The sequence below is a fragment of the Microcebus murinus genome, chromosome 2 (assembly GCF_040939455.1).
Source record: "Microcebus murinus isolate Inina chromosome 2, M.murinus_Inina_mat1.0, whole genome shotgun sequence".
NCBI lineage: Eukaryota > Metazoa > Chordata > Mammalia > Primates > Cheirogaleidae > Microcebus > Microcebus murinus.
Genome location: NC_134105.1, coordinates 93,090,303 through 93,224,507, shown reverse-complemented (window position 1 = coordinate 93,224,507; position 134,205 = coordinate 93,090,303). Strand labels below are relative to the sequence as shown.

Genomic DNA, 134,205 nt, shown 5'->3' with positions numbered 1-134,205 from the left:
ATTCACTAAACATTTTTATTCAATTACCAAAAAAGTATCAAGATTTCTTCAAATTATACCCCAGCAGCATCTTTAAGCTGCATACTCTAAAACCTCTGTTAATTGAAACTTCATAGACTTAGCCTCAGTTAACAAGAATTAGTTTTCAAACAATTTATAAGAAACCATGAAAACTACATTACACAGGTTACCAGGGATCTATTTTAAATGTCAAATTCCAGGGATTAGTGGTCATTTCACCAATCTCCTATTCCTAGAATGAGAATTACAGATAAATTAGAGGAACATATATTGAGCACCTGAGCCAGGCACTGAGAGACACAAATGGATAAGATATGATCCTTTATCCAGAGGGCTGACAGTCTAGTGGAGGAACTAAGTATGAATATAAATAATAAAAATATAGATTGTTCTATGTGCTCTGAAATAATCCAAATTATGACTCTGAGACCCACAGTTACCAAAGATTTCCATATGTTTAACTCCACTTACTTCTGAATAAATGAGGAAATGAAGTAACCCATTTTAGGAAAAATTTTTGGTATTAAAGGTTAAAATAAGAAGAGTTTTCTAGTGAATTCTTTCAAATAAAATGTTGTATATTCATTCATTCTTTGGAGGGTTTTTGTATTTGAATTAGGAAGCAAAAACATAAGAATTCCTTACTCATGGAGTAAGTGCTCTGATATTCTCAAGTGCTTCTCAAATGTGAGCTCCTTCTATGGTATAGAATTGGTTCCATTATTTTAGAGCCACAGACCTAGAAGATCCTTTACAGGATCTTAAAAATGCTTACCAGGTAAATGATGTGAAATACTCATCCATCACGATCATTATACCACTTACCCATCTAAATAGCCAGCTACTGAGTTTTTGTCATATTGAAAAAATTACCTTCACATATTTTAACGTCTAGCTGTATGAGTCTATATAAACTAGATTTGTGTTGACCAAGTGATGAGAATATTGGTCTAGAAATTAAGGAACAAAATTCTTACATGGATCTATGAGAAATTGGCTGAAATATATAATCTGTCTAGGTCTTATTCCCCCATCTGTAAAATAGAAAAGAGACAAGCACAACTGACCTTTTTTAAAATGTAGGATGAAAAATTATTTTGGAACTTTTTTCCATCGTTACCATATTCACTATGGACACTCTGTATATTTTTTGAAGTTTCTCTTATAAATGTAGAACTCTAAACTAATAAAAGTAAAACATAAAAGTGAATTACCAGCCACAGTAGCTGTACAATTTTGTGGCTATAAAGAAAGAACTATTCTTTCTCCTTTACTTCTTTATTATAAATAGTAAAACTTTACCCACAAAATCTTTCTGGACTCAATTTCCTCATTTATATAGAGTAAGATTTAGAACCAGAAGATAATCACAAAGGTCTATGCAGTACAAATAGTCTGTGATTCTATATGATAAATTAGTGTCAGATCCCTGACATTAAGATTGCTATGAGTTAGTGATCTAGAATTCTGCTTTCAGATTTAATTGCAGTTGTATGTAACTGAACAGTATCTTTGTGCCTTCATCTTTCCACATGCCCCTTCCTAAAATCATAAAAAGAATAAGTCAATGCATGTGAAGCACTTGGCATTCTATATAAGAAAGATTATATAACACTATAACACTATCTAAATCAGTGTTAATTAATACCTTCCTATATGATCTGTCACAATTTCTTCTTTATTGTCACCTGGGTTCTCATCTCTGTGACTTAACTGCTTGTTCTGAAGTCTCCATAAATAATTTATTGAGCACTTAAACACAGAAGGCATGATTTTAGGCAGGCCCTAAATAATGAGATGACTTCTTTAGATGCATGACCATATATATCCCTATTTTTAACATACCTTCTTATTCCAAGATATGTTCTTTCGTTTATCCCTTCCTCCACCTTTTCTCTCTTCTTTTTGCTTACTTTCATTCTTAATAAACACATTTCTCTCTGCTCTGCTAATTTATTTCATCAATCTTTTCTCTCCAAATTTCTTACTATACCATAAAAAGAATCAATTGCCCATCCTATGAACAATCCTGGAATGTCACTAAAGCAGCATATTTCTCTAGAGAGTAAAATGTGCTACAGCAGGTATGTGTGTTGGGTACTATCCAAGGGGGGTTAGCTGTTAAATACCTAAAAAGACTTTGTAATACAGAGTATATTACCCCTGCAGGTACTCAAAACTGAATTTACTAAGACTTCCCAGAAGTATATTTTCATCAAAGATGAACATTAGTATCGTAACTGAGGGGATTTAATACACAGATTATTCAATTGATAAAATATTTCAATCAAAATGTACATCAATTTTTCTTCATTAGGGAACTCACCAGTTGTTTCTCTTCCTTTAAGTCAATGGACCTTTTTTTCATATCCTTATGTATGTAGTTCACTCACATTTACCCATTACCAAACAATTTTGAGCAATAATTAAAATTTTTAGAGCCTATTGAAGTAAATTATCTCTCAGCATTTTCCATTTTAAAACAAATGATAAAATGGTGAAAATGAAAGAAAATTAGCATAAGAACATTTTATTTCACAGAGTCTTCTCAATATAGACACCTACCTTATTTTGCATTGGTGAGCGGATGCTGTGATGACCCAGACTGAAAGCTCTTGGTTCATTTTATACCCTTCAGGATAATTCCCCTCTGATCTTCTTGTTTATATAATTGCATTTGAATTACTGCTTTCTTATCTGACAAACATCTTTTGAAAATTCATACTGAACCCCAAATAAAATGTGTTTAGACGAGCAAGCTCACAATATTTTCCCCTGGAAACTCTGACATTATTGAAGCATGCATTTTCCTCTCCCCTATTTCAAAATAAAATTACTCTTTTAAATATATCTGTTGTTAGTATTAATAAAGGATAGACATAAAATGGGAAAAATCAAATTTAAAAAACCCTCTAGTATCATCTAAGTCAGTCTTGGGAATGAGAATTTATTTGGGGCTTGAGTGCTCATGTAGAGATATATAGAATTATTCCTCATATATAAAGCAAAGGCAACTTCTTTTTGTGGAAATCCAGAGCAATTGGCACATATTTTGCTGATTAAAACAAAATTTTTAATTAGTTCAAAATATTTTATTGTTTTTCTTTGGATTTTAAAAGATGTTAAGTAAAATTTACATGTGTAAAACAGTCACTGTTTAAGTAACATGGCCAAATCTGGCAGGATGTCAAACTGGCTTGGGACCAAATTCTGGCTCTGCCATTTACTAGCTATATGACATTCGTATGCTTGACCTCTCTTTATCAGTTTCTTCACCTATTAAAAGATATTAGCGGCCAGGCACAGCAGCTCATGCCTATAATCCTAGAACTCTGGGAGGCCAAGGCAGGCAGATTGCTCAAGGTCAGGAGTTCAAAACCAGCCTGAGCAAGAGTGAGATCCCATCTCTACTATAAATAGAAATTAATTGGCCAACTAAAAATATATAGAAAAAATTAGCCAGGCATGGTGCCGCATGCCTATAGTCCCAGCTACTCGGGAGGCTGAGGCAGAAGGATTGCTTGAGCCCAGGAGTTTGAGGTTGCTGTGAGCTAGGCTGACACCATGGCACTCTAGCCTGGGCAACAGAGTGAGACTCTGTCTCAAAAAAAAAAAAAGATATTAGCAATATTTCTGAAAAGCACTTAACACAGTGCCTGGCACATAATAAACACTTAATAAATGATAGCTAATTTATGATAATTCAATATATTTATTTAATAAACTTAGAATGCCTACTGTGTAGTATATAGTCAACATATTTGTTGAATGCATACATGGCTAAGGGAATACATGAATAATTATTGAATTTCTGGAACCAATGTACACTTTTCTCCATCTCCATGGCTATAATTCAGTTTTACTCCTTCCAACTCATTTCTCTCACTATAACTAAAGTAATACACCAAAAATGCAATAGGAATTTCTCATACCCACAAAAAATGTCCAAAATCCCTAGTATCCTTTATAAAACACTTAACAATCTGTTTTAGCAAACCAGTTTCATGTTTCCCTCCTTTCCAATCCCTCCTCCTATTTTCTCACACCCTTTCTCTACTTTCTGTTTTCCAGCCAAACTGAAATGAGTTCCTCAAATCAGTCACATTTTTTCTTGCCTCCAAGCTTTTTCATATGCCATTCTTTCTGTATGGAACACATGCCTGACACCCCACTCCATGCCTCATGTCACCTGACTCCTACTCATCTTTCATGGCTTACCTGAGAAAACAACTCTTTTGCAAAGCTTTCTCTGATTCTCCAAGGCCCTCCTCGTGGTTAGTGGTTTTAAGAGAACTAGAGAAAATATTTAGAACACTTGGCATAGAATAGATGCTCCATAAATTACAAATATTATTATAAGTTATTGACAACCTCATTTGTCTTCACTTATCCTAGTCTTTATTGCTAATGAAAGTTAAAAAAAAAAAAAATTGAGGCCTGATTTTGGTGAATCTCCCTAGAGGATGGCAGAAAGATCAAGGACAAGTTTAGGATATGTTAAAAGAATAACTTTAGAAACATTGAATGTAATGGCGTTTAATTGAGCAAAGAATGATTGCTGAATGCTGAATTGGGCCGCCCTCAGGACCAGAAAAGGTTCAGAGAGCTGTGCTCCACAAGGTGGGCAAGAAGCATTTATGGACAGACATGGAAGTGAGGTACAGAAACAGTTTGATTCATTACAGCTCAGTGGGCCTGATCAGTTGTCTGCCTGTGATTGACTGAAGTTCAGCTGCTGTGATAAGCTGGAACTCAGCTATTTGATATAAAAGTACACACTAAGTTAGGCTTTCAGTTAGTTTACATACTAAGTTACATTGCAGTTCATCGTGTAGGAACTCACAGCGCAGAGGCATCCTCAGGCCACAGTTATTTTAATTTAACAGATATATACCAGAAATGGCCATTCCAGGAACCCCCAAGTCTTGGGAATATGATCTACTATGCAGTAAGAGAACTTTGAAAATGGGGAAAGTGAAAATGAGGGTGCCAAGCTTAACCTGCTTCAAGTGATTCCAGGCAGGCTGCTAACACAAGAGTACGGTAACTGGGGAATGTTAGATGTGTGTTTCTAATGGAACGAATGCCTATTCTGTATAAAGCATTGATTCAAGAACTCAGTTTTTAGTGTATTTATATTTATATATATTTAGTGTATACATATTTCTGAGATATACCTATTAGATAATATATATAATGGGTGACTGATAGACACTTGGCCTGTTACTATAATAGAAGAACTATAATAAATATCATAAATCTGGGTAGTGATTTTCTTTCTAAATAGGCCCTTATGCACATGTTCTAATACTATTAAAAGAATCCAGGAAGATTGAACTTGTACTTCTGACCCTGATTTGCTCTTCCTCCTAAAATAACTAAAAAACAGGGCAAAATATATAAAATAATGTTCCTATATACATCAGACATCAGATAACAAAACAAAAGTGATCCCAGACAGATGGTGAACAAACAAGGAGAAACTGCCTGGAAAAAGTTTCTGGGACATAGTATAGGAAGGGGTATCAAGGTAGAAGCCAGAGGTATTGCCAAATTGAGCAGCAGAACCTGGGAATCCATGGAGCCCAAGGCACCTAGAGTTCATAGAGAAGATATTACAAAAAAAGAAAACTACAGACCAATACCCTCATGAAATGAACATAGATGCAAAAATTCTCACAAAATTTATCAAACTGAATAAAACAATACATACAAAGGATCATACAAAATATGCTAGATCACCTTTTATATAGCTGAATAGCACTCCATTGTATACATAGACCACATTTTATTAATCCAATCATGTATTGGTGGAGGCCTAGGTTATTTCCACATCTTTGTGATTATGAATTGTGCTGCTGTAAACATCTGAATGCAAGTGGTTTTTTTGTAAAATGTTTTTCCTTTGGGTAAATAAAGCAAATTAAGTAGCCAAAATGTGTGTACACCCATAATATTCGGAAATTTTTTTAAAAAAAGGATAATACATCATGACCAACTGGAGTTTATTCCAGGAATGCAAGGTTTATTTGCATTCAATCAATGAAATCCATCATACTACCAGAAGAGAAAAAAAGATCATCTCAATGAACACATACACACACACACACACACTCACACACAGGAAAGCATTTAACAAAATCCAACATACATTCCTGACAAAATTCTCGGCAAACAAAAGCTAGAAGAAAACTTCCAAATTTAATAAAAGACATCAATAAAAAATCCCTATGGTTCACATCATACTTAATATTAAAAGGTCCAGGCATGGTGGCTCACACCTGTAATCTTAGCACTTTGGGAGTCTGAGGCAAGAGGATCACATGAACCCCGGAGCTGGAGGCTGCAGTGAGCTATAATGATGCCACTTCATTGTAGCCCAGGCAACAGAGCAAGACCTTGTCTCAAAAAACCAAAAACAACAAATACACACACACACACACTGAAAGACAGAAGAATGCTTTTCCCCTAAAATCAGGAAAAAGGCAAAAATGTCTGCTTTCACATCTTCTATTCAATGTTGTACTGGAGGTGCAATGTTAGTGCAACAAGGCAAGGGGAAAATGGCATTCAGATTGGAAAGGGAGGAGTAAAATTTTATTCACAAATAACATGATCAAACTATGTAGAAAATTTCATTGAATCTACAAAAATCAACTAGAACTAATAAATGAGTTTAGCAAAGTTACAAGATACAAGATTACTATACAAAAGTCAATTGTATTTCTACCTATAGGTATCAGAGTTTAAAAATAATCAGATATTGAAATAAAAACAGTACTATTTATAATAGCATTAATAAATATGAAATACATAGGGATATATTTGGCAAAACATGTGTAAGACCAATGCACTGAAAACCACAAAACTGAGAGAAAAGAAAGAACACTTAAATCAATGCAGATATATACCATGTTAATGAATCCACCCAATACCGTTAAGATTTCAACTCTCCCCAAGTTTATCTATGGATGCAACATAGTCCCAATCAAAGTTCTAGCAGGGTTTTTTAGAGTGGCTGACAAGCTGACTCCAAATTCATATGTGTAAGCAAAATATATAGAATAGTCAAAAAAAAGAGCTTGAGAAAAGATGTATAAGTTAGATGACTTTGTACTCACTGATTTCAAGACATTGCAAAATTATGGTAATTAAGACAGCATCAAGACAGTGGTGTTAAGACAGACAGACCTATGGAACAGAATAGAGTCCAGAAATAAACTCATACACATTATGTTGAAATGACTTTCAACAAAGGCACAAATGCAATTAAGTAGAGAATGAATAGTATTTTCAACAAATGGTGCTGGAAAAATTAGTTATCCATATAAAAATAAATAAATAAAAAGAACTTCAATCCATGCCTTGCATCATATACAAATGTTAACATGAAATGTAAAAACTAAAATTCTCAAACTTACAGAAGAAAGAATAGGATAAAAATTTTGTTAGGCAAAATTTGGAATAAGCAAAAATTGCTTAGATACAAACCAAAAGCATGACCCATTTTTTAAAAATGATAAATTGGACTTCATCAGAATTAAGAAATTCTCTCTTCACAAGACATTCAAAGAGAGGAAAAAGACATACCACAGACTGGAAGAAAAAACTTGAAAATCACATATCAGGCCGGGTATGGTGGCTCACACCTGTAATCCTAGCACTCTGGGAGGCCGAGGCAGGCGGATTGCTGGAGGTAAGGAGTTTGAAACCAGCCTGAGCAAGAGCGAGACCCCAATTCTACTGTAAATAGAAAGAAATTAATTGGCCAACTAATATACATAGAAAAAATTAGCCGGGCATGGTGGTGCATGCCTGTCATCCCAGCTACTTGGGAGGCTGACGCAGGAAGATGGCTTGAGTCCAGGAGTTTGAGGTTGCTGTGAGCTAGGCTGACGCCACGGCACTCACTCTAGCCTGAGCAACAAAGCAAGACTGTCTCAAAAAAGAAAAGAAAAGGAAAGGAAAGGAAAGGAAAGGAAAGGAAAGGAAAGGAAAGGAAAGGAAAGGAAAGGAAAGGAAAGGAAAGGAAAGGAAAGGAAAGGAAAGGAAAGGAAAGGAAAGGAAAGGAAAGGAAAGGAAAGGAAAGGAAAGGAAAGGAAAGGAAAGGAAAGGAAAGGAAAGGAAAGGAAATCACATATTAGATAAAGAACTTGTATACAGACTATATAAAGAACTTGGAAAACAATAATAAGAAAAAATTACCCCATTTTAAAAATAAGCGAAAGATTTGAATACAGTATACAGATGGGAAATAAACAGATAAAATGATCATTATTAGTCTTAGAGATATGCAAATTAAGACCTCAATAACATAACATTGCACACTGCTTATACTGCCTAAAATGTAAAGATTTACAATACCAAGGGTTAAGTTGTGGAACAACTGAAATTCTCATATACTGCTGATGGAAATATAAAATGGTACAACTATTTTGTCAGTTAGGCAGTCTCTTAAATAGTTGAACATATCCCTACCATAGGACCCAGCCATTGCCTCCTAAGCATTTATTCAAGAGAAATAAAAGGATATATCAACACATGGACTTATACACAAACATTGATAGCATCTTTTTTTTTTAAGAGATGGAGTCTTGCTCTATTCCCCAGGCTGGAGTGCAGTGGCATGGTTATAGCTCACCATAGCCTCAAACTCCTAAATTCAAGGGATCCTCCCGCCCCAGCCCCCTCAGTAGCTGGCACTACAGGAGCATAACACCACATAGCATCTTTATTTGTAACAGCCCCAAACTGGAAACAACCCAAATTTGCCAACCATAAGTGATTAAAAAAATTATGGCATATACATACAATAGAATACTTGTCAGCAGTAAATAGGAATAAACTACTGACACAGCAATGACATAGATGAATCTAAGAAACAATTATGCTATTATTTTAATGTTAAGCCAGACCAAAAATAAGAGTACATGCCATACAACTATATTTATATAAAACTATAGAAAATATAAATTAATTATAAGACAGAAAGCAGATTAATGATTACTGGGGATAGATGAAGGCAAGGAGAAAGAGATTACCAAGGGGCAGAGGAAACTTTTGGAAGTGAAGAATTCATTCATTATCTTGATGAATGTATTCTTCATTATGTGATGGTAGTTTCACAGGATATACATATATTAAAACCTATCAAAAAGTATATTTTAAATACATGCAAAGTCAGGGTTGAATGTACCCTCAAAATTTATATGTCGAAGTCCTAACCCCTAGTATCTCAGAATGTGAACTTATTTGGAAATAGGATCATTGAAGATGAAATTAATTAAGATGAAATCACACTAGAGTAGAGTAGGCCCCTATCTGACGTGATTGGATACATCCTCTTACAAAAAGGGGAACCTTGGACACAAATACATGAACAAGGAGAATGCCAAGTGAAAACTGGAGTTACGCTACCACAAACCAAGGACTACCAGAAGCTAAGAGAGAGGCCTGGAACAGATCCTTCCCCAGCACCTTCAGAGGGACCATGACCCGGAAGACACCTTGATCTTGGAATTCTGGCCTCTAGAGCTGTGAGATAATAAATATCTGCTGTTTTACGCCACTTAGTGTGTGGTACTTTGTTATGGCAGCCCTAGGAGACTAATACATGCAGTTTATTGTATGTCAATTGTACCTCAACAAAGCTGTAGGTGAAAATGAAATGTGCCTACTTCTCAGACTTTGTGTCAGACCTCTCTCTCTCTCTTTTTCTCACTATGTTCCTTTGAACACTAAACGAACTTAAAACAGGACTTTCACATTTGCCATGTGTTCATTATGAAAAGCTCTTTCACCAAATCTTTGAATGGCTTCCTCCTTACCATCTCAGCTTGCTTCCTCAGAAAAGCCTTCTTTGACCAACAAGTCTAATGTAGCATACTGCCTCTGTCACTTTTTATCCTGTTATCTCATATTTTCTTCATAGCACTTATCATTTTTTGATATTATGTTATTTGTTTATGGGTTTATTTTCTGTCTTTCTGAACTAGAATGTAAGCACTTTAAATGGAGGGCCTTATCTGTCTTGCTCATCACGGTACCCTCAGAGTCTAAACAAGCTTATGCCATATATTAGGTATATGATAGATATTTATTAATTGCGTAAATAAATGTAAATATATATGCTATTCTGAAAGTTTATAATTACATACATGGAGAGGTTATTAAACTCTCTGATATTCTATAGATAGTTATAGGCAAAGCTAGGCTAAAATCCTAGTTTCATGACATCCTTTTCATTGCATTAAAATTTTAACTCATTTTCAAAGAAAAAGAAAGTTAACCATACTCTTTAATGGCATTCATTAACTAAATGTCACTGGAATGTCAATCAGACTTATTGACTTTCTCCCCTCCACAATGAGTACTTTTCAAGCTCCTAATATACTCTAATTCCCATAAAATTCTAAAATCCTGGGCAACAGATTTTTTTAAATCAATTTATCTATCTGAAGTCTGAATTATCTGTAAGAGTCATATTAGAGTGGTCTGCCATTGGAAAAACAAACCTTGTTTACTTAACTGCTTCAATGCTTTGTTCATAAATAGATAATTGATAGCAAGGTAGAGTAGGCCATAATGTGTATATTGATCATTTTCTTTTTTTAAAGCTCCTAAGTGAGGAAACATTTGGTTTAATATGTATAAAAATTATGTCAATTTGCTTCTCTTTCGGTAACAGATTAAAGCCCCTTACATACCAGATTTATGTGAATGTATGCAAGCTCTTTTCTATTTCAAAACATTTCTTGAAATTAAGGTCACATATAAATGTTAATAGAAATTGCTAACATCTTCTGTAATAAAATTCCTAGTGTTATACAGTCAAATCAGTATCAAATTTTCCTTTCCTGTATATCAAAACTAGTTCCTCTATTCCTTCGCATAATATCTTTTATGCTACTTACATTAATTTATATAACCTATTGGTAATTAAGTATTATTTATTATTTCTCTGACTGAATAATATGAGCAGTATGGATTGCACTCACAATAACAGGTGTAACTACCTCTTAGCAACTAACCAACAATATGCTATTTACTCTCACCAAAAATTATTTTAACTTTTTTCATTTTTGTTTAGCACCTTTTATTTTAAAAGAAGTTCACAGTATTGTTAAATGCAAAAATCAATAAAAGATTCAGTAAGCAAATTAATCAATGGTAGTCGAGGAATTATAAACTCATGATGCAGTTAACTTCCCTTACTACACGTGCATGAGTTTGTCCCAGTGTTTAGAATTGTCTTCCACTGAGAATGATGGAGATTCACAAATCCATTAATTCATTTGTTCAGTAAATCTTTATGGGATCTCTACCTCATGCCAGACACTGCTCTCAAGGAACTCATTCTTACCAGACACCCTCCCCAGACCCACTATCCTCACATAGCCAAAAAATAGCAGTCCAGACCTCTTCTTGAGTTTCAAATTCATATATCCAACTGTCTACAAGACATCTCTAATCTCTAACTGGATGTTCCACAAGCACTTCAAATTCAGTAAGCACTCTGAATCCCCAGGACTGGGTTATGTGCTTTCTTATAATACCAGCCTACTATCCTCTAGGCTTGCTCTCAGGAGAAGGCAAGAGAACTGAAGTAAGCCAGGTATTCTTGCCCAAAATATCAACCAGGTTTGACAAACCTCCTCATAGGCAAAGTAAGTAAAATAAGAGAGAGAAGTCCAAAATGTCTTTAGGAAAAAAATCTTTGAGGAAATCAAGAGCATCGAAAAGGTCTTCCCTGCCTGGCACAAGAGGAGGCCTCCCAGTCTCTGTTCCAGCACTGCTGACAATTGTTTTCACTGGTCAGTGCCCAGAGTATTCAGCCTCTCCTCAAAGCCCCACATATCATTTCTGCTTCCACCCACTGTAGGATTAACTGCTATAGGAATTTCCCTTCTGCTACAATTAGAAAATAGGGCAAAATATATGAAACAACTGTTCATAAACATTGCACAACAGGCAGTACAAGACTGATACTAAAAGGAAAACTATAGACCTACATTTCTCAAGAACATAGATGTAAAATTTCCTCATGAAATTTTTAGCAAATCAAATCTAATGATATATAAAAAGGATATTATGCCATGACTGAGTGGAGTTTATCCCAGAAATGGAAGGTTGATTTAATGTTCAAAACCAATCAATGTAATTCACCACATTAACGGACTAAAAATGGAATACAATATGATCATCTAAAAATATGCAGAAACAGCATGGCAAAACTCAACATTCATTCATGATAAAATTTTCAGCAAACTAATAATTAAAAGAAAATTCCTCAACCTGATAAAGGATATCTAACATCATACTTAAAAGTAAAATAATTGAGATAAAGGTAAGTATGTCCACTCTCACTGTTAGTATACAACATTGTACTGATGTTACTAGCCTATACAGAAAGGCAAAATAGATAGATACATAGATAGATAGATAGATAGATAGATAGATAGATAGATAGATGAAGAAGTAAAAATGTCTTTATCCACAGATGACATGATCATCACAGATGACATAATTCCTTGGAAAATCCTAAAACACACATATATAAATGCTACTAAATAAATGAATTTATCAAGGTTGCAGGATACAAATTCACTGGACAACAATCTCGCTGCTGACTTCCACCTGCCACAGGATATCTGAAGGGCCAGACCATGCTACACTCACGCCCCTTTTTTGATCCTGCGAGCCATACATTGGTATTGCCCAGGCCCATCTACTTTCTGGCCTGCCAGCTAACCCGCCTTGGCTCCCATGCACAGACACTGCCCCCTGAGTCCTTCAAAGCAGATGCAGACCATAGCAAGGCAGAGAGAACCCCATCAGTGGAGCTAGCACCAGTAGATCCAGTGCTCCATGCTCATGTGACCCTTCATATTCTGTGGCTACCTAGCACTGGCCAGAGCTGCCCTGTGGTAGTCCTTATGTGTCAATTTGTAGGAACTACAGTCTCCAAGATACAGTTGATCCTTGAACAACATGGTCTTAAACTGCACAGGTCCACTTCTAGATGGATTTTTTTTCCAGCCAAACACAAAAGAAAATACAGTATCTGAGGGATGCAAAACCCACATCAACAGAGGGCCAACTTTCCTGTAACAGGTTTCACAAGGTTGACTGCAGGAGTTGATTTTGGCATACAAGGGTAGAGAGGAAGTCCTAGAAGCAATTCTCTGTATGTACCAAGGACAACTGTACTTCAATTTTTGTTTCATTTTGTTTTAGAGACAGCAGTCTCGCTATATTTATATTGCCCAGGCTGGTCTCAAACTCCTGGTCTCAAGCAATCCTCCTGCCTCGGCCTCCCAAGTAGCTGGTACTACAGGTACATGCCACTGTGCTTGGCTCTGTACTTCAATTTTTTTTATTGTTGGGACAGGACTTTATTTTTCTTTTTTAATTTCAGCATATTATGGGTGTACAAATGTTTAGGTTACATATATTGCCCTTGCTCCCCACCCCAGTCAGAGCTTCAAGCGTGTCCATCCCACAGACAGAGCGCATCGCACCCATTATGTATGTATATACCCAGCCCCTCCCCCCCCCACCTGCCCAACACCCGATGAATGTTACTACTATATGTGCACTTAGGTGTTGATCAGTTAATACCAATTTGGTGGTGAGTACATGTGGTGCTTATTTTTCCATTCTTGGAATACTTCACTTAGTAGAATGGGTTCCAGCTCTATCCAGGATAATACAAGAGGTGCTAGATCACCATTGTTTCTTGTAGCTGAGTAGTAGGTATACATATACCACATTTTATTAATCCACTCATGTATTGATGGGCACTTGGGTTGTTTTCACATCTTTGTAATTGTAAATTGTGCTGCTACGAACATTCAAGTGCAAATGTCTTTTTTATAGAATGTTTTTTGTTCTTTTGGGTAGATGCCCAGTAATGGGATTGCTGGATCAAATGGTAGATCTACTTACGTCTCTTAGAGGTATCTCCAGATTGCTTTCCACAGAGGTTGCACTAGTTTGCGGTTCCACTGACAGTGTATGAGTGTTCCTATCTCTCCACATCCATGCCAACATTTATTGTTTTGGGACTTTTTAATAAAGGCCATTCTCACTGGGGATAAGTGGTATCTCATTGTGGTTTTGATTTGCATTTCCCTGACGATTAGAGATGTTGAGCATTTTTTCACATGTTTGTTGGCCATTATTCTGTCTTTTTTGAAAAGTTTCTGTTCATGTAGTTTACCCACTTTTTATACGGTTGTTTGATTTTTTCTTGCTGATTTTCCTGAGTTCTATATAGATTCTAGTTATCAGCCCTTTATCAGATGTGTAGCATGCAAATATTTTCTCCCATTCTGTATGTTGTCTGTTTGCTCTCATGATAGTTTCTTTGGCTGTGCAGAAGCTTTTTAATTTGATATGGTCCCATTTATTTATTTTCATTGTTGCTGTGATTGCCTTTGGGGTCTTCTTCATAAATTCTTTGCCTAGGCCAATGTCTAGAAGAGTATTTCCAACGTTTTCTTCTAGAATTCTTATAGTTTCACGCCTTAGGTTTAAGTCTGTTGTTATCCACCGTGAGTTGATTTTTGTGAGAGGTGAAAGGTGGAAAGGACTCAGCAAAAGAACTCTGGAAGTATGTAGACTGTACTTCAGGGGGGAGGATCAAGATGGCGGACTAGAAACACCGCCAGACAGAGTGTCTCTGCAGAAAAGACAGATTCTAGCAGAAATTAGAAAAAAGAAGCAAAAAGACGAGCATACAGTGGACGAGGGACGGAAGGAGAGGTACCTGAGACCCCGGGAGACTCTACGGGAGGAGGCTGCGGAGGAGAACTGGCAGCTGAGACCGCCAGGAACTGGAAGCTGAGACCGCCGGAGCAGCCCAGAGACCAACAGGAAGGTAGGGGGATAATTCACCTTTCCCCTCCCCTGCATTTGGGACTGCTGGTGGGCTCCCCAGCGGGTGGAGAGACCTGCGGACACCAGCCCAGAGATGGCCGCCGCCAGCTAGCGGTGAGCCTGTAGCGGACGCAGCACCAGGCTCCCAACTCCCTCCCGGCACCTCCGTGTGCACAGACCTGAGCCCAGCGGCAGGCACCATATTGCCTCCTTCTCCCCTCTGCCGACCCTACCCGCGGCTGCGCAGAGAGACAATACAGCCACTAGCCGGAGGCACCTCCAGGGAACGGGACCTTCCCTTTTGGGACCCTACAGCTGACTAAGGGGAACTCAGACTGTGAGCTCCCTACCCGCCAGCCCTCCCAGGTGCTGCTGGCACGGTGTTCCCAGGAGAACGGTGCAGACTCAGAGGCTGAGAGACATAGACCCAGCTTGGGCTCCCTGTGGGTGAATTGGAAGTGGAACTCCTCTCCCTGGTGGGGATACAGTTTGAACTCTGGGACCCAGAGGTTGGACCTGCAGACCAGATCCCGTGCACCGAGGTCTAGCATTGCACGGGGCACAGGAGGGATATACATGAACAGCCTACTGAGGTGTGTGTGCCTTCAGGGGCAGATCAGCGTCCTAGAGGGCAACCTTCCTCCCAAAAGGAGGCTATACGCCCAGACCAGGTGGCCTTCCTGCGCAGGGAACCTACCCGCCGGCATCACAGTCCAGGGAGGACTGGTGGCGTGTGGTCTGGCCTGCTAGCAGAGGCCGAGGAGTAGCTGCGGAGTTAGGGAGGGTGGAAAGAAGCGAGGCCCACTCCAGACTGCCGGTCTCAGACAGCCCCCCCCCCCCCCACATGCAGACTTTCGGGCTGAGCGGGACCATTCCAGCCCCGCCCTGACAGCTTTTCCTGGAAGCAAAGAACAGAACTTTGACCATTGCTAACGGCATTGGTGGTGCCTGAGGGCAGGCTTACCCAACCCAGCTCCCCCCAGAACAAGGGCTGATAACAGGACACAAAATCAACAGCATAGCCTGTTCCTCCAAGCAAGCGCCACCTACTGACAGGGACGGCATCCTGCACAGCCTTTTCATGGCACCCACTGACTCATTATACACGGAGTGGCCAAATCTCACCCACAGACACCACCTAACGGCTCAGAAACTAAACAAGGTGTGTGAATACCCAAACAAAAACCTAAAGGAAAGAAACAACAACTGATCGACATGGGAAGAAATCAGAGAAGGAACTCAGGAAATATGAAGAACCAAACGGAAAACACACCCCCAAAGAGGAGCACCAGCCCCCTAGAAATGGACACCAACCAAAATCAGGCAACCAAAATGACAGAAGAGGAATTTTGTATGTGGATCATAAGAACACTCACCGAGCTGCAACAACAACTCAATAACCAACACAAAGAAACCACAACCTCCAGGACCTAGAACAAAAGTTCACTAAAGAAATAGACACAATGAAGAAAAGTTTAAACGAACTCCTGGAAATGAAGAATCAATTCAAGGAACTACAAAATACAGTGGAAAGTCTCAAGAACAGGGTAGATCAAACAGAAGAAAGAATCTCAGAGATTGAAGATAACATCCTCCAACTAAATAAAACCGTCACAGAGATAGAGCAGAGAAACAAGAGAAAAGAGCAAAGCCTACAAGAGCTGTGGGATTATGTGAAGAAACCTAATGTGAGGGTCATAGGGTTACCAGAAGGGAAAGAAGACAATACTCAAGGGTTGGACAAGCTATTTGAAGATATAATAGAGGAAAATTTCCCAGGCCTTGCTCAAAATCTTGATATACAAGTTCAAGAAGCTCAGAGGACCCCTGGGAGATTCAATGCAAACAGGAAGACGTCACGACATGCAGTCATCAGACTAACCAAAATATCAACTAAAGAGGCCCTTCTAAGAGCTGTAAGATGAAAGAAGCAAGTGACATACAAGGGAAAGCCAATTTGCATAACACCAGACTTCTCTAATGAGACTTTACAAACAAGGAGAGACTGGGGCCCCATTCTCACACTTCTGAAACTAAACAATGCCCAGCCTAGAATCTTATACCCTGCAAAATCTAAGCTTCATATATGAAGGAGAAATTAAGTCATTCTCAGACAAGCAAAGTCTCGGAGAATTCACCAAGACAAGACCAGCCCTACAAGAAGTACTCAAAACAGTGTTACACACAGAACACCATAATAAAAACTCACGAATATAAAAACAACCAAAACCCAAAGATTAAAGGCCAGATAATACAATGGCTCAAGAGAGAAATCAAAGCAACAACATCCAACCCAACAGAATGAACAGTAATCTACCTTACCTATCAGTTCTCTCAATAAATGTGAATGGCTTAAACTCTCCACTCAAGAGACATAGGCTGGCTGAATGGATAAGAAAATACAGGCCAAGTATATGCTGTCTTCAGGAAACACATATAACCTGCAAAGATGCATATAGACTAAAAGTAAAAGGGTGGCGATCAGTATTCCAGGCAAGTGGAAGCCAAAAGAAGGCTGACGTGGCAGTTTTAATTTCAGACGATTTAGTTTTTAAACCAACAAAAGTAGTGAAAGACAAAGAGGGTCATTATATAATGGTGAAGGGCACACTTCAACAAGAAGAGATAACAATTTTAAATATATATGCACCCAACTTAGGTGCACCCAGTTTCATAAAGCAAACCTTACTGGATCTAAGCAAATGGATTAATAGCAACTTCATAATCACCGGAGATTTCAATACCCCACTGACGGTACAAGACAGATCCTCCAAACAGAAAATTAATAAAGAAATAATGGATTTAAACAAAACCCTGGAACAATTGGGTCTGACTGACATCTACAGGACATTCTACCCAAAATCCACTGAATATACGTTCTTCTCATCAGCTCACGGGACATTCTCTAAGATTGACCATATCCTAGGACACAAAGTAAATCTCAAGAAATTTAAAAAAATAGAAATCATACCATGTACCTTCTCAGATCACAGTGGAATAAAACTAGAAATCAACCCTAACAGAAACTCACATTTCTACACAAAAACGTGGAAATTAAACAACCTCCTACTAAATGATTACTTCATAAATGAAGAAATCAAGATGGAAATAAAAAATTCTATGAAGAAAACGACAATGGAGAGATAAGTTATCAACTCCTCTGGGACACAGCTAAAGCAGTTCTGAGAGGAAAGTTTATCTCTACAAATGCCTATAACCAAAAGACAAAAAGATCACAAATAGACAATCTAACGAAACAACTCAAAGAGCTGGAAAAAGAACAGACCAACCCCAAACCCAGCAGAAGAAGTGAAATCAACAAGATCAAATCAGAACTAAACGAAATTGAAAACAGGGAAGCTATTCAGGAGATTAATAAAACAAAAAGTTGGTTCTTTGAAAAAATAAACAAAATTGACACACCATTGGCTAAGCTAACAAAAAGCAGAAAAGAGAAATCTCTAATAAGCTCCATCAGGAACAAAAAAGGAGATATCACAACTGATCCCAAAGAGATACAAGATATAATTTATGAATACTACAAAAATCTTTATGCACACAAATTGGAAAATGTGGAGGAAATGGACAAATTTCTAGAAACACACAGCCTCCCTAGGCTCAACCAGGAAGAAATAGATTCCCTGAACAGACCAATCTCAACAGCTGAAATAGAAACAGCAATTAAAAATCTCCCTAAAAAGAAAAGTCCCGGTCCAGATGGCTTCACACCCGAATTTTACCACACTTACAAAGAAGAACTAGTACCTATCTTGCAGAAACTATTCCACAACATCGAGAAAAACGGAAACCTCCTGGACACCTTTTATGAAGCGAATATTATTCTGATACCAAAACCAGGAAAGGATGCAACAAAAAAAGAAAACTACAGACCAATATCCCTAATGAATATAGATGCAAAAATTTTCAAAAAAATCTTAGCTAACTGAATCCAGACGCTTATCAAAAAAATAATCCATCATGACCAAGTGGGCTTCATCCCAGGGATGCAGGGATGGTTCAACATACATAAATCTATAAATGCAATTCACCATATAAACAGAAGCAAAAACAAAGACCACATGATTCTTTCAATAGATGCAGAAAAAGCTCTTGACAAAATTCAACACCCTTTCATGATACGAACACTTAAGGCATAGAAGGGACATACCTAAAAATGATACAAGCCATATATGACAGACCCATAGCCAACATCATACTGAATGGGGAAAAATTGAAATCATTCCCACTTAGAACTGGAACCAGACAAGGCTGCCCACTATCTCCACTTCTGTTCAACATAGTGCTGCAAGTCATGGCTACAGCAATCAGACAGAAAAATGGAATTAAAGGTTTCCAAATAGGGGCAGAAGAGATCAAACTTTCACTGTTTGCTGATGATATGATATTATATCTAGAAAACCCCAAAGATTCAACCAAGAAACTCCTGGAACTGATCAACGAATTTAGTAAAGTCTCAGGATACAAAATCAATACACAGAAATCAGAGGCATTCATATATGCCAATAACAATCTAATTGAGAACCAAATCAAAGACTCAATTCCCTTCACTACAGGTGAAACTACTTGAAATCTGAGCAAAAAATAAAAAAAAAAAATGAAAAAAAAATTCCCTTCACAATAGCAACAAAGAAATTAAAGTACCTAGGAATATACTTAACCAAGGACGTAAAAGACCTCTACAGGGAGAACTATGAAACACTGAGGAAGGAAATAGCAGAGGATGTAAACAGATGGAAATCCATACCATGCTCGTGGATTGGCAGACTCAACATCATCAAAATGTCTATACTACCCAAACTGATCTACAGATTCAATGCAATACCTATTAAAATCCCATCAGCATTCTTCACAGATATAGAAAAAATAATTTTACGCTTCGTATGGAACCAAAGAAGACCCCAAATATCAAAAGCAATTCTAGGCAACAAAAACAAAATGGGAGGCATTAATATGCCAGATATCAAACTATACTACAAAGCTGTAGTAATTAAATCAATATGGTATTGGCACAAAAATAGGAATATGGACCAGTGGAACAGATATGAGAATCCTGATATAAAACCATCCTCATATAGCCATCTAATCTTTGACAAAGCAGACAAAAACATATGCTGGGGAAAAGAGTCCCTTTTCAATAAATGGTGCTGGGAAAACTGGATAGCCACCTGTAGAAGGCTAAAACAGGACCCACACCTTTCACCTCTCACAAAAATCAACTCACGCTGGATAACAGACTTAAACTTAAGGTATGAAACTATTAGAATTCTAGAGGAAAAAGTTGGAAACACTCTCCTAGACATCGGCCTAGGCAAAGAGTTTATGAAGAAGTTCCCAAAGGCAATCACAGTAGCAACAAAAATAAATAAATGGGACATGATCAAACTAAAAAGCTTCTACACAGCCAAAGAAATAGTCATGAAAGTAAACAGACAACCTACAGAATGGGAGAAAATTTTTGCATCCTATGCATCCGATAAGGGACTGATAACTAGAATATACTTAGAACTCATGAAGAAAAAATCAAATCAGGAAGAAAAAATCAAATAACCCTATTAAAAAGTGGGCAAAGGACTTGAACAGAAACTTTTCTAAAGAAGACAGAAGAATGGCCAACAAACATATGAAAAAATGCTCATCATCTCTAATCATCAGGGAAATGCAAATCAAAACTACAATGAGATATCACTTAACTCCTGTGAGAATGGCCTTTATCAAAAAGTCTCCAAATAACAAATGCTGGCATGGATGCGGAGAGAGAGGAACATTCCTACACTGCTGGTGGGACTGCAAACTAGTTCAACCTCTGTGGAAAGCAATATGGAGATACCTTAAAGCGATACAAGTGAATCTACCATTTGATCCAGCAATCCCATTGCTGGGCATCTACCCAAAAGATCCAATGACACTCTACAAAAAAGACACCTGCACTCGAATGTTTATAGCAGCACAATTCATAATAGCAAGGCTGTGGAAACAGCCCAAGTGCCCATCAATCCAAGAATGGATTAATAAAATGTGGTATATGTATACCATGGAGTACTCATTCAGCTCTAAGAAACAATGGTGACATAGCACAACTTATATTTTTCTGGTTAGAGCTGGAACCCATACTATTAAGTGAAGTTTCCCAAGAATGGAAAAACAAGCACCACATATACTCACCAGCAAATTGGTATTAACTGAACAGCACCTAAGTGGTCACATAGGTACTACAGTAATAGGGTATTGGGCAGGTGGGAGGGGGGAGGGGGGCGGGTATATACATATATAATGTGTGAGATGTGCACCATCTGGGGGATGGTCATGCTGGAGACTCAGACTTGTGGGGGGAGGGGGGGGAATGGGCATTTATTGAAACCTTAAAATCTGTACCCCCATAATATGCCGAAATAAAAAAAAAATAAAAAAAAAATAGGTTCTTATCTGAAAAAAAAATAAGACTGTACTTCAATTTTTAAGCCTGGGAGAAGCAGATGGGTGATAATAATGGCTACTTGCAGGAACTAGCCTGGTAATATGGGTTCTACTAACATTTCAGGTATTTCCAGAATAGGAAGGAGGTTTCTGAGAATGGAGAGAGCCAATAGGACCAATCTGTAGCTAGGGAACTTCTTGAGCCCTGATCCTCCTATATCACTATCTCTGTTGAATTTTCACTTTTATGTACTGAATAAAATTCATTAAAACCCACTTAGAGCCCACCTTTCATGGGCATTCACAACATTGATTTTATTAATAAAAATGAAAGATAACATTTATGACTACTTGCGTTTTGCTGGGCTCCTTTCAAAATGTGTATTAACTCATTTCCTCTAGTTATCATAATCATACCATTTTATAGAAGAGAAAGCTGAGCCACAGCAAAATTCTTCAGAACTTAAATGGCAGAACTAGGATTACAAACTAAGGCAGCTAAATAAACTCCTTACCATTAATTGACATATCATATCATATGCAGTCTGGCCTGAAGAATTAGTTTTGACTTAAATATGATAATCCAATAAACTATATTTGTGATTTAGCTGACAAAAAGATTATATAAAAATATCAGATACTATGATAAGAGCTAAACAAATTTAATTTAATAGTTGTTAATTTAGTAAAAGCTGAGAGGTTTTCCACACTATGAACAATGGTGTTAGTCAAAGATATTCTCTACTTATTGAGATTATAGGTCATTTAAATACTGGATTTACAAAAAGTCATTGGAAAAAACTTATGCATCTTACTTTGACAAATCATAGTTCAGACAGAGACTTCTTTTTTATTTATTTATTTTTTTCAGCATATTATGGGAGTACAAATGTTAAGGTTATGTATTTTGCCCTTGCCCCCCTCCCCCGAGTCAGACTTTCAAGCGTGTCCATCTCCCAGTTGGTGCACATCACACTCATTATATATGTATATACCCATCCCCTCCCCCCACCTGCCCAACACCCGATAGATGAGACTTTTTAAAATTACAGACAGCCATATCAAAAAATAACACAGCGATAATTTTTTAAAATTAAAAAATAAGTTGGAAATTATTGTATTAGACGATTTGCACTACAGTTCCTATTACTTTGTTAGTAGTTTTATAAGAACATAATGTTTGTAGAACATATTTTGTCATAGAACACATTTTCGACTTCTGTTTACATAGTGAAATCATACATTTAGCATCTATTTCCATACCAGTGATTTCATATTTACTATCACTCCTAGGCAACATCTATTAGAATTTTTAAAATATATATCCATAGACCTATGAATTCCAAAGTTAGCTATTTATCCTCTAGAAATAAAAGTACTAACATTAGCATTGTTCATAGTGCAAAAAACTGGAAACAAAAAGAGTTCCCATTATATTAGTTAAGACAGAGTAGGTTATGCCAACAATAACACCCCAAACTCTCATGAGCTTAATACCTCAAAGTCTTATTTCTTACTCATACTATATGACCTTGATGGGTTAATGGGAGAGCTTTGTACCATGTAATTTTATTCAGGGACTGAGAATAACAGAGGTTTCATCATCTGTAATGTCATAAATATCTGCGGCAAGAAAAAGAATGTTATAGAAGGTCTCACACCACAGAATTAATTAATGTGCATTACTTCCAGCTAAAATTCCTTGGCCTAAACTTACCATACAGCATCACCAAGGAGGGGGCAGTGTTATAATCTTCTCACATGCCTTGGAGAAGAGTAGATATAAGTGATCACAAAAGTCTCTATCACACCCTTTAATAGAGAAATACCTGAATTATGGTACATCCTTGGAATATTATACTATATAGCCATTAAAAAGAATAAATTGGAACTATGCCACATTTTAGAGAGATTTCCATGGGATATTAAGCAAAGCAAGACTCTGAAAAGTATACATAATATTATTTTATTTTTGTAATTTAACCATAACCAGAAAACCCTGTGTATATGCATGTATATGTAAAAATATAACAAATTTGCTAAATATATCTATGTTTATCTGTCATGGAGAAAAATAGGAAAGGATATACCCTAGGTTCTTGTCAAAGGTTACTTAAGAGAGGGGGATTTTTTAAAGGAGGATTCTCATGTGCGTAGAGAGGCAAAGAGAGAGGATGAGAGAGAGACCAAAAGGGAAAAAAGAGAGCACTAAGATTTTTATATGATCATATTAATGCCTTGGTATAAACTGTGTATATGCATACAGAAATTAAAAGTTGTTTTTAAAAACTATCTTTTCCCAGGCCGGGTGCAGAGGCTCACACCTGTAATCCTAGCACTCTGGGAGGCCGAGGCAGGTGGATCGTTTGAGCTCAGGAGTTTGAGACCAGCCTGAGCCAAGAGCAAGACCCTGTTTCTACAAAAAATAGAAAGAAATTAATTGAACAACTAAAAATACATAGAAAAAATTAGCCAGGCAGGGTGGCACATGCCTGTAGTCCCAGCTACGTGGGAGGCTGAGGCAGGAGGATTGCTTGAGCCCAGGAATTTGAGGTTTCTGTGAGCTAGGCTGACACCATGGCACTCTAGTCTGGGTAACAGAGTAACACTCTGTCTCAAAAATAAATAAATAAATACAAATAAATAAAAAATAAAAATAAAAACTATCTTTTTCTTTTAATTTTGATTGCTTTCATAGGCCTCAAATCATTGATCCACTGAAATTAAATGATCTTTTTGGTTCCCTTGAGCTGTAAATTGTATAATTTCATGACTTAAATAATATTAAGTATATTATATTATATTATATTAAGTAATATTAATTATATGTCTCTTGTTTGTCATTTTCTATTGCTGACCCAGGGTTGACCTGTCACTGATTAAAGTTCTTGATGTACTACTACAGCCTGTAGACTATTAATTATACTGAATTCAGGTTGCCCGAATTATGAATAATTTATTTCTAACCTTTATATCAACCAAAGCAACCTGCTCTTTGACATCATTAATTTACATTTACATGAAGGAGGAGATATTTTATTACTGTTAGAGTGATAAAGTTATGAATATTTTTCTTAGGACATGTATTAGATTGACTCCAAAAGTTTGGAACTTAAACTTTCAATCTAAGAAATTTTCTCATCTTTTACCTGAATTATTTCAATAACCACAATAGCCTTACCCTGTTCCAAGTGATCTTCCTAAAACAAAAGTCTTTTTCTCAAGTTGGGGAATGGATGACAGAGTTAGGAGACTTTATGCTTTATAACCTTTTGTAAAATTTAAATTATAAAATACTATATTTTCAATAATAAAATCTAATTTTCTTTGCTTAAACTCGATTCCACTTTGCATACCAAAATAATCCAAATTTTGCAACATAACATACAAAGTCCTACATGAAGAGACCATGGCTTGGTTCTCCTAACTACTCTTCACCTCATCCTTCATATTGCTATTTCTTTGGGCTTGGTTTTCTCTTGTCCTTCTTGTACACCTGTAGCACTCCTATTTATGTCCCAAGCCTTCTCTGATGCCTGAATAAATGACATGAAATTATCACTTACTTCTCTGTATATCTTACATGTGTATACTGTCAAATTAATTATAAGTGATTCATTTACACATAAAATATTTGCTTCTTGACTGTGAGTCACTGAGAGCAGTAATTGCGGGTATCATACAGATAACCTCAAATCCAATATCATTTTCTGCTTTTAGGTATTGTCACTCAGCAGGATTTGACACAAAGGAATACTACCTTCTTCTTAAATCACTTTGTTGTCTAGGCTTCCATGATCCCTTATACTCCTAGGTTTTTCCCTCCTCCTCTTAAAGTCCCTCCTTTTTAGTCTCTTTATGGCTCTTCCTCTATTGCTTCACTTTAAATGTTCTATTGTCCCAAGGCTCAGTACTAATGCCTTTCTCTTCTATAACTAACATTTATTACTGTACAGAGAGTACATTCAGTCCCATATTTTAAATGGCACTTATACACCAATGATTACTAAACACTGACCCTTCTGGAGAACTCTAGATTCATTTGTCCAATGGGCTACTCAACATCTCCACTTGGATATCTAAATTATCTTGAATACTACATATGCCCAAAACAATACTTCAAAACCAAATCTTGCACCTTTTCTTTCCCTCACTTCATCCTTATCTCCAGAAAATCATTTTGGTTCCATTATCAAAATATCTACAAAATACAATCTCTCACTGAGTCTCACATTTTTGCCCAGTCTAAGGTGGCTAATATTTGCTTTTGCAACACCCAGTAATTTGGCTAAGGCGCTCTCAGCACATACTTCTTCTGAAGTCTATGGCCTGCTCTTTTGCTTCAGACAAAAGTTATGCACTATATTCACTTAGGACCTAGAACCTGCAACCTGTTTCTATAAAAACAGTAATTCAGGTAAAGATAAGGCTACGATAGACTACAATGACCCATCAAATGAAAACTCCTATGAGGTTATTGTCCAGATAGTGCTACCAAAGCCATATAAGAGGTTCAATATTGGTATGTTATTTAGTTTCCCTGAATGCCACTCTATTTTCTTCTCAAAGTATCCAGCCTATCCATCACAATACTGGGATTTGCAAATATTCTCCTGAATTTAAACTTTATACCCTTACAACAAGACCACCCTTCCACCTTCCCTGTAAACTTACAGCATGGAGCAGATCATGTGACCCCTGCAGGAAGCTCCACACTCAAGAGAAGGACAGAGAAGAGTCTGCATAGCATATGCTCAGTTTATCCTAGACTCATCAATCAGATTAAGACAATCCTACAAAGAGTGGCTAAAAGGCAGGAAGAGTATCATACCAACCTAAAAATAAGCTACTGCAAAGAGCTTCTTCCTATAATAACCTCTAAAATGTACTCAACTTTTAAAGGCATTAATTAATAATTGTGCAATTAACTTAAAATTTTTTCATAATTAATCAAATTATAAATTTGCCAATTGTTCATTAATACTAGTGCTTTTTTAAGGAGTTGTTTAAACATATGCAAATCTATAAATGTAATCCACCACATAAATAGAAATAAAAACAAAGACCATATGATTCTCTCAAAAGATGTAGAAAAAGAATTCATCAAAATTCAGCACAATTTCATGATAAGAATGCTTAACAAAATAGGCATAGATGGAACTTACCTAAAAATGATAAAAGCCATATATGAAAAGCCCACAGACAACATCATGCTGAACGGAAAAAAATTGAAAACATTCCTGCTTAGAACTAGAACCAGACAAGGTTGCCCTCTATCACCACTTCTATTCAACATAGTGCTGGAAGTCCTAGACAGAGCAATCAGACAAGAGAAAGAATTCAAGGGCATCCAAATGGAGGCAGAAGAGGTCAAACTATCACTCTTTGCTGACAATATGATCTTATATCTAGAAAACCCCAAAGATTCTGCCAAGAGACTACTGGAATTGATAAACAAATTCAGCAAAGTCTCAGGTTACAAAATAAACATACATAAATCAGTAGCGTTCCTATACACCAACAACAGTCAAACTGAGAACCAAATCCAAGACTTAATACCCTTCACAATAGCAACAAAGAAAATAAAATAACTAGAAATATATTTAAGAAGATGAAAGACCTCCACAGGGAGAATTATGAAACATTGAGGAAGGAAATAGCAGAGGACATAAACAGGTGGAAAACCATACTATGCTCATGGATCTGCAGAATCAACATTGTTAAAATGTCTATACTATCCAAAATGATCTATGGATTCAATGCAGTCCCTATTCAAATACCAACATCATTTTTCCCAGATCTAAAAAAATAATTCTATGCTTCATATGGAACCAGACAAGACCCCATATAGCCAAAGCAATCCTAAGCAAAAAGAAAAAATTGGGAGGTATCAATTTATCAGACTTCAAGCTATACTACAAGGCTACAGTAACTAAAACAGCATTATACTGGCACAAGAACAGAGACATAAACCAATGGGACAGAACTGAGAACGCTGATATAAACCCATCCTCATATAGCCATCTAATCTTTGACAAAGCAGACAAAAACATACAGTGGGGTAAAGAGTCCTTATTCAATAAGTGGTGCTGGAAAAATTGGATAGTCACAGGTAGACGACTGAAACTGGATCGGCAGCTCTCACCTCTCACAAAAAATCAACTCCTGATGGATAACAGATTTAAACCTAAGGCATGAAATTATAAGAATTCTAGAAAAAAATGTTGGAAAAACTCTTATAGACATTGGCCTAGGCAAAGAATGTATGAAGAAGACCCCAAAGGCAATCATAGCAACAACAAAAATAAATAAATGGGACCTGATCAAATTAAAAAGCTTCTACACAGCCAAGGAAACTATCATAAGAGCAAACAGACAATCTACAGAATGGGAGAAAATATTCGCATGCTACACATCTGATAAAGGGCTGATAACTAGAATCTATATAGAACTCAGGAAAATCAGCAAGAAAAAAAATCAAACAACCCCATTAAAAAGTGGGCAAACAACATGAACAGAAACTTCACAAAGAAGATAGACTAATGGCCAACAAACATGAAAAAATGCTCAACATCTCTAATCATCAAGGAAATGCAAATCAAAACTATAATGAGATATCACTTAACTCCAGTGATAATGGCCTTTATCAAAAAGTCCCAAAACAATAAATGTTGGCATGGATGCAGAGAGATAGAAACACTCATACATTGCTGGTAGGACTGCAAACTAGTACAACCTCTATGGAAAGTAATATGGAGATACCTCAAAGAGCTAAAAGTAGAACTACCATTTGATCCAGCAATCCCATTACTGGGTATCTACCCAAAGGAAAAAAAAAAGATGTTCTATAAAAAAGACATCTGCACTTGAATGTTTGTAGCAGCACAATTCACAATTACAAAGATATGGAAAGAACTCAAGTGCCCATCAATACATGAGTAGATTAACAAAATGTGGTATATATCATGAAGTTCTACTCAGCCACAAAAATAATGGTGATCCAGCACCTCCTGTATTATCCTGGACAGAGCTGGAGCCCATTCTACTAAACAAAGTATCACAAGAATGGAAAAATAAGCACCACATGTACTCACCATCAAATTGGTATTAACTGATCAATACTTATGTGCACATATAGTAATAACATTCACTGGGTGTCAGGGAGATGGGAGGGTGAGGGGTTGGGTAGATTCACACCTAATGGGTGTGGTACATACCGTCTGGGGGATGGACATGCTTGAAGCTCTGACTCGGGTGGGGCAAAGGCAATATATGTAACCTAAACATTTGTACCCCAAAAATATGCTGAAATTTTTAAAAAAGGAATTGTTTAAAAGTAAAAACAGTTTTTTTCTTCTTTCAAGATGGTGGATTGGAGGCTTTGCTAGCATGCCTCACCCACTTAGAAAGAGCAAAATAGTGTGTAGAGATTTACAATGCAAAATTTTATTCAAGAAGGAACATGCATTCTCAACAGAAAGAGTAAGATAAACATGGGATACTTTGAAAGCAGTGGTGAGCAGCAGCCTGCACCATGAGCCATGTGGAAAACTGAGAGTCTTCAGAGAAAGAGGGAAAAACTTTCTCCGTGGTATACATTCTCACTGGGGAGCTGGGCAAGCCAGGCTACCAGGAGTTTCTTAACTTTATCCAGCACTGGATCTGATTCGTTGAGTAGTGGGGAGTATATGAAAAGGAGTGGCATTGGAAATGTGCTTTGCATGCACTCCCAGACTCCAGAGGAGACAGAAGGAAGTCATTCCTTATCCTAACTCATAGAGGACCTCACCAAAATCTGCCCACCAACTCAGGCAATGGTCACATGTTGGGAGAAATTCCCAACTGAGATTCAAAATCTAATCTCAAGCAGGGATAAACCCTCAAGGCCACAACTGAGAGGTGAGCAGGAAGTGGGCTCTTGCCACAGGCATGGGAGCTGAGTGTCTTCCCTTCACTGTCTGAACCTGGAGGGTTTTGTCCTTAGTGGGAAGTCTTGTGGCCTGGGGTATTTTTGCCATCTGAACATAGTCTATCTGGGACCCAGCTGGCTATTTTGGCTTCCTGGCAACAGCAGGCCATAGATGTGAGACCTGCCTTGTCAAGGGCATGGTAGCTGGGCAGGTTTCACTGCTGTCTGCTGCGATGTGGAGCCCAGACAGTCCCTCTTTCCCCATGAAGACTCTTGTGTGCAGCAGAGGTGTTTACACTCCTCCCAGGAACATTATTCCAGCAGCCAAGAGCTTCCCTCAGACCCCATCTGGGGCCACTGTGCTTGGGGAACCAGGGCACGGACTTGCATGGCCCAGCCTCCACCTGGCTTTGCCCTTCCATCTGCCTTGGTAGCAGACCACAGGCAGGGACTCCTGGGGATTCCAAGGCCCCACCCATCACCTGGGGCATCTGAGTACTTCCCCTGGTTAACATAGGCCAAGTATAAACCCCATGGCCACCACTGTAGCTGGCTTCTTCCTGCAAGCACCACCTCCTGGCCAGAGGTCAACCAGCACAGTCCAACATCTGTTAGCACAATAATACAATGTTTGAGGAGAAAATGTTTGTGTGACCTGAACTATTACCATTGCTCACACCACCCCAGCTCTTCAGGAGGCCCTGAGCCTGTTCACTTGCCCAGTATATTACTACTACAGCTAACAGTTCAGTAAGCCACCACATTAAGGCTATTTATAACCAAGGAAATCTCATAGAGGCTATGCCACTCTGCAACCACCCCCATAAGAGCTGGTGCTTGCACTTGCCACTGGGAGACCTGAGGGCAGGTCAGCTCAGTCCCGCTTCACCCAACATTTCCCCCATCTGGGGCTGAGAATGAAGCCCAAGCCAATGTATATCCCACAGACCAGTCCATCAGAGAGGCATCAGAGAGCTACTCCAGATGGCTGACTAGCGACACCAGTGACAAATTCTCCTCAGAAAAAAGAACCAAAACTACAGGCAAATAATTATAGCCCAAATCAGTGTTGAGGAGAGGCTGCTGGAGCCTATCAACATGTTCACTGAAAGAATCTATGATACAGAAAAAGACAGAAAGAAGAAAATAGGAGAGAGATCAAACCCCAGGAGATTTAGTATTCCATGGAAGGGGTAGATAGGAGTGCTTTTGGCTCCTCTAGCACCTGTGGCAGACTGTCAGTATCTGAACTTAAGGAGAGCTTCTTTTCCCTCATCATCCCAAGCACTGGAGTGCTGCAACTTGGGGATTCTCAAGATTATTATCACCTCACACCAGGGTCTCTTCCTTCTCCCCCTGGATCCAAGTTGTGGTAGCGGGCACCATAATGGGTGCATACCCATTGTGGGACTTTGTTCTTCTTAGGGACCCCCTAACCCACATTTTCACATAACTGGATCCCTTGTAGACATTTCCCAGCACCCACCTGGATTGTGGCAACTCCACAGGACAGCTAGAGTCTGAGGAGCAGCAGGATCCCTCAGGAATTTCCATTGCCACTCATGGGAGAAAGGGGAGCATACCAAACCAAGGGAGCACCTTGTTAGACAACAAAAACCAGAGTGTGGGCTCTTCTGTGTCCCAGAACTTCCTGCCTGTGGGCAGGGAGTGGCTGCACCTCTTTCAGCAGAGGCACAGGTGCTGTGCTGGGCTCAGTTGGGGAAAACTGTGGTTCTGCCCCAGCAGTCAAGCAGCCCTGGTAGTTATAAGGGGCCCTGAAGGAGGGACTTCTCCTCCCCCTTGTCCACCACTGCAGACACAGCTGGGGCTTCTCCTGCAGAGAGAAGCCCCTTCTCAGTGCAGGTAAACCTGTAGACAGCCTTTCTGGGAAATTTTGAGGTGACTGCAATCCTCATGGGAGGTGCACCCTCCAGGCTCAGCTCTGCATGAGGGGCAGAGTCCCTCCCACTCAACAAAGAACAGCAACATTCTGCAGATGGACAGAGGTGCCTGTCTGATTTGAATATCCAGAACATAGGGACAGGGGCATGACAGGGAGGTAGATTGCTTTCCTGCTGGTCTGGTAATGAAACTGAGGTAGCTCCCTCCCTCCACCCTCACTAAGACATCAGTGCACTTCACTGGAAGTTTCCCCAGCCACCCCTGTCAGGGCTGAGGCTTTTTCCCACCATTAGTGAATTACATATACCCATCTGCTTCAGCTGCAGCCAATTTTTACCCGTGAGTGCCACCTACTGGCCTGAAGGCTGAACTGTCCAAACCAGTGAAAAAAGTACTAGGGGAAAAGGTGCACAGGACTGGGGAATGAGATAAGCTTCAGGAGACCTCTGCCATTATGGTGCTGCAGGATACAGCAAACCTGCTCACATACCCAGTATACATTGTTACTACAAGAAGTATGTGAGAAATCCACATAAATATTATCTATAACCAATGAACTCATACAGATTCTTTGCCAATAAAAACACCCAGAGCCAAAGCTAAGTGGATCAGAAACTATACACATCATACTCACTTGATTGGAGAATCCAATCAATTCAAAAATAATAAGAAGAAATAGGCTATCCAGATGATAATGAACCAGAAAAATAACTCTGGTAATCTGAAAAAACAGAGTTTACAATATCCTCAATGGATCACACTCTCTAGCAAACAAATCCAAACAAAAATGAAATCATTGAAATACCTGATAAAGCATTCAAAATATTAACTATAAAGCTTCTAAAGGAGATGCAAAATAAAGTTGAAAAACAACATAAAGAAATTTTTAAAAATCAGGATATGAATGAAAAATTTTCTAAAGAGATAGATGCTTTAAAAAAGACAAACAGAATTTCTGGAAATAAAAGACATTTAGGTAATTACAAAATTTGGCAGGAAGTTTTGACAAACAGATTAGATAAAGCAGAAAAGAGAATTTCAGAACTTGAAGACAAGGCTTTCAAATTAACCCAATCAGACAAAAATAAAGAAAAGAGAATTAAAAGAAATGGACAAAGTCTCCAAGAAACCTGGGATTATGTAAAATATCCAAACCTAAGAGTCATAGGTATTCCTGAGGGAGAAGAAGAAAAAACAAAAAGTTTGGAAAATCTATTTGGGAGAATAATTTAGAAAGCCTTCCCTGTTCTTTCTAGAGATTTAGAAAAAGAAGCTCAACAAAATCTTAGGAGATCCACTGCAAAAAAGACATCACCAAGGCATATAGTCATTAGAGTAGGCAAAGTCAACGTGAAGTAGAAAATACTAACAGCAGTGAGATAAAAACATCAAATAATTTATAAGATAAAATCATCAGACTAATCGTAGACTTGACAACAGAAACCTTACAAGCCAGAAGGAATTTGGGCCCCATTTTGAGTCTTCTTAAACAGAACAACTGCCAGCCAAGAATATTGTATCCTGCAGAACTAAATTTCATAAATGATGAGAAAATAAAGATTTTTCCAGAATTTGTCACTACTAGACCTACAGGTAATGCTCAAAAGTGCATTATACATGGAACAGCACAATAGATACCTAGCAGTGTAAAAATATCCAAAAGTTAAAGCTCACAGCACTCATAAAACAATAGCACAAGAGGGAAAATAAAACAAGGCACTGTCAGAACAGAATCTTATATAGCAATACTAACACCGAGTATTAATGGTCTTAAAGCCCCACTTAAAAGACACAGACTGGCAGAATGGATGAAAAAACATAACTGAAGTATATGCTGTCTCCAAGAATCACATCTAACTCACAAGGACTCACATAGACTCAATGTAAAAAATATATATATATATTGGGATGGAAAAAATATATTCCATGCAAATGAAAACCAAAAGCAAGCAGGTATAGCCATACTCATGTCAGATAAAATAGATTTTAAATAAACAATGGTGAGAAAAAAAAGACAAAGAAGGTCATTATACAATGGTAAACAGAACAATTCAACAAGAAGACATAACAATCCTAAATATATATGCACCTAAAACAGAAGCTACCAGATTCATAAAGTAAGTTCTACTAGATTTAAGCAAAGCAATAAACAGTAGCATCATAATTTCTGGGGACTTCGACACCCTACTGGCAGAGTAGACATATCATTGAAGCAGAAAATCAATAAAGAAACATGGGACTTAAATGAGACTCTAGAACAGATGGACCTACCAGATAGTTACAGAACATTCTATCCCAAAACTGCACAATATACATTCTACTCATCAGCACATGGGACATTTGCCAAGATTGATCATATCTTAGGCCACAAAACAACTCTCAACAAATTCAAAAAATTGAAATCATACCATGTATCTTCTCTGACCACACTAGAATAAAACTAGAAATCAATTCCAAGAGAAACACTCAAATCTACACAAATTCATAGAAATTAAATAACCTGCTGCTGAACGATCCTTGGGTCAAAGTTAAAATTAGGATGGAAATCAAATAATTCCTCAAACTGAATGACAAAGGGGACACAGGTTATCACAATCTATGGGATTCAGCAAAAGAAGTCCTAAGGGGAAAGTTCATAGCCTTAAATGCCTACATCAAAAAGACAGAAAGATCACCAATTAACAACCTAATGTCACATCTCAAGGAACTAAAAAAAGAAGAGCAAATCATATCCACCGACAGCAGAAGAAAAGGAATAACAAAGCTTAAAGAAAAACTAAATGAAATGGAAACCCAAAAAACAATACAAAGGATCAATGAAATGAAAAGTTGGTTCTTTAAAGAGATAAACAAAATCAATAGACCATTATCAGATTAACCAGAAACAGAAGAGAAAGGACTAAAATAAGTTCAATCAGATATAAAAAAGGAAACATTACAACTGATACCATAAAAACACAAAATATCATCCATGAATATCACGAAACCCTCCAGGCACACAAACTAGAAAAGAGAAGAAATGGATAAATTCTTGGAAACACAACCTCCCAAGCCAGAATCAGAAGAAATAGAAATACTAAACAGACCAATAACAAGAAAAAAGATTCAAGTAGTAATTAAAAAAACCCAAAACTCCCAATTATAAAAGCCCCAGACCAGATGAATTCACAGCTAAATTCTATCAGACCTACAAAGAAAAACTAGTACCTATCCTACAGAAATCATTCCATAACATTGAGAAGGAGGATATCCTCCCTAACTAATTCTATGAAGCTAGTGTTACCTTGATACCAAAGCCAGGAAAGGACATACAAAAAAAAAAAGAAGAAGAAAAACTATAGACCATATCCCTTTTTAACATAGATGCAAAAATCCTCAACAAAATACTAGCAAACCAAATTCAACAGTATATCAAGAAGATAATTCACCATGATAAAGTGGGTTTTAACCCAGGGATGCAAGGATGGTTCAACATATGCAAATCAATAAATGTGATTCACCACATAAATAGAAACAAAATCAAGGACCAACTGAGAGAGGTAGAAAAAGTATTTGATAAAATCTAACACTTTTTCATGATAAAAAACACTCAACAAACTGGGCATAAAAAGAACATATCGGCTGGGTACAGTGGCTCACTCCTGTAATCCCAGCACTCTAGTAGTCCAAGGTGGGAGGATCACACAAGGTCAGGAGTTTGAAACCAACCTGTGCAAGACCAAGACCCTGTCTCTACTAAAAATAGAAAGAAATTAATTGGCCAACTAAAAATATATAGAAAAAATTAGCCAGACATGATGGTGCATGCCTGTAGTCCCAGCTACTCAGGAGGCAGAGGCAGGAGGATCACTTCAACCCAGGAGTTTGAGGTTGCTGTGAGCTAGATGCTGATGCCACAACACCCTAGCTTGGGCAACAGAATGAGACTCTGTCTCAAAAAAATAAAAATTAAAAAAAAAAGAACATATCTCCAAATTATAAAAGCCATATATAACAAACCCACAGTCAACATCATACTCAATTCCAACATCATACTGAATGGGGAAAAGTTGAAAGCATTCCCCCTAAGAACTGGAACAAGAAAATTATGTTCATAGTCACCACATCTATTGAAAATACTACTAGAAGTCCTAGCCAGAGCAATCAGGCGAGAGAGAGAAATAAAGGCCATTCAAATCATGAAAGAGGAGGTCAAACTGTCCCCATTTGCTGACAAAATGATCTTGTATCTAGAAAACCCTAAAGACTCCACCAAAAGACTCCTAGAATTGATAAATAAATTCAGCAAAATATCAGGTTACAAAATTATACACAAATCTGTAGCATTTCTGTATACTAATTGCTATTAGTCAAGCTGAGAGTCAAATCAAGGACTCAATACCATTTACAATAGCTATTTAAGAAAAAACCTAAGAATATACTTAACCAACGAGAGCTACAAAATATTGATGAAAGAAATCATAGATAAAACGCAAATGGGAAAACATGCCATACTCATGGATTGGTAGAATAAACATCATTAAAATTTGCATACTGCCCAAAGTGATTTACAAATTCAATGTAATTCCCATCAAAATACCAATGTCGTGTTTCAAAGATCCAGGAAAAAAACCTCTAAGCTTCATTTGGAACCAAAGAAGAACATGAATAGCCAAGACAATTTTAAGCAAAAAGAACAACTCTGGAGGCATCACATTATCTGACTTAAAATTATACTATTAATACAATGCTATAGTAATCAAAATAGCATGGTACTGGTGTAAGAGTGGAGATACAGACCAATAGAATAGAATCGAGAAACCAAAAATAAAACCATTTATCTAAAACCAACCAATTTTGGATAAAGACGACAAAAGAATACACTGGGGAAAAGAAGCCCTGTTCAATAGATGGTTTGGGGAAAACCAAATAGCCACATGCAGAAGAATGAAACAGGACCACTGTCTCTTGCCATATACAAAATTTAATTCAAGATGGATAAAAGACTTAAATGTAAGGCATGAAACCATAAAAATTCTAGAAGAAAATAAAGGAAAAACCCTTTAGATATTGGTCTGGGCAAAGAATTTATGACTAACATCCCAAAGTCAAATATAGCAACAATAAAAATAAATAAATAGAACTTAATTAAGAATCTTCTGCATAGCAAAGGAAACAACCAATGGAGTAAACAGACAACCTACAGAATGGAAGAAAATATTTGCAAACTATACATCCAATAAAGGGCTAATATCCAGAATTTACAAAGAACTCAAACAAATCCACAAGAAAAAACAAATAATCCCATTAAAAAGTGGGAAAATGACATGAACAAAAGTTTTTCAAAAGAAAATAGACAAATGGCCAACAAAGATATGAAAAATGCTCAACATCACTAGTCATCAAGGAAATGCAAATTAAGACCACAATGAGATACCACCTTACCAGTCAGAATGGCCATTATTAAAAAATTTAAAAAACATTTATTTTTTCTTGTTGCTGTGATTGCCCTTGGGGTCTTCTTCATAAATTCTTGGTCTAGGCCAAAATCTAGAAGAGTTTTTCCAACATTTTCTTCTAGAATTTTTATGGTTTATTCTTGAGATTCCTCAAAGAAATAAATGTATACTTACTATCCAATCCAGCAATTCCACTACTGAATGTCTACCCAAAGGAAAAGAAGTCATTTTATCAAAAAGATACCTGCACTTGAATGTTTTTTTAAAGCTTATTTCAAGTTTATTATAAAGAAATAAAAGTAAAAAATTTCCTTATACATTTGATATAGTCATACCATGCTGAAGTTTATAACATGGACACTAGGGGCTCAAATTCTGACACATAAACCTCTATTTGTTTATTTATTTTTGATAAAATGTTTATCACAGGCAGCCTGAGGACAGCTTCTTTTTCCCCCAAAGCTAACTATGAAAAGGTAATTGATTGTATTTAGTTCTTAGAACACAAGAAACAACATAACAGGCAATTTTTTAAAATAAATATTCTAAATAATAGTAAATGGGATTCTTTCAACAATAGTACCATTTGTTACACTGAGAGAAGATGGATTTTTCCGAAGATTTCCAAACCTCATAATATTCTTTATTTATACTCCTTCTTCCCTCCCCTCCCCCAGACACAAATATAATAAAATTTTGATCTCACATGTATAAAAAGGCTCTATAAATGTTGGGGAAAACTGAATAAATCAAAAATAGCATATGTCAAATACAAATTTAGCAAGTGTTAAGATCTTAACAGAAATTATAGAAAACAGACTTTTAGTTAAATACCTTTAAATTGCTGCAAGAGAATCAATGAAATCATAGCTTTAATACATAACTAAGAATTATGACTATATCCTTTGCTTTAATACTTTTATTCTAAAATGTGACCATAAGTAAAACATATATATATATATAAATTATTTCCAGAAAACCAACCAAACATATTTTAGATATACCTTAACCTAGTTTTTCTTAAACTGAGCTCTAGGACCCAATGGGGCTAGTAGTTCTATACAAGCATTTTTTTTAAGTTTTGTTTTAATTTCAGTGATAATATAAACAGTATATCCTAAGTCACCTGAATAACCAACTCATAACTAAACACTGAATTATTTCAGTGCCTATAGTTGCAACATGTTGCTCACACTGGCACCAAGTGGGAACTGACAGATAACATAAAATAATGCCATTATGTTTTATTCTCAGGGGTCCTTAGGTTCTCAAATTTGAGAAACACTATCCTAAACTTTTACAAGTATGCTTAGCTAAAACTGAAATGCTAACTTGCCTAACATATCTAACTTAAATTGTTACCCTCTCCAAGAAGAAAACCAAAAACTCAGGACCTCTTTACAAAAAAGTATGAAATTTATTTCAATATCTAGTTTCATTTTTAAATTAAAGCTTTTGGAAAATTTTTATAATTTAATATTCATTATCAGATGTGCAGAAAACATCAAGATATTAAATACTGAGTCAATGAATAAAATTATTGGATCATGCATTTATAAATGTCATGTTTAATAGTGAAAAGGTCCAGTTATACTACTTAATTGACAGAAACATACTTTAACTCTTTTCTTCTAATTACAGCACATTCTCATTGACATAATTTATCCTCTTCACCCAATTACTATGCCCAACAAAATGTTTACAAATTTTAAGCCTTTCCTTACAACTTATGAAGTATAACTTAACTGTTACTCTTTAAGAGTTCTTCAAAAGAAATGTGAAATTTTAGTTTTCCCTTTGAACCTGTTTGACAAAAAAATATTGGACATCACTACCATATAAGTTAAAACAAAGAATGGAATAAAAAACAAAAGTGTCTATATAATAAGCAAATTATAGATATTTTAACTATTTCACAGTTCTACTTAGCACAAGAATAAACTGGTTCTAAGGTACTACAGTGCTTGGCATTTTTACTGCAAGCTATAAATCATAGTATTACTTTTCTTAAGTCATCTATAAGAAAATGGCAGTGTTCACTAAGTACAAAAATTGTTATATCCAGTAGGTGGCATTATATATAGTAGAGATAGAGAATTCTTTATAAAATTAGATTTAAAAAATGCAGAATGTCTTGTTAATTACCAGTTGTCTCAATGGCTAATATCAGAAAAATGCAGAAAATAGAAATACTCATTGATTAAACATTATTTTGCTTTGAGAAAGCCAAAAATGATCCTAAGAAATAAGCAATAATAAAAGATGTGATTAATACACTGTATCTCTTTTAAGCCAAAGCATACTTTTCACCTCAGTGAGTTCATTTCTGACTTTTATATTCTTAATTTCCTTTGTCCAGTAAAAGACCCCATTTTAAATAACTTATTTGAAAAGTTCATAATCTAAAGTCATTTTCCTCCACAGGATGTTTTCATTTCAGCATGTAAACTGCTAAATGGCAAATGACTAAGTCAGTTATAAAGAATTTGTACCATAGTAAAAGCCAATTTACAACAACTGTCAGTAGATACCAACAAAAATTTCTATACCCAAGCCTAAAAGTAACTACAGTATTGAGGTCAGAATTAGCATGATTCTTCCATTTGTTCAAATTTCCTTTACTAAATAATACTGTCAAGAAATACAAAAAAGAAACCTTAGTAATTCCTTCCAAAGCTGCATAATTTTCCAAATGATTTTCCTCTGGTTAGAGAGCCTGTTTATTCCTTCAATCCTGTTATAGTCGTTGGTTAGCTTTTGCAATATTTTCTTGACGTTTTTGTTTCTTCTTTTGCTCCTTCTCCCTGGCCTCAATTATGTTGGCCAACTTCCAAGACAGTACAGCACTTGCTAGGAACAGTGGAATTAGGGCCAAAATAACTGTTGTAAGGAAGCCATAAGGGTCCTTTGCAGCCCATTCCACAACATACTCAGCCCAAGCCTTAATGTCAAACATCTTTGTAGCAGTCTTAGGAAAACTTATGCTTGAGTTGTGATCTCTTAACTTTGTCCTGGTATTATTAGTGAGCCAATCACAATTCTAGATTACCCTGGATTGTCTGTCTCTCATCTTCTTGAGTTCTACCATGCACTTCTGAGAGAAGGTTTAAATTCTATACTGTATGGTGCCTGAAGCTGCAACTTCAGGCACTTTATGGCCATATGCACTTTCTCCTTTGTCTTCCTCTTCTTATGTTACTCCCCTGCTCACTCTTCCTTCCTTACCCTAACGTAGCAGTAGCAGCCATTGGCCCAGGGGAGCCGTATTCACCCTGCCCCTCAGCCTTGGCAAGCGCAGGCCCCTCCGCAGTGCCAAAGATTTCAGGAAAAATGGGATTGGCACCGCCACCCTTGCGTCTAGGCTGCCTGCGCTAGGCACAGGGATAAACCACCCCAGCGGCCACCACTAGCCTCCCCTACGTTGTGCCAGGGACTCAGACCCACTCCCCTGCACTTGAATGTTTATCACAACACAATTCACAATTGCAAAGATGTGGAATCAACCTAAGTGCCCATCAATTTATGAGTGGATAAAGAAAATGTGGGAGATATAGAGTATTCCTCAGCCATAAAAAGGAATGAAATGATGTCTTTTGCAGCAACTTGGATGAAACTGGAGACCATATCTTAAGTGAAATATCTCAGGAATGAAAAAACAAATACCACATGTACTCACTAATAATTGGGAGCTAAATGAAGAGGAAGCATGGGCACAAGGAGAGATAAAGGATATTGGAAACCAAAATGGGGGGATAGTGGGAGAATAGTAAGGGGTAAAAACTTACCTGTTGGGTACAGTGAACTCTATTCTGGTGATGAGCACACTAAAAGCCCCAACTTAAGCAATATACAAGGTATCCAAATAACAAAAACCTTTGTAGTACGTTGATATTTTGAAATAAAAAAACAAAACAAAATAAGAAAAATAAATGTTGTATAAAGGAAGTATTTCAGGAATTCATACTGATATATCCATTTTTCCTGCTATTAAAGGCCATTTGTCAATTTTGTAAATAAAGAGATCAAAGCTGCTTCAGAAGTGTAAAACTCTACTATAGTGCTCTCAAGATTTTAAAAATGAATAATATTCTCAAAGTTATAACAATTAGCTGTTCAGATGACCTCACAGAATCAATGAGAATCATTTATTTATATCCAAAATATTTTAATAGTAAAGAATAAAGAATACATCTCTACAATTCATTCCTAGCAACCAAAGGCTAACTTTACAAAGTTGAAAACTTAGTAAAAACAGTTTTCACAAATATAAGGTAATAACAAAATATAAGCATCTAATTGTCTGAATATAATGACAAATTTTTAAATAATATGTAGTTTTTTCAAATTTAGGCCAAAAATATAAAAATATAAAGAAAGAAATTATTTTTGCTAATCTTTTTTCAAAGTCTCAATTTCCATAAAAAGTTTGGCTCTTTGGAAAATGAGATTAAAAAATTAACTATACATTTGACATTATTAGGATCCTTAATCACCCTGATTTTCTGAAACTAAACAAACAGCTTTTCTGCTTCCTTTACTTTTTTTTTCCTATCCATTTTAGATATTATAGACCAACGATCCTCTTGTATTGTTCTTATAGATCCAACCTTCACTGAAGATCCAGGGGCTGTTAGAGATGAAGGAGTCTAAATACAAAATAAAATTAAATAATAACATTTAATTATTTTTTAAAAAAAGATATCCAGCTTTTAAAATTTCTTTTCTGAAATAAAATTTAAATGCTACCTTTTTTGGTGTTCTGACACAAAGATGAGAAGTTGGTGGATTATTATTCTTGCATAGTTTTTTCAATGTCTCTTCCTCTGAAACCATGCTCTTGAAGAAAAATACAAAAATATATAATGTTGAGTTACTATCATTATTATACTATTAAAATTATGTTAACATATGAGACTAATTAAGAGTAGAAATAGGGAGGGAAAAGGGAGAAAAAAGAAGGAAGGAGGTAGGAGAAAGAGAGTAAAGAAAGAAGAATAACCAAGTAAAGAAGAGAACAACAAAATGAATTCTCAATTGGCCAACAAGGACCTAGATTTTTATTCTATTAAATATAACCCTGAAATACTACGTGAGATACAAGATGTGTATAATGGGTAGTATTTTACTACTGATTTCTATTTCAGTTTCAGAGTCTTTATGCTGCCATTTTTTTTCTCCTCCTCCTACCCCTGCCAAGGTCTAAAAGTGAGTTTTTAGAAATGTTTATGATAAACATTTATAATCTTATAAAAATTATACTATTACCCATGATTCAGCAACTCCACTTTTGGGTATATACCCAAAAGAACTGAAAGCAGAATCCAAAGAGATCATGTACATCCATGTTAACAGCAGCATTATTCAAACAGCTAAAACATGGAAGCAACCAAGGTATCTACCAACAGATTAATGAATAATCAAAATGTAGTGTATACACACAGTAAAATAGTATTCAACCTTAAAAAGGAAGAAAATTCTGACACATGCTACAATATGGATGAACCTGAAGACATTATGCTAAGTGAAAAAACCTAGTCACAAAAGGACAAATATTATATGATTCCATTTATATGAGATACATAAAGTAGTCAAAATCATAGAGACAGAAAGTAGAATGATGGTTGCCAGAGGCTGGAGAGAGGGTGGAATGAGGAGTTACTGTTTAATGGGTATAAAGTTTTAATTTTACAAAATGAAGAGTTATGTAGATAGATGGTGGTAATGGTTACACAACATTATGAATATATTTAATAACACTGAACTATACAGTTAAAAGTAGTTAAGATGTAAATTTTATGCTATGTGTATTTTATCATAATAAAAATTATAATTATATATTTAAGAATACTGTAATTCTCTAAAATAACAATAGCTAACACTTATATAGTATTTTCTATATACCATATACTGTTTTAAACACTTTCCAAATTTTAATTAGTTTTAATCTTCAAATAGTTTTATGAATTAGGTATACCATTATCCCGATTTTACAGGTGAGGAAACTCAGGCACACAAATATTAAGTAACATGTCCTAGATTATAGAGCTAGTAAAAGGTGGAAGGAAATTCAAATCCAGTTAGCCTGGCTCTAAAATCCATTCTCTTAAAGAATATGCTACACAATTTAGTTGGGTAAGCAGTCAGTTCACATGATCTTTTCATGCTCCTTAAAGCCATACTTAACAAAAACTTAAGAGGCTTCATGGATGAGAAATTTCAAACAGATATTCATTAATCTAAGATTTCAACAGAATTCAACAAATAACTCATAGATCTATCTTTATGGATGACCAGCTTAAAAAAAGAGAAATAAATTATTTTTAAAATCATGTTGTAAACTATCAACAAAATTTTACTTAGTGCACAGTAATTGATTATTCATGAATGACTTCCCATATAAAAATGATTAATGTTAATCCAATTTAAAACAGCAAAACCTTATCTGTGCTTCTCTTTGTAGCATTCTTTACATGTGCTTATTGGCCATTTATATATCATAACTAGAGAAATGTCCATTCAAGTTCTTTGCCCATTTTCTAATTGGGTTGTTTTGTTGTTGAGTTGTGGGAGTTGGTCATGTATTCTAGACATTAATCTCTTCTCAGATATATGATCTGAAAATATTTCTTCCCACTCTGTAGCTTGTCTTTTCACTTTCTTGATAGTGTCCCTTGATACATAACAGTTCATAATTTTGATGAAGTCCAATTTATTTTTTCTTTTATTACCCATGTTTTTGGTGTCATATCCACAAAGGAGCTGCCAAAGTTAATGTCATGAAGATTTCTCCACTGTTTTCTTCTAGAGTTTTACAGTTTTAGCTCTTAAATTTAGATCTTTAACCCATTTTGAGTCAATTTTTTATATGGCATAAGGTAAGCAATATATTTTGGATATTTATCCCCTCCAAACGTCATGTTGAGATTTGATCCCCAGTGTTGAATGTGGGACCTGATAGGAGGTATTTGGGTCATTGGAGCAGGTCCCTCATGAATGGCTTGATGCTGTATTCAGACTAGTAAGTGAGTTTTCACTTTATTAGTTCCTGAGAAACCTAATTTATTTTATTTATTTTTTTTAAAAAAGCCTGACACCTCTCTCTCCTCTCCCTTCCTTTCTCACATGATATGCTGGCTTCCCTTCACCTTCTGCCATGAGTAGAAGTAATTTGAGGCCCTCGCCAGAAGCAGCTGTTGACAACATGTTTCTTGTATATTTGTGAAACTGTGAGCCAAATAAAACCCTTTTGTTTATAAATTATCCAGGTTCCAGTATTCCTTTATGGCAACACAAACAGACTAAGAAAGTAAGGGTCCAACTTCATTCTTTTAGTTTTCCTAGCCCTAGTTGTTGAAAAAACTGTCCTATTGACCCATTGACTGGTCTTGGCACTCTTTTTAAAAATCAATTGACTATATATGTGAGAGTTTATTTCTGGGCTCTATTCTATTCCATTGGTCTATATATCTGTCTGTCCTTATACCAATAGTATAGTGTTTTAATTACTACCTTTGCAGTGAGTTTCAAAGTTGGAAACTGAGTCCTCCAACTTTATCCTTATTTTCCAAGATTGTTTTAGTCTTTGGGACTCTTTGCCACTCCATATGAATATTGGCTTTTTCATTTCTATAAAAAATGCTATTGGAATTTTGATAAAGATTGCATTGAACCTGAGTATTGCTTTGGGTGGTACTGACATCTTAACAATGATAAGTCTTCCTGTCCATGAATATAGGATGACTTTATATTTACTTAGGTCTTCTTTAATTTTTTTTCACCAATGTTTTGTAATTTTAGGTGTACAAGTCTTTCACTTCCTTGGTTACATTTGTTCGAAAGGATTTAATTATTTGTAAATAGAATTGCTTTCTTAATTTTCTTTTGGGACTGTTCATTGTCGGTGTACAGAGACACAATCAATTTTTGTTTGTTGATCCTGTATCCTGCAATTTTACTGAATTCATTTATTAGCTCTAGTAGCTTTCTTATAGAGTCTTAGAAATTTTGTATCCATAGGATTGTGTCATTTGTGAAGAAAAGTAGTTTTTTCTTTTCCTTCTGCATGCCTTTTAAACATTTCTTTTACTTGTCTAATATCTTTAGATATTAAAGATATATAACTTTATTTAGATATTAAAGATATCTAACTAAAGTTAGATATCTTCATTATCTATACACAATTTAGTCAGGTAAGCAGTCAGTTCCAGTATAATGTATAATGTTGAATATCAGCAGTCAAACTGGGCATATTGACTTATACTTAACCTTAGAGGGTAAGCTTTCAGTCTTTCACCATTGAGTATGATGGTAGCTAGGGGTTTCCATAAATACCCTTTATCAGGTTGAGGAATTTTCCCTCTATTCCTAGTTTCTCAGTTTCTACCATGAATGGGCATTGGATTTTGTCAAATGCCTTTTCTGCATTGAGATGATCATATAGCTTTTGTCTTTTCTTTCTATGAATGTGATTTATTACACTGATTCATCTCTTTATGTTTAATCACAGGGATTCCTGGGATAAATCCCACCTGGTCATGGTGAATAATTTTTAAAATGCTATATAATTTGATCTTCTAATATTTTGTTGAGTGTTTTTATATCTAATTCATAAGGGATATTGGTCTGTAATTTTTTGTGTGTGTAATGTCTTTATCTGCCTTTGGTATCAAGGTAATTCTGGACACCTCATGAAATGAGGTAGAGAGTGTTCCTTCCCTCTTTAATTTTTTGGAAGAATTTAAGAAGAGTTGGTGTCATTTCTTTAAATGTTTGGTAGAATTCATTGATGAAACCACCTGGTCCAGGACTGCTCTTTCTTGGGAAGTTTTGTTTACTAATTTAAACTCTTTACTTGTTATAGGTCAGTTGAGGTTTTCTATTTCATTTTGAGTCAGTTTAGGGAATTTGTGAGTTACAAGGAATTTTCCCCTGTCTTCTAGGTTATCTAATTTACTGGCATATAATTATTCATAATGTTCTCTTATAATTCTTTTTATCTTTGAAAGTTCAATAGTCATATTCCCATTTTCATTTGATTTTAGTTATATGTGTTCTTTTTCTTTCTCTTTCTTGCTGCCAGTCTAGCTAAAGATTTGCCTGTTTTCTTGGTCTTTTCAAAGAACCAAGTTTTGGTTTTATTCATTTTCTTTATTGCTTTCTATTTTCTAATTTGTTTATCTCTGCTCCAATCTTTATTCCTTCCTTCTTTTTTCTTTCTTAATGTAGGCACTTATAACTATAAAGTTCACTGCTATAACTATAAAAAGAACTGCTTTTACTGTATTCCACAAGTTTTGGTATATTGTATTATTCTTTTTCATTCATCTCTAAGTATTTTCTAATTTCCCTTGTCATTTATTCTTTGACACACTGGTTGATTGAGAGTGTGTCATTTAATTTCCACAAATTTGTAAATATTTCTTTTCCTTCTCTTATTGATTTCTAACTTAATCTAATTGTGGTCAGAGAAGATACTTTGTGTGATGTCTATATTTTTAAATCCATTAAGATTTGTTTTGTGACTTAACATATGATCTATCCTTGAGAATGTCCCATGTGCACCTGAGAAGAATATGTATTCTGTTATTCAGCAGAATTTCTATATATGTCTGCTAGACCTATTTGGTTTATGGTGTTATTCAAGTCCTCTATTTCTTTACTTATCTTCTCTGGTTATTTCTATCCATTTTTGAAAGTCGGTTATTAAAGTGTCCACTAGTTCTTCCTTCAATTCTAGGAGATTTTGCTTCATATATTTTGAGCGTCTGTTATTAGGTGTATAAATGTTAAAACTGTCATATCTTCTTACTGTACTGAACTCCTTATTAATATATAAGGTCCTTTTATCTTTTGTACTTTATGACTTAAAGTCTGTTTTGTCTGATAGTAGTATAGCCACCTCAGCTCTTTTTTAGTTAGTATTTGCATAGAATACCTTTTTCTATCCTTTCATTTTCAGTCAATTTGTGTCTTTGGATATAAAGTGTCTTGAAGACAGCATAGAGTTGGATCATGTTTTTAAATCTATTCTTCCAATCTATGTATTTTAATTAGAGAATATATTTACATTTAAAGTGATTATTGATAAGGAGGGACTTATTTCTGCCATTTTGCTATTTGTTTTCAGTATGTCTTAATGAATTTTTTTGTTCTTCATATCCTCAATTACCAATTGTTTAGGCAGTTTTTTGTAATTAAACATTCTAATTCCCTTCTCATTTCCTTTCATGTATATCATGTAGATAATTTCATTGTAATTACCATGGGGATTACATTTCACTTCCTAATAATAATCTAATTCAAATTTGTATCAACTTAACTTCAATAGCCTACAAAATTCTGCTCCCACACAATTCATCCTCCCCTTCCATTAACTGATGTCACAAATTACAACTTTATAGTGTGCCCACTAATATACATTAACAACTTTTATGCATTTGTCTTTAAAATTATGTAGAAAAAGAGTAAAGTTATAAACCAAAATTAAAATACTAGCTTTTATAAATTGCTCATGCATTTAACCTTTATCAGAGATCATTACTTATTCATACAGCTTTGAGTTACTAACATCCTTTCAATCTTAAGAACTCCCTTAGCACTTTTTGAAAAATAGGTATAGTGGTAACAGACTCTATCAGCTTTTATTTATTTGGGAATACCTTAATTTCTACCTTATTTTTGAAGGACAGTTTTTCCAGGTATAGACTTCTGAGCTGGTAAGTTTTATTCTTTCAGAACTTTGAATATATAAATGCACTGCCTTCTGACCTCCAAGGTTTCTGATGGAAATCAGCTAATAATCTCAGTGAAGATAATTTGTATGTGATGAGTTACCTCTCTTTTGCTACTTTCAGGATTTTCTTTAAACAGTTTGATTATAATGTATCCATGTGGGTCTGCTTGAGTTTATCCTACTTTGGAGTTTCTGAGCTTTGGGGGTTTGTTGACTCCTGTCTTTCATCAAAATTTGGAAAGTTTTGAGTCATGTATTTCTTCAAATACTCTTTTTGCCTATTTCCTCTCTTTTCCTTCTGCAACTCCTACAACGCATATATTCATCCACTTGATTGTCCTACAAGATTATGAGGCTCTGTTTACTTTTCTTTGTTCCTTTTTCTTTCCCTTTTTTAGACTCAACTACAATTGTCCATCTTCAAGTTCATCAATTCTTCTACTTACTCAAATCTTCCTTGGAATCCTTCTAGTGGGCTTTGAATCCTTCTAGTATAATTGAATCCTTTCAATTATACTTTTCAACCCCAGAATTTTTTTGTGGTCCTTTTTACAATTACTATCTCCTTATCAGCATTCTCATTTTATTTTTACATAGTTTTTTGTCTTTATCTATGTCTTTCTTTATCTCTCTGAGCTACTTTAAGACAGTTGTTTTAAAGTCTTTGTTTACTAAGGCCAATGTCTGGGCTTCCTCAATTTTTCTCAATAGTTCTGTCAATTTGTTTTGTTCCCTTGAATGGGCTGTCATTTCCTGTTTCTCTGTATGCCTTGTGTTTGTCTGTTGTTGTTGTTGTTGCTGAAACTGAGCATTTGAATCTTATAATTTGGTAACTTTAGAAATCAGATTTTCCCTCTTCCCCAGAGTTTGGTATTTTTATTTATTTTCTTTTGTTTTACTATTGAAAGTGTCTCTGTGCCAAGGATCAGTCTAAGGTAAAAGCTTAAGGTCTCCTCAGGTCTTCTCTGAACCTGTGTCTTTCCCCAGGCATGTGCAGTGGCTTTCTAAATTCCTTTTTGCTTTTGTGTTTCTATGCCCTACTCCTTAAATGCCTGTCTCCCCAAAGAATTAAAATGGAAAAAGAGAAAAGGGGTAGGGGAAGCCAAACAGGTGTAGTTCATGTAAATTTCTGGAAGTCACTTCAGCCAGTGGGAGTTGGAACACTGAACCCTGATATTTGGAATATAAGGTCTTTGTTGCTCACCCTGGCTCCAGCAAGCCACACAAGGAACATGAACATGGCTGCCTACCATGGGACTGTGGGTTAGGAGACTGGTAGCTGCTACCACACTTAAGGCTGAAACTGACCAAAATCAATTGGTAATTTACTAGCCAAACTTTCAAATGAAACTCCAGAGTTTCAAAATAGTTACTTCAAACAGTTTATGTCAGTACACTTGTTATCTAGGTGGAGAGATGGATTACTGGCACCTCCTATTCCATCTCCCTGGGGTCATGCTTAACAATCCATTTTTAAATCTTAATTTTTATAATAATTTGAATATTCACCAAAATTTACCTACATAAGCTAGAAAAATTACAAAAATGACTAATAGATTGATATGATAATTATAACCAAGGAAACTCACTGTGAAACGTCTTTTTAGACTAATTTAAAGATTGTGTGCAATTCTATGATTGTAATGTTTTTACTGTACTGCAAAGTTGATTGATATTCCTTTAAAAAAACAAAATGAAGTAGTTTTGAATCATTCTAAATTTTTTATCAGCTAAGAAAGTGGCCTAAATTCACACTGCTGTAAAAATAGCAGGGGTTACAACCCTAGAATGTTTAATTCCAAAGCCCATATTCTTTCTACTAATTCTCATATGTTTTTATATATCTGAATTGCAGTTTAAATTGGCAGTTACTATGTACAATGAGTTACATAGGATACAGTACCAAACTTTTTGTGTTAAAATTTTGGCTCCATGCCTTACAGCTATGTGATTTTGAAAAAGGTATTCATTTGACTGCATTTCTTCATCTGTAACCTAAAATAAGAATACTTCTATACAATTATCTTTCAGTATCCATGGGGCATTGGTTCTAGGACCTCCCTGTGGATACCCAAATCTGGGTATGCTCAAGTCCCTTATATAAAATGTCATAGTATTTGCATATAACCTATGCATATCCTCCTGTATACTTTAAATCTGCAGTCCCCATCCCTGGGCCACAGCCCAGTGTCAATCCATGGCCTATTAGTAACTGGGACACACAACTTCTGCCTCCCAACTCCTATCCACCTCCCCGTAGCCCCCATCCATGGAAAAATTATATTCCATGAAACTTTGGAACTGGGCCACATAGCAGGAGGTGAACAGCAAGTGAGTGAGCGAAGCTTCATCTATATTTACAGCCGCTCCGCAGCTCTTGCGTTACCACCTGAGTGCCACTGCCTCCTCCCCTGAATATTGCAATGGTAGGTTCTATGCCCATATATTATACATATACATCAAGAAATAATATATGCAAATAATAATATAAACAAATAACAAATAGTGATTATTTGTAATATTTTTACCAAAAGATCATTAGGTTCTGAGCTATCTGAATTAATATCGAATTCAAAGACCATTTTTCTCTTTTTGTTACTTTCTTCAATGGGTTTATTCTTGTTTTCTCTTTGATGTATTTTCATTTTTGTTGGTGTCTTCACTGTATATGCCTATGCAAAAATAAAAAATAATATATTATCACATCAAATAAAACATATACTATTAAAAAGGATTTAATAAATAATTTCAAGATAATCTGTCTTTATCAATTATAAATCTCCATTATTACTGGCAAGTATATGAAGCAAAAATTTTAAATAAAAATTTAAATTCAATTGTTTGGATACCAGAAATTTTCTAACATTTTTCAAAAAATTTATAATGGTGGACTTTCTTTGTCCTTCCCTTCAACTTGCTAAAAAAGTAAGAAAGAGAGAGAAAGAGAAAGCTACTACCATTTCAGTAATCAACAATCTTAAGAGGGACTTTAATTTTTTTAATCATGATTAAAAACAAAGAACTGAGTGACTTTTGTTCTCTTCACAAAACTCTTTATAAAGCAATAATATTTTCTTACAAAGCAGTAAGAAAATATATTGGCTTATTTTTTTGTTAGTAAATTTACTTACATTAGTCAATGTTTAGGATTCTATAATACCCTGTAATTTTTATAATTTAAAAAAGTATCTTTAAAAAGTAAAGTCAATGACAACAGCAAAAACGGTAAAGGAGCTCCAAAAATCCACTCTTCTATAAAAGCTATAAAAATACTGGTATAAGTTGGCACAGTCAGGTTTTTTTTTTTTAATTCTAGAAATTAACCAAAGGCTTACAGCAAGTTGAAGAGTATTTATTCCACCACCCCCCAAAATGGTTGAACCTTTGCAAGAACAGCAAACGTTGTGACATTTTAATATTTCCAGGTCTCATCCCCTGCTCTCCAGCTCTATGTTATCCTTAAAAAATAACAGCCCACATTCCTGATGCAACCTAGCAACCACCAGACAGAGCAGAACAGAATTGAAGCCCTTTCAAAGCTTTACTCCTGAAGATTTGTCATTTTTTGATCTATCTGATGGGTCTCTGAAAGATCCCACCTACAAGGCTGATTATATTCAACCTGAGAACTCACTCAAGTGAAAAAGGCCTTCTCTTTAGTGTGCATGTGAGGTAGGGGGCAGCATTTGTAAAAAAAAACAATTATGAGAACATGTTTTAACTTTGCAGCAACCTGAAGCAGTGATTAACAGAGCAAACAAAGGACTAACCAAAAATCTTAAAAGGAAAGCTAGGAAATGAGATATCCATAGGGGCTATGAAAAGCTCTGAAATATTCCTGGAAATATAGAAGCCCACGCATATGTGTAGGGCTGTATACAGGTTCAGGAAAGACCTGAGAAAGCCATAAGCTCTCACCGCTGGCTTATCTTGAGTTTCTGGTACAAGCAGGAATTTGAAAGCTAAGGTAGATTTGTCAACTGCATGGCTAAATGTTGAAGGTATGCCCTCATATACACAAAAAGACCCTTAGCAAAGATTGGGAAATTTACTGATTTAAGGAAATTTCTGTCCAAACATTAGCTGAACACTAATCAGGTAGAGACCAGTTTCAATCACAAGAGTATAAACTTTTCAAAATTAATTTAGAAAAATTATTAAACAAACAATAACAACTAAAACAAGAAGAAAAAACAATAAACCATGGGGTTAGGGGAGAATCTAATTTCCAGAGTTGTCGCTATATTTTTTTAAATGTCAGTTTTCAACAAAAAAAATTATGAGACATGAAATGAAACAAGAAAGTATAGCCTATAGAGACAAGGAAAAGCAAACAATAGAAACTTTTCCTAAGGAAGCCCAGACATTGGACTTACTAGAAAAAGATTTCAAGTCAGTTATTTTTAATATGTCCAGAGAGCTAAAGAAAATCACACATAAAATGCTAAAGGAAAGCATGAAAGTAATGTCTCCCCATATGGATATCAATAAAGAGATAGAAATTATCAAAAGAACCAAATAGAAATTCTGAAATTAAAAAGAATAATAACTGAAATGAAAAATTCACTAGAAAGGCTCAACAGCAGATGTGGGATCCATGAAACTAAAGATAGTTCTTTGATATTATTGTACCTTAGAAACAGGAAAAAAGTGAAGAAAAACAAACAGCCTCAGAGACTTGTGTATACCACCAAAGATATGAACATTCACACAATGAAAATTATGGAACAAGCACAGAGAGAGAAAGGACAAAAGGAATGTTTAAAAAAATAATGGCTGAAACCTCCCAAATTTGATGAAAACATCAATCTATACATTTAAAACACTCAACAAACTCCAAGTAGGATAAACTCTAAAAGAACTATACCTAGACATATTATAATAAAACTGTTAGAAGACAAAGATAAACTTGAAAGCAGCAAGATAGAAGCAACTCCTCATGTACAAGAGACCCTTAATAATATTAACAGCTAATTTTTCATCAGATATCATACAGTCCAGAAGGTCATGGGTGACATATTCAAAATGCTTAAAGAAAAGGAATTATCAAGAAATAATTCTATATTCAGCAAAATCATCTTTCAAGAATGAAGAAGATAGCAGAAAACTTGGTTCCTTAAAAAAAAAAAAAAAGAATGAAGAAGAAATTAAGACATTTCTAGATAAACAAAAACTGAGAAAATTTATCATTAGTAGACCTTCCCTACATGAAATACTAAAGGGAGTCCTTCAGTCTGAAATAGAAGAATACTGGTCTTGCGTCCACATGAAGAAATAAAGAGCACTGGTAAAGATAACTTCTTTGGTAACTATAAGAGATAACATAAACATATTTTTGTTCATAACTCTTTTCCTATGTGGTTTAAAACATAAACACATAAAGCAATAATTATAATACTTTGTCAGGCTTTCAATATATGAATGTGTGATTTTTATGACAATGATAGCACAAAAGAAGGGGTTGGAATGAAGCTATATTAGAGCAAAGTTTTTGTATACTATTGAAATTACATTAATATTAATTCAAAGTAGGTCATTTTAAGTTAAGGTGTTAATTATAATCCTCAAGGCCATCACTAAGAAAATAAGTCAAAAATACGTAAAAAACAAAAGAATTAAAATATCACAGTAAATAGTATCTAATTAAAAAAGATATTAATGGAGAAACAAAGGAACAAAAAGACACAAGACACATACAAAACAAATAACAAATGGTAGAAGTAAATCCTACCTTATCAGTAATTATATTAAGTACAAATAAACACTTCAATCAAAAGGCAGAGATTGACAGAACGAATGCTGAAAAGAAGCCTGATCCAACTATAAAAGATATACTTTAAATTCAATGACACATGCTGCTGTTTATCATTTTGTTTAGATCCAGGCACACCTGTGTTAGGTGCTTAGATATTTAGGATTGTTATGTCTTCTTGTTGAATTGTTTACCATTATATACTGACCATCCTTGTCTTTACTTTTGTTGATTTGAAGTCTGTTATCTGATGAGAGAATGGTGACACCAGCTTTCTTGTGGTTTCCATTTCTATGGAATATTGTTTTCCATCCCTTTACCTTGAGTCTGAATGAGGCCTTGTGGGTTAGATGTGTTTTCTGGAGACAGTAAATATTTGATTTGTATCTTTTTAGCCATTCAGCCCGCCTGTGTCTCTTCAGTGTCCCCCCTTTTTTTATGAACCAGAGAATTCACAACAGAGAGAGTACAAGGGCAACAAATGTGAGAATGCCTCTACCCACAGCTCCTGGAATTCTAGGTAGCAATACATCACTGTTTGCTGTTGCAGAATCCATTTTTATTAGCTATCTACTGCAGTGTAACAAACTGTCCAAAACTTAGTGGCTTGAAACAACAGTATTCATTATCTCACCATTTCTATAGGTCAGAAATCTGCGTGCAACCTAGCTATGTCCTTTGTTTTAGGGTTTCTCAGAAGGCTGACATCAACGTGTCAGCTGAGGGTATAATCACCTAAAGGCTCAACTGGAGAAGGATCTTCTTCTAAGCTCATTCACATAGTTGTTGGCAGTGTTCAGTTCTTTTGGGCTATTGGACTCAGGGTCTCTTTGTTTTGTTGGTCAGAGACTATCTGCACTTCCCCACCATATGGGCCTCTCCAAAATGGCAGCTTGCTTCATCAAAGCTTTAGAGAATACCAACAAGACAAATCAGTCATTTGTAACCTGATCACAGAAGTGAGATCCCATTACCTTTACTATATTCTATTTGTTAGAAGCAAGTCACTTGGTCCAGCCTACAGTCAAGGGGAGAGAATTACACAGAGGCATGAGTACCAAAGGGCATGGGTCACTGGAGCCATGTCAGATGCGGGGTACCACAACACCTATTCTCATTTTTTCTTTTTCTAGGGGACAGAGTCTTGCTCTGTTTCCTGGACTAGAGTGCTGTGGCACCAGCCTAGCTCACAGCAACCTCAAACTCCTGGGCTCGAGCAATTCTCCTGCCTCAGCCTCCCCAATAGCTAGGACTACAAGGCATGCACCACCACGCCTGGCTAATTTTTTTCTATTTTTAGTAGAGACAGGTCTTTCTCTTGTTCAGGCTGGTTTCGAACTCCTGAGCTCAAGTGATCCTCCCACCTTGGCATCCAAGAGTGCTAGGATTACAGACATGAGCCACCTCACCCAGCCCATACCATCTATTCTCTACTAGCTGGCAAGATCCCACAGCGTATATCAAGTCTCGCCCACTATGCTAAGGGAAGGCAGACTATGGTCCCTTTCTCATTCTCTGAAGGGAATCATGTTCAGACTGATCCTTTTGGGGGGGACCCTAATTTTCTTCCTCATTGATGGCTTTAGGTGTGGGTATAACACAGCTCTGGCAAGAACATCTGAGTTGGTATCTTCTGGGGCTTTCCAGGAAAGGTTTCTCTTCTTCATGGACATTTTTTTTTAGTCTACATGTGATACTTGGGAATGATTTGTTCAGTCTCAATCACCCAAACCTGCACCTGCCTGTCTCTCACTATGAGATAATAAAGCCTTGATGTTTTAAATAAATAAATAAAAATAAATAAATAAATAAATAAATTCAATGACATAAATAGATTGAAAATAAAAGGGTAGGAAAAGATATTCCATGCAAACAGTAAGCAAAAGAGATCTGAAGTGGCTAAACTAGTGTCAAACAAAATAGACATTAAAACAAAAATTGAGATAAAGAAGGATTAACCCTTTACACTTGCTTACTTTTTTCTCTTGCTGCTACCGATACTAACCATGTCGAGTCATACTCGACATCCGAATGCAAAGGGCTAAAGGGTCAATCTATTAAGAAAATATAACAATTATAAATATCTAACATCAGAGCCTAAAATATATGAACCATGAGCTGGGAAAAATAGACAGTTCAATAATAATTGTCAGGGACTTCAATACTCTACTTTCAGTAATAAGTAGAACTGGACAGAAGATAAGCAAATAAACAGAACATTTTAACAATACTATTAACCAACCAAATGGATATTTACAAGATTCAAAATATGTGAATACAACATACTTCTTTATAACCAAAATCAAAGAATAAATCACAAGGAAATTGCAAAGTACTTTGAGATGAATAAAAATGAAAATACGACATACCAAAATTTATGAGATGCAGTGAAATCAGTGCTTCGAGGGAAATTTATAGCTGAAAATGCTTTCATTAAAAATTAATATCAGGCCGGGCGCGGTGGCTCACGCCTGTAATCCTAGCTCTCTGGGAGGCCGAGGCGGGCGGATTGCTCGAGGTCAGGAGTTCGAAACCAGCCTGAGCAAGAGCGAGACCCCGTCTCTATTATAAATAGAAAGAAATTAATTGGCCAACTAATATGTATACAAAAAATTAGCCAGGCATGGTGGCGAATGCCTGTAGTCCCAGCTACTTGGGAGGCTGAGGCAGGAGGATTGCTTGAGCCAGGAGTTTGAGGTTGCTGTGAGCTAGGCTGACGCCATGGCACTCACTCTAGCCTGGGCAACAAAGCGAGACTCTGTCTCAAAAAAAAAAAAAAAAAAAAAAAATTAACATCAAGAATGGGGAAACATGACAATTAAATGCAATTTGGTACCCTGGATTGGATCTTTGAACACAAAAAGAGAACATTAATGGAAAAACTATGAAATACAAATGAGGTTTGAAGTTTAGTTAATAGTAATGTACTCATGTAAGTTTCTTAGTTTTGACAAATGTACCACAGTAATATAAAACGTTAACAATGGGGAAAACTGGGTGAGGGCTATTTAGGAATTCTCTGTATCACGTTTGCACTTTTCTATAAATCCAAAATCAATTACCAAGTAAAAAGCTTATTTAAAAAAAAAAAGTAAGGTCACCACATCACCAGAATGGCTAAAATAAAACAGATTTAAAAATACCACATTGTGGTAAGGATGCGGAACAACTAGAACTCTCATTCACTGCAGGCTATAATGTAAACTGGTGCAAGCGCTAAAACACACACACACATGACAGTGTGTACCAAAATGAAACATATGTATAACCTTATAAACTCAACAATTTCACTCCTAGGCACATACTCAACCCAAAAGGTGTACATGTCAGGTACTAGAATTTTTGTAACAATACCATTCATAAAAGTCCAATCTAGAAACTACCCAAATGTCCATTAATAATATAATAGATCAATAAAATGTGGTATAGTCATACAATGGAATACTATACAAAAATAAAAATAGTCCACAACTTCAAGCAACAATATGGATAAGTCCCACAAACATAAAATTAAATGAAAAAAGGCCAGGCAAAAATACGTACTGTATGATTTTATTTGTAGAAAATGCAAAAACAGGTACATCTAATATTAGAAGTTGAGATAGTAATTGGCCTTGGTAGAGTGACTAGTGATTGGAAGGTGGAACAAGAGGGAGAGATAGCAATATTCTGTATTTTAATCTGGGTGCTGGTTTTAAGGCTATGTTTTATTTGTGAAAATTCAAGTTGAATATTTAAGATCTGTGTATTTTTCTTAGAAACATTTCAATTAAAAGTTGTTTAAGGTTATTCTTTAATAGATAATCATAGAAATCATTTCATATTTTAAATATGAAATAAATAAACTAGTAAATAAAACTGAATAACTTTATGTAAAAGCCTCTCTAAGCTATAAAATACACTAATTTTCATAATTTTCACAAGATATAGAATATTGTGTATATACATATCAGGATATGAGTGGGACTCCTCCTTTGCCTCTGGAATTTTCAACTGGGACACAAAGCTGGGGGGGAGTGCTAATAATCCATATTTTAAAAAAAGTGACCTATGATTGAGGCTAGATCCTTCTCCAGGACTTATTAAAAAGTGATAGAACAGGCCGGGCGCGGTGGCTCACGCCTGTAATCCTAGCACTCTGGGAGGCCGAGGCGGGCGGATTGCTCAAGGTCAGGAGTTCAAAACCAGCCTGAGCGAGACCCCGTCTCTACCATAAAAATAGAAAGAAATTAATTGGCCAACTAATATATATAATATAAAAATCAGCCGGGCATGGTGGCTCGTGCCTGTAGTCCCAGCTACTCGGGAGGCTGAGGCAGGAGGATTGCTTGAGCCCAGGAGTTTGAGGTTGCTGTGAGCTAGGCTGACGCCACGGCACTCACTCTAGCCTAGGCAAGAAAGCGAGACTCTGTCTCAAAAAAAAAAAAAAAAAAAAAAAGTGATAGAACAACCCCTATAATCAACAAACACTTTTTTCCTTCCCAGTTATTTTAAGAATATTGTGGCCGGGCGTGGTGGCTCACGTCTGTAATCCTAGCACTCTGGGAGGCCAACGCGCGCAGATTGCTCTAGGTCAGGAGTTCGAAAGCAGCCTGAGCAAGAGCGAGACTCTGTCTCTCCTATAAATAGAAATAAATTAATTAGCCAACTAATATATATAGAAAAAAATTAGCCGGGCATGGTGGCACATGCCTGTAGTCCCAGCCACTCGGGAGGCTGAGGCAGTAAGATTGCTTGTGCCCAGGAGTTTGAGGTTCCTATGAGCTAGGCTGACGCCATGGCACTCACTCTAGCCTGTGCAACAAAGCGAGACTCTGTCTCAAAAAAAAAAAGAATATTGTCAGGGAAAGGCATAAAATATTAGTTTAGAGGGATGGAGACAGGTTGAGATACTTTTTTCTTCAAATCCCAAAATAAGTGAGGCAGGAACTCCAAAAGTATACTTATAAAGACAACTAGGAGTGCCTATAAGAAGGTAAGACTGATCTCACATTCCCTAGTTAAATATTGAACCTGGGCAGCCAATTTGTTTATCTGTCTTTGTATTTAACTAACCAGATGAAAAGGAAATTAAAGAGAAATAAATAGCAGAGAGGAGAAAGGGGTCAAAGTAGACCATTCTGCACTGCCATTTAGCACGGCAAAGTTGTATCAATTCCCCATGGATTAAGTAGGTATGCGTAAGATAGAATTGAACCACCTTGCTAGTGGCAACTGCTCCAAGTAAAGGACTCTATCAGCAAGATGATGTAGGAGTAAACAGCAAAGGGACGTAACTGGGGTGATACTGTAAAATATCAAGTCAGAACCATATTTCCCACACCAGGGACTTAAGCATTGGTAAATGACCAGCAAGTTATAGAATCTGCCTAAGATGCCATTAATTTATGGCAATTTATCTTAGGCATCTTAGGCAGCAAAAAGTAAAACCATTTCATGCTGATACCACAAAAAAGTTGAAACTTTCAAGAAACTAATTTCGTGTGTGTGTGTGTGTGTGCGTGCATGCATGTATGTGTGAGATATCAGATATATGCTAATACCAGAACCTTCTTTTTTTATTAAAAAATTACTATCTTGGAAATTTAGACACCAACCTTTGGTGTAGATAAAGTACTTTTGGAAGATGTCCACAGATAGTCTCTTCTATCTTTGGATTTGCCATGATCAACTGATGTGAAATTTCGAGATATATTTTGTGAAGAAGCTGCTTTAGAATCAAATTTCCGATGACTAGTTTCAGGTGTTTCCAACAAAGATGTCTGTGTTTTCTGCATTGAATAACAAAAGTGAATAAAACCATCATTAAATGTCATTTTAATTATTTATTTCTTTAAAGCACAGCAACTAGTAGAAGTAACACTGAAACTAGAATTTACTCTCAAATTCATTACTGATTAGATAAGTCTGAATAAATTGTATTAATCCTCTTTGTCACTTTACTTGCCCATTTAAGATGAGAATGGTATCTCTCCTTCTGTCTTCACAGAGTTGCTACACAAAGAAATATAATACCTCAAAAGCCTCTATTTGACCAACAGTTAAGGATTCTGTAAAAAAAAACAAATCTCTATTCCTAGTATTAGACTTAATCTGTGGTTTGCTCCAATAGCCTAAAAGCCAGAGGGCAATTTATTTTCATTTTCATTCATTCTCTTTCATGGATTGATATCTCCTCTCTTATCTATAAAAACATTAGCCTTTCCCTATCTACAAGCCTTACTTGCCTCCAAAAACAAAGGGAAAAAATTATGAACATAAAGAATGAGAGATATTTTCAGGAAAAAATTCAGAAAATAGCTATTTGCTTCAATTCTAAAAGTAAACAAATTGCAAATTTACTCTAAATATTTAGACATTATTTCCACTCAAGTCCCTCAGCTCTTTCACTCTACCATTGCATTTAGCTTCTTTAAGCAACCGGTCTACCTTTCTAATAAAAGCTAATAACAGTAGCTTTAGTGGGATCCTACATGAAAACCATGTTGATCACTTTCTATTTTACCCCCTCCTTTGGTGACCACCATCTCCATGAATACAATCAAGGCAATCACTCACATGAAAGCATGGAGCATCAAATAAGGGGGCTTCAAGGACAATACTACAAAAGCATGGAGGCTGAACTTGCAGTAAGTTTAAATTAGGAAGGTATAGGGTATAAGAGGCAATTGTGTGTACTATTAAAAAAACATTAAACTAGAAGCCAAGTACAAAATATGTTCTTTTCTCCTGGATCTTTTACTATCTTGCCAGGTGATTTTTGAGTGAATCTCCAAGTATCTCCAGGTTTAAATTTATCCATATATAAAATCAAGGAGCTAATGAGATGATCTGCAGCTAATGAGATAATTTTGAACTGTGATGGGTCATTTCATAATCCTTTTTCCAACAGGTATTTTTGGTAGCATTTTTTCAGAGTTAAATTTCTGTCTCCTTTTTCTTAAATATTTCTAAATCATAGTTGATGACACAATTTTGATTAAAGCACATTTTTTTCTGCTCCCTGGATTCATCAGGGGTCACACCCTTGGAACCTCCAAAATGTAACTGCTTTCATGGACAAATTTTTCCTTCCAATAGGCCTGAGAATGGCAACTTAACCTCACTGCACCATCTTGTGGCCATATCTGAGAATTGACATTTCCCTGGTAGCCTAAAAGAAAAATGTTCAAGAATACTGAACTGTTCCTCTTCAGAATACCTGATGGAAACATATGTACTTCCTTACAAGGTATATTTTTTTCTGAATGTTACTTTTCCAGTGATGCATATATTCAGAAAATTCACAATTTTCTCGGTTATGTTTTTTAAACAAACACTTATATGACATTTACTGTGTGTCACACACTATTTTAAATACTTTCAAATATCATTTCATTTAATCCTCAAAACAACTTTAAGGGGTAGCTACTATTATTTATCCCTTTATAGATAAGTTAACTAAGGTATGAGGAAGTTAAGTAACTTGCTTAAACTCAGAAATATTTGGTAAATTTAATGATTATTACTTATAAGTCTTGCATTTCAGTTGTGTTAGAATAAAGTATAGCAAGACCAAAAAAAAGCCTAGTTAAATTTCTTTATTTCATTTTTTCACTTTGTAACATATATATCCAGACCCCCAGATAAAATATATGAAATTTACTAATCTACTTGATAACAGTTACAAATAATGAGAATTATATATGAATCAAAACATCTCTAAAAGAATATGTACTATATACTTTCATAAGATCAACACATTCTATATTTAGAAAAGAATATTACAGATTAACCAACATGCTTATTCATCAGGTACTTCCTTCAGACTATATCTAACCCTGCTGGCTACTTTTATTATGATGATGATAATTTCTCCAAATATAATGCTTTCAAGTGTCTAGCACAGTATCTAGAACATACAAAGCACTCAACATTCACTCACAAGTTCAATATTTCTTTCCTTCTTCTCTTTCTTTGAATCTAAATTTAACAAAATTATAGTACTGTCTATACCTAACAAGGAAACTTTTTCCAGACTATTCTCATTATCATTTTCAGTTTAACTATAATCAGAGCGACTTCTGTGGGGACTTAGGAGACTATATCACTGTGCATCAAGAAAATGCTTAATCATTTTAACTAAAAATTGCTTATTCAAATTCTTCTGCAACAATCCTGTATTATCGAATAGGTTAGAGGCTGAGGAGTACTCTTCCCCATAACTAATGCTTCCTTCCACATCTAGGGAGCACCTTAAGGTAACATTCCTAACCTCTCTCTGCTTCCTTAGGGGAGGAACAATGACTTAATGTGATTGGTGAATTTTGGAAGGAAAGGAGAAATGACACATATAGTTTAGTGCCTTCCTTACTCCTCTTCTTGAGAACCAGCACACATTCATTTTGCTCTACTCCTTTATACCATACAAGAGCAGGCCATCAAATGGGTAAACCTGTCCCTGTCAAGCTCTACCTGTGAAAGAGTAAGTCTGTTTAATTGGGAATTTCAGGAATAAAAGATCCTCTTGCCTTTAAATATAAGCCAAAATTAGTTATCAACAATAAAGATATTATTTTGGTTCTCCTTTGTCTTTCTCAATTGGTTCAGAACTTAAGTGAGGAAAATAGTATGTCATTTATTAAACCCCTTCAAGACCCAAAATTAGACATAAACAAAATTTAAGCTTTAGAATTTTTATGAAAATATTTTGTCTACAACATTGTATATTTTTCAAGAGAGAAACACAGCAGTGCGTAATTTAATACTGCAGTAAGAATTATAAAGAAAGACTGAAATCATCTCCAATTCTCTAAATGACAAATGTTTTTAAATTTTTAGTTAATGCTTTTAAATTAACAGCAAGAAACAATTTAGGGAATGAAATTATATGAAATATTTAAATTGTTATTTACCTACTTATAAAACATTTTCTCTAATATGTTACAAAATAAATTGGTTGTAAAGAAAACTGTAAGAATTATATAGTCTTACCTTGTCTTTTTTTTCTTTGTGAGTTACTATGTTTTCTTTTGCCTCTGTTTTGAGTTTTTCCTATTAAAATGAATATCAAGTATATACAACATAATCATTACTATTATTACAAATGAATATTCTTATTATCAAAATCTTTCCTAATAAGTATTAACAAAGAAAGACGACTAACCTCTCAATCTTATAAAATAATAAAAAGAAAAAAGAAAAATAAACTAATTCCTTTCTACAGAGGTGCTATTTGGTTTCAATTTTCTTTTTATTCTAATACATCTCTAATGGGTACCTGTGGAATCTTGAATAAGTCTCTTAAAACTGAATCTCAACTTTCTTATTTATAAAATAAAGTGGATGGACCAGATTTTAGAGTGAGAGATACACACAAGTAACTAAAGTGGGAAGTGTTATAAAGAGATCTAAAACACTATGATCCTTTAAAGGCAGAATCAGCTTTTTCCCTGTATGTTAAGAAAAGGTGCATTTCAGTTGGATTTTTGAATAATGAATAAGCTTTCAACATGAGATAGAGATGAGGAATAAAAAGAAAGAAAAAGCTGAGAAGCAAAAATAATCACATGAACATAGAAAAATACACAATACTTAAGAAATAATACATAAATTTTGCTGAAGAATAGGGTTTGTGTATAGAAGTAGCCAAGATAAAAATAGAAAAGAGAGTTATGGTCAGAATGGAAAGTGTAATATGCTAATCTATAAAATTTTTCAGTAGGAAAAAAGAAAACTGAAGCCTGGCCTACAGAAATGAATATGTAGCAGGCCTATGATATGACAACCATCTGAAGAACGGAACTGTTTACAGCCCCAGGAAGCTTTAAAGGTCTCAGAGAAGGGAAAGTTTCCCAGTGTGCAGAACTTTAGGCAATAAAGCTTGCCTTGTCTGCCCATGATACTTTTGCTAATATTTATTGTCACTGAATGCCTTGTACACACCCTGTTATCTCTCCCACAGTATGGCTCCTAACCAGAGAAATCACTTCACCATGAAAGAAGTAGGTGATAAGCTGATGTAATAGTATTAATCATTATTATGCATCCTATCACCCCCACCAATGGTTGCTCTTCAGTTATAGTGACAGTTGGGGTCTACTTTAAGGGGCTATAATACTGTCTTCTAGAAAAAAGTATATTCTATAAACTATCAATATTTCACTGACTCTCATATTCAGTATTCAGTTAGAATACATATCTTGGCTTCTAGAGGATAGAAGGAAGAAAGTACCTCCCACAAATGCACTGTCTCTACAATCCTGACTTTGCTGGTCTGAAGATCTTAGTACAATCTGTTCTGTACTAGGTATGCAGTATGAATTTTCAAAGTATGAATTACCTTATACATAAACATGTATCTTTGATAGTGGCTAAATGACTGTGGGTTCCCTAAGACCAAAAAGAGATGGGCAGCCTACTGAGGTCCATATTTAATCTGAATAAGTAAAATATGCCTATAATATGGCCTGGCAAATAGAGGATTGACTTGAGCCACCAAAGTAGAGAATGACAGCCTTGTGATCAAATTTCAGACCTAGACAGATTTACCAGCCTAGAGTCCTCTGAACAAAAAAGAAACCTGGTACTCTTGTGGAAAGTTTCTACAATATATCACAAACACATACTGCATCCTTCCTACTATTTTGTCCGCTAAGGATGAAAATATTAAGATATGGGTAATTGGGCATTGACTAATATCAATTTTTGAGGATCCACAATGTTACTATTTTCTCTTTAGTCACAGTGCAAGCAAATCAGTATTGGGTGATAAATGTAATTTAATCTGAGTACACTTCATGGTGAGCCCATGGAACCATAAACCTATCTTGTGGTCATTTGTTTTGATACTGAATATATAGTTTGAATAGATAAATTCAGTAAGAGGAATAATCCTCAATTTGGCTCTCACCAGGATGAGAGATTTTAATGTTGGAAGGACCAACTGGAAGACTTTGAAACTCTCCCTCCACATCAAGATAGTAAAGAAACAAATTTCAAATCACTAGGCAGAGATTAAGGACCCCCAAAACTAAAAAATATGTTAAAAAGGTGATTTATCAAAATCCTATGAAGTGAGTCTATTGTAATCGGAAGTTAATACTGTCATCTAGTAACAGTTTCCTCATGCCAGTGGACTTATAGGTAAAAATGGGGATTGTCATAATTGGATCTAATTGACATCTATAGAACACTCTATCCAATAATAACATAGTATACATTTGTTTCAAGTACCCATGGATCATTCAAAAAGACAGACCATATCTTGGACCATAAAACAAACCTCAACTAATTTGAAAGAATAAAATCATACAGAATGTACTCTCTGACCATAATGGAATGAAATTAGAAATCAGTAACAAAATAATGGAAAAAAACTCTGAATACAAGAAAATTCTAAAAATACTTCTAAATAATCCATTAGTCAAAGAAGAAGTCTCAAAGAAAATTAAAATTACATAGAAATGAATGAAAACAACAACATAACATATCAAAACATGTAGAATGCAACTAAAGTAGTGCCTCTATCCTCTAGAAGACAAGGGAGAAATTCATAGTTCCTTCACTCTGGAGAATGCAGCAAGTAAGCCTTCACCAGATGCCAGAGCCTTTATCTTGGAATTACCAGTCTCCAGAACTATTAGAAAAATAAATTTTTGTTCTTTATAAATTACTACATCTCAGGCATCTGTTATAGCAACACAAATGGACTAAGACACCTGACAAAGGACTAGTAACTAGAATATATAAAGAATTCTCAAAATTCAACAGTAAAAAAATCTAAGAAAATGGGTAAAAGATATGAACAGACATTTCATAGAATAGGATATGCAGATGACAAATAAGTACTTGAAAAGATGTTTAACATCAGAGAAATGCAAATTAAGACCACAATGAAATATCACTACAAACTTATCAGAATAACTAAAATAAAAAATAGCAAGTTGTGGCTGGCAAGAATGTAGAGAAATTGGATCACTTAGATTAATACATTGCCAATGGGAATATATTGATAAAATGGTACCACCACTTTAGAAAACAGTTATAAAATTAAAACACAACAATCATACAACTTAGCAATTATACTATTAAGCAGTTATTCAGAGAAATGAAAACTTATGTTCACACCAAAACCTGTACACAGATGTTCACAGCACCTTTATTTAAAATAACTCAAAACTGGAAACAGACTTGAGCAAGATGGCAGACCAGAGATACCACTAGCCAGAGTGTCTCAGTAAGGAGAAGTTTTAGGTAAAAGAGAAAAACAGACAAACAGATCAGATGAGGGTCTGAAGGAAGGGTGCCAGAACCTATAGGAGACTCCACAGGAAGAGGTTACAAAGCAGAACTGGGAAGAGAAAGGTAATAGTGGGGATTATCCCCAAGAGGCTTAGAGATGAGTGAGAAGAGTAGGTGGAGTGGTTAGTTTCTTCCTCCCTCGAATCTTAGACTGTTGGTGGGCTCCCAAGCTGCTGGAGAAACATTCTGCCTACATGAGCCCAGAGACTGCTGCCACCAATGAGCTGGTACCTCCATATGGATAGGGCATCAGGATCTGAGCCCCCTCAGGGAGCCTGCCATCACACAGACCCGAGCCAGACAACAGGTACCATATTGCTTCTCTACACAGCTTGTTTATTCCCCAACAGACATTTCCCAACTCCAGCCCAGACTGCAGGAGCCACGAGGGTCCAGTGGGTCCCAGGTGATCTGTGTGACTCCAGACCGCAGTCATTCTGGGAGGACTTCTTACCAATGAGAGGGTCAGAAGTGACCAGAGTGTGGACTTTCCTCCACCTCGTCTATTTTTCTCCCCTACCTTTTCTCCACCCACAGCTGCCAAGAGAGATAATTGAGCCACCACACAGAGGCTTCCATAGGGAGTCGGGCTCAGAATTTTCCTTTTGGGGTACTGCAGCAGACTGAGGGGTGCTTGGACTGTGAGCTCCTTGCCTGATAGTTCTCCCTAGTGCTGCTTGCCTGACGGCCCCCATCAGAGCAGGGCACACCCAGAGGTGGAGGGACATTGAACCAGATTCAGCACCCCATAAGTGGCTCAGGACAAGCATGCTTCTCCCTGACATGATCAGAGATTGATCTCCCGGGCCCTGGGGATGGGCTGGCAGGCCAGATCCCATATCCCCGGTCTCAATCACATTGCCTGGGGTCACAGAGGAAATATTTGTGAATTAGTCTTGGGAGGTGTGGGTATCCACAGGAAATCAGGGAGTAGAGTGCAGTGTGGGTCATAGCTGTGATGTACTCATGGGGTGCACCTCCTCCCACAGGAGGGCCATCTTCCCACCTCAGGCCACGATCCTTAGCAGGGAACCTCCTGGCCTGTATTACTGTTGTAGGGGAACTTGGCTAGCTTGAGGTTCTGCCTTCTGGCCAAGGCCCAGGGAAAACTGCAGAAAAGGGGAGGGTGAAAGGAGTGAGGCCTGCTCTAGACTGCCAGACTGTGGGTCTCAGACAGCTCCGACTCCATGTGGTGGCTCTTAAAGCTTCCTCTCAAAAATGCGACTTTTGCTAACATTCCATTGGTTAAAACAAATCATTTGGCCAAATCTGAAGTCAATGAGGTGGAAATACATAAGTCTCCCTTTGGGAGGGACCCCACAGAAATAGAGTATATATTTTTTGAATGATACAAAATATAACAAGCCAAACTTTTTCACTACATCTACATACAGGCATATTTGTATGTGTGCATGTACGTGTGTATATATAATATATACATTCATAGATAAATGATAACAAAGAAACACATACAATGTAAACAGTGACCCTGAATTATTCTTGATATACAAATAAAAAAGAAGCCATTAAATTTGTCAATAAGGATTTCAATGTAATCCAAGTTAAAAAGTAGTTAGAGCAATAGTTAAATTCTAATAGGTGAGAAGATGAGAGTTGAAAAAGTAGATAGTATTATAGGCTATGCTTTCTAAAAGTTTGATGCTTAAAAAAAGAACAGAGATAGTATAGTAGTTTGGGGAGCAGGTAAATGTTTTAAGACTTTTTAAAGATGATACAAAAGTCTTATTCGTGTTTATTGGCTAAAGAATAAAAATTAAAGATTGCTGAGGGTTTACTAATATGAAATGTTAAGCCATAGAAGAATTCCTCTTCTACTGAAAAAATAGGATAAGCATAAATGTTACTACTGCAGGTGAAGGGAAAGCAATTTAGTCATTCCTTTAACAAATATTTATTGAAAATATAAAAATTTCAAAGCCCTGTACTCAGATAAAAAGAAAACAAAGAAAAATAAGATACAATCCTAGCCCATGAAGAGCTTGCAATGTAATAGGGAACATGGTGTGAAATACTACTTTAATGTAAGAACAAAATGCTATGAGAATGCACATATACAGTAAGCTCACATGGGCGAGATAAAAGATATGTGAGATTTTCCATAGATGGAGAAGAAATAAATGCAGGAAACAAAGTAAACAAATGATCAGAGACTTGAAATTGAAAATGTATGTTATCTAGGCTATTACAGAGTGATTAAGAGAAAGGTTTGAAGCCATGCAAAATAGAGCTAGATTTGAATTCCAGCCATTCTACTTTCTGTGTGATCTTCAATAAATAACCTAACCACTGTAAAAATAAAGATAATAATAAATAACATTGTCTTGTAACTGCAGAACCAGCCCAATCTGGTTCAACTTTGTGTAATAAAATGGTGAGTTGTTTTTTGGATGTCATGGACCGCAAGGTTGCAAGTTACATAACCTGAATATGCCCAAATGAACCAACCACGTATCCAATCATGGGTGGAACCTAAGTGCTCACACCAAGGAATGGGGATGAATTAAGAAGTGGACACCACATGGCATGGTCCATGATCAACTTAAATTAAGTCTTGGCATTACCCCATGGCATTATCCAGTCAGGTCACACCTCTTAGCATTACCTCATTGCAAGATCCAATGAGATCATACTTCATTACATTCTGCCTATAAAACCTACCCTAGTCCCCAGCTTGGGAAGACAGATTTGAGCATTGTCTCCTGTCTCCTTTACAGCAGACTCACAATCAACCCTATCTTTTTTCAAAAGCTGGTGCCAGGGGGTTGACTTCTACACATATCAAGCAGTGAGCCCATTGATTGGTTGGTAACATAAGAATACAATTAGATGTAGGTAGGGTATTTAACACAATGCGTATCATAGAGAAAGCCAAAAAAATATTTATCATTTTAAATTGTGAATCAATTCACTTTGTAAACTGCAGAACACTATACAGATAGCGATTTTTCCTGAAACATGATGAAAAGCTTTTAAAAAGCTAAATATATAACAATTTTTAACATGAGATAATATTTCTCAAATATAATCTATTTAAAACCATTCATATTCGTAAAAGTATGCTTATATTTACATATGATTAGCATTTAAATGAGGGACTATTCTAAATACTTCTAGAAAAAAGCTAACAGGGAAAAACTATATTTTCTCACCCCTAGATACTAAAATTTATCAAATTATTTTCTAATATGATATTTATAAAAATGCAAAGTTATATCTAAATCTTGCAATAATTTTATCTATAATGCCACAAAACCTACTTTTTCTTCTCTTTCTATTTCAAGTTGCTTCTTAACAGACAAAAGTTCATTTTCAAGATTAGATAGTTCAATTTCCTAGAGAAAAAGAAACATGAAGTTTGTAAGTGCTATCAAGACAATGAAAATGTAAATGGTTTAGTAAATTCAGTTTTGTAGAGGAATAAATTCATTGTACTTTAAAAGTCTACTGAGATAAATAGTGTCAGTTTAACATAACTAAAGACTTTCATTTAAACAAGTATTTATAATTTTCTCTTAAGAAAGATTTAACACTATGTGTATCTCTCCTACTCTCCCAATTTATGCCACCCTCTTCGCCCAATCTCCATCAGAGTGCCAAACTTGTTAAATGGAGTTTATAACATTTCATGTGAAAAAGGAGGTTGTTCCACTATTTCAAAAATTAACTTGGAAAAACACTTAACTATTAATAGAAGATCTATAAGATCCCTTTCAGATTTAAGACTCTGATTCTGTAGCCCAAAAATTATAGTTTTCCTTAATGTTATTTTTACCACCAGCCATGCTGTCAATATAAAAATTGGCTTTTACTGCTGTCTGTTCTGTATCTTACCAAAGATGCTTTCACTGATAACTGTTCTTGTTCTCTGCTCTTATAAAGTCCTAATTCTGAGTCTCTTTCTTCAACAATCTTATCATATTGGTGCTATATTAAACAAAGAAAACATTTTATGTACATTAAAACTGAATGGATGTTTTAATAAGATTGGTATTCTAACATATTTAACATTTTACAGAAAATGATGTTTATAAATTCAGCAATATATACCTTTGAGTATATATTTTTTAAACTTTTTTCAATTATACTCTTTCATTCAAACAACCTAAACAGTAAAACACTTGTTCCAAGACAACAGTCTTAGAAATAAGAATAAGAATATATAACACTAGAGCAAGAAATAACTCTTTTTAATTGGAAACACTAAATTTTATCATTTAAAAAAACATTCTAGAAATACCAAGTCTTATAGAAAAGTGGCTAATTCCAAATCTGCTACACAAAATACAAGATAAGCCTTGAATATTTTGTCTAACAAAAAGAAAGTTATTCTCTTAGTCTATTTAATTGGAGACTATTAGTGTCAAGTCAAAACCCCACTAGCCAAAGGTGGGAATATTTGAGTTATCAATAATGACAAAAGCTATAATGGATTGAAATGTACCTAATTTGTTTAAATCTATGAGTTCACAACGTTATTTCAATTATTTGTTTAAATCCTCACTGGTTACCTCATAATGATATCATAGTCCAGCAGCAATTTTTAAAAATGAATAGGTAGATATATCCTACCTCCTCTTGAAATCTTAAGGGGAATGAGGCTTAATTCCCTAACAGAAAGATTACTCTAGAATAACAATTAAAAAATAAAGGATACTCACACATACAAAAAACATTAAGATTTTCATCAGTTTATTCCTTGATAAAAAATTATTTAGCCTAGTATATGTTAGATAATGTAGAAGATACAAATATTAATGAGATACATATTCTACATATGTACTTAAATAAATGTAAGGTGGAAAGTGCTATCAGAGACTACTAGGAGAATCCAGAAAAAGTGATTACTTCCATCCAACACAGATGATTAGGAGCTATTTCCTCAGGGAAATGACATTCAAGCTCAGCTTTGTATGGTTAAGATCTGAATTTGGATTCAAAACCAGCCTGAGTAAGAGTGAGACCCCGTCTCTACAATAAAAATAGAAATAAATTTATCGGCCAACTAAAAATATATAGAAAAAATTAGCTGGGCATGGTGGTGCATGCCTGTAGTCCCACCTACTCAGGAGGCTGAGGCAGGAGGATCGCCTGAGCCCAGGAGTTTAAGGTTGCTGTGAGCTAGGCTGATGCCATGGCACTCTAACCAGGGCAACAGAGTAAGACTCTGCCTCAAAAAAAAAAAAAAAAAAAACCATCTGAACTTGGAGAAATGGGTGATCAAAAGTATTCCAGCTATAGCGATTGTTGTACAGACAATAATTTTCTCTTACAAATCACAATACTATCATGAATTCACCAATTCTTAACAGAAATATGACTCCAATTAATAATTTTTATTATATAAAAAGGAAAAATTACCTTATGTTTTTCCATAAGTGCTACCATTTCAGCTATTTTATGTTGACATCGTATATCAATTTCTTTCTGTAATTTTACTGCTTCATCAGCTATTACTTTTGCTTTCTCAACCTATCAAAATGTTTCTTAAAATTAATGCACAAAAAACAAATTTAACTTAAATGCAAAGAGCATATGCTCTGCTTATATAAAATGCAAAGCTTGAACACCAGGAAATTATAAAAACCAAGTAAAAAAATGTACTATTATTCTGGCTTCTTTTAGTATGTTCTATCAAGTGAGATGACAGTACAATACTGTGATGATCAATTAATCCTTTCAAAATAATTGTATATTACTCAATACTCAAATACTTAGAATACAAGGATTTTTACTTCTATAGAAATTGATAACTGTCCCTAATATAAATTTATTAAACTTTCTTAAAAATCATAATTGAAAAATTAAGATTACTTTTTTCTTAAATGCTAATAAATACAAAATTTTAGTATAATTCTTAAAACATTTAGTTTTTCCCACCTCTCCCAAAAGATTTTCTTCTGATATCTTTTTGTCCTCAATTTCTTTTTGATAGCTCTCAGTCATTTCTTCAAATTTTTGTTTGGCACTTTCTACTTCTAATTCTAACTTACGGACCTTTAAGTAAAGAAAATAGCATGAATATTAGTAAAGGCTGTGGATTACTTAAAAATATTCCATATTCATTTTGTGGTTTTGTGAATCTTAAAGGATTACTTAATCATGGAAATTATGGTTGGATCATTTTCCTTACCTTTTTCATATACTGAGATGTGCTTTATTTTTCACAAAATCTACCTTATTCCCTAAAATATATATTTTGACTTGACAAGTAATATAAAATAAGTAGCCATATACTTATTTGTAATGAATTTCTCAATATTTACATTGGTTAGTTTCAGCTCTGTATGTTTTATTACAATAACTATTCCAATTGAAGAGAAAACCCATGTGATTCAAATAAAAAAAGCATATTCTTAATGAGATTAATTTTCTGTAAAGAAGCAACATCTTCAATTTCTATTATATATGTTGTATAAATATTTACTGTAATATAGATATGCCTCAAATATAGCAATTATCAAGAGAGAAGGAGGGCCCTGAATTAACACCCACCCTCCAGATTCACTTTTACCTTAGAGCTAAAATAGAATTGAGGAGGAATATATATAGCAGGGATAGGAATTGGGAAGTAAGGGGTGGATAATTTAACAATGAATCAGGCTGTATCTATGAGTTCTGTATCTATGAGTTAACTAACAACTTTAAAATATAATATAGACCATTATCAATATTGATAAAGGCTTCTGAGTGTCCCTTTTCATTAGTTCTCCCCTACTGCTCCTTCAAATGTAACAAATATTCTTAATTTAATATTATTCCCTTGCTCTTCTTTACAGCTTTATTATATAATTATATATCCCTAAACAATATTTCAGAGTTTCTTTTTGAATTTCATACAAATGTTTTCACAGTACATATACTGTTCTGTTTTTCTTTTTTCATTCCACAGTATGTTCTAGATATTTATGTGTGTAAATATAGCTCATTCATTTTCACTGTTGAGTACTAGTCCATTATATAAATATACCATGGTTTATGTATTCAGTTGTTCACAGACAATTATTTCTGGTTTGCGGTTAATAAACACAATATTTCTGTGAATGTTCTTATAAACATCTCCTGGTGCAAATGTATAGAATTTCTTTATAGTATATACCTAGGAAATGCTGGGTCACAGGGCAAGCTGCATATTCAATTTAACAAGATAATGACATTACTTTCCATAGTACAGGTATCAATTTATATTCCCAGCAACACTGTTAGGACTTTAGCCTGCTTCCCAACCTCACCAAGAGCTAGCTGATACTGTCAGACAAAACTATTTGAAGTTTTGTCATTTAATTTGCATTTTTCACAAAACTTTATATTTGGTGTTGGCACTTTAACTAAGATACCCTGCCTGGGTATGGTTTTCTGTCTATTTATGTTGCTTTGGATTTGCTGAGAGCCATGGACATGCGAGTTTATGGTTTTTATTAAATTTGAGAAATTCCTCAGATAATTTTCTTTTTCCTTAGTCTCTCTGTCTTCTGTTCTTGAGGGACTCCAATTATACATTTAAAACTACTTGATATAGGCATGAAATCTTAAGAATTCTGGAAGAAAATGTGGGGAACACTCTTTTAGACATCGGCCTCGGTAAAGAATTTATGAAGAAGACTCCCAAAGCAATCACAGCAGCAACAAAAATAAACAAATGGGACCTGATCAAACTAAAAAGCTCTGCACAGCCAAGGAAACTGTCCTTAGAGCAAACAGACAACCTACAGAATGGGAGAAAAATATTTGCTTTCTACACATCTGATAAAGGGCTGATAACAAGAATCTATATAGAACTTAAGAAAATCAACAAGAAAAAATCAAACAACCCCATCAATAAATGTGCAAAAGACATGAACAAAAACCTTTCAAAAGAAGATAGAATTATGGACAGCAAACATATAAAAAGTGCTCAACATCTGTAATCATAAGGGAACTGCAAATCAAAACTACATTTGAGATATCCTAATGAGATATCACCTAACTTCAGTGAGAATGGCCTTTATTAAAAAGTCCCAAAATAACAAATGCTGGCATGGATGTGGAGAGATCGGAATGCTCTTACACTGCTGGTGAGACTGCAAATTAGTATAACCGCTGTAGGAAAGTAATCTGGAGATACCTCAAAGAGCTAAAAATAGAAATATTATTTGATCCAGCAATCCCACTACTAAGCTTCTATCCAAAGGAAAAAAGACATTCTATGATAAAGACATCTGCACTCAAATGTTTATAGCAGCACAATTCACAACTGCAAAGATGTAGAAACAACCCAAGTGCCCATCAATACATGAGTGGATTAATAAAATGTGGTATATGTATACCATGGAATACTACTCAACTACAAAAAACAATGGTGATCTTGCACCTCCTATATTATCCTAGATAGAGATTGAGCCCATCCTTGGAAGTGAGATATCACAAGGATGAAAAACATGCACCACATGTACTCACCATCAAACTGGTACTAATTGATCAACATTAAGGTACTCACATGGTAGTAATACTCACTGGATATCGGTCAGGTTGGGGGATGGGGGCTAGAGCGAGTATAGTGAGTAAAACCACAGCTAATGGAGAGGGGGCACACTGTATGGGGGAAGGACACGCTTGTGGCCCTGGCTTGAGCAAGGCAAATGCATTTCATGTAACCAAACTGTTTGTACCCCCATAATATCCTGAATGAATGAATGAATAAATAAAGCTATAATGAGATATTATCTTTAAATAAATAAGTAAATAAAACCACTTGCTATTATTTTATAGGCCACTGCGGTACTATTCCATTTTTTTTCTTTTAATCTTCTTCTGTGTTTCTCTAACTAGATAATTTCTATCAATCTAGCTTCAAGTTCACTGACACTTAATTCATTTGTCTTCAATCTACTATTAAGACCATACATAGGTTTTTTTTGTTTGTTTGTTCATTTGTTTTTACAGATATTTTACTTTTCAGTTCTAGATCTTCCATTTGATTCTTTTTTTTTTTTTTTTTGAGACAGAGTCTCGCTTTGTTGCCCAGGCTAGAGTGAGTGCCGTAGCGTCCTAGCTCACAGCAACCTCAAACTCCTGGGCTCGAGTGATCCTTCTGCCTCAGCCTCCCGGGTAGCTGGGACTACAGGCATGCGCCACCATGCCCGGCTAATTTTTTATATATATATCAGTTGGCCAATTAATTTCTTTCTATTTATAGTAGAGACGGGGTCTCGCTCTTGCTCAGGCTGGTTTTGAACTCCTGACCTTGAGCAATCCGCCCGCCTCGGCCTCCCAAGAGCTAGGATTACAGGCGTGAGCCACAGCGCCCGGCCTGATTCTTTTTATGATTTCCATTTCTTCACGAGATGCTCCATCTGGTCTTTCATTATGACCATATTTCCCTTTTTGTCTTTGAACATGCTTATAATAACTGCATAAATGACTTTATCTGCTAATTCTAACATTTAAGTTATCTTGGTGTCATCTTTTTTTCTTTCCCCTATCTTTTTTAGAAATGGTATCTCACCCATTGCCCAGGCTGGTCTTCAACTCCTGAGCTCAAGTAATCCTCCCACCTCAGACTCCCATGCAGCTGTGGGGAACCTGCGGCCTTAAGCCCACATGTAGCCCTCTAGATCCCTGAGTGCAGTCCCTTGACCGAATCCAAATTTCACAGAACCAATCCCTTTTAATAAACATTTAGTTTATTATAATAAAGGGATTGGTTCTGTGAAATTTGGATTCAGTCAAAAGGCAGCACTCAAGGATCTAGAAGGCCACACATGGACCCAAGGCCACAGGTTCTCCATCCCTCAGCTTGGTGTTATTTTTTATTGACTGATTTTTATACTATTGATGGAAATCTGAGTTGTCTTCAATTTGGGACTACTACAAATAATGCTGGTAAGAATAATTTTTTACATTTCTCCTGACTCTACCTAGGAGTTCTGAATTATAGGATATATGTATCAGCTACTCTTTTTTTATGATTATATTTATTTATTTTATTTCAGAGTATTACAGGGGTAGAAGCGCTTTGGTTACACAAATTGCCTTTGCATGGCCTGAGTCAGAGCTACAAGCATGCCCATCCTCCAGACAGCATGCACCACACCCATTAAGTGTGAATTTACCCATTCCCTCCTCCCCCCTCACACCTGCCCGACACCCTATGGATGTTACTTCTAATATGTGCACATTAGTGTTGATAGGTTAGTACCAATTAAATGGTGAGTACATGAGGTGTTTGTTTTTCCATTCTTGTGATACTTCACTTAGAGAATGGGCTCCAGCTCCATTCAGGATAATACATTAGATAGTTCACTATTTTTATGGCTGAATAGTACTCCATGGTATACATATACATTTTATTAATCCATTCATGTACTGATGGGCACTTTGGTTGTTTCCACATCTTTGCAGTTGTGAATTGTGCTGCTATAAACATTCAAGTGTAGATGTCTTTTTTTAATAGAATGTCTTTTTTTCCTTTGAGTAGATACCCAATAGTGGGATTTCTGGATCAAATGGTGGTTCTCTTTTTAGTTCTTGAGGTATCTTCATACTATTTTCCATACAGGTTGTACTGGTTTGCAGTCCCACCAGCAGTGCATAAGTGTTCCTATCTCTCTGCATCCATGCCCACATTTGTTGTTTTGGGACTTTTGATGTTAATAAAAGCCATTCTCACTGAAGTTAAGTGATATCTCATTGTAGTTTTAATTTGTATTTCCCTGATTAGAGATATTAAGCATTTTTTCATATGTTTGTTGGCCATTAGTCTATTTTCTTTTGAAAAGTTTCTGTTCATGTCCTTTGCCTACTTTTTAATGGGGTTGCTTTTTTTTGTTGCTGATCTTATATATAATGTCAACAGTTCATAAGAATTCTTATCTGTCTTAACTTTTAATCACATTTATGTATTTTTTGTTTCAAATAGTATTAAGGGAAGGTATAAGATTTTTATGTTTCCCCACAGGAGAGCACATACTCAATACACTGAGAACCACTGCTTTCTATTCAGGATTCAAAAATTATATCTTGAGTACCTACTAAGTATCAGTCATTGTTCAAAGACTTAGGAATAAGATGACAAAATATAGCTCTGACATCATGAGCTTACATTCTAAGGCTTTAATTTGTTTTCTACAAATGGATAGTTCTCAATCCCCTTGTGCAGCAGTATAATTATATATAGAACTTTTAAAAAATGTAGATTCCAAGGCCCCACCTCAAACTTACTTAATCTCACTTTTAAATATGGGAGGTAAGGAATATGAGTACACACAGAGCATATGCATGCACATATATTTTTAAGCTACTTAGGTGATTCTAATCCAGTTAAACTACAGGTGAGCACTCTATTACAATTAACAGGATTGATCTTCTCAATCTAAAAAGATTTGAAATTTGTTTAAATAAATGGTATAAAATTTCTAAATTCTCATATATTAGCTAGTATTAAAAAAAAATGAATCTGCCAAATACCTTTATCTCATAAGCATTCAGTTGCTTGCTTTCTGCTGTACCTTTTTTTTTCAAGGCCTTATTCTGTTAAAAGTTAAAATAAATAATTACATTTAGTAATAAAGTGAATCACACACTACCACTGACTTAGATCTAAATTACTAATGGAATGGAAAGAATTATTCTCTAAAACTATCATGAAAACACAAGTTTGATTTTGAGAATATTTATAAACAGTACATACCTCCTGCTGAAGTTCTTCAATATACTTGCTTTTATTTTCAACTTGTTTCTTTAAATTGTTACACTAAAAATCATTAGAAATTATAATTATTTTATTCAGTATTATAGTCAAAATAAACAATTTCAGACTAATAAAAAAGTATTGATAATGATCACTTTGAAAATCATGTTATTAAATAGTTCTATTAATATAAAATTATGTAAATATTATAAATTTTAATAATGTAAAATTCTTAACATTTCTTAATCTATCTAAAGGACATATGAATTTAACTACTTTAAGTAAAATGTGCCTCTTGGTCAAGCCTATACAGAAAGCTGAATCCTATTACTAATTAGATTTGTGAAAAGCAGAAACCAGACATAAGAAAAACCACAATTTGTCTTCTTCCTTATTCATTGTTACCCATTTCTCATTTCTGAGATTTCTTTTACTTATTATATTTTGGAAAAGGAATAATATGATACTTTATTCAATCCCTCTTATTGAAATAGCAGTTAAACCACTTTTTGACATCTCACTTTGCAGCACTATTTCATCTGGGTACACATGCAGAACTGGATTAAGAGATATTAGCTCAAGAAATATTTGGAATACCATAAAAGTACAGATTTCCAAAGGGCCTTAAAACATCACAGATATGCATATTGTTTTAATTTCCATCAATGTAGAAAGAAGCCTCAATGGAAAAATGTTTAAATCTCCCTCATTAGCACAAAATATTCTTAAATACGTTTCTTGAAATAATCACATGCAGTTATAGTCAGCTACCATTCTGAAACTGAATAATATATTATACTGCCATTTACAAGCAATTTATTTTATCTAAAGTTTTATATGCCCCATGCCCACAAATGGTCTTCCTTCAAAAAATTCAAAAGAAAACTAAGGAAAAAAAGCTGTAGAAAAGTGAGAAACATTTCACTGATTTTCACACCAATTTGACTGGTATAAACATATTAGCAGTTGAAATGTTTTATATATAATTTTTATTTATTTAAAAAATATTTGCCAGAAAAGCCACCTAGATCCTCAGAATGACCTTCCTGATAAAAATTTTAAAATAAATATCTAGAAAGTAATAAATCTGGTTATTTTAAATTATTACTTTAAAGTGATTATAGGTTTCAGGCTAGTACCAAAGCCAGTACTTGCCTTAAAGGTAATATGTTATACTCACCGCATGAGACAAAACTTAGGGCACACTGAAAGTAGGAAATCCAGTAAGACAACCCTGCATTAAGCCAGGAAGTTGCAGAACTACTTACTTAGTGAAAGAATAAACAAGAAATAAATCTGCCACATGGAAGGGTACAGTAAGGAAACTTGTCTGTCTTTACCTTGGCACTGAGTAAAGGGGAAAAAATCTTTCCTAAACATTTATAACCATGAGGTGGTCTTATATGGGTTCATACTGAATTCATGCTATGAATGTGCTATGTGTATGGTCCAGAAAAACTTCAAATAGACAATATAATTTAAAATGGTCTCTGGTTAGTAATGCTCCCAAGAAAATCTTTTTGGGAGGATACTATCTTCAACACAAGTCTCAAAGAATTCCCACAGACAAAGTTCCAATGAATCATAAATACCCCAAAAATAAGGCTCAATGAGTAGAAGACAGAAGAAAAAAGAGAGCAGAATCAGATCTGAAAAGATTTCAGATATTGGAATTATCAGATACAGAATATAAAATAAATATATTTACTATGTTTAAAAGAATTAATGACTTGAAACTATGAACAAAAAACAGGAGACCATAAAAGACACTGAGCAGATTTTTAAAAGAACAAATTAGAACTTCTAGCAATAAAAAATTTAATTGAACTTTAAAATTCAATAGACAGGAAAATTAGTTACTTCTTGGCCTCACCAAATAAATGTTGGAAAAATTTAAATAATATCAGTTTAAAGCATCATCACATTATTACTTTTCTGGATGAAGCACATGTTGCATGTATTTCTTAGTCCTCCATTCTTCAGGCCATCAAAACCTATTCCTGGCAGAGTTAATGTTGATGCCCATACTTCTCACCTGCTCAGCTTTTCCTAAAAATCCATCTTTATAATTGGCATTACTATACATTCCAAAAGAAGTGAATATTTATACTAAAATCATAATTATATGAGAGCTACCAACTGTGGATGTTGACTGCCCAACTCAACCCAACAATCCCACTCTCCCTTCTTTCTGTATAAGCTAATGAAAATTAAAGTAAGGTCAGTTTTCACCCCTTTTAAATTTAAATAATCTTCATACCTGCAGCTACTTAAGATTATGTGGTCTTTATAAAAATAGTTCTTTACTTTTAAATATTTAAAATAAATTTTAGAATGTGTACAAATTCTTGAAAATGTTTTCAACTATTACAATTAATATTTAAGCAAAATTCATGTGTACAGAAATGAAGATTTTTATTTACCAGAATTCTCAGGTAGAAGAAAATGATATGAATTATTAGATGTCAGAATTTCAGAAAGTGAACTACTCTTTCCAGAAGACTGTTTAGGATAGGGAAGGTTAAGTTTAGGATAAATGTGTGGTGAGGTGCAAAGAAGGTACACAGAAAAAAGAAGTGAATTGGGATGGGCAGCCAGGCAATAAAAACAATTCCCTCAAAGAGCAGAAATTTTTCTGCAGTTGTCTTGATCATAGCAATGGGAGAAATGTCTAAGGATGATTTCTAAAAGTATCTTACCACTCTAAGTATCTCCACAATAAATATAAGAGGAGTTTGATGAAACTTTGCTCTTTGAGGCACTATGTATTAATAGAACCCATGAATCCAGAGCCTCTTCAAGGAAACCTGCAATACAAATCCTATTGCAGGTTATCTCTGAAAACTTCCAAAAAAGAATTGAGATTTCTTTGTATAGGACAAAATAAAGGCTGGCCCTAAAGAATCCAGTCATGCATATATTGTTACAAAGTCTCTATTCGCAAATATTTTTTACAATTTGATAGTACCTTGTTTTCTAGGATCTTCATTTGTTTATCTTTTTTCAGAACTTCACATTCAATGCTTCGAGCCTAAAAAATATTAATACAGATTAAAAATGTTCACAGAATTTCTATTTTCTTCTGTATCTTTTAGAAATGGAGTTATAAAACTTAGTCTTATATTTATACAAAAATAGTTATCAGTTTTTCCAGTTTATTTCAATATCCTTTTTTAAAAAGAAATAACCTTTGTATGCAAGGTGATAGGTCTGTTAACTAGTTTGATTAATCATTTTACAATTTATATTAATCCTTGTATCAAACATCACTTTGTACACCAAAAATATATGTAATTTTTGTCAATTAAAAAGTCATTCTTGTGATAATGTTTATATGTTAATGTTCATCATTCTTATCTTTATAATATTTTATCAGCTTTCCAAGCTTATCCTGAATTTTTTAATTGTCTTGTATATAAATGTTTATAATCTTTCAATTATAACTTTAATAACATGTTAATCTGAACTATGCAACAACCCAATGAGATAGAAATGACAGGTATTATTATCTCCATTTTAGAGAGGAGGAAACTAAGGCTTAGATAGGTAAAGTATGTCTAAAATAATAAATGTCTGAACTAAGGCAGTAGTTTTGGGAAAAAAGAGTGTAATAAAATTCAGTGTCAGACAACACATCTGAGAGATTTTGCCACTTGGATTCTTTCTGGGAGATTGTTTCAATAGGTAAGTAGAAATCTAACCATGGAAAGTTTAAATATGCTAACAGTCTGTCATGCATTTCATTTTTTTCTCAACTAATATTTTTTATATTAGCAAAATAAATTATGCTTTAAATTCTTAATGGAGGGTTTTGATTTTATTTTAAACATCAAATTTATGTTTTTCTCCATCTTGAACAACAGGCTTAGTGCTCTAAAGTAGCCTGTGACACAAATTTTAAAGTAGTGAATTACATATATTTAATAGACTAAATTCATAATATGAATGGTAAAATAAATATAACGTACATTTTCTTCACTCTTGTCCAATTTACATTTAACTTCATCTCCTTTCTGTTTTAGCTCTTGTCTCACAGATTCTAGTTCATTCCTAAAAGGAAATGGAAGAGTTGACATTATATTTTCATTTTATTTCCTTTCTGGAATTTATAAAAGGGTTGATTTTTTTGTTGGTTTATTTCTTCATTTTGTTTGGAAATCTTTTATGCATTTCATAACACTCCTACTTCTACATTTAAATTAATTTATACATTTATTTTGAAATTAATTATCTGGATCCTTATAGTCATTTTTCCATTTTAAAAAACCCTAAAAAGAAACACTTATTTCTTAAGATTTCATTTTAATGTATTCTTAGTCATAAACTAGTCATTATTCTAAGACACATTTATAATTTTATATAAATAAATTAGGACATAAATACAAGTGATTTTAATGGAGAACTACATGACTGAGATAAATGCATACACACACATCATTGTACAGGCATAAATTATGGAAATACACACAAGAAACAATGATACCTCTGGGGAGGGAAAGTAGATATAGCAGGAAGATAAAAGGTAAGAAAGATACTTCTCTTTCCCTGTGTGCTCCTTTGTCCCTTTTAATCTTGTGCCATGTGAATGTATTACCCTTTCAAAAATATTTAATTAAAAACCTGTCTGTTGCACATGAAAATAATGGTGGCTTTTCTTTTATGGATACTTGAAACTATTTTTCTAATTGTAGTCTCCCTTGTTACCACTAATGTGTTGCTTGCTGGATATAACCTATGACCATGGAATAGTGTTCAACCGTGTGGAATAACTGGCCTCGTAAAAACTGAATCCAGGATATTTACTCCCATAAAGGTATTATCCAAATAATTTGAATTCTCTTAAATAAAAAGCAGCTTCTCTCTAAAATGTATCTTACATTTTATCCCCAAACTATACAGTTGTTTAATCACAGAAATTCAATCTATAAATAACAGCTACTTCTGAAGGAGAAAATTGAACAAAAAAGACAAAAACATTCATTAGAAGTATAAAAAAAGATGGCTTTCCAAATCTGAAAAATAGTAACAGCTAACAATTATTAAGCACTGACTGTGTGCTAGGCACAGTGTTCAAAATTTTATTCACATTACTTCCTATAATCCTCAAACAATCCAATGAAGAAGATACATTAGGTCTAAACAAGATCTCATATAATTTAAAATAAAAGGAAGTTTTAAAGACAATATTCTTTAACCAATTGTAAGAAACCAAAACTGAGGCTGGTTACCGTGGCTCACACCTGTAATCCTATCATTCTGGGGGGCCAAGGTGGGCGGATTGCTCAAGGTCAGGAGTTTGAGACCATCCTGAGCAAGAGCAAGACCCCGTCTCTATTATAAATAGAAAGAGATTAATTGGCCAACTAATATATAGAGAAAAAAATTAGCCAGGCATGGTGGCTCATGCCTGTAGTCCCAGCTACTTGGGAGGCTGAGGCAGAATTGCTTGAGCCCAGGAGTTTGAGGTTGCTGTGACCTAGACTGACACCATGGCACTCTAACCCAGGCAACAGAGTGAGACTGTCTCAAAATAAACAAAAACACCAAAACTGAATACTTCAGAATATATGTACAAATAAGAGCACCCAGATATTTGGAAATCATCTAAGTTATGAATGGATTTAAAAGAAACTTAAAATATTAAAACAGGTGATTTAGAAAATAATGAACATGGAAACACTACATATCAAACACCATGTCATAAATTCACAGTTGTGTTCAGAAAACTGATGGCTTGAAATGTTGTGTAATTTAAAAAAGAAATATAAACTAAATATCAATATATAAATTTTTAAAAGAACTAAAGAAAATATTAATATTTGATTTCAGGCAGGCAAAAAATTTCTAAGCATAAAAGCAACGGTGTAATCACAAAAGAAAAGATAATCAAATGTGATACAAAATTTAAAACTTCCATATAACAAAAAATTTTCTAAAGTTAAAGGCAAACCACGGGTTAGGGAAAATATAGAATATAAACAGATAAAACATTCACATTTTTTTAAAGCTTAAACAAATCAATAAGGAAACAGTAAAAACCTCAAAAGATTAGAGGGCAACATCTATAAGCAGATAATTTTAAAAAGAAGAAATTCTAATAAGTAAATATAAAAAAATTCCAAAGCTTATCCAAATAATAACAATTACAAATCATGAGTTATTTTTATCTTTTAAATTATCAATAATTTCATAATACCTAATATCAATTAAAACATTTTAGAACTAGCATTTTCATATGTTGGTTGTATTGCATGGTTTACCGCAGACACAACCTATTGGAAACTATTTTACTATTAAGTCATTGAAATCATTATCCTGTGACTTAATAAATTTTATTGCTTGAAATTTATCCCACCAAATTCAAAATAAAAAAAAGTTCATATATGACAAGATGTTTACTACAGTATTATCTATGATAGTGAAAAACTGGAAAATATAAACATTCAAAAATAAAAATGGTTAAAATAAATAATGTTATTATATCATTTGATTGGCTGATACATAGGCACTAAAATAGATTATTATGAAAACACCTAGAAATATGAATAATGTTAAAAATAATATTAAGTAGAAGAGCCACATATAAAATTATATCTCTATAATTATAAGCAAGAACCAAATATATTCTTTAAAATATAGTGGGTATAAATACTCAATATTATAATAGCCAATGTGATTAGAAGTAATTTTTTAAAATTTCTCTTCTAAATTTTCTGAAATATGATTAGTGTACTAAATTCAATGTTAAAGAATTAGAAATTTTATGTTTTTTTTTTTTTTTTTTTTGAGACAGAGTCTCGCTTTGTTGCCCAGGCTAGAGTGAGTGCCGTGGCGTCAGCCTAGCTCACAGCAACCTCAAACTCCTGGGCTCCAGTGATCCTTCTGCCTCAGCCTCCCGAGTAGCTGGGACTACAGGCATGCGCCACCATGCCCGGCTAATTTTTTATATATATATCAGTTGGCCAATTAATTTCTTTCTATTTATAGTAGAGACGGGGTCTCGCTCAGGCTGGTTTTGAACTCCTGACCTTGAGCAATCCGCCCGCCTCGGCCTCCCAAGAGCTAGGATTACAGGCGTGAGCCACAGCGCCCGGCCAATTTTATGATGTTTTAAAATTACTTTGTCTAATCTCAGTGTTTCAACACTAAGTATAAAGTAGATATTATTATAATTTTATTTTTAATCAGGATTCCAAAACAGTAATTTAAGTCTAATTTTTACTTTATACAATTTTCAACTTAAGTTTAATCTAAATTAACGATAGAAAAGAAATATTAAAATTTTTTTCCAGACAAAACAAGCCAACTCATTAGTCTTGCCTTAATTGTGTTTCTGCTTCTTCCAGATTTTCTATTTGTTTCAACATCCTCTCTTCTTGCTTTTTTCTATTCTAAAGAAATAATCAATGTTGTTTATATTAATTATTTTGTTTCAACAAAAATAAAATTGAAACTAATATTTAAGACCTTTATCTTTCAGCATGAATTTAGTTATAGGTAAAGCAAAAGAATGAGCTTTTTAACTTGCATACTGGTAGTTCCACACTACTTTTCCAGTGTTACTTTAAATATTTTCCTAACAATCTCTATAAAATAGCTAATACCACTAGTCTTATTTGCTGCTTCCTGGTGCTACTGGGAGTCTTGTATCTTTTGTTCACATTGTTGTGGCTTCAAGGAATGTTTTCCATTCAATGTTACCTACTGAACTCATAATTCACCTCTTAAGGCCCAAATCAATGCCATGTTCTCTCTGAATATAGCATTGATTTCTTCTCAACTAAAGCAGAAGTGATCCTGTGAATTCCGATAACACTGTGCCACTAACAACACATGACATGCTATTTTATGTATTTATTTTTTTCTATGAAATCATAAGTTCTTAAAGGGAAAAGATATCTTATTCATCATTGCATCCTCGACAGTCTTATATGTCTTAATAAATACTTCTTGGCTAAATATTTTTTTAAATCTTAATGCTTAAAATTAAATTGATTAATATCTATGAGTAGCATCTATATATTATCAGAGGGTAGCCTTTCTTGCCCATTATCACTATCTAAGATCAGCATGCATATTTTTCTTCTAAAACAAAGTTTCAGCTCTAAAACATTCAGAATTTTAAAGCTTAAAGAATGTTTAGAAGTCATCTATTCTAATACCCTAAGTCTATAGCTAAGAAAAATAAGTTACCAGTTCTTTCTTTGTCAACTCACATTAATATCTTCTTGCTGTTTCTTGATTTCCAGGACCATATCATTTGTTTCTTGTGCTAGTTCTTTGTTTTCAAGTGAAAGCTTGTTGCAGCTTGCAGTTAATTCAGTATTCTTAAGCCTATTTAAAAAAAATATGTCATACCAAAATATTTACATATGAAATTATATGATATGGAATTTAATTCAAAATAATCTTAGGGGAAAGGAAGGAAGAGATGGGAGGATAAATGAAACAGGATTGGCCATTGTTTAATAATTCCTAAAGCTGGGTAGTTCATTACATTATTCCTTCTACTTTGTAATGTTTAATGTTTTTCTATAATAAGTTTTCAAAATTTCATAAAATAAATTTTCTTGCATATTCCCCATACTTTCATCCCTCTCATACTTTTCTACAAATTTTGAAGGGTACATTATTTTCTTCACATATATTTTTCTCTCTAGTAGACCATCTCTTGAAAATTGTTTCAAACTTCTGGTAATTTGATTAAAGTAGCCCATGAGCATGAGCTACTTTTTAATTTTTAAAATGTTCATTAAAATAAATAAAACTGGGTTTAACTTTTCATGCACAACATTCAACCTGCTCTTAGAAGGTCCCAAAGGTTCTGCATTAGAAGAGAGATTATTGCTGCCTTGGATGCAGCTAGGATCAATTTTAAATGAATGCAGAGGAGTATGTGGCTTCTACGGAGTGATTTCAGGAGCACCTATTATCTCCTACTTAATAATACCTGAATTTCATGAAAGAGGACATAAAGCTTTTCCTAGAGCAACAAAAGGTTGAAAAGCAAATATAGGCTGGGTGCGGTGGCTCACACCTGTAATCCTAGCACTCTGGGAGGCCAAGGTGGGCGGATTGCTCGAGGTCAGCAGATGGAAACCACCCTGAGCAGGAGCGAGACCCCATCTCTACTATAAATAGAAAAAAATTAATTGACCAGATAATATATATAGAAAAGATTAGCCGGGCATGGTGGCACATGCCTGTAGTCCCACCTACTCGGGAGGCTGAGGCAGGAAGATTGCTTGAGCCCAGGAGTTTGAGGTTGCTGTGAGCTAGGCTGATGCCTGGGCACTTACTGTAGCCTGGGCAACAAAGCGAACCTCTGTCTCAAAAAAAAAAAAAAAAGAAAAGAAAAGAAAAGAAAAGAAAAGAAAATATACCTAGGATAACATAAATTTACACTAAAGTACAAATAACTAACCAATCTACTCATTAAACGAGATTTCAGTTAATAGATGAATTTTAGTGAAGGGTCCTAAAAAGTACTGTTAATAGGGTACCAGAAACAGACAATGAGAACTAAAAGGGAAGGAAGAGGATGCTGCATAAATTGTGTACTTTTCATTTTTATCTAGAGCTGAGAAACAACCGAAAGGGAAAAACCATGCTCACCACTAGACTGGCTTCTTGAATTTATTTCTAAGTAATAATACAATAATTATTTCCCCTACTTTCTCTCCGAATTAAACTTACTAAGTAGGTGAAATCATTCGATTAAATGTTTTATTTGGATAGTGTAAGAAATGAATTTGTATTTTGACATTTTATAAATATAAACCTATATAAGATAGCAAAACAGCCAAAATAACTAGTTAGAATTGCAAATTATCATTTTTACGGGGAATTAAATAACTCCAAGAAAAACAATACATTGATCTTCTAAAGTGGTTTTCAACTTTGTGGTATATTCTTTTTACATAAGTGATATGTACTTCCCTTAGCAATGAAACTGGTAAATTATTTGACATTTAAGAAGGAATAAAATACAATTTCAAATTCAAATAAATTTTGAACATAATTTACTAATATACTAATATTATTTATTACCAGAAAGCTTAGGAATTGAATACATAAGCTATTTATACATAGATGGAAAACATACTTCTCATTTTCAAGCTCAGTTTTCAGATCTTTAACCTGTTTTGAATAATGCTGTTCACTTGTTGCAGTGGCAGTTAGTTTTATTTCCAAATCATGCACTTCTTTCTGCAAAATAAACATGTATAACTATGGCAAGTGTATTTCCAATTTTCTCACTTAAAAGGTATAGTCATGGTATAATCAAGTCATATTTTTGGCAAAAATTTGGCAGGTTATGTCAAACATTTTTAACTTAAGTAGATTTAGGGTGATAATCATAATTTTAAAACAATGAGCAATGACAAATTCAATATAAGTAAATTCTATCTTCATATTCCTAAGCTCAACCAGTAGAATTATATTTACATATTATAAAATATTTTTATCAATTTTACTCTACCAAGTAATTAATTTCAATTAAAATATTATACTGTTAAGGAGAAATGAATTCAGATAGTATCTTTAAAACTAACATATTCTTATTATAAAAAGATAAGGATTTTTGGTTGGTTGTTTGTTTTTGGAGACAGAGTCTCACTCTGATGCCAGGGCTAGAGTGCCGTGGTGTCAGCCTAGCTCACAGCAACTCAAACTCCTGGGCTTAAGTGATCCTACTGCCTCAGCCTCCCGAGTTACTGGGACTACAGGCATGTGTCACCATGCTTGGCTCTAATTTTTTTAAATAAATATTTTTTAGTTGTCTGGCTAATTTCTTTTTATTTTTTTAGTAGAGACGGGGTCTCGCTCTGGCTTAGGCTGGTCTCCAACTCCTGAGCTCAAACAATCTTCCCGCTTCGGCCTCCCAGAGTGCTAGGATTACAGGCGTGAGTCACCACGCCGGCCAAAAGATAAATTATAATAACCATACTTTAAAATAAAAGACAAATTCTAAAATTATAACATTAGTACTATAAAAAGTATTACAAACTAAGAATCTAACTAAACTTTAAATGTACCAATTAAGAAATATTGGCCAGGCGCGGTGGCTCACGCCTGTAATCCTAGCACTCTGGGAGGCCGAGGCGGGTGGATTGCTCGAGATCAGGGTTCGAAACCAACCTGAGCAAGAGCAAGACCCATCTCTACTATAAATAGAAAGAAATTAATTGGCCAACTAATATATATATACAAAAATTAGCCGGGCATGGTGGGGCATGCCTGTAGTCCCAGCTACTCGGGAGGCTGAGGCAGAAGGATTACTTGAGCCCAGGAGTTTGAGGTTGCTGTGAGCTAAGCTGACGCCACGGCACTCACTATAGCCTGGGCAACAAGCGAGACTCTGTCTCAAAAAAAAGAAATATTTGGCCAAGCACAGTAGTATGCACTTGTAGTCCCAGCCACTTAGGAGGCTGAGGCAAGAGGATCACTTGAGCTCAGGAGTTCAAGGCTACAGTGCAACATGATCATGCCTGTGAATAGCCACTACACTCCAGGCTGGGCAACATAGTGAGACTTCATCTCAAAAATAAAAAGAAATATTTTAGACAGCAAAAAATGTATTTGTTATAAACCACAGCATTATACATTGTATTGATATCTTAAATATTGACCTTTCTCTCCTACATTATAATAACAAAGTTTTTCTAGATGTGCTTTAAATCAATTAGTACATTAAGTATAACAAGAACACACACTTTTAAAAGGAATTTTGTGAAGAAATCTTTCACAACACAAATAGCTATACCATAATCTATTTTGTAAATTTATATCCTATTCAAGAAATATTTGAAATAAAAATTTATCCTTAAACAAACCTCTCTGGTTTGGAGAAGACCTATTAGTTCTTGTTCTGCTCCTTTTAATTCTTCAGCAATCTTCTCAAATTGTTTCTTTTCATCTAAAAGCTTTTGGTTTTCTGCCTAATTAAAAACATTAACAAATCAGGAGAACCAAAACATACACATATTAAAAATAATCAAACTGCCCAAATAGAGTTGTGGGAAGAACTATGAGCTTCTCCTTGGCTAACATTCTTTAAAAGGAGAAAATAACTCAATATTAAGGAAACTCAAAAACTAAATATGATGACAGAGAATTTAATAAGCAGAGCCCTGGCACAAAAGCCATAGAATTTTAATTTAAAAAGTCATACAATTCATTGAATTCAACCCTTATCTTATGCATAAATCACTCCAAATTATTAGCAAGCAGGTAGTCACTCACTATTCTATCAATCTTCTTTGTCCCTATATTGCACTAAAATGTGCTTTCCTATAATTTTTATGCAATGGTCATTATTCTTCCTTCCATAATCATGTAGGAGAAGACTAATTCTTTTCTCACATGATAGCTGACTCATTTTTGAAGAGAGTATCATCACTCCCTAAGTTTTCTCTTAACTATTCTAAAATCTCTAGTACTTCTTAGTATCATCTTCTTAAGAAATGATTTTGAATTACCTCATTCCCTCAGGATGGGCTCACTTTGTCAACACACTGTTTTAAACAAGGAGTCAAGAATTTAACCCAATGTTCTAGACCAAGGCTCAGCAAACTAAGCCTACAGGCCATATCGAGCTCACTGTCTGTTTTTATAAATAAAATTTTACTGTAATAAAGCCACATCTATTTGTTTACATATTGTCTGTGTCTGTTTTATATTGTAACAGCAAAGTTAAATAGCTGTAACAGAGACCATGTGGCCCACAAAGGCTATAAGATTTAATACTGACCTTTTACAGAAAAATTCTGTCAAAGCCTGCTCTAGATTAGATAAGCCGTGTATAATACAACTTTCTGCAACAATGGAATCATTTTCTGTGTTGTACAATATGATAGCTATTGAGTACTTCAAATATGGCTATTGAAACTGAGTAACTGTTAAATTTCATTTATTTGTAATTAATTTAAATTTTAATAGCCACATTTGGCTAGTGACTATCATACTGGACAGCACAGCTCTAGAAACTGAGCAAGTATAACACAACCATTAATTCTTCTGTTATAAGTACTTAATTTCTTTTTATCCATGTCAGACAGGTAATGTGCCAATGTTGTAGCAAAGTTTGAGAGAGGTATATCTCATACATGAATGTGAAAACCCCACCATCAAACTTATGAACTACAAAAGGATCTGGTGCTTAATTGCCAACCATTCCCCCTGCTATTCAACACAGTATATATATATGAACTCACTTTTTACTTTGTTTACTCAAGGATGAGGTCACAACAATTTTATGACAAGCCTAACAATAAAAGGTCCTATATAATTAACTATAAAAACTACTAATTGTAGTTAAAGATTTTGAATTTTATCTGTAGTCAATGTGGAGCCATTAAAAGTTAATACAGCAATATAACATCATCATATTTGTGACTGTAAAAGATAATACTAGCAATAGGGCAGAAGAAAGCTTAAGTAGTGTGGACGTAATGAGAAAATCAGTTATGAGACTACTGTGTAAAAATAAACAGGAGATGAGAAGAGTTTAAATTATGTCAAGGACTGTGGAGATAGAATGATGACAATAATCACACTTTTGACTAATTTCTACATACCTAACCCTAATTAGACGCTTTAAATATATTTTTATTTCTTATACTACTCTGCAAGTTAGATGTTTGCATCTCAATTTGACAGATTAAAAAAATAGAAACGGTTTTCCAGCTTTTAGAATGTCATTATAACCTCATACTTACAGACTAACTCTACTACTGAAAACTACTATACTCTGGACAAAAACCACTAAACTCTGGACAAAACATACATACACAAAAAATATATATATATATGTATATGTTTGTATGTGTGATATATGTTTGTGTGTAGTATACGCGCGTGTGTGTGTGTGTGTGTGTGTGTGTGTATCTCAAAACTAAGGATTCTAAAGAATAAAAAAAAAGTAGCACAAGTGACTGAGAGACAAGTGAATTTCTCAGTTTTCGGCAACTTTGTCCCAATGATGGAAGTTCCTGCTCAGCAGCCTGGTAGAATCAGCTAAAACTACAAAAGAAACTCCACCATCTTTCTTGCTGAAGGAAGCAGGGAAAGGAGGACTGGGAACCATGACTCACTGCCAGAATATGAAGGAGAAATCATACAGAGCAGGGAACCAGAGAAAGTAATCTCCTAATTCCACATATGAACACTAAACAAATCTAAAACCAACCTGTGAAGCATGTATTCATATACAGACTCAAAAGCAGCTCACCAAAGGCTCAGAGAATTAAACTGAGATTTGAAGTGTCATTCACAGAAGGTGAGACAGAACTTATTATGGAAATACCTCAAACAGCTAGATATAGAAATAGCATTTGACCCAGCAATAGCATTGTTGGGCATCTACCCAAAAGAGCTTAAGACATTCTACTATAAAGACATCTGCACCCGAATGTTTATGGCAGCACAATTCACTATTGCAAAATCATGTAAACAACCCAAGTGTCTGTCAATTCACGAGTGGTTAACTAAAATTTGGTATATGCTCACAATGGAATACTACTCAATTCTAAGAAATGACAGTGAATTTGCACCATTTATGCTATCCTGCATTAAGCTTAAACCCATTATCCAAAGTGAGGTGACACAAGATCAAGAAAACGGGCTCCACATCTACTCACCATCAAATTGGTACTGACTGATTAAAACTATGATGCTCAAATGGGGATAGTCCCCACTAGGGTTTGGGGGAGGGGGGATACACATCTTAGGGTTGTGGTGAGCATAGTGGGGGGGAGAGGGAATACATCTAACCCTTCCAAGGGAAAGGCTAAGATATACAATGTAACCCAAAGGTCAAAAAAAAGGGAAAAAACAAACAAACAAACTTTTATCGGGTGGTGGGCAAATGGGAGGGGGAAGGAGGGGAAGAATTTACACTTACAAAATAGGGCGATGAGCACCACTTGAGAGTGGACATGCTTGACGTTTTGGTAAGGCGGGGGGGGGTGGGGGTGGGGAGGAATGGCAGGGGCAATATATGTAACCCTAACAATATTTGTACCCCCATAATATGAAAAAATAAAAAATTTTAAAAAAGAAAAAGAAAGAAACTAGTTTACTAACTTTTTAATAAAAACATTTACATTATTCAGAAGAATATAATAGAACCTATAGTCTACATACCATAACCTTCACAAAGTCTTCAATATGATCCAAAATTATTCAACATACAAAGAACTGGTAAAATATCAACATTCTCAAGGAAAATGGCAACCAACATATGCTAACTTCAGTATAACCAAAGTGTGAAAGCTTTACAAGATGAGAACTTTTATGCACATATTATAACTATACCCAATCAGGTACAGGAAATACTCTTGAAATGAATAAAAAGATAGTAAATCTAAGGAAAAAATAGAAAATAAACCAAATAAAAATTTAAAAAATGGTAAAAAAGGTTCATGGATGGGCTTAAGAGCACAATGGAGATTACAAGGCAAGTGCCAGTGAATTTGAATATCAGAACAATAGAAGTGATCCAATATGAATAACAGAGAGGAAAAAAACTGAAATAAAAATAAATAGCACCTTAGGAACCTACAGAATAATATAAAAAGACAAACAGATATATAATCATACTCACAAATGTTGGCCAAAACGTTCCATATTTGAAGGGAATTAAAGATTTATGAAGTGCAGCCAATCACAAAAAGAATAATACAACTTCACTTACATACTGCTGACAAACCAAGTTAAGTAGAAAATCTTGACAGTATATTTGTGGCTTTCTCATTATAAAATAGGGACAATAAAATATCATCTTTAAAGTGCTGAAAGAAAAAACTGTCAATTCACAATTCTATTTCCAGCAAAAATATCCTTTAGGAATTAAGATTAAATAAATGACATATTCAGAAAAAAAAACTAAGAATTTGTTGCCAGCAGAACCACACTACAAGAAATGCTAAAGGAAGTTCTTTAGGCTGAAGGAGAACAAATTAGAGGTGAACTAGGATCTTCAGGAAAAAATTAAGAACATCAAAACTAGTATTAATAAATGTCATGGTAAATGTAAAAGACTATTTTTTCCTATTAAGTCCTTTAAAAAATATATGACTGCTTAAGGCAAAAATCAAAACACTGTCTTGTGAGGATGTAAATGCATGTAGGTGTAATATATATACAACAACTCTAATATAAAGGACAAGGTAGATAAAGGGACATATATAGTTAAAAGGTTTCAACATTTTACATGAAGTGGTACAATAGTAACTCAATGTAGAGAAGTAATATATACATGTTGTAATCCCTAGAGCAACCGCAGAAATAAATGCAGAGAGGTATAGATAATATACCAATAGATATATTAAAATGGAATACAAAAAATATCAAATAATTCAAAAGAAGGCATACAGTGTTAAACAGAGGTACAAAACTAAATGAACAAACAAGTTTTTAAATGGTGAATCTAATTTAACCACATCAGCATTTAAACAAAAATTTTAAAATATATTAATGACCTAAACTCTCTAATTAGCAGAAACTATCAGAGTGGATAAAGAAAGAAGACCCAATTACATGCAAGTTACATCTATAGACATATTTAAAAATATAAAGACTAAGAAATATTGAAAGATATATCATGCAAACAATAAGCATGAGAAACATGGAGTGGCTATAACACTATCAGTTAAAATAGACTTCAAGACAAAAGATTATCAGAGATAAAGAGGGCATTTAATAATAGTTAATTCATCATGAAGATATGATAGTTATATACAGATGTGAGACTTATAGAAGAAATTCAAAATACATGAAACAATCATTGACAGGATTAAAAACAGAAATAGAAATTCCAAAATCATAGGAGTTTTAATACCCTTTTCTCAATAAAGAATAGAACTAGATTTTAAAAATCAATAAAAATCAGATTTGTACATATAACATCATCAACTGATTAGATATAACTGACATTTATAGAACACTCTAACAATAGGAGAATACAAATTATTTTCAAGTACACATGGAACATTCAATAAGATATATCCTGATTTATAAAATAAACCTTAACAAATAAAAAAGTAGTATATTCTCTGACCATAATTAAGTTAAAGTAGAAATGAACAACAAAAATAAAACAGGAAAATCTCTAAATACATGAAAATTAAACAACAGCTTTCTAAATAATCCCAGGATCAAAAAACCACCCTCAAGAGAAATTAGAAAATATTTTAACCTAAATAAAAATATAATATATCAAAATTTGTGAAATATAGCTAAAGAAATGACTAGAGGACATTTACCTCATTAAAATGCTTTTAATAAAGGTCTCAAAGCAATAATCTAAGCTTCTACCTTAAGAACCTAGACAAAGAGCAAAATAAACTAAAAGCCAGCAGAAGAGATGAAATAATAAAAATAAGAGCGGAAACCAATGAAACTGAAACCAGAAAAACCACAGATAAAATCAATGAAACAAAAAGCTTGTTATTTGAAAAGATCAATAAAATTAATAAGCCTCTATCAAGACTGACAAAGAGAAAAGACACAATAATTAATATCAGTAGTGAAACAAAAGGTAACACTAATAGACTTCATAGACATTAAAAAGAGAACAAGGGCCGGGCGCGGTGGCTCACGCCTGTAATCCTAGCACTCTGGGAGGCCGAGGCGGGCGGATTGCTCGAGGTCAGGAGTTCGAGACCAGCCTGAGCAAGAGCGAGACCCTGTCTCTACTATAAATAGAAAGAAATTAATTGGCCAACTAATATATATAGAAAAAACTAGCCGGGCATGGTGGCGCATGCCTGTAGTCCCAGCTGCTTGGAAGGCTGAGGCAGGAGGATCTCTTGAGCCCAGGAGTTTGAGGTTGCTGTGAGCTAGGCTGATGCCACAGCACTCACTATAGCCTGGGCAACAAGCGAGACTCTGTCTCAAAAAAAAAAAAAAGAGAGAGAACAGGAGATGCTCTGAACAATTTTGTGCACAGAAATTTTACACTTCAGATGAAATGAACTAACTCCTTGAAAACCAAATACTATCAAAATCACTCAAGATAAAACAAGTAACCTAAATACCTCTATAACAATGAAAGAAATTAAATCCATAGCTAAAAACCTTGCCTAAAAGGAATCTCTAGGCCAAATATTTTCACTATAGAATTCTACCAAATATTTAAAAAAGAAAAAACAATTCTATACAATCTCTTCTAGATAACAGAAAAGAAACAAGTGCTTTCCAGTTTATTTTACGAGGCCAACATTACCGTCTTCCAAAACCAAAGACAGTACACACATAAAAAAAAACTACATAGTAATGTCTCTTATGAACACAAACATAAAAATCTTCTACAAAAAAATCAATAAACAAAATTTAATACTATAGAAAAATAATAATACACAACACCAAGTAGGGTTAATCTTGGAAATGCAAGGATGGTTCAATATTTGAAAATCAATCAATGTAATATTAACAGTCTAAAGAAGAAAAACCACATTATCATATTACCTGACATAGAAAAAGCATTTGGTAAAAGTCAACACTGATTCATAATAAAAACACAAAGTAAACTAGAAGGGAACTTCCTACAAAAAAACCTGCAAGCACCATTATCCTTAATGGTGAAACACTATATGTTTTTCTCACAAGATTGGGATATCAAAGATGTACATGCTCACCACTCCTATTCATCACACTGGAAGACCAAGCCAGTGCAATAAAGCAAGAAAAAGAAATCAATGCATGTAGATTGGATAGGAAGAAATAAAAACTGTCCCTATTTGCAAACAATCTGATTGTCTACATAGATAATTCCAGGGAATTTATAAAAAATCTCAGAACTAACAAGTAAATGTTGCAAGATCACAGGATACAAGTGGATAAAGCAATCATATCCTCGTCTACTAGCAATGTACAATTGAAAAAATATATTTTTAAATACTATTTTAAAAACCTGCAAAAAAAGAAATACATAAGTATAAATCTAACATAACATGTACAGGATCTGTATGCTGAAAACTACAAAATGCTAATGAAAGAAATCATTATAAAGATCTATATAAATGGAAACAGTTACCATGTTCATGTAGTAAAAGACTCCACATCATAATCATTTCAACTCAAATTAATCTATATATTTCACACAGTTCCAATAAAAATTCCAGCAAAGGTTTTTTAGATGTAGACAAGCTAATTCTAAAATTAATATGGAAAGATAAAGGCACTAGAATAGCTAAAACAATATTGAAAATGACAAAAAATGGTGGGGGAATCACATTACCCCATTCTAAGACTTATTATTAAAGCTACAGTAATCAAAATACTCCAATAATGGCAAATAGAGAGACAAAATACATCAAGGGAATAGAAAAGCATCCAGAAATAGACCAATACAAATGTGACCAATTGATTTTTTGTATAAATGTGCAAAAGCAAATCAATGGAAATAAAAGAGTATTTTCAACAAATGGCAATAAATATCACTCCACATCAATCCAAAGTATTTAAATAAACCATCCACTTCTTCTCACTACTATGATCACCCCCCCAGCCTAAGCTACCACCATCTTTCCTCTGGCTACTGTGATTGTCTACTCTTAAGTGTTCTATTTTAATATACTATTCTCCATACTGCAAGTCAAATGTGCTTTTCAAAATGCAAATTTGATCAAGTCACTCCCTGCTAAAATTCTTTAGAACTTCCCATTCCTCTTAAGATAAATACAAAATTCCTTTCATATAATTTACAAGGCCATGAATTGATAGGCTCTTACTACCTAATTCTCTAGCCTCATCTTATACTACACTCTTCCTTTCATTCCATCTCCATCTTATACTCACCATACTCCCTACCATGAAAGAACCATTGTATGTAATGTTTCCTCTGACTACATCAGCAGTCTCCAACCATTTTGGCACTAGGGACCATTTCATAGAAGACAATTTTTCCATGGACTAGGGTAGAAGAGATGGTTTGGGGATGATTCAAGTGCATTACATTTATTGTGTACTTTATTTCTATTATTATTACATAGTAATGTATAATGAAATATTATACAATTCACAATAATGCAGAATTAGTGGGAACCCTCAGCTTGTTTTCCTGCGATAACACAGTCCCATCTAGGGGTGATGGGAGACAGTGACTGATGACAGGAGACAGAGCTCAGGTGGTGAGGCGAGCAATGGGGAGCAGCTGTAAATACAGATGAAGCTTTGCTCACTCAGCAGCTGCTTGTCTCCTACTATGCTGTCTGGTTCCTAACAGGCCACTTTATCAGGTACTGGTTCACAGCCTGGGTATTGGGAATCTCAGCTCTCCCTGATATGCTGCATTTCCTTCTTTCTCTGGATTTCAGTTCAACTTTACTTCTCTGAAAAAGCCTCTCTTGACCTCCCTAACTAGTTCAAATCCCTTTATTACAGGCCTTCATTATACTGAAAACTAATCTTTTATTGCCCTTGTGACCATTGTAATATTACATTTCAATGAGTGATTAAATTTAAGTGTGACTATTTGATGACTGTAGTCCAATGAAGGAAGAATATGCATCCATTTGCTTCCCACTGTATCCACAGAGTATAGCATAATTGGAACTCAATAAATCTTTATTAAATGAGTAAATGAATTATTTATTCCTCACAACCACCCTATAAAATATGTATAATTACTTCCCCCACTTCATAGACAGAAAAACTGAGGTATCAAGAGTTTAGGTAAATTGCTCTTGGTCATACAGTTAGCAAGTAAAGAGCTGGATACCAATCAAGGCATTCTGATCCTGAGAAACATGATATTAATTATGCTCTATTGCTGTTCACAATAACAAAACCCCAAGCCAGTCTGTGTCCATGTAGGAATAAATCTTTTACTAAAAATAATGCTATAGTATTCATTCAACAAATATTTATAAAGTGCTTGCAAAGTGTCAGACTCTATGCTAAGTATCACAGTTACAGGGTAAACAGGACATAGGCTCTTAGCTCTTATTAGAGCACTTACTCATTCCACTATTTATTTATTGAGCACCTACTATGTGCCATCTAGTATGCGAGGTAAAGAGGAGTCTAAAAAGGTGAATAAAGCCTTCAATAATACCCAAAATAATTTTATTTGTGATGAGTATTTTAAAGTAAAAATTAAAAATGCTATGGAAATAAGCCATACAAAGACCTAAGCCTATTCTGGAATGTCAAGAGAGGTTTTGTAAAGCAGTGACATCTAAGCTGAGACCTGAAGTATACATATGCATTAGCAAATCTGAAAGCAATGAAGAACATTATTAATAGTTTAAAAAGTTTATGCATAAAGAATTCAATGAAGAAAGGACAAACATTTTAAAATAATACTTTCCAAGGGATGAAAGAACTAGGAGCTGCAAAATCAGGTAGAGATGTGATAGATAAACACAAAATTAAATATCTGTAAGTCATAAACAATATTGTCCTCTATATCAGGGGCCAGCAAACTATAGCCTGCAAGACAAATTCAGCCTGCAGTCTCTTTTTGTAGATCCTTGAGCTAAGAATAGTTTTTTGTTTTTACGAAGTTGTTAATAATAAAAGAGAGAAGTAGGGGAGGTGAAGAGAGACAAGAAGAGAATTAAGAGAGACCATATATGGCCCACAAAGTCTAAAATATTTACTATCTAGTCTTCTACAGAAAGAGTTTGCCAAGTCATGCTCTATACCCTGTAGTCAATTAAAATATAGTGAAGACTTAACTTATAAATTCATTAAACATGATTCTACCTGAACACTAAACATAGGTACTGAATATAAATCATACATATCTTTTTCCAAATTCCATCTTTGTGGCTCAAAGATATCAAAGACACAACATCCCAAAGTACCAAATTTACAATCATCTACATAACATGAATATTTAATCTTATTTAAAGGTACCATAAACACATATTCAAATAATATAAACACCTTGACAAAGACAGTTAACAAGATGTATAAAAATTGGTATAGTTAAGAACATAGTAACCAGGCATGGTGGCTCACACCTATAATCCTAGCACTCTGGGAGGCCAAGGCTGGTGGATTGCTTGAGCTCCGGGATTCAATACCAGCCTGAGCAAAAGCAAGACCCCACCTCTACTAAAAATTGAAAAAAATTAGCCAAGCAACTAAAAATAGAAAAAATTAGCCAGGTGTGGTAGCTCACACCTGTAGTCCCAGCTACGCAGGAGGCTGAAGCAGGAGGATCACTTGAGCTCAGGAGTTTGAGACTGCTATGAGCTAGGCTGATGCCATGGCACTCTAGCCCAGGCAACAGAATGAGACTGTCTCGAAAAAAAAAAAAAAAAAGAATATAGCTTTACTTACAATCTATTTTGTTAATATTTTCACTGAAAAAAATCAGCATAAATGATTTATAGCGTAAGAGTCTAAGTCAAGGGATTCAATATTATTTTTCTTTTTTTAAAATTCTTTCTCTGCTTTGTCCATGTTGTGAATCAATATTATTTTGAAAAGTAATTGCTATATATTAGTAGTGTTGCAGCAGTGTGTACAGCTAGCGTTACAGTCTTGTTAGAGCTCTTATTCATTTGACTGAGGAAAGAACCGAGCGGCACACGAAGAGTTGGAGAACAGCCTTTATTCTTCAACAGCAGGCTCAGCACACCTAGTGTTACAGCTCCCTTCGCGTCTTCCGATATGTTCTCCCCTTCCTGCCCTTTCTGCCCCTGCTTTTATACCCTTGGTAGGGCTCAAGAAGCGTCCAATCAACTACAAGCTTTAACATCCAATCAGCAACAAGCTTTAACATCCAATCAAAAACAGTGGGATTCAAAAATTACCCAATCAGGATCACGCAAGCAGCATGGCCGGAAACAGGCAGCAGCAGTGGGCCTGGGGGCATTCCAGCATGCAGGGTCCCTATGACACGCAGGGTCCCAGGCGGCTGTGTGCCCTCCAACTGGCCACGTGCAGCACTGGCCCACCGAGATGCGGAACTACGGGGAGGTGGCAAGCAGCCGAGTCCCGGCGCCCGCCATTTTCCGTATCAGTGGAAAAGACTATACTTACCAAGACTTTTTTCAATTCTTCAAGTTCTACTTCTTTGTTGTTTTTAAAATTAGTCATCTCTTCTAAAATAAGCAAAAATAAAAAAATAAATATGTAAAAGCTGATATTAAAAGAATAGGAAAGGCAAGAAAAGAAATAATAATAAAACTATCTGAAAAGGAAAAATCAAAAGAGATATATTAAATGCAATTAGAACATGGTAAGGCATAGAGTTAGTCCAAATCTAACTAAGCAAAATGATAAGGAATATTAATAGTAATGTTTCTATAAATTTAATTCAACAGCTAAAGAAGCTCAAAGTTTAGGAAGCAAAATAAGCAAATAAATCTACACAAAATATATTTGGAATGATGTCAGAATGTGCCTTTACCTTCAACTCATCAATTATCAAAACATTTGACTTTTTAATCTTCATTGTAAACTTAAAAAAAGAAGTTACTTTTTCTTAAGCTAACTCTTTGCATACTTTTATGATAAAAACCATCAACAAAATAGGCATAGATGCAACATTCCTTAAAATCATTAAGGCCATATACAATAAATCCACAGCCAACATCATACTGAACTGGGAAAAATTGAAAGCATTAGAACTGGAACCAGACAAGGTTGCCCATTATCTCAACTTCTATTCAACATAGTGCTGGAAGTCCTTGCCAGAGCAATCAGACAAGAGAAGGGAATTAAGGTTGCCCAAATGAGGGCAGAAGAGGTCAAACTCTCATTCTTTGCTGATGATATGCTGTTATATCTAGAAAATCCCAAGGATTCAACCAAGAGATTCCTGGAATTGATAAATGAATTCAGTAAAGTCTCAGGATATAAAATAAATGCACACAAATCAGTGGCATTCATATATGCCAATAACAGTCAAGCCGAAAATCAAATCAAAGACACAACACCTTTCACAATAGCATCAAAGAAAATTGAATATTTAGGAATATATTTAATGAAGCAGCTGAGAGATATTTATAGGAAGAATTATGAAACACTGAGAAAAGAAATTGTAGAATATGTACACAGATGGAAATCCTTACCATGCTCATGGATTGGTAGAATAAATATTGTTAAAATGTTCATTCTACCTAAAGTGATCTACAGAATTAATGCAATCCCTATCAAAATTCCACCATAATTCTTTACAGATTTAGAAAAAATAATTCTGTGCTTCATCTGGAACCAGAGAAGCCCTCGTATAGCCAAAGCAATCTTATGCAAAATGAACAAATTGGGAAGCATCAGTCTGCCAGACTTCAAACTTTACTATAAGGCTATAGTAAAAAAAGTAGCATGGTACTGGCACAAGAACAGAGATATAGACCTTTGGAATAAGACAGAGATCCCAGATATAAAACCATCCTCATACTGTCATCTAATCTTCAACAAAGCAGACAAAAGTATACATTGGGGGAAAAAATCTCTATTCAATAAGTGGTGCTAGGAAAGCTGGATATCACATGCAGAAGACTGAAACTGACTCCTCACCTCTCACCTCTCCCAAAAATCAACTCATGATGAAAAACAGACTTAAACCTAAGGCACAAAACCTTAAGAATTCTAGAAAAAAATGTTGAGAAGACTCTTTTACACATCGGCCTAGGTAAGAATTTATGAAGAAGACTCCCAAAGCAATTACAGCAGCAACAAAAATAAACAAATAGGACCTGATCAAATTAAAAAGCTTCTGCACAGCTAAGGAAACTATCATTAGAGTGAATAAACAACCTACAAAATGGGAGAAAATATTTGCTTTCTACACATCTGATAAAGGGCTGATAACAAGAATCTATATAGACTTAAGAAAATCACCAAGAAAAAATCAAACCACCCCATCAATAAATAGGCAAAGGACATGAACAGAAACTTTTCAAAAGAAAACAGAATAATGGTCAGCAAACATATAAAAAAGTGCTCAACATTTGTAATCATTAGGGAACTACAAGTCAAAACTACAATATCATCTAACTCCGGTGAGAATGGCCTTTATCAAAAAGTCCTAAAATAACAAATGCTGGTGTAGATTTAGGGAGATAGGAACACTCTTACTACACTGCTGGTGGGACTGCAAATTAGTACAACCCTTGTGGAAAGTAATCTGGAGATACCTCAAAGAGCTAAAAATAGAAACACCATTTGATCCAGCAATCCCACTACTAGGCATCTATCCAAAGAAAAAAAGACATTCTATGATAAAGACATATGCACTTGAATGTTTATAGCAGCACAATTCACAATTGCAAAGATGGGGAAACAACCCAAGTGCCCATCAATACATGAGTGGATTAAGAAAATGTGGTATATGTATACCATGGAATACTACTCAACTACAAAAAATAATGGTGAACTAGCACCCTTATATTATCCTGGATAGAGATTGTGCCCATACTTGGAGGTGAGGTATCACAAGGATGGAAAAACATGCACCACATGTACTCACCATCAAATTGGTACTAACTGATCAACATTAAGGTATTTACATGGTAGTAATACTCACTGGGTGCTGGTCATGTGGAGAGGTGGGGGGAATAAACCCACAACTAATAGAAGCAGAGTGCACTGTGTGGGGGAAGGACATACTGGTAGCCATGGCCTGGGTGAGGCAAATACATTACATGTAACCAAAATGTCTGTACCCCCATAATAACCTGAATTTGAAAAAATAAATAATAAAAATAAAAATTGCTCAAAAAAATGAAGTGAAGCATAAGGGAGAAAGAAGAGTATAGAATACCCTCCAAGTTTCTGGTTTGGAGAACTATACTATTAGCCAAAGAAGGAAATTATCATTGAGTACCTATGTCATTGTTAATGCTACTCTCCTATATACAATGTTTTCTACACTCTATCATCCTCTACAACTATCCAAAGCCTCTATATACTTTAAGTCTACTTTTAAAATCTACCTCTTCCATAAAGCCTTCCCCAAATATGTAGTCTACATTGATATCTTAGGATTCCTCTTGGCATCAGCATTAACACATCTCCCTCAATAAGAAATCTATGAGCATCAGCTCAAATAAATATGTATAAATACAAATGCATATTTATATTTATATAAATTTATATGCAGTATATTACTCATTATAAAATATATGTAAAACATAAAAAATAAATAGAAATAGTAGTTGTAATATTTTCTTCCCTTTTCCTAATGAAATTTTTGCTCACCCTCATTTTGGACACCATTGCTCTAATGGCTTTATATGTTCAATCTTTTTCCCATAATAATTAGAGATTTCTCAAGAGCATGGTACTTTACTTTTTGTATACGTTCCTACAACATATAAGACAATGCTAAAAAACACACATAGTACTATTTCATAAAATTCTAGAATTCCTAATTCAGGCTTCTCATAATGTATTAAAGCTCTATTATGAGAAAATTACATTGTTGTAATTGAATTTTAATATGATAAATAGCCACCTAATTTCAATATTATACTTAACTGCTACAAATAAACATCCATTAAAGATATTTTAAGAAAAAAAAAAAGATATTTTAAGGATCAAAATTATTCCTTAGTCTACAACATTTAATTAAGCAATTCTAAAGAAAGTAGATCTACCCCCTCCCCTCCCCTCCCCTAATAAAAAAAAAAAAAAGATCTATACAATGACTTAAAACAGTACTTTAAAAAAAATTAAAAAAAACAAAAACAGTACTTTATGCTCTGAAAGAAGAATAAAAAACTAAATGGTTCATATTACAACCATTTTAATATAAAATAATATTAAGAAAATAAAAATCATTTGCATTGGATAGTACAATTTTGGATGATTAAGAGTTATTTCATAGTTGAAAATTACACATTGCAAATGGAAAAGCATAAATATGGTTCAAAAGTTCAAACAGCCTAACTACTTGTGAAATGTTAAGCACACATTTTAGATATTAGACAATATTGCAATAATTTTAATTATACTAGTTTTCAAAGCTAATTAAGCTTACAGAAAGTTATAAGGTATTTTAGAAAAATACCTGTCAATTCATGAATGTTTTCAATTTAAAGAAATAATTTTTTTCACTGAAACTGAATAAAAATCTATTGTATTGTTGTAATTCTCCACATTTGTAGATGTGAAGATTGACAAATATGAAGTGTAGGTTATTAGCATTAGCTAACTACATGGTCTTAAATTCACAAAATAACTACTATACAGAACTACTCTCTCTTTTGGCCATGAATGTTGGTTGAATATTAATACCACCATATAGCAAAATATGATCACATTTTCCTATGTATAGTTCATAATCCAACAATGACAAAGCAATGAAATTTCAAAATTCAGTTAAAATATAGACATTTCTCACTAAGAATTAAGGCCTCTGGATTATAAAATGATGAAGACAGAATACCAACTTTCTTTTAGGCTTCTTATACTTGTAGATATCTATTAACTGCATGATAAAAGTGTATAGTCTTTCTTCACATTTAAATTTGCTATCTTCAAAATTAAAATATAAAAATTATCAAATAATCACTACTGGCAAATGACAGAGGAGAAATTATATCTTATTCTAAAATAGTGTTTATGTCTTCATACTTAGCTAATATCATCAAAGTACACATATTCTCTCAGTCTTACCGAGTTCACTTGATTTCTTTTGAAGCTCCATGGTAAGTATTTTCAATTGATCTTCATCTTTCTCCAATCTTGTAAAATAATATGTAAAATAATCTTTTATTCAGAATTCATCTAGTAACTAAAATTGGTGACATTTAGCAACTGATATATTAATATCTTAGCATAGATTTGCCCACTCTATTAGACATTTATTGAGTACCTACTCTGTGCTGTATAGTGTAACACCTTTAAATAAGATATTGCTATTATAAATACATAATTGTATATTTATTACATCTATATAAAACCTTTAAATTGATGGTTATCTGTCTCTTAGCTACTAATGATAATCAAATGCATCCTAGAACTTTGAAAGAGGAGTATGTAACCACTATTACACTGAATTCTGCTTTAGACAAAATTTAAATATGACAACAGTTGTATTTTGCTTAACTTCTCTGGCTTTCTTTTCCTCAAACTGTAAAATGGAGGTAACTGGGACAGATGAATCTAACTTACAATTCTAAAAGTTAAAAATTGCAGGGATAGGTCAATCAAGAATATATAAGATAAGGCCAGATGTAGTGGTTCATGCCTATAGTCCCAGCACTTTGAGAGGCCAAGGGAGGAGGATCACTTAAGCCCAGGAGTTGCAGGTTGCAGTGAGCTATGATCATGCCACTGCATTCCAGCCTGGGTGACAGAGTGAGACCCTATCTCAGAAAAAAAAAGAATATATAAGATTAGAGGAGCTAGAAAAGCTAGCTTTCCCTGACCACATACAAGCAGTACAGAAGACACGCTGCTTGGCCCAGGCCATTTCAGTGAGAAACCAGTCCTCTCCTTTATCTTACCAAACTTAATTAGCCCTAATGCTAATGAGACAAAAAATGATTACCTAGGCCTCCTAACACAGCTTTATATAAATATTTCCTTAATATAAAGTAGTGAAAAATAGAACAAGTCTTTAAAGTTTTAGACAAGCTATTCAGATTAAATGCAAATGAAGTTTAATTTTTATATAGTTAATCATATTCATTCAAACATTAATTTAATAAATTATCAATACATTAATAAATTATATATTGAATTTATGATTAATTTATTTAATAAATATAAAATAGTACCTACTGTATACCAGGCTAGTTGCTAAATTTATAAAACTGAAACAAGGTTACAGAGCCCAGTAAAATAAACCACATAGCCTGGAAGTTATTTCTATGAAGCTAGTGACAATCCAAAGTTTCATTAAATGCTATATCACTGCATCAGCCCTTATGAGCTTGTCTATATAGTTTGACTCTATGGCAAAGCATGCATGGGAACTATCCTAGAAAATATCTGCTTCTAAATTTTTTCTAGGATACCTGCCTACCCAATACAAACTTTTAAAATGTACTCTCACTTCACACATTTAAAAAGGGACTTGATTAAAGTTGTTACAGGAATTACATATCAGTTGACAATGAATAGAAAATGACACTGCATATCGTAAGTAAACTGGTTTTATTCATTTGTTTTATTAAAAATAAGAAATATTTTACCTTTGCTGTTCTGTTCTCAATAATTCTTTCAAGTTGCAGATAGTAGTTTTAAGTTCAGTAACCACAAATGAATGAGCAGCTTTAGCTTTATTAAACTCTTCCATTTGAGCTTCTTTTTCTCCAGTGAGCTGATAGATTGTTTTTGTTGCTATCTGTAAATCTTCCTCTAAAGCCTTTTGAGTACTCTAAATGAAGCAAAGTACAAAACAAAAGCAATGACCAAAGGCTTTTAGGGGGAAAAAAGCTGAACTCATCTGCTTATATAAATCTGCTTCCCCTTCTCTCCTCCATATCCTCCTACCCCCTCATTTCTCCTCCTTACCCTGGAATGCTCACCCACTACTCTTATTTCAATTTATCATTCTCCAAATCCCACCTATAGTTCCAACTCCTCCATGGAGTTTTCCTAGCCAATCCAGCCATAATGTTTTTTCAATTCTTAGAACTATTACAGCAATGTATTTTGGTACCTAGCATGGTCTTATATTTTAGCTATATTTCTGATGTATTTTCATCCAATGTCTATAATTAAACTTAGCATTTTATAGACTGGGGTTGTATCTTCTCTATTTGAAGCTCCAGGTCCTTGTACATAGTATTAATATTTGATAAATATTTGTTGACTGATTGACAGTGTGAGACTTATTACACACCAATCAGTTTTTAAATCATACCATGCTTCTTTGCAAAGACACTTTAGTATCTTCTAGTTCTGAAGTCAAATGATCCCGTTTCTCATTTGATTCTTTTAAGTTTTCATTCTGTAATTCTTTAAAAAAAGGTTACAGATAGGTAATATTAAATAGAAGGTGCACACCAAAAAAATTGTTATTTGTAATAATTACTTTTTCCTCCTTAGATAATAGTCTAAAATGATAATATGCAAATTAATATGCAAATATAAATACACTAATATTGGTCATCATCAGCCTTTATTGACTTTTCAACATTGCTATCCCCCAAGAACTCAAAGATGAATATTTAAGGATTTTCACTTCTACATTTTTTTATAATAGCAAAGCTATCTGTAATTAAACTACATTAAATTATGGTAGTGCGTACATGGGATGGTATACCATGTAACCACTGAAAATGATGATCCAAATCTTATCCATTGATTACTAATTTGGATAGATATTCACAAAATATTATAGATTAAAAAGAGCAAGTTAAGAACAATTTTATATAAACAATCCATGTAAATGGAAAGAACTCATACTAAAATAAGAAATGTAATTTATCTTCTAATGGTGAAATTATTCATGATTTATATTCATTATTGCCTATCATGACATTTAAATTTTTTTAATATTATATATCTTTATTTATTAAATCATAAAAAAACTTTTGAACCCACTTAAGAGCTAATGTTTACTAAATATGAGGTCCCAGATACTAGTTTACATGCTTTATATGTGTACATTTAAACTTCATAAAAACACCAGAGGAAAAAGAAGTTCATGATATCTTCTGGATTATACTATTGTTCTATTTCCTCTGACTAGATACCTGGCCTGGGTTATGACACTTAATAAGTCTGACTCCACTTTTCCCACTTGGAAAACTAGATAATGATAATTATAATTATTCATATCATGAAAAGTTACCTGATAAGATTAAGTAAGATAACGCAACTTAAAATGCTTAAACACAGGCCGGGCGCGGTGGCTCACGCCTGTAATCCTAGCTCTCTGGGAGGCCGAGGCGGGCGGATTGCTCAAGGTCAGGAGTTCAAAACCAGCCTGAGCAAGAGTGAGACCCCGTCTCTACTATAAATAGAAAGAAATTAATTGGCCAACTGATATATATATATATAAAAAATCAGCCGGGCATGGTGGCGCATGCCTGTAGTCCCAGCTACTCGGGAGGCTGAGGCAGAAGGATCGCTCGAGCCCAGGAGTTTGAGGTTGCTGTGAGCTAGGCTGACGCCACGGCACTCACTCTAGCCTGGACAACAAAGCGAGACTCTGTCTCAAAAAAAAAAAAAAAAAAAAATGCTTAAACACAGCATCTAGTATATAATCAAAAAATGTTAACTATTACTATGATGATGATAATGGTGATGTATGCTAGAAATTGGACCTTAATATTCATGGAATTGACAATACATTGGCCAGGAAAACAAACAATGATAATTACTGACAGTTACTAGAAGTTCTGAGAGTATACATAAAGAGGTCACTTAAGCCAAATAGGATCAGTAAGGATTAGAGGTAAGGGGAGGCAGAGACAGAGACAGAAGTTCAAAGAAAGCCAGAAAGTGGCCGCTAAGTTGCAACATTTGAAAGACAGAATTAGCAAAAGTAATGCGAGTTAGAAGAGGAAGCGATCACAGGTGAAAGAGCATGTACAAAGGCAAAAATAGAAGATATAGGATGATACATTCTGGCATCTAAAGGAAATGTATTTCAGTAGCATGAGGCTTAAAATATAAGAGTCATGGAAGATATGATTGGAAAGATAATAAAGACAAGATCATAATAGGATTTATATGAGTTGTTCAGAGTATTATGCTTCCTAAGTCATGAAGATCAGGCAAAACAATGAAGGATATTAAGCAACAGATGATGTTACAGGTTTATATATATTTTTTAATTTCATTTAAAAAAAAAACTATATAGAATGAAAGGGTCAGTGGCCCACTTCTAGAAAAAAAAAAAAAGAAAAGTAGATCTGGAGAGAGGGAAATGATGACTAATGATTGTGGTGCCCATTATGATATTATTTCTTATAGTCTGGTAAAAAATGTCTCCTCTGAAAAATCATAAACACAAACTAGACCTTAGGAACATATGGGAACTGAATTACACTGCCGAATGTTCAAAAGAGCTTCAAGCCAAAACTTAATTTGAAGTGCTCCTAAATTTCCCCAGATCCCAGATAATAAAAATGCAAATTTTCTCCATAAAAATATATTTCTACTCCAGGCCTTAAAAAAGTTACATGACCTCATAATCAACAAACACAATAGGAAACAAAGCACCACGGGCAGTCATCAAAATTAACAAAGGCCAACCTGAATCTGCAAAGATTTCAGATGTTAGAATTACTGGCAATGAAATTAAAAAATAAGTATTCTAACATTCGTTAAAAACTAGAATAAGTAGGGAAGATATCAATAAACCTAATAAAACTTTAAGGAATGATATATAAAATTAAAGGTGAAAACTCCAGAGGTGTAATGATGAGCTACATCATTCAAATAAACTCCTCTAAAAAGGAATAAAAATTTAGGATCAAATAATAAGAATTGAACAATTTCAATATATCTCAAGTATAGCATATAGTAATGACTGTAAGGTGAAATTAGTGCACATAGGTTAGCCGGAATAAGATAACTACTTGCCATGTGAATAAGAGAGAATAGAAAAACAACAAATGCCACAATATCCCTATAATATTCTGGAAAGTGCATGGTGCTTCACAACGTGTTTTCTTTGTATACCATCCTTTTAATTGTCCTGCCATTTGAAAAAGTTTGAAAAATATTCAATAATAAGATAGCATAAATATCACATGACATTCAAGGTCCTTCATAAAGGGATCCAAATTTTTATCATCTCATCTGCCTAAATCTGCTAAGATATTGCCACTCCTGTCAATTTACCAAATGTACCCTAACACTCACACTTCCATGACTTGCACAAGCCATTTCTTCTGTCTACATTGTCTCCTCAAATATGCTATCTAGTGAACTTCTAAACATAAGGTATGGTTCAACAAATAGTTTTTCCCTAATGCCCTTCTAAATGTCTTCCTCTAGGAAGAATCAGTAACTCCCTCCACTGTGTTCCTATAGGATTCATTCATTCATAAAATATTTATTGAGTGCCTCATATGTGTCAGGCACTGTTCTAGGCATTCTAGGCACTTGGAAGACATCAGTGAACAAAAACGTCAAAGATCTCTGTCTTTGTGGAGCATGTTGTTGAAACTTTGAAGGTAAGAGTATATAAAAGGGAAAAGAGGAGTATATGTATTTCACAAGAGCTCCCCCAAGTGATTCTCTTATGCCCTCCTACAAATGATACAACCCAGGCTGAAAAATACAGCACTAGAAAGCATTATAACAAACCTGTAATGAAAACCATGATTTAGAATGTAACAAGAGCAATACATTAGACACATTGTTCTATTTGCTTATATAAAGTCTTACTTGTCTTTTCTTCTAATTGATTAACTTTATCTCTGTATTCCTCTAGCAAAAATGTTAACTCTTTCATTTTATTATCTTTCTCAGTGCTTTGGTTCAATAGTAGGGATACCTAAAATGAAATATTTAAATAATACATTATGGATATAAAAAGTTAAATATGATACCTTAGCATTTATCATCACCTACAATTATTTTATGTACTTGTCTATACACTTTTCAGCTGGTCCACCCAATCCTCCCATCCTGGACTCTACTCCCCTGACTGCCACCTTACCCTACTCCATCTTTGCAAGAAACAGAAGCATATCAAATAGAAAAAGGTAATTTCTAAACATGGGTATTCCAGGCACAGGGAGGGGTGGCGAAAAAGATATAATGGTAAAGTCAGCATATATTATATAATTGTCAGACTCAGTCTATCCTTCCTATCCTGCCCAACCCAGATCTATAATGCCATCAACCAAGTTCATATACGCAAGCAGGAATTCGCAGAACCCCAGAAAAAAAAAAGTTATAAATAATGACATTTAGGAGTGCCCAGCTAAAAAAAAACCACAAAAAACATCATTTCACAAGGAAGCTGAACAATTTATAGGCTCTGCCCATGGATCCAGAAATTCAACAAGCTTTTTTAGAACTTCACTCTATTTTTGTGTTCTTTATAATAAGCACAACTTCAACTTTTAAAAAGACTTTCTTCTTTTAGAAATCTGGCTTAAAATAAAGTTAAAATACAAAAACTTGTGAACAACTCTTTCAAAAAATCTAAGCATATAAATTGAATTCCTATCATTTAACCACAAAACTCTAAGTATCCTCTCTCTACTTTCAATTAACTTTTTTTATTATTGTTTAAATAGATATCCTTGTTAACTACGATTACAAGATATCTTATGGCAAATAGGAAGAAAAAAACTACAAAAATAGAGGGAAATAAGAAGATGATTAATTTCTACCTATAGCTTTCCTTTGGGAAGCAGAAGACTTGAAACTGATAGAGAAGACATAATCTAAAATCAACATTCTTGTGAATACTAAATATAGACTCACAATTTTCAAGTCTTCCACTATGTGACTTTAACAGAAAGAAGTAAAAGAATGCTTTGGTTTCCCTTTATTGGTGTTAAGGATAGTATATTTCAAAATAAACTGCAAAATCTGAGTTGAGTAGTCAATGATCTTCTTCACATTTTATGAGGTTTTTATATGAACAAAATTCTCACAAATTATACTGTGAAGCAATGACCTATTATTATACACTGATACAAATACTGTAGATAATTTCTTCATTAAAAACCAAAATCGGTGAGGCACAGTGGCTGACACCTGTAATCCCAGCACCCTGGGAGGCTGAGTGGGAGGATCGTTTGAGGCCACGAGTTCAAGACCAGAATGGGCAACATAGAACCCATCTCTACAAAAAAATTTTTAAAAATTAGCCAGGTATGGTGGCATATGCCTATCATCCCAGTTACTTGGAAGGATAACTTCAGCCTAGGAGTCTGAGGCTTCCATGAGCTATGATCACTCACATCAAGACATTCCAGCCTGGATGACAAAGTGAGATCATGTCTCTAAAAAGAAAAAGGCTTGACAAGGTGTCTCATGCCTGTAATCTAAGCACTTTGGGAGGCGACAGAGGGAGGATTGCTTGAGGCCGGGAGTTCAAGACCAGCCTAAGCAACATAGGAAGACCTGTCTCTACCAAAAAATGTTTAAAATATTAGCTGGGTAGGGTGGCATGCATCTGTAGTCCCAGCTACTTGGAAGGCTAAGGTGGGAGGATCGCTTGAGCCCAAGAATTCAAGGTTATAGTGAGCTATGATCATGCCACTGTACTCTAGCATGGGTGACAGAGACCCTGGTTCCAAAAGCTAATAATAAATAAAAAAAGTTAAAAAGAAAATAGGCTAGCATTCAGAGAGTGCATATTTGAGTCAATGAAATTAATCTGACTAGGCAAAAGGCTAAATATTGGGATATGTATGATATTTAAATTCTCTCATAGAAATTTATCATGCAGTCAGAAAATATAAATTTCATTTGAAATTTTAAGTATTTTATGAATTAGCAAATACAAAGAATACAGAGATTTTTTTTAAAAACCTGCTTTTCCTTGTCATTTACTTCCTTCTTGTATTCTTCTTCAAGGTGTTGGATTTTTTCATAATCTTCCTTTACTTTAAAAATAAAACAAATATGGAGACTCAGACTTGGGGGGAGGGAGGAAATGGAGATTTATTGAAACCTTAAAATCTGTACTCCCATAATATGCCGAAATAAAAAAAAAATCAATGTTAAAAAAATAAAACAAATATATTGTAATGTTTTAAAATAACTGTATAAACTTTCTATTACAAACAAAATTTAAAGTTTATTTTACCCCCTTATTTATGCGAAAATTACATTAAACTTCAAAAGTTTCTAACATGCTAAAACTGCTGTTTCCTTGCTGTTAACTCTCTGTTTAGTAAAATAGTGAATTTAAATACTATCAAAGTTATAATAACTTAAAATTTACAATTCTTATAACACTACATATATAAAAGTTTATTCTTTGAAACACTCTACTCTGAAATAACAGATTTTAAATATCTATATAGGTGTTTGAATATGCATATTTTACCAAGAAAAGTAAAATTAAGGCCAAAATCCCACTTCTAACAAATTAAATGCAAATATTAAGTTTGATTTCATGGAAAATGTAGTTTTGAAGCCAAAAAGTATTTTTAACATATATTAATTCCCTGACACATTCGACAAGATTCTGATAGGCTTACAAAAACAAAGAAAATACAAAATATAAAATAGTTGAGAGTATCAGGCTGAAGAAATGAAAACATTAATAGAATCTAATAAAAATATAAATAGCAGAACAATAACATAAAAATGAAATAGGATCCCTACACTTAAAATGCATTTCCAATCTAGAATTCTCAGCTTGCACACGAAGTTCCTCAAAAGCTGCTATCATTTTCTGGAATATAAAGTTTAACTTTTAGGAATTAATACTTAAAATTTTTAAATAGCTTTCTTCAGACTACTAAAATATTAGTAAATTTGTATCATATGATCATTAAGATTTACAGCCATACAACTTTGCATAACAGAAACCCTATAATTTGAATAATTTACTATACATGTATTTAGAGTACCTAGTATCTTAACTTCCCAGATGTTAAAGGCATTGGCAGTATGTTATATAATACCAAACAGCAGCAAAAAGATTGTTGGTACTGTAGCCACTTAAGAATATATATCAAAATCTATAATTTTATATTTATTTGTGCTTACTTATTTAATTTCTGTCTTCTACACTAAAGTGAGGCCTCTCCCCATAAAAGTCCAAAATTACACTTCCATCATCTGGCAGCATGTATTCATTCAACATTCAACAAATCCTGCTTTACAAAATCAGATGAATTCATTCATTCGCCCATTAAATATTTACTGAGTGCCTATTACACTCTAGGAACTGTTTTAGGCAATTAGGATAGAAGAAAAAGTCTCTACCTTATTGGAACTAATTTATACTCCAGAGTAAAAAAAAAAAAAAAATACACACACACACACACATACACATCAAATATATGTCATGTAGTTTTAAGCACTCTTCAGAAAAGTTAAATGAGATGGAGAGATATAAAATAATTGAATGTAAAGATATTTTAGTAAAGCAGTAAGGGAGATAGCAAAAAAGCAGAACGAAGTTTAGAAGTATGCACAAGATCTTGAACATAAAAGTTCTAGACAAAGGGAACAAATTCAAAGAACTGCAGTAAGAAAAAGCTTAGCAAACCTGAAAAACATAAAGAGTGACTATAGCAGAAAAGAATCATAGAAGATGAGAAAACAAAGGTAAGCAGGAGCCAGATACAGATTAATAATACTTGATATGTTTTCAAGTTAACAGTTATGTGCCACAGTGTGCTGGTCTCTGATACACAGTCAATAAATACTTGATAAATTAAGTTAAATGGTGTCACTAATGTGACAAATCAAAAAGCCACTATTTAACAAAACATTAATACTCAGGGTATAGAACCTTGGGAATTTTATTAATGATACAGTAATCTATCAAGAAATAAATAACAATGCTTTTAGCAAGAACAGTTGTCCATGTCTTTGTAGCTATCATTCTACTTTGCTTAGAAATTCTTCTGTTTAAGATATTCAACTTTTCACTAACACTTACCTCAATGTTATTATTTAGGTCCATATAAACTTGCATGGTTTCTTCCCGTTCGTATTCATCTATTATTCACATAAAAAATTCAAAATTAAATTTTGGAACACTTATGATACCAACAAGAAAATACTCAAAATGCCTCAGGGAAACAGTACAATATTTAAAATTCTGTGTTAATGAAAGGCATTGGGATATCTGTTAATAATTCAGTACTGGGTCTTTTTAAATTGCATCAAAAGCAATTTTGGTCCAGTCTGGTGTGTAAGAAGCTTAGAAGTCACCACTCTAACCTAATAACAAGTAAAAAGCTGAATAACCTGAAAAATCAACAATTCTCAGAACCCTAAGAGAAGTGAGGTCATAGGTCAAATCACTACCCCAAAATTGGAGTGTTAGGCAAACACAAAAAGAATCATAACTTACCAAGGCAGAAACCTACAAGCAGAAAACTTTATGGGAACCAGAGCCAGAGAAAGATAACCTGAATTATAATTAGTGGATTGCTGGAAATTCAGTGTGAACAAATCTGAAAGATTAAAAACTCTAGGAAGACCCTGTCATCAGGGGGACCCCATACTCTTTTATTTAGAGTTTTACCTCCTGAAGCTCTAACAAGTTCTCACAGTGAACATAGGAAAAACATCTCCTCATGCTTACACCACCCTGCTCTTCTTAATAAGGTTTGTTCTCAGGAGAAACTATTTAACCAGAGCACACTGGCTGGGGTTTTATCAGAGCCTAACTGACCCGGGGGAAAGAAAATAACCAATTCCAAACAGCTCTGGCCATCCATGTGGAGGAAGGAAAATATCCAACTCCATCCCCATTCTAGTCTTACACATGGAAAAAGGGAAATACCCAACTCCAGCCCACTCTAGCAACCCTCTCCCACCCAAGGAAGGGACGGGTAGGGGAACTTAAGAAGTTCATAGTCTGGAGGCAAAGATTTGCTTAACAAACTGATCATAGGTCTATGGAACACTTCCCCTCCCCCTACACCTCACCACCACATTACTAAAAGTCTATTTACAGCAATTCCTTTGCCCAGTATATCACATCCAGCTATCAAGAAAAAATTACAAGCATACTAAAACATATAGTTCCACAAGACAAAGCAAACATCAGAATCAGATTCAGATAGGGTAGGGATGTTGGAATTACCAGATCAGGAATTTAAAACAACTATGAATACTACAATAAGGGCTCTAGTGGATAAAGCAGACATCACACAAGGATAGATAAGCAATTTAAGTAGGGAGACAGAAATTCTAAGAATGAACCAAAACAAAATGTTACAGATCAAAAACACTGTAATAGAAATGAAGAGCTTATTAGTAGACCAGACAGTACTGAAGAAAGAATCTCTGAGCTTAAAGATACTTCAACAGAAACCTCCAAAACTAAAAAGCAAAGACTGGAACAAAACAGAACAGAATATCCAAGAACTGTACAACAGCTACAAAAAGTGTTATGAATGTGTAACAGGAATACCAGAAAGAGAGGAAAGAGAGAAAGGAACAGAAGAAATATTTGTAACAATAATGACTGAGAATTTCCTCCAATTTAATGTCAGACACCAAATCATAGATTCAGGAAGCTCACAAAACAGAAAGCAGGATAGATTAAAAAAAAAAAAAAAGAATAAACCCCCTACACCTAGGCATATGATATTCAAACTATATAAAATCAATGATAAAGAAGCTACAGGGAAAAAACATCTTACCTATAGAGGAACAAAATAAAAATTACATCCCAATTCTCCTCAGAAACCATCCAAGCAAGAAGAAAATGGAGTAAAATATATGACATATTGAAAGGAAAAACCGAACAACATAGAATTCTGTACCCTGAGAAACTATCCTTTAAAAGTGAAGGAGAAATAAAGACTTTCTCTGACAAAAATTGAAAGAATTTGTTTCCAGTAGATCTACCTTCCAAAAAATGTTAAAAGAAGTTCTTTAGAGAGGAGGAAAATGATATAGATAAGAAGTTTGTATGTACATAAAGGAAAGAAGACATCAAAGAATAAGTGAAGGTAACATAAAAACTTTTATTTTTCTTATTCTTAATTGATCTAACATATAACAGTTTGTTAAATAATAGCAACAATGTATTCGATTATGTATGCTTATGTACCCCTATGTACAAGATGAATGACACCAATGATACACAAGACAGGAGGGAAGAATTAGGATTATTTGTTATTATAAAGTACCTATACTAACCATGAAGCAGTATAGTGTTATTTGAAAGTGGACATGGATTAGTTGTAAATGTAAATTGCAAGCTCTAGGAAACCACTGGGGAAAAAAACAAAAAAGGAAGCATGACTAATATGCTAAGAGAAAAAATGAAATCATATAAAATGCTCAATTAAAACCACAAATGGCAGAAAAAGAATAAAAGACAAAAAGAGGAACAAAGAACAAAACAAATAGAAAATGGTAATAAATATGGTAGGTAGATAATCCAACTATGTTAATAATCACTTTGAATGACAATGGTCTAAATGACCAATTAATAAACAGACTGAATGGATCAAAAAAACAAGACTAAACTATACATTGTCTATGAGAAACCCACTTTAAATATAAAAACACATCTAGATTAAAATTAAATGGAGAAAGATATTTCATATTCACACTAATAAAAAAAAAGCAGGAGTAGCTATCTTAATTTCAGGCAGAGCAGATTCAGAAGAAGAAATTTATCAGGTATAAAGAGGGCCATTACAAAATGATAAATGGGTCCATTCTCTAAGAAGGCATAACAATTTTTAATGTATATGTTCCTAACAACACAGTGTCAAAATACATGAAGGGAAAACTGATAGAACTCCAAGAAAAAAATAAATGAATCCACTAGTATAGTTGGTAACTTCAACATCCCTCTGTCAGAAATGGACAGATTCAGCAGGCAGAAAATCAGGAAGACATACAGGTTGAGTATCCCTTATCCAAAATGCTTGGAACCAGAGTGTTTCAGATTTAAAATTTTTTCAGATGTTGGAACATTTGCATTATATTTACCAATTGAGCATCCCTAATCTAAAAATCCAAAATCTGAATGCTTCAATGAGCATTTTTTTAGCATAATTTCAGTGTTTAAAAAGTTTTGAATTTTGGAGCATTTTCGATTTGGGGATTAGAGATGCTCAACATGTAGCTGAATTCAACAAAACCATTAATCACCTGGACATCTATAGACTGCTTAACCCAATAATAGCAAAATACACCTTTTTCTCAAGCTCACATGGAACATTAACCAAGATAGATCACATTCTGGACCATAAAACACACCTTTACAAATTTAAAAGATTAGAAATTATACATTGTCTGCTCTCAGACCACAATGGAATTAAATCAATAGCAGATTTAAATCTAGAAAATAAATTGATTAAATTAATTGATTTTAGAAATCACTAACAGAAAGATAGCTGGAAAATCCCAAAATACATAAACACTACACTTCTAAATAAATAACACATGGGTCATAGAAGAAATCTCAAGAGAAATTGAAAAATATTTTGAACTAAATGAAAATGAAAACAAGGTTTATAAAATTTGTGGAATACAGTAGAAGCTATGAAGTGGGCAATTCATAGCATTGAATGCATATATTAGAAAAGAAGATATAGGCCGGGCGTGGTGGCTCACGCCTGTAATCCTAGCTCTCTGGGAGGCCGAGGCGGGCGGATTGCTCAAGGTCAGGAGTTCGAAACCAGCCTGAGCAAGAGCGAGACCCTGTCTCTACTATAAATAGAAAGAAATTAATTGGCCAACTAATATATATATGTATAAAAAAAATTAGCCGGGCATGGTGGCGCATGCCTGTAGTCCCAGCTACTCGGGAGGCTGAGGCAGAAGGATTGCTTGAGCCAGGAGATTGAGGTTGCTGTGAGCTAGGCTGACGCCACGGCACTCACTCTAGCCTGGACAACAAAGCGAGACTCTGTCTCAAAAAAAAAAAAAAAAAAAAAAGACCTCAAAAAAAAAAAGAAAAGAAGATATAAAATCAATCATCTAAGTTTCTACCTTAGGCAACTAGAAAAAGAAGAGCAAATTAAGTCCAAAGTAAGCAGAAGAAAAGAAATAATAAAAATTAGAGCAAAAATCAATGAAATTGAAAAGATAAAATCAATACCAAAAAAACAGTGAAACCAAAAGCTGGTACTTTGAAAAGATCAATAAAATCATTAAGCCTCTAGCGAGGCTAAGAAAAAAGATAGGACTCAAATTACTAATACAGAAATGAAAGAGGAGAAATAACTACAGATCCCACGGATATCAAGGATAATAAAGGAATATTATGAAAACTCTATGCCCACAAATTTGATAACCATTATGAAATGGACCAACTGCTGGAAGATATGCCAAAACTCACAAAATTAAAAACAGACAATCTGAATACGCCCATATCTATTAAAGAAATTTAATCAATAACTAATAACCTTCCAACACAGAAAGCACCAGACACAATGGGTTCCCCATGTGAATTCTACCAGCATTTAAGGAAGAAGTTAGGCCAATTCTTTACAATCTCTTTCAGAAGATAAAAGTAGAGAGAATATTTTCTAACTTAGTCTATGAGGCCAACAGTATCCTAATTTCAAAAATAGACAAAGACATTAAAAGAAAACTACCCAATATCCCTTATGAAACAGGATGCAAAACTCCCTAACAAAATATTACCAAATCTGACGATGTAAAAAAGAATTATATATCACAACCAAGTGGAATTTATCCCAGGTATGTAAGGCTGGTTCAACATTTTAAATCAATTGTTGAAATCCATCACATCAACAGGCTAAAAAAATTATATAATCATATCAATAACTACAGAAAAAGCATCTGACAGAATCAAACACCCATTCATAATAAAAACTCTCAGTAAATTAGAACTATAGGGAATTTCCTCAATCTGGCAAAAAAAAAAATGTACAAAACACCTAATAGCGAACATCATACTTAATGGTAAGAAATTAGAAGCTTTTGCATTGAGATCAGGAACAGGACAAGGATGTCCCTTCTCATTATTCCTTTTCCATATTATACTGAAAGTTTTAGTTAATGCAATAAAAAAGGAAAATAAAATAAAAGGGATACATATAAGGAAGGAAAAAATAAAACTGTCTTTATTCAAAAATGACATGATTGTCTATTTAGAAAATCTAAAAGAATAAACAAAAAACTTTCTGGAACTAATAAGCAATTATAAGATTGTTGCAAGATACAAGGTTAATATACAAAAGTCAATCATTTTTCTATATACCAGCAATGAACAAGTGGAATTTCAAATTAAAACACAACACCATTTATATTAGTCTACAAAAAAATGAAATACTTAGGTACAAAATATGTACAAAATCTGTAGAAGAAAACTCCAAAACTCTGAAAGAAATCAAAGACTAATTAAATCAACAGAGAGATATCCCATGTTCCTGGATAGGAAGATTTCATATTGTCAAGATGTCAGTTCTTCTCAAGTTAATCTAGAGATTCAATACAATTCCAATCAAAATCACAGCAAGTTATCTTATGGATATCTACAAACTAATTCTAAAGTTTATATGGAGAGGGAAAATATCCAGAATAGCCAACACAATATTAAAGGAAAAGAACAGAGTTGGAAGACTGACACTACTCAACTTCAAGATTTACTATAAATCTACAATAATGAATCAACTCGTCTTTGACAAAGGAGAAATGACAATACAATGGAGAAATGATAATCTTTACAACAAATGATGCTGAAACAAGTGAAAATCCACATTAAAAAAAAAAAGAATCTAGACACAGACCTAAATCCTTCAGAAAAATTAACTCAAAATGTATCACAGACCTAAATGTAAAACACAAACTCTAAAACTCCTAGATGGTAACATAGGAGAAAACCTCGATGACTCTGGGTATTATGATGACTTTTTAGATACAATGCCAAAGATACGACCCATAAAAAGAAATAATGGATAAGCTGGACTTCATTAAAAGTAAAAACTGCTCTGCAAAAGACAATGTCAAGAGAATGAGAATACAAGCCACAGACTGGGAGAAAATATCTGCAACACATATCTGATAAAGAACTATTGTCTATAATATACAAGGAACTCTTAAAAACTCAATGATAATAAAACAGCCTGATTAAAAAATGGGCCAAAGACCTTAACAGACACCTTACCAAAGAAGACATACAGATGGCAAGTAATAATAAGAAAAGATGCTCCCCATCATATGTCATCAGGAAAATGCAATTTAAAACAATGAGATACTATATCTATTAGAATGGCCAAAATCTAGAACATTGAAAACACCTGGCTGGGCGCGGTGGCTCACGCCTGTAATCCTAGCACTCTGGGAGGCCGAGGTGGGTGGATTGCTCAAGGTCAGGAGTTCGAAACCAGGCTGCACAAGAGCGAGACCCCGTCTCTACTATAAATAGAAAGAAGTTAATTGGCCAATTAATATATATAGAAAAAATTAGCCGGGCATGGTGGCACATGCCTGTAGTCCCAGCTACTCGGGAGGCTGAGGCAGCAGGATTGCTTGAGCCCAGGAGATTGAGGTTGCCGTGAGCTAGGCTGATGCCATGGCACTCACTCTAGCCTGGACAACAAAGTGAGACTTTGTCTCAAAAAAAAAAAAAAAAAAAGATAACGGTGGATATATTTTTCCACACCCATACAATGTATGACACCAAGAATGAACCCTAATATAAACTATGGACTTTGGGTGATTATGATGTGTCCATCTAGGCGCATCAATTGTAACAAATGTATCACTCTGGTGAGGGATGTTGATAATAGGGGAAAAGTTATGCACATGTGGAGCAGAGAGTATTAGGGAAACCTCCATACTTTCCTCTGGATATTGCTGTGAACCCAAAACTGCTTTTTCTTTTTAGGCAGGGCACAGTGGCTCACACCTGTAATCCTATCACTCTGGGAGGCTGAGGCAGGAGGATCGTTCAAGGTCAGGAGCTCAAAACCACCCTGAGCAAGAGTGAGACCCTATCTCTACTATAAATAGAAAGAAATTAATTGGCCAACTAAAAATATATAGAAAAAATTAGCCAGGCATGGTAGCACATGCCTGTAGTCCCAGTTACTCGGGAGGCTGGGGCAGAAGGATTGCTTGAGCCCAGGAGTTTGAGGTTGCTGTGAGCTAGGCTGACGCCACAGAACTCTAGCCAGGGCAACAGAGTAAGAGTCTGTCTCAAAAAAAAAAAAGAAAAGAAAAGAAAAAAAAGATAAATTCTTTTTAAAAACATGGCTTAGACCTTTTCTGTATGTCATAAAAAGAATAATTATGATAAGAGAGAAACCACCAAGGAGTGGGGAATCTGCAGCCTGAAGGCCACATGTGGCCCTCCAGATCCCCAAGAATGGCCCCTCGACCAAATCCAAACTTCACAGAACAAATCCCTTTATTAAATATTATATTCAAGCATAGGAGAGATTACCATTTAGTAGAAATGCTATAAAAGAAAGTAAAGCAATAGAAATGTAAGTGGACTACAAAATTTTTAAGGTCCTTTCCAGTTCTAAAGTAGGTTACATTAACTCTATACAGTGAGTCAAAAAAAGAAAAGAAGAAAAATAAGATACATTAAAAAAAATAGGCCAGGCGCAGTAGCTCACACCTGTAATCCTAGCACTCTGGGAGGCCGAGGCCGGTGGACTGCCCGAGGTCAGGAGTTCGAAACCAGCCTGAGCAAGAGCAAGACCCCGTGTCTACTATAAATAGGAAGAAACTAATTGGACAACTAATATATAGAGAAAATATTAGCCAGGCATGGTGGCGCATGCCTGTAGTCCCAGCTACTTGGGAGGCTGAGGCAGTAGGATTGCTTGAGCCCAGGAGTTTGAAGTTGCTGTGAGCTAGGCTGACACCACGACACTCACTCTAGCCTGGGCAACAAAGTGAAACTCTGTCTCAAAAAATATATATATATACATATATATTTTTTAACTAAAAAATTTAATATAATAAAATAATAAAAATAAAGTACATTACAGGGTAAAGCTAGAAAAAAGTCTATGCAGCACTCTAAATAGCAGGCTAAAGAATCTCAATGTAATTATCTGTGCAACAGATAGCCATAAAGGTTTTTTTGTTAAAGGATATCTAAGATCAGATTTGTTTTTGTTTATTCATTAGTGTATTTATTTATTTATTGCCTACCATCTTCGCAGACACTGTGATAAGTGTTGAATATACTGAATCAAATAAGACATGATCTTTTGCCCTTAAGCTTACAGTGAGATGTCTAGCATATAGATAGGCATTCAATAAATATTTTTGGAGGAATTAATAAATACATGATAGAGATATGCTGAAAGTACTAAGTGAAAGAAGAGGAACATCTAAATTAGATTGCAAGATTAGGAATACTTCCCAAGGATGGTAATATTTTTTCTGAGTTTTGAAAGACAAATAGGAATTTAGAAGATAAAGAAAGGAGAATCAGCCAATAAAAGGAACAATATATGCAAAGGCACAGAAACATAATATGTTTAGGGTTTTGAAAGTAGTCTTCCATAAGCTTGTGCATGTGAGACATGTGGAGGACATTTGCAAGGTAGAGGGGAGGGGCAAATAGCAAGCTACCTAGAAAATTATGGAAAGCCATTGAAGGAATTAGACAGTGGCATGATTTAATCTACATTTTGGAAAAGCATCAAGGACTTTGTTCTCTGTTGATGGATAAGAAATTCAAACCAATCTTCCTGATGAAGACAACCTGAAGGAAATCTTTTCTAATTATTAAAAGAATCAAACATATAAAATTATAATAATGGTTCACCAGGCCTAGAACAGGTTGAGGATTAAACTCAAAATCCAAAACCATTTTCCAGTGCTACCCAAGATAGAGTAAGTCCACTACAGCCTATCTATTCCATTGGTTACAACTAAAACCTCTGAACAAAATACGAAACGCAACTCCATGAGAACTCAAAAAAGTAAGCAAAAGCAGGCAAATTCAGGAAGAGGAGCAAAAACTTGAAGAAGTAATTCAGGTGAAGGTGAGTTTCTAGTTTGTTTAATTTTTTCCTGCTTTGTCTCCTGGCATTAACCCAAGCGTAAGTCTTCAGCAAAACCATAACAGGAATAAGAGCAGCAAAAAAGGAAACCCTGACACAAACTATACTACAACTACATTTACTATGTTCACAAAGATAAAAAATTGAACTTTAAAATTTCAGCAAGGAACTTAAAACTCTAAATGATGCTACAGATTTTTAAAGAACCAACTAATACTCAACCAGGAAACACAATTACAGAAATTAAGGCATCAACTGAAAATTTTTAAAACAGACAAGAATTAGCTAAATAGAAAATACAAATGAATTGGAAAAGATAGAAGAAATCATCCTGAAGAGCACAATGAGAAAAAAGATGAAAAATACATAGAGAATAAGAAATATAGAAGATACAGAAGAGTAACATCCCAGGGGCTCTGCACTTGTTCCCTCTGTTGGAAATATTCTTTCTCAAAATAGCTACCCGGCACACTCCCTTACTTTATTCAGGTCTCTACTCAAATGTCACTTAATCAGGTCTCTACTCAAATGTCACTTAATCAGAAAAAACTTCCCCAACCACCCTATCCCGAAATATTCTCTCCTTAAGCATTTATCACCTAATATAGAGTTATTTACTCATTCATGATTTGTATCCCCCCACTAGAATGTATACTGCATAAAAGCAGAAACTTTCTTCACTGCTGTTTTTCCTTAGCATCTAGAACATTTCATAACACATACTAAGCATTTTAAAAAGTGTTATATGAATGAATAAAAGAAAGAGAAAAATCACAATAACAAAAAGATTGGTCAACAACTTAAAGCAAGAATCTGGAAAGTCTATACTAATAATAACGCAAGTATTAAGATTTTTTAAAAAAAGGTCTTGTGCCCCTAGATGAGATAAAAAGAAAAAAAATAAATAAATAAAATAAATAAATAAATAAATAAAGGTATCTACATGTCACATCAAGAGATAACCCCCCCAACACCTTTAGTTCATTTAAGAGATCACCTAAAAAATGTTTAGAAGATTCTTCAAGCCTCCCCCACCATCTGATCTCTAACTTAGCTAAAAAAAAATTGAGGAAAGAAGTAGCAGGCCTGTCTCTCTAGCCCACGTTACTTTCTGCAAGACAGGTAATGTACTATCCCTCCACCCGCATCCCTGTACTTTTCACCATCTTCTATAAAGAAGTTAATCTTGAAAGTTAATCAAGAGAAGTTAATCTTGAAAGTTAAATAGACAGTATGTAGTGAAGGAGCTGGTAGTGGTACAGTATATTCTGGAACATATATATAGTCTCAAAAAGAAAAAAAAAAAGCAAAGTACTACAAGCAGGGACCAAGAATTTAAAAAACTAGCAATAGTTCATGTTAGAAATAACAATAATAATAACATTAATAATAATAAAATAGGTAACATTTATTGAGCACTTGTACTGTTCTAAGCATTTTATATTTATCAACTAATCTAATTCTCAGAACAGTACTAAGAGGCCTTTTATTTAATAAACAGAATGAATCAGAGAGACTACATAATTTATTCAAATTATTCAAGCTCAAGCAAGTAGAAACCAAAAGTCTGAATTTGAGCACAGGCTGTCTAATTTTTAAGCCCAAGCTGTTAAGCAGCAAGCTTAAAATTTTTAGCTAGGAAAAATAGAGAATATCCTGAAAAAGCAGGTAAACAGTATTTCCCAACGCATTCTTTGCAAAATCAAAGTAGAGCCAGTGTCAAATAAATGACAAAGATAAAGACTATTATTTTTTTTTTTTTTTTTTTTGAGACAGAGTCTCGCTTTGTTGTCCAGGCTAGAGTGAGTGCCGTGGCATCAGCCTAGCTCACAGCAACCTCACACTCCTGGGCTCGAGCGATCCTTCTGCCTCAGCCTCCCGAGTAGCTGGGACTACAGGCATGCGCCACCATGCCCAGCTAATTTTTTATATACATATCAGTTGGCCAATTAATTTATTTCTATTTATAGTAGAGACGGGATCTCGCTCTTGCTCAGGCTGGTTTTGAACTCCTGACCTTGAGCAATCCGCCCGCCTCAGCCTCCCAGAGAGCTAGGATTACAGGCGTGAGCCACCGCGCCCGGCCAAGACTATTATTTTTGATAATCAAATATTTTTGGTTTTCAGCAAAATGAAAAAAATTCTACTTTTTAATTAAAATATCAAAACATGCATAAAATTTTAAAAATTGCTCTTTCATATACATACCACAATCTTATTAGAATATTTTAAAAGAATGTTTATTTAAGAGAAATTGGACAATTCTATCTAGATTAGAAATAAATAATAATAATGCATCACTGTTCCTAAGCACTATGGCTTCAGCAAAGCCTTCTACCAGTATTTTCTATTATGAACATGGCTCTATATTATTCTTGATTCAATTTTCTGGTTGTTCCAGACATAAATAGGTTAGTCTCAAAATCATACTTTAAATGAAATGGGAATTAACTATAAATATCAAGTATATATCTTTTGAAATATTTTACCTTTCAAAATGTTTTGAGCCTTCAAAAATCTCAAAACTCAAAGAACTGACACTCTAGTTACTACTTACATTAAAAAAATTTTAAAAGTCTGAGACACATATAACTTGTTCAAATCAAAAGTGGTTCCATAAAGTGAAAAGAATTTCTTCCCCTCTCCACCTCTACCATTAAAATAATATGTTGATAAAAATTACATAAAACAAGAAAGATACTTACATTTCTTTGTCTTTTCTGCAGATCTACCACAGGTTTCTTTGAGTAGGTTACACAAATGCCTTGTAGCATTATTCCTGAAACAAAGGAAGAAGTTTGCCTAAGTGTAAAATCTGATCTCAAAGCAAAATCACATGTAAAAGTTTTAAAACATATCATTACAATTTTTAAAGAAGTTTTTAAATATAATATTTGATATATATCATGTATCACTCATAAATTACTATATAAAGAATAAATGGGTTCATTGTGCTACTAGCAAAGATGATTTAGTAGCTGCCTCCATTTAAAAGTAAAAGTGACAGCTCTTTAAGAAGTTTCTACCCAAGTTGCTATCGATAACCTTTGAGTAAAAAGGTCCAGAATTGCCAAAGAAAAAACAATGAGAAAAAAAAAAAAAAGACAGGCTGGGCCCAGTGGCGGGATGCAGTAATTAATAAAAAAGCCACTTAGCCCAGTCAAAAAAAGAAAAAACAATGAGAAGAATGGATTGGGCCTTTCATTTACTAATTACCCCAGAAATGTTCTAGATGTCTAACCTTTAAAACATAAAATAAGGTGACTTTCTGACTAGGTTTTCATTATGTGAATAATAAGACCTCTAGCTGTCTGGTTGAAGTTACTAATATATACAAGAGTTAGATTTAATTTTCTAACTTACAATTTTTCTGAAATGAATTGTTATGCTGACAAAAACAGGAATTTGAGAGTGAGAAGTGAGAATTAGCTCGAAACTAAGTTGAACCCTACTTTATAAATGCTGTACCTAAGGCAATAGTGAAACAGAAAGACAATATACATAGGCAGTTGTAGATACAGGATTATCAGGCATCTTTTTTGACACAAAGAAACGGCTCTTTCTGATGCCTGACATTTTAAAAAGTGAAAAGTTACTAATCCATGACCACAGTTTGCCAAATACAAGAATGCAGAATGGTAATATCTTCCTTTTTCTACAGCAATTAAGTAGAATTCCACTTATAAATTAATATTATATAACACATAGAAAGTGCTCAATAAATTTTTGAAAATTATTTGTATAATTAAATTTGGAATAAAAATAAATTTGGAAGAAGAAATTCATTAAATTACTACTTACTCTTTTATTAAATCTTTATTTTCTTGAATTCCTTCTTCTAATTTCAAACTTACTTTTTCATTTCCAAACTAATTTACAAAACAGAAGAACAGTTCACTACATTTTGCTTAGCAAAATAAACATGAGTATAATCATTAAGCAGTACTTCTTTGAAACATACTTAAGTAGTCTATAAGAATTATTTTCTTTCCACACAAAAGGAACTTTTTTTATCATAGCTTATGGATTTCCCATAAAAATATGGGTCTCAGCTCATCAATCTAAAATAAAGATTGCTGAGTCATCTCCACAAAACACTCAACAATATTTTAACGCAATATAAACATTTTGAAGTAATGTTTTCTCTGTCCTAACTCAATGTTGCATTTTCTCAACATTATTTTCACTTTATGCTATAAAATCAAAGCCACACTTTTAAATTTAAAATTTTATCTATAAATATATTCTAATATAATAAAAGACATTTAGCTGGGCATGGTGGCACATGTCCAGCTGCTCAGGAAGCTGAGGCAAGAGGATCACTTGAGCCCAGCAGTTCAAGGTTACGGTGAGATATGACTGTGCCACTGCACACCAACTTGGGTAACAGAGCAAGACCCTATCTCTAAAAAAAATTAATAATAAATAAATGAATATATTTAAAAATAAAAGACGTATGTATGAAACAAATCATCAATAATAGAAAATAAAACTAATAAATTAGAATTATTGAATTATTAAATCAATATTTATCTAAAGTAATTTATTAGTTCTTTAATCATTTGGCTTAAGTTTTGTACAACTTGTCCTCTATGCTCATTTCTAAAGCTAAAATTCAACTAGTAGCAATGAAACTTCAAAAGAGCACTATCCTGGCCGGGCGCGGTGGCTCAAGCCTGTAATCCTAGCACTCTGGGAGGCCGAGGCGGGCGGATTGCTCGAGGTCAGGAGTTCGAGACCAGCCTGAGCAAGAGCGAGACCCTGTCTCTACTATAAATAGAAAGAAATTAATTGGCCAACTAATATATATATATATATAAAATTAGCCGGGCATGGTGGTGCATGCCTGTAGTCCCAGCTACTCGGGAGGCTGAGGCAGAAGGATTGCTTGAGCCCAGGAGTTTGAGGTTGCTGTGAGCTAGGCTGGCGCCATGGCACTCACTCTAGTCTGGGCAACAAAGAGAGACTCTGTCTCAAAAAAATAAATAAATAAATAAATAAATAAAAAGAGCACTATCCTTAAAATCTGTATCACAATATCCCAGTTTGTCCCAAAATAATACTCTATTTTCAACAGTATTATAACAAGATTTACTATATAACAATTCAAAATTCCATTATACCTGTAGTTCTTGAATGGCTTTTCGCTGTGCTTCAATTATCTTTCTATTTTCTTGCAACTTATTTTCCTTCTGCTTCAGTTCAGATTCTACACTCACTTTCCATTTTTTGATCTTTTCAGCCTCCTTATATAGTTTTGAATATAGTCTGCTTATTGGCTCTGAATTCTATTAAAATAGGTTTTCAAAAATTAATTGTTCAAAATTTTAATATAACCAAACTACACCTGTGTATTGAAAATATCCATACGCTAACAATTGAGACATATCACTCCTCAATTTATGCCCTAGTAGCATACTAAAAGCTACAGTTACTCTTTTAAACTACTAAGGCAATATATAGCTTGCTATATCAAATGGCTCCAAAATATACTTAAGAAGTTAGAAATACTTTAGTCAATGAAAGAATCTGTCTTGCTAAAAGCTAAAATAAATCACTCTACAAGAAATCTACAAATCTTAATAATAGTCTTGAAACATTTTGATTATACAAACAAAATTTGAGGATTAACTAAAGGACATGAACTTTAAAATATAATGAGAAGAAAAATAATAGTGAACACTAGATATAATTTGCATCAAGCCTGAGGTTTTATTTGGATTTCCTGCCCTTTTTGTCCACATTATATTGTAAATACCAGAGTTTCTTTTTTTAAATCACACTGATTTCTGCTTGCTAATAGCTTTTTGTTACCACAATATATGAATAGGTACCATGTTTTTAATTCTGTGATACTATAATCACAGTAACAAACATACAGTACTTTATTGGACATGGAATTTCTCTTTTTTTTAATTTCTCTTCATTTTAAAGACATCTATATGCCATAGGAACAATTTTTTTTCTTTTTCAAATAATTTTTTATATTCTGAAAGTAGATATTTACAGTTTTGTCACCACCAGGAAAACATATATGTGGGTGGCAGTGTGAAAGAGCCCCTTCTTATTTCAGTTCATCAGGGGCTCTGTGTTACATGACTGACAAGACAAATTGTGACATTCACAATATGTTATTATTGGACATAAAACTATGTTTTTTAAAAAAATCAAGGAAAGCAATCCATTAAATCCAATGAAGATATGTTACCTAGTGAAGCAAGAGAAATTGGATTTGAAATGCCTTGGGAGTATATACATTCATAGGAACAATTTTTATAACTAAAATCAAAAATATAGCATGTCCTATAAATTCTTTACACAGTAAACAAGGCAACCAATCGATTTCATCTATTAAATGATTATTTTATAAAATACTGGCTTGATTCTAGCCTTTTCACACATTGTATCTACCTCTCTCTTCTACTCCTGATTTCTATGGTTTAAAATTAAGTTACATCTAAAGAACTGAATGATTTTACAATCCAGGAAAATACAGAAGCCTAGTGTTTCAGCAACTTTAAAAGAAAAAAAGGTTTTAACACATTGACTGCCATGTGAGTTGTACTTAACTCAGGCTATTTTTGAGCCAAGGCCTTGTGAAGCAAAAACCTGGAGTTGGTTTGAAAATCTTACTTGTTGATGTTCGTATTGTTACAATTAATATTAACAATTTAATTCTAAAAATGTATATTGTGTTGCATATAACTCACACACAGAAAACTATAAAAAGTAACAAATTAGAAAGGATAATTTTCTTTTAAAGAAACACCATGACCCCAAGGAAACTTTTTCTAGTGTGGCAGTCAATGTGTTAAAGGACATATTTTAAAACATTAACCAAATATTAATCCTTTTGAAGCTTCAAAAGAAAGATATGTAAATAAATTATACTCCAATTACAAGAAATTTAATATGAATGGGAAATCTTCTTACCTCAAAACCAGAGTCTTTTAGTCCTACTTGATAGCGACAACTGTCAGAATTACCAATCTAAAATAAATAAATAAATAAATGTTTCCACTAAGAAAATATTTCTAATAAGAACATCCAAATATTAGCAATTAAATACGGAAAGAAGACCAGTAATCCAACAACTAAAGAGTTTTTTTCCTTCAAGTAAGCAATGTAGTACCTAAGCACATATTTATATACTCTACGCTTAACTGACCTGTTCAAGCATGGGCAAAAAGTTAACTTTTTGTAAGACAGGATCTGCAATATAAAAGACAACTGGTATTAAATATGACATCTTATTTTTTTATATTAAGTACTGCATCTAGCTTTCATGTCAAGCATATCAATAATATTTGTTTTACTTTTTAATAACTAACAACTTATATAATAAAATGCTTCTAAGTGAGCTGATACATTGCTTTTCCAGGCTCCTACCTGAATCAATGTTTTCCACATTTTTGGAGAGAGTAGTCATTGCAAATGGAAAGCCATAATCATCTTCAATACATTTGTTGAAACTCTAGAAACACAAAGAAGTTCTTAAATTTGCTGTTTCATACCACTCTGATACCTAGCAGTGTAATATATAAATATGTACACATCTGCTTAAAGTGACTATAATTGCAAATCCTTTAATGGGCACATAGTGTTTAAAGTATCAAATGCATCTGCTATGTAAACAAAGCAAAATTTTTTGGTTATTATTACTTGTAAGATGAAGCTAAACTGTAAATTTTGGCTTTGTAAGTATTCAATGCATGGCTTTGTAGGTATTCAAGAACAATATCAGTAATTTTAACTAGTAGTATAGAATATTAGTTTTTTTCAATTCCATGATGATCCTTCTCTCAATAGAATCTAGAATTGATTTCACGGAATAGCATATTCTTGCTTATAGCAGCCATAAGAAATTTTCTATAGCGTATAAAATTATTCATTGCATCATTCCTCCTCCAACACAAAGTACCAATGACAAATTTTTTTAATAATTCGGTAGTTTTTTTAAAAAGCTCTCTTTCACCTGAGAAACTTGATATAATTCCTCCTTTCCACTGAGAACTCTACTATATAAATGAATTTCCCTCTTGATTCTGAGCACCGGGAAGCTCAGAGCCAGATCTGAAGCTCAGTCACAACACTAATTAGTGCCCATACGTAGGCATTTGTCCAAATATTCCTAATTTTCCTTGGAAAAATACCTAATTTTCTCCTAACCTATATTGTAGTATTTCATTGTATAAGTCTTACACGCTGCCGCCAATCATTTAAGGAAAGGAGGAGGATTAAAATAAGTAGGTCCTACTATGTATGCAGAGTTCTACAGCGGCAGTTATTTCTTTAAATGAATGATGCTCTCGCACAATAATGCTCATTACTCATTCAACACCATGCTATTCAAAAATTATTTGATAAATCAGACCATATTTACTGAGAAGAAATAATTACAACATATCACCAGTAAGAAAGTACACCTTGCCTCGTTTACGTGAAGTTACGAATAGGCACGACGAAATTTACCTTAAAGAAACTAGAATCTCCTCCCCCTAAGGTCTGAGGTTTCACCGCCGATACTTGACTGCTGCTCAATCTTGGTGGTACAAACAGTTTAAAAGGCTTTTGCTTTTCCATTTTCTCTCTTCTAGCTGTAAATATCTATTGCCCGGGAGGGGAGGGGGCAAGAGGAGGTAAGTTTTACACAGTGTTTCATTAGTACACTATTTATTCCAAAAAGGTCATGTTTGTATACGACGCGGCTAGATAAGGGGATCCGTGCGACCCTTGCCGCAATGTCACCTGCCGCGTGGCTCACTGCGGGGTGGTCAAAGGCAAAACACCGCCGCGTTTTTTCCCACTACGCCCCCCATCGCCCGTCGCCACGCCGCAGGGGGAGATGAGCGAGAAACCTGAAGAAGACATGACAGGGACAGCCTGAAAAGAAAGCCCATTCCCGTCTCCAGCCCTGTTAAATTCCGCCACATGGCCAGGAGGCACTGTCTTTAAAGTATCGGACTACTAGCGAAAAGAAGGTGGTGGCGGGCTGCCTCCGCTCTGAGGAGCAAGTATCCCAACACTGCCCCAGCTCTCGTCCTCAGGAAAGGAACTCGGTACACCTGCCCCTACCTTTGAAGAACTAAATGGGCACCCTGGACTGGGCGCCCACGCGAGCTGCTACCTGCTGCCTCTGAGGGCAGCAGAAAGAACTAAGAGCTTCAGCCTCCGAACCTCAGAGAAGCTGGGAAACGCTCCATCTGGGCGGTGGGAAGAGTGGGGAGGGGCGAGCGGCCGGTTAACGGCTAAATAACGGTCCCCGGAGTGGGCGGGCCTGGCTCCCAAGACCTGCATCTCGCGAGATTTCCCTGGTCGCTAGGAACAATTCTTTCTCGAATTCTATAGTTCTCCCTGGAGTAGACGTTCTTTAAGCTTCTGCCATTGTCAAAGAATGCTGCGAAAACTGTCAGTGCTATGACAGACTGAGGCTGAGAGTGAAAAATCCATTCCTACCATCCAATAGCTCACAATCTTTGGAAGAAAACAGATGTGCAAACAATTATAGTACCGTGTAATCCTTTAAGGGTTGTTTCTACAAAAAGTTGTGAGGACATAGGGAAAGTGGCGTTTGAAGTGGCTTCCAAAGTCAGGAAAGGCTTCACAGAACAGATGCTTGTTACAGCTTCAGACAAGAATAAAAGACAATACAGTGTTGGGTAGATAGTCAATGGGGAAAGAGTATTCTTGGCTGAGGAAAGGCAGTCAAAAGCACTGGATTTGTGAGAGAGATTAGTACAACTGAGTACAAGAAGTGTGGTGTAGGTGTGTGAGGATCAAGCGGGCAAAATGGCAAGAGATGACACTAGAGACTTCAAGAGCAGATATGAAGCCCTTCCAAAGGCGTTTGGATTTTAGACTTTATGGATGGGGATCTTGAAGAATTTTGAGCATGATCAGGTTCAGGAGAAAATTTGTAGTATGCAGAATGGTTGGGCTCATGAGACTGGAGTAGGGAGACCTGAGCAACGACAGTGGCAGTGGAGTTGAAGAGGAGGTGTCAAATGCAAAAGATATTTAGGAATTAAAATTAATAGAATCTGATAACTTCTTAACAGTGAGAAGTGAAAGAAAGAATTCTAAGATTCACTTCTGAAATGTACCTTAAAAAAAAAAAAAAAAAAGAAAAAGAATTCTAAGATAACTACCTGGTTTCAGGCTTGAATAACTAACTATGTCATTATCATGGTGCTAAGTACCCAGGTTTGAGAAATAAGAAATGAGTTCTTTTCTGAATAAACATATTGACTTTGATTTCTATCTTTCTCCAGGTATCATAATATAATTGATGCTTTTTCAAAGAACTTTAGCAATATTTTTAAATAACTCATTTTGTGTTGCACAAATCTAATTTCTCAGACACAATAGTTTCTGCCAAAATTATAAAATTTTTGAATTGGAAAGGATAATCAGTTTAACTTCTTCATTTTACATGTTAAGGAAATTGAGTCTAGATGCCTTATTCTGATTACAACCATGTCCAGTGGCCAGCCTTTCTCATGTCTATAAATATCCTATATATTTTTATTCAATTTTCTGCAAAATGAAAACAGTGACTTTTCTTTAGGTGATAATTCTATGATTCCTTTTGAAAGTTTGAGTTCCAATCTTGAAAAGAATCCTAGATATCCCTCTAGTGATAGTTCTGTATTCCACAAAATTTGATGAGCACTGA

The 134,205-nt window shown here is 34.5% G+C and overlaps 2 protein-coding genes and 1 non-coding gene across 3 annotated transcripts; all 3 read right to left on the bottom strand.

The window, feature by feature from the left end:
- Nucleotides 1-39,322: 39,322 nt before the first annotated feature.
- On the bottom strand, nt 39,323-39,541 carry LOC105878781 (small integral membrane protein 15-like). The gene has a single exon (XM_076011025.1). The coding sequence runs from the start codon at nt 39,539-39,541 to the stop codon at nt 39,323-39,325; it is 219 nt and encodes a 72-aa protein (XP_075867140.1).
- Nucleotides 39,542-40,798: 1,257 nt separating this feature from the next.
- Nucleotides 40,799-132,900, bottom strand: SYCP1 (synaptonemal complex protein 1). The gene is made up of 32 exons (XM_076011021.1): nt 132,606-132,900; nt 132,003-132,137; nt 130,920-131,004; nt 130,699-130,742; nt 130,464-130,520; nt 128,654-128,818; nt 127,332-127,399; nt 126,236-126,309; nt 114,497-114,555; nt 113,209-113,278; nt 112,408-112,481; nt 110,302-110,410; nt 106,820-106,914; nt 106,146-106,330; nt 104,623-104,690; nt 100,039-100,100; nt 88,875-88,979; nt 87,143-87,246; nt 85,254-85,371; nt 84,358-84,428; nt 81,006-81,087; nt 77,038-77,100; nt 76,815-76,877; nt 71,250-71,366; nt 70,731-70,841; nt 69,204-69,296; nt 68,630-68,704; nt 62,043-62,102; nt 58,661-58,840; nt 49,846-49,989; nt 41,332-41,421; nt 40,799-41,231 (listed from the first exon to the last, which is right to left on the bottom strand). Exons 2-32 carry the CDS (start codon nt 132,111-132,113, stop codon nt 41,094-41,096), a joined length of 2,940 nt encoding a protein of 979 aa, XP_075867136.1. The 5' UTR covers nt 132,114-132,137; nt 132,606-132,900; the 3' UTR covers nt 40,799-41,093.
- Nucleotides 90,089-90,192, bottom strand: LOC142869899 (small nucleolar RNA U13). The gene has a single exon (XR_012918446.1). It is a non-coding gene; the product is annotated as a small nucleolar RNA U13 (small nucleolar RNA).
- Nucleotides 132,901-134,205: the final 1,305 nt, after the last annotated feature.

What these genes read in the sequence shown, in the direction of transcription:
- LOC105878781 (XM_076011025.1), bottom strand. Translation starts at nt 39,541, where the DNA reads ATGTTTGACATTAAGGCTTGGGCTGAGTATGTTGTGGAATGGGCTGCA.
- SYCP1 (XM_076011021.1), bottom strand. Translation starts at nt 132,113, where the DNA reads ATGGAAAAGCAAAAGCCTTTTAAACTGTTTGTACCACCAAGATTGAGC. An exon ending in GAGATTCTAGTTTCTTTAAG is followed by an intron (nt 131,005 to 132,002) that starts GTAAATTTCGTC and finishes TTGTGTTTCTAG; the next exon opens with AGTTTCAACAAATGTATTGA. An exon ending in TGGACAAGAGTGAAGAAAAT is followed by an intron (nt 77,101 to 81,005) that starts GTACGTTATATT and finishes AATGATTTTTAG; the next exon opens with TGTAACAATTTAAAGAAACA.